Below are 121,896 nucleotides of genomic sequence, written 5' to 3'. Positions count from 1 at the left end.
ATCTACTTCCTGTTCACGCCAAATATATCACACCCAACATCCCTTTCCTGTATTAACCGGACAATGCTTCACCTGGATTTGAGTAAACCAGGTTACGCTTGGAAATCAAATGCTGTAGCAAGGCGACCCTTGAACTAAAAGAGAAGCAGGGAATCAACATCAGCTCCATATTCCCATAGAGAGACAGTGATAGGTGTGTGACGTACATAACAACATGGCTCACAAGCTGGTGCGGACACATCTGTCAGGTGTTGGTGCCAGTGAGGTAGTTGGCAGCACACACACACAAACACACATTTTTGTATGTGTATTTGAATTAGATGTAGTATTTATGTATGTAAATGTACTGTATGTAAGCCAGATAGAACAACACCCCCACTACCTTGTCACACACAAAAGACACACTTGCATTTAGGAAGTAATCTCTCAAACAAAACCCCCAAAATACATGAAAGGAGAATAAGAGTTTGTGATACAACTGTTCATGGTATGTGTTGGGCTTCTGTTAGTGTTGAATGGGACAATCTGTTCCCAATCAATGTGCCGACCTAGGGCTTTTCTCTGTACTTCCAAACAGCATATCAGCATGTACGGCTCGCTAATCCACAGGATAAACAGAGTCAGGATGGTGTATTATATTCCTGATGCTGTCCTTGCACAGGGAGGAAGTCCTACAGATAAGATGATATCTATCTGTTGAATGACAGACTGCATTGTATTTCCTGTGGCAGAGTCCCTGAGGCACAGTAAAAATGATTGTGTGTGTGTGTTTGTGCACAGTGTTTTTTTTTAAACAAATTTTCAGAACAGATAAAACCCTGATGCACCAATTTATCTCTCTGATTTTGACATGATAGCAGACTGAAAAAAACATCTTCATCAGTCTCAACAGTCTGTATGGAGTCAGGTGGCTGAGCGGTTAGGGAATCGGGCTAGTAATCTGAAGGTTGCCAGTTCGTGCCAAATGACGGTGTCCTTGGGCAAGGCACTTCACCCTACTTGCTTCGGGGGAATGTCTCTGTACTTACTGTAAGTCGCTCTGGATAAGAGTGTCTGCTAAATGACTAAATGTAACAGGTGAATGAACATGTAAAGTGGCAAATTCCAAATAAACTTGAAACTTTTGGCATTTTCAGGATGGAAATCAATGTTGAGAGAATATATTCTCCTACAACTAACCATCCACAATCATAACTTGAGTTCATCTATACTGTGATAAACATATTGTTAAATAGTTAAGCGGTCAAGAGATAAGTGAAACTTAGCTAAAGATTGGAATTCCACTCCATGAATTTGCGATAAGGCTTCCAGGAGTTATCCAGTGCCCTAGACCAGTGTTTCCCAACCGGGGTGCCGCGGCACCCAGGGGTGCAGTCTGATGAGAGCAAGGGTGCCGTGTAAAAGTCCTTCAACCAGTAGCGGACTGGCCATCGGGAGCACACGTCTGGACCGGAGGGCCGCTTTCCTTATAATTTTTTAGACTATACTAATAAAATGTCGGCAGAAGATTGAGCGACACAGTTGGCCGTCCCCCATTTCCCAAAGGCCGGTTGGTCTATTCCAAATGAACGTCTGAACAGCCATTACCCCGCCCCCTTTGTCTCGCTTACACTCGACAGCACTGAGATCGAAAGCTAGCTAGTAGAGATATAACGATCGAAAACCAGGATAATAAACGTAAGGGGCTGAAAAATAAGAGACAAGAAGACATCATCTTCACGAGACAACGTTTTACCAATTGAAAAACGGCTATGTTTATTTTACATAAAGCTCAAAAACTATTTTGCGCTGAAATAAAGGCCAAACATTTTCGCTCGCGTGCTGTGCGCACTTGCATGAACTGTGAATCTCCCTAACTTGCATTACATCAAGTGGGCTGGTTCTGGTGGGCCAGTCTGGATAATAGTCCAGGGACTTTTAACCCTTTACCCCCAGTCCGTCCCTGCCTTCAACGAATTTTCCTTGAAGCTGGATGAGTCGACTGACATTAGTGGGCACGCACGCTCAGCTCCTTGCAAATGTTCGATTCGTAGATGGCGACAGCATTCGAGAAACCTTTTTATTTTGTAAATCAATGCCTGACAAAACAACGGGAGAAGAAATATATTGTCTGTCACATGTACTGATGGGGCCGCTGCCATGACGGGGAGTTCGAAAGGCTTCATTAGCAGAGTCAGAGCGCAAAACCCACATGTGAAAGCCACTCACTGCTTTTTACATAGGGAGGCACTGGTAGCAAAGACGCTCCCGAAGGAACTCTGATGTACTGGACAGAGCAGTAGATATAGGCCTAATTAATTTAATCAAGGCACGCCCACTGAAGAGCCGTCTATTTTCGATTTTATATGAGGAAATGGGAGCGGAACATCAGAGCTTTTTATTACATACGGCCGTTCGATGGCTATCACGCAGCAAGGTTTTGGCACGACTACTAACTGAGGGAAGACTTAAAAACGTCCCTCAATCAGGAGAATTCGGATATGTAGAGTGAAGTCCTTTTCATGTTTTTTTCAAAATTTTGAAACTTTTCTAAGGGTGCCATGACTGAAAAAAGGTTGGGAAACACTGCCCTAGACCATGACTTGACTGACATGAAGTATCCAATCAGTGAGGCAGCGAAGTGGTTTCCAGGGAGAGCAACTCCTCAACCGCTCCGACCCCAAAGCTGTGTTGCCTTTCTATCGCTCAGGCTTTCTTTAAGAAAAGGAACCTCCATTTTCCAGTTGTGCCTAGGGCATGGTGAGTTGGTTTTTATGTCCAACCATGACGTATGCTCATTAGATGTATCTGTGTGGTTTGGTATAGCGGCATGGTGATTAGGTTGTTAATTAGTCTGGGACTGAGAGAGCAGTGTGAAAGCAAGATGAAGGATGGAGGGAGGGAGGGAGGGAGAGGGAGAGAGAGAGAGAGAGAGAGAGAGAGAGAGAGAGAGAGAGGAAGAGACGGAGACAGACACAGATGGAAGAAGAATGCAATGAGTATGCAAAGAGCAGAAATGCATCATAGGAAAGAGACCATTTAAAAATAGAGAGCAATACAGGCAGAGAGATAGACGCAGGTGCAGTCCTTAGGAGTAGGCCAAGATATCCCTGATCAAATGGTGACAGTTCACATATGCTGCTCTGTACCTCGACACTAAATGAGATCAATGGGAAAGCCTTTTATTTAGGGCAGAAGGACCATGTGATTTGGGTTATTGGTCCCAAGGTGGACTGAAGGCCCAGATAGCAAGCTATACCCTGCTGTTCTCAGAACCAGGACACAGATTGCCAACCTCTCCACAAACAGCTTTTAAATGAGATGTTTTGAGAGACTGGCCTACTCCTGTCCATGGTGGCTAAGGAGGAAGGTCAAACTATTAAAGGCACGTACAGTTGTAGGGAATAACAGTGCCTCCACTCAGACAAACTGGGAACTGCCTGTTCCTAGTTTTGTTTTTTAAAGCGGTCTGCCTCACACACTTCGTTAGGCAGACCCACTGTAATGAGGGGGCTAAAACAAAGCGGCCAATATGAGTTGGTGTCCCCCCCTCCCCTGAGATTTGAGATAATAATGCTAGCTTTGTTTGCTGTTTGGTGTCATGCTGAATCATCATTATTCTGCCTCAGGGACCCTGGGGACTCTTTTTCTCCTCTCAGTCAACAAAACATGTATTGGAGACAGGCAGAACACCATGAAACTCTTTGGCCTAATTTGCCTTGACTGAATAAAAAATATGTCTGGACGAGTTTTACAGACTATACTCTCCATTGATGAGCTCATTCTCATGATAGTGTATGACTACGTGCTTTTTCTGAAAAGGGGTAGTAGCCTTTAGGGATTCATTTGAACAGCCTGTGTCTTGGTAACAATGGTGATGTTAAGATTATATTGCATGTCCTCTTTGTCTGTTTTTGTTTGTTTCAATATATGAGATTTGTTCTTGTTTTGGTTTGTTCAAGGCCAGTTTAGTCTAGGTGCAAAATAATCAAAGGTGTGAAAAGTGCTATCCAATTTATGAAAACAAAACACTACAATACTGCATGCAATACTGTGCATAACCGATTAAATTACATTGTCATTTAGCAGACGCTCTTATCCAGAGCGACTTACAGTAAGTACAGGGACATTCTCCCCGAGGCAAGTAGGGTGAAGTGCCTTGCCCAAGGACACAACGTCATTTTGCACAGCCGGGAATCGAACCAGCAACCTTCGGATTACTAGCCCAATTCCCTAACCGCTCAGCCACCTGACTCCCACGTGATTGACCAGTATGGCACGAATGAGGTTCTAATTTTCACTGAAGAGTACACAACTAGTATACATTTTGACAGTGAGGTTTTAATTCATATCCATGCTGCAAGTCTCAACCCTCTTGACATATCCATGAGGGGTAAGTTGGGTCAAAACTCCTTGATTCAGCCGTCTTTTGCTGGTAGTACTGTAAATCGGCTGCAAAAAAGCTGGTTATAGAGCATAGGTCTAGCCTAGAACTCTTTCTGCCGATGCAATCTGTCCGTGCACTAGAAGTCACCTGTCTTACAGGCATGTCTTATGTTGATCTCAGGGGGGTATGGGGCTACAATCCTGAAACTGCGACGAGACCCTTTGAGCCTGGTGCAACAAGGCAGCTCTGAGTTTCCAATTGTACTGGGTCGTGACCTATCTGGTGTGGTGGTGGACTGTGGGTCTGGGGTGACACACTTTAAACCAGGAGATGAGGTACTGGAAAACATCACTCATATTGTCTGTTCGTTGAATACTCAAAGTCATTTATACATAAACCTTAAAAAAGAATGGACCGGCTTAAATGTGCGCATGGAATGTGAAAATCCAATTCTAATGTCTGTCTAATATTTTTTCATTCTTTCAATAGGTGTGGGCAGCAATTCCACCATGGAAACAAGGTAGCCTTGCAGAGTTTGTGACTCTAACAGAACATGAGGTACTCCAACCATTTTAAGTAGGCCACCTTGTACAGCCTACCTTAATATTGCACCATAAAGTATGCCTAAAGTTCATTGCATGATATGCAAACAATGTGATAAGGTGCATGTTTCAGATGAACACGTTCTGTTTTGTGTTTGATTAATTCATTTGGGTTTAATTTATTTATTTAAAAAAAGACACCACCACCAACACCACCAGGACAGGGTCCATAGTTCTCTGTGAACCTTTTCACTGAAAGATCCTGTAAAGTAAATTCCATGTTTTGCTTATAAGTACAATATATACGTGTGAAATGAGTTCCTGAAAGCATGTGCAAAGCACAAAAACTTTGTCGCACTGAAATGTGGAGTTACAGTGCGTGTCCACTGCAGCGACGCGAATCGCTTGCCATCGCTCGCCTTCCCACAGTTCACCACGCTCGGGGGCGTTTCAAACAGATTAATGTAAAATGTAGTTCTCTAAAGTCACTGTTGTAGTTGTCATGGCCAAGTGTGCAGACTTGGGTTTACATACTCGCAACATCGATCAAAATACAACTTGTATACAAAATACAAAACTGTTTAATAGACATAAACGTTGACATGTGTAAAAAACGTTTTATTATATTACTCAAAGTCTGCTAATCTGTCGATACGATAGGGAGTTCCAGCCGGGCTAGCTAGCTACTGTAGTTACCACAGAACGAAGTTACGTAATGTGACTAGACTGAATTTGAAAGTACAAGCACCAACAACTTCGGCAACCTTGCGCCATGCATCGTTTTTTATTAACATCTCTGTACGAATACAGAGATGTGTCGTACAACACCGGGTAAGCAGCTATACAAGCAATTATTTTCTCCTCCATTCTGAAACTGAGAGCTAGAAATGTTTACCATGGTTGCTACGTTACGAGAAACAGGAAAACAATCCGATTGGCAATCGCTAGCGAAAATCGCTCCTCATTTGCATCAAGTTGAGAAAATCTCAACTCGAATCGCTTGAATCGCGTCGCTACCCACAATGCACCACGCAAGCGATTCGCCTGGCTCCATTGAAAATGAATGGAAAACATCGCGTCGCTCGCATCGCGTCGCTGCAGTGGACAAGCACCGTTAGACCGAAGAAAAGTTTCTCCTCCGTTTTCAGATCAGGTTTTAATGGGCGGAGCCAAAAAATGCCCTATCTACGTCATTTCGCCCTATCTACGTCAGATCACTGAATGGCTCCTCCTGCTGTACTGTTATTGTAGCCTACATCAGCTAGCTAGCTAGCTTCAGGATGTCTCCCACCAACCGCAACTGCATCTTCCCTGGATGCAAGAACTCCAGCTGCGCTGCAACGCCATTTAAGTTCCCTATTGATAATGAAAGGAAAAATAGGTGGATAGATTTTGTGAAGAGCCACGCTGATGGAAAGCTTCAGATAAACTCCAACAGCCGCCTCTGCAGTGGATAAGAGAGTCTGCTAAATGACTAAATGCAGTGACCATTTCACAGCGGATAGTTTTAACATGGACCAGAGACAGACGGGGTTCGCAGAGACACGGCTTCGCTTGCAGCGCGGAGCCGTACCGAGCATCGCCCTCCCGGCCGTTCCTCCTCCCGGTCGCACCTGGACAATCCACAGCTGCCAGCAGTTTATCACTCTGTTCTGTGTGGTTGTTATAATTATACTAGATAACTTTTCCAGAGGTATCTCTGCTATGAGTTTGTGCAAACCGCTAAATTGATATTAGGCTACTCGGTGTAGAATGATGGTATTTTGGTGAAATGGTAGCTAATGTGTTAGAAGTAGCCTAGTTGGAGAGCTCAATGTCTGCTGTCTCTGGTGTCCATTTTTACTGTTACAGCTCAGGGGAACATTTCATTTATATGCATCTGTATGTTTCACTCATTGAACAAATAAATTCAAATTCTATATGGTTTTGTTCGGCTTGACATAGAGTCTATTATCTGGGTCGGATGTAGGCACTAGGCAGCGAGGGGCGGAGCTTCAGCTCCTTCAGGCAACACGCCCCCTCAGTCTCAAGCAGAGAAGACGGCTGATTTTTTCACGATTTCAAAGCCTAATTTAACATACTTGTCGGTGTTATTTTTTCATTCGAATTTGGATGGGTAGTTAATAACACATTATTCTGTGGTGTGGCGAACTTAAAACTCGTTTTCAGGTCCACTTTACAGGATCTTGAACATAACTAGTAGAATCTCGACAATTTGGATTCGATTCAAAGCCGTTATGTAATACCACAGTAGAGCGTGTATAATTAATCAGGGTTCAGTTCCACTGCTTTGCATGAGCCAGAGAAATATCATTTAGTCGGACAGTGGAACTGCCTTGTCTGCTTGAGTAGTAGTAGGGTGTATTGTTAGCTTGCTATCCCCCCCTGCCCTCACCACAACTCCCAGGATGAACTTTCCGTTTTTACACAAAGAAAAGTTTTCTTTGTTAGTCCAGGAAAATGCAGTGTTAATGAATGTCAGGTGCGTGTTTTATTAAGTGTTTTTGTTCTTGTGTGTTCACGGCCCCCCCCAGGTCTCACACAAACCAAGATCACTGAGTCACACAGAGGCAGCATCCATCCCCTATGTGGCTGCGACGGCCTTGTCTGCCCTTGTCAATGCCGCTAGCCTCTGCAGAGACAACTGCAACTAGAGAGGGTACAATTTCTGGGGAAATTGTAGGGTGTGCTTGCTTGCGTCGGTTGTACAGGGATTTTAATGCCATTTTTACAACTGATATTCCTGTATATTTTATATAAAAATGCATAGGGCCTACTTATTATGTATAAATATTACATAGATTTAAAAGCATCTTTTTTTTGCTGCTCATTTACAACTCAAAATACGAGTGAAGTGTAGAATGAAATATGATGTCTTCTCATTTCCCCTGCAAGAGGCAGCCTCATAGCCGAATCAAAACGAATACATTTGGCAGACCGGTGTAAAAATGGACCTAATCTCTGTGACTTAAACGTCCTTTTAAGTTTTCCCTTCTCGTGATATTTTCAGGCATTTAGCCTACTCATATTGCATTCATTCATTAATAAAGAACCCCCTTTGAAGATTATTCTACGACGTTACCGGCAGAAGATAGAATCGCGATTCAAACAGTACCATCTGCTAACTGAAAATATGCCCCCAAAAACGTAAATAAGCTTGACATTTATTTAGTGGAAAATCGCTCATTCATAAAAAGCTCACTGGTAGCGATCATTGTCAGTAACAACGCAAAATGCGATATAGCCCTGTGTGGAGAAGCTGTCCCGGTAAATTGTACTAGTACAGTACAGTACTAGACTACAGCTGTGTTCGTCTTGGTAGCGATTGTGTTGGTTGAATTCGATTAAACGTTCCGTTGTACGGTTTAGGCTGAAATTAATTATTTTCATGAACAGATTGACAAAGTTTAGGCTGTGGCAATGAAGTTCAGGTTAGTAGTCAGATAGTTTCACCTATTGAAAGACTTTTGATTTAAGTAAGGGGAGTGCCGAACATGTTCTGTCGCCGTTTGACTTCCGAAACAGCTGTGTAAGTTAGATGTTTTTGTCGTGTGTCTCGCGTAGGCTACAGCGTTGCAATGAGCAACACTGGTTTGAAACCACAGGTAATGATAATTTCACCAACAAATCGTTTACTTGTAATGTAATGTCATAGTAAATCCTACAAAGAAAATGTATTTGTGAGGAATATTTATTTTAACGATTGAAAACAGATGCATCATAGACCACTGTGGTATGTGTTGCCCGGGCAACAGAGGCTAATGTCATGCTAATGCTTCAGTGAAATAGCAGACTACCGTTTCCGAAAGTATATGTGGGCCTACTTCCTTAATAATATCAGCTAATATTGTACATTACATTTCATAATTGTGTTTCACATCACAAAGTAAAATGAGTAAATAGTTATCACCCTGGCCTCTTTGCTTGTGGCGTTTCTGCAGCTGCCTTGCAGTAAAGCTATAGTTAGCCTAGCTATCCCCCAAGTTAACAGATGCGAAACGAATGTTCTGCTACAGGTAGTCACGCGTGTTTTCGTGACGTAGTGACGTTAGTAACGTCAGTGACTGTGGCTAGCAAATTAGCCAACTAACTTTTCACCACAAAAACGCAATTTCTACTTAAACCATGCAACGGAACGTAAATAAAAATACAACCAACGCAATCGCTAACAAGACGAACCTTTTGACACCGCCGTTGTGTATGTAGTCCAAATATTGACTGATCCTTAGGGGGGCGAAAATAAATAATAATAATAAATATATATGTGAGAGAACAAAGGTTGTGCCCTTTGCCGAAGGCAAAGCACACCCAATAACAAACGGCAAGTATTCCACTACTAGCGCACATACACACAACCGTACATGCGTGCACTCCCACACAAAGATATCTGTGACTTCATACAGTGATTGTATTGTAGACTTAATTTAAAATGGATTATATTGCCTATTTTTTTTTACATTAATCTACACTCAAATACCCATTTTGACAACATTTTTTTAAAAAGTTAAGCAAATTCATAAAGAAGTATATACCCTTTGCTGTGGCAATCCGAATTGTGGTAAGGTGCTTCCTGGTTGCTATGACAATGACCCGAAGCAAACAGGCTTCAGGACATGTCTCTGAATGTCCTTGAGTGGTTTAGTCAGACTTAACTGAACTGAACAGACTTAACTTTAACTGTTACACTGAATTGTTTCCACTATGCTGCTAATTTCTCAGGTTCTTTTAGTATGTATCCATGTGTGTGTATGATTGGTTGTCTGTATTTATTGTATTTATTTAAGATGAGTAGTTTTAGTTATTTATTTGTGAGTGGTTTTAACCAGAACCTCAGTACCAAATTTCGTTCCGGCTCATGCAAATGTTTTTGGAATGACAAAGTTATCCTTATCCTCAAACCCCATAGAACATCTGTGGAGAGACCTTGAGATGGCAGTTCACCTATGCTTTCCATCTGGCTCTGTCATTATGGTTAATTGAGTACAGATTAATGGAGGAAATGTATGCATTTCCAATGTAATCTAATTAAACAAGAAAATGTACTAAAAGTAATGGGTCAGAAAGCTTTCTGAAGCCACTGTATGTACGGTTTCCCTAATTCACCCTGATTTGACGCTTCTGTAAGTCTTCAATCATTCTCAAAGTTTAGAAACAGCACTGGAACTCAGCAGGGTAGATGCAAAGTGTTTTATTGGTTCTCGAGTAACAAAGATTCCCAATAGAACGTGAGTTTGATCCCAGGATCAGACTGAAGTTTTTCTCCGGAAATTTCACTTTTATAGTCTTCTCCCCATTGTATTGTAATATGGTACGATATGTGTTGGTTACATATACATTAGGCATTCTTACCCAGTGGGTCCCTTGTCTTAGGGCATTCAAATTACAGGTACTTTCCTAAATAGACAAATCTCCCAATTTAGGCCCTTTCTGACCTTGAACACCCAGCTGCACTAGGCTCCTGGGCGTAAGGCCACAAATATGTCTCATAAGTTATAGCTGGGCTTCCTGGTTCTTTATGGAAGCACACACATATTCTTCTCCCCCACTCAGCCCCTAATTATCCAGATCTTCATATTGTGGGCTTTATTTCTTCTACCATTGTCTAGGGAAAACAATAATCAGTCAACAGCTTTGCATCTGGTTTCCAATAATATAGCATGTACTAAAAGTGATTACAAGTTTCATTAAATCCATTATCATTACCCATCTTCATAATTACAACAGTGTGATGTTTTTTCTACAACATTCCCCCCTGTGGGACTTACAAAGTCCCATCACAACGCCTACTGGAAACACTGCTGTACTTATTCAACAGAAACAATACTGGAAGAACATAAGTTCTGATAGACTACAAAAACTTTCAAAACCACCTTAGGCAACAAAATCATACACTTCCCATGCATTGTGACAGTAGAACCATCAAAAATACAGAACAGGGTATTATTAATTTCAATCTTATACATAAACGTCATCATGTGCGAAGCCAAACCGTGGTGGCCTGGTGGACTTTCCTACTTTCCAAAACTCGATTAAGCTATCAACTTATTGCAACGCATAGCGGGGTGTTAAGTAAAAGGGTTTGGGGTAACTAACAACTCCTTGTAGCCCCAGTGACACACGCAGCGCGAGTCATCAGGGTTAACTATGCTCATAATGCGAGATGAACACCTGTTCCTATCACTACTTAAGTATATAAGACAAACCGAGTCATCGCTAGCTGTCATACTGTACATTCCTGCTCCTCCACCATCCACACTGAGAAGCTTAGCACTGAGGTCCTAATACTCATATCAAAATTGGTCCGTTTCATTAGCATAAGTGTTTGTAACGTTCCATTATGACTGCAAATATGTCTCACACAAGGACTGTTGGTCATATGATGAGCTAGTAAGCAACAGGGTCATGCATCATTGCTACACCCTGCAGAAGTAAGTTGCAGTTAACAATGACACCTCTACCCATCCCACATAACCCTGCATCCCTGTGCTGAGGGCCTAAACTGTAAAGATCCTGTAAAGTGGAATTAAAAACGAGTTTCAAGTTCACCACACCACAGAATAATGTGTTATTAACTACCCATCGACATTTGAATGAAAAAAAACCACTGACAAGTATGTTAAATTAGGCTTTGAAATTGTAAGAAAATCAGCAGTCTTCTCTGTTCGAGACTGGGGGGGGGGTGTCGCCTGAAGAAGCTGAAGCTCGGCCCCCTCGCTAGAAGGCCCCACCTCTCTCACGTAAGCTACCTACGACCCAGATAATGGACGCTACGTCAAGCCGAACAAAACAGTATAGAATTAGAATGTATTTGTTCAATGAGTGAAACATACAGATGCATATAAATGCAATGTTCCCCTGAGCTGTAACACAGGAGTAAAAATTTACGCCAGAGACAGCAGACAGTGAGCTCTCCAACTACTTCTAGCACATTAGCTACCATTTCACCAAAATACCATCATTCTACACTGAGTAGCCTAATATCAAGTTAGCGGTTTGCACTAACTCATAGCAGAGATACCTCTGGAAAAGTTATCTAGTATAATTATAACAAGCACACAGAACTGAGTGATGAACTGCTGGCGGCGGTGTATGGTCCAGGTGCGACCGGAGGATGAACGGCCGGGTGGGGCGATGCTCTGTACGGCTCCGCGCTGCAAGCGAAGCCGTGTGTTGGTGAACCCCGTCTGTCTCTGGTCCATTTTAAAACTGTCCGCCATTAAATGGTCAGTGCAGAGGCGGCTGTTGGAGTTTATCTGAAGCTTTCCATGAGCATGGCTCTTCACAAAATCTATCCACCTATTTTTCCTTTCATTATCAATAGGGAACTTAAATGGCGTTGCAGCGCAGCTGGAGTTCGTGCATCCAGGGAAGATGCAGTTGCGGGTGGTGGGAGACATCCTGAAGCTAGCTAGCTAGCTGATGTAAGCTACAATAACAGTACAGCAGGAGGAGCCATTCAGTGATCTGACGTAGATGGGGCGAAATGACGTAGATAGGGCTTTTTTTTGGCTCCGCCCATTAAAACCTGATCTGAAAACGGAGGAGAAACTGTTCTTCGGTGTAACTCCACATTTCAGTGCGACAAAGTTTTAGGGCTTTGCACATGCTTTCAGGAACTCATTTCACACGTATATAATGTACTTAGGAGCAAAACATGGAATTTACTTTACAGGATCTTTAAAAGACGAAGAGCACTATAATTTCAGCTACTAAAACGAATATTCGACTACTTCTACAGTTTAACAGTTCAGCTTTCAGCTTCTCCCGCTTTCAAAGCTCTTAGCATTGTTAGATGATGAAGTTCAGCTTCCACACTGCCTCTTTTGTGTGAGTCACACATTTTTTTAATTCATTTCAGCTTGCGGGTATTTTCTCATTTCTGTATTTTTAGCAATAAAAAAAAATAATAATTCAGCTATCAGCATTCCAACACATTTTCTGCAGGAAATGCACTTTCTAGTTCAACTTCTTCATAATATTCTTCTTCTATTTCTTCCTTGACACCTTTCAGCATCTTCAAATCTTCAGCTATTAAAACCGTTCAGCTATCAAAAAATTCAGCAGTTTCAGGCTACGACTGCTATGACTTTTCAGCTTTCTACTCATTATGTTAGAATTAATATAAATTAGTGCTGTCAGTTTAACGCGTTATTAACGGCGTTAACGCAGACCCATTTTAACGGCGTAATTTGTTTTATCGCGTGATTAATATTCTTTTTGGCCTAGCAAACGTCGTAGTTTTTTTCACATGCTGTTGCAACAACTACTGACGTTAGACAAACTACAACACCACACCAGATCTAGCTAGACCGGAAACAAAACAACAGGCACGCCGCACCCACTTGTTTGGGCTTGCGAGCCGGCTAAAGAGTAGTAGGCTAACGTTACGTTTTGAGTGGATGGCGAGCGCGAGACGCCGAAATGGATGCCAATAAGATTCTGAATGTAAAGTTTACTTTTAAAAAGTTGCCAAATGGTTCCATTGACAAGACTAAAGTGATCTGTGTGTTTTGCCGTTGTGAACTGAGCTATCATCGCAGCACGTCAAGTCTGAAATACCACTTGATGGCCAAGCACACAGCTGATGCAAATTCTCAGCCCCCTTGTCAAAGCCAGGCGATTGATGTTGTTTTCAATTAAAAAAAAACATTTGCACCAAGCAATCCGATCCACTTTTCCATGTTGATAAGAGCATTAAAATGAGAAAAAATTATTGGACAAAAAGAAATCAAGGGACATTTAAAATAGATAAAAATGTGCGATTAATCGCGAGTTAACTATGCCATTAATGCGATTAATCGCGATTAAATACTTTAATCGTTCGACTGCACTAATATAAATCAATATTCATACTGTTTTTAACATGGTTTTCCAATGGAGTTTTTTTTTCAAATCCTCTCAAACTTCTTAAAACTTCTTCAACTTCCAAATCTTTCTTCTTCCTCAATCTTTTAGCTAGAGCCACCATTTAAACTTTTAAATGTTGACAAAACCCTAAACTATAAAAAAAATCAGCTTTTTGATATCTATTCAACTTTTTTCAATATCAATGATTATGTTTCATGACTTTTTCAAACCGTTTCTGAGATTTACATGGGTGTGTACGTGAAAGCCTAGAGTGCAGACTGAAACGCTTACGCCGTGGCTACACCAAGCACGGAAATGTTGCCTTGCGGACGCGGTGTGGACTCAGCAGAGTTCTAATCTGTTTTAAGCAATGAGAGTGGCTACACCAGACGCGGAAACTGAATTTCCGCGCTAACAATTTCCGCGCGGAAAATTGAGAAATAGACTGGCTTCTATTTTTATTATTTTCCGCGAGGTTTGCGTGGCCCTTTTTACATAGTCTGGTAATAAATCTATTAAAATTATTATGTATTTTGCTGTAAATAATGAAGGTAGCAATAAATCCGATTATTTCCCAAACCCCGAGAGCTGTTTCCATGGAGATTTAACGTTTCTAACGATTTTAACGTTGCTTTTCTATTTGAAGATACGTCAGTGATAGTAATTACATCGATTCAAGTGTCAAATAGGAAGTAAGATAGTTGACAGTGTTTGTAAAATAAATAAACAAAGACAGCAAAACTGATTCATCTTCAACGCGTCCAGTGTAGCCGGCTAAATAAAAGATCCGCTCCGTGAACGTTCTATTTCCGCACAGAAAAATTTCCGCGCTGGGTGTAGCCGTAGCGTAGAGAGTGGAGCTTCGTATTAGAGTCGTATTTCTGACCGCACAGAAATCTAAAGGACATCTCTGGTTTACGCAGTCTTGGGTCTCGGAAAGTATCCTTATTTTTTGGTTTGGACCTATAGTTTTGCGTCTAGGTTAACCCTTGTGCTGCCTTCGGGTCACATGACCCAAAGGTTCATAACGAACCATCGTTGCGTTTACCCAATTTTACCCAATACAAAATCAAATAAAAATAATTTTATTTTAACCTTCACAATGTGGGGGGTCTGAAACAGCCCAACAGTTAAAAGAAAATGCTTCACTTTGTTTTTGAATGCGGTAAAGTTGTCGCAATACGACGGTGGGTCACAATGATTGATGGGTCACAATGACCCAAAAATAACACAATGGTTAACTTGTTTGAGGTGTGGATTCTAGCTACATTTCTTTTATTCTCTGCCCTCAGCGCGTTAGCAATCATAGCTGCACCATCCCCGTGGCAACGACAGACACGCACCACTCAGTCTCTCATGCAGGTGATTGGTATTAGCTGATTAGTGGAGTGACAAGACAGAGTTTGATAGTATTTCAACCTAATACAATTTACAAGAGGTGACTCAACACTGTGGAGTCCTTCCGCTTCCTGGGCACTATCCTCTCCCAGGACCTCAAGTGGGAACTGAACATCAGCTCCCTCATCAAGAAAGCACAACAGAGGATGTACTTCCTTCGGCAGCTGAAGAAGTTCAACCTGCCAAAGACAATGATGGTGCACTTCTACTCAGCCATCATTGAGTCCATCCTCACCTCCTCCATCACCGTCTGGTACGCTGCTGCCACTGCCAAGGACAAGAGCAGGCTGCAGCGTATCATCCGCACTGCTGAGAAGGTGATTGGCTGCAATCTGCCTACCCTCGAGGACCTGCACACCTCGAGGACCCTGAGGCGAGTGAGGAAGATTGTGGCCGACTCCTCCCACCCTGGACACTCCCTGTTTCAGTCACTCCCCTCCGGCAGAAGGCTGCCTTGTCTGTGCAAACTTTCATGGCGAATAAATCCCATTCTGATTCTGATTTTATTAATCGTTGTATGCTCCACGGACCAAACTTGCACCATCATCCTTCTGCAACAAAGTGTCGCCGTGTCTTCCTGTATCGGCCCTACTGATCCTTTGTTTCATTCAATCAACACATTGAATCCTACTAAGAAAGCCGAGTAAACGCACTCAGTGATAGGCTACATCTGCTACTGCTATTACTATCCTAACTATAATTTCAGCTGTTAAAACTATAATATTCTTGTTATGACTAGCTAACCTACTTCTTCTGTTTAACAGTTCAGCTTTCAGGCCGCATTGTGGGCTATTTAAGCTCTTAGCTTTGTTAGATGATGCAGTTCAGCTTCCACACTGCCTCTTGAAATTCAACTATTTCTTCAATTGCTTCACAACGTTCAAACTTATTCTCCCCCATTGTATTTAAGCACTTATAAGTGCTTAAGGGTGGGAAAATAATAATAACTAGAGAGGGTACAATTTCTGGGGAAATTGTAGGGTGTGCTTGCTTGCGTCGGTTGCACAGGGGTCCGTTTTTTAATTACATTTTTACAGCTGATATTTCTGTATATTTTATATAAAAATGCATACTTGTTATTTATAAAGATTACATAGATTTAAAAGCATCTTTTTTTTGCTGCTCATTTACAACTCAAAATACGAGTGACGTGTAGAATGAAATAGATGTCTTCTCATTTCCCCTGCAAGAGGCAGCCTAGGCTACTATGCACGTATTTGGGGTTGTTTTCGAGGCAATAGCCTTATTTTCCAAGACATCACAGCTCCTTCTGACACCACATATAAAAAATTCATACTAAGAACGTCGCTGCTAACCCAGACAATACGATCAAAATACGTGTAACACAACATGGAAACATTCAATTACTATGCCATTTCGTGTAGCCTATGGCTGACTGTTTCTTCGCTATATCTTTTGAAATAAATTCATTTCATAATTGTATATTCTGAACAAATGTAGTGAGCACTACATTACAGCCATTCACGACATAATAAATGGAAGCTAAGAAAATTAAAGATTCAAGTGGGATTCAATCCCACGAGCAAAAACACATGCATTGTTATAATCCGTTGCATTACACCGCGAGCTACTGAAGCACATGAATGTTTCAGGAATTCAGTCACAAATTTGTTAACTACGTTGGCCTTCAGGCAACATGTTGTTTTGGTTCTTCTGAATCAACTAGTTACCGTGTGGAGAAGCTGCCCCGGTAAATTGTACTACTACAGTACAGTACTAGACTACTGCTGTGTTCGTCTTGGTAGCGATTGCGTTGGTTGAATTCGATTTAACGTTCCGTTGTACGGTTTAGTCTGAAATTAATTATTTTCATGACAGATTGGCAAAGTTTAGGCTGTGGCAATGAAGTTCAGGTTAGTCGTCAGCAGTGTTGGGAACGTGACCGAAAAAGTGTAATTAGTTACAGTTACTAGTTACTTATTTCAGAAGTAACTGCATTACTTTACTAGTTACTGCATAGAAAAGTAATTAGTTACAAGGGATCGTTTGCGTTACTTTTAATTCCTGCTTCTATTATCAAATTAACGCACACAGATAATTATAATATTTTAGTGTTGCAGTGGGACAAGACAACTGTAAAACGTTATATCATTTTATGTTGCTAATTACTTGCCTGAAGGCAACGGACTCAAATGTTGACATAGGTCGCATGTCTTGACAACATATCTGGCAATCAGTCTGTTTAGTTCTGCCTGGCTTAGAGACTGGAAATACTTCTGTTTAAAATCAAGCCTCGGCTGTTTTGATGAAGTGGCTCCGACTGCTTGATCAGCGGGTTCTTTTACGATTAGCTTTGTAGAAGCGTGTTGTTTTACTAGGTGCTTGTGAAGATTATAATTACTATTCTTCGCAGTGGATAAAGTTCTCGCACCTAAACACAAACTACAACTAACCAGTATATTTTCCTTGATCTGGACAAGGGAAAAATAATGTTGATATTTCCATGACAAAAAGCTTGCATGGTCCGAACTGTCGGCCATTGTGTGAGCTAGTCTAAAATGCGGATTGATTCATTCATACACTGCGTCGCCGTAAACTTGTAAATTAGATTAAAAACAGGAAATTGGGGAATTAATGCAAGAAAAAATGTAACGACTAACGAGCCCATTTAAATTTCAGTAATGTAGCTGCGTTATTTAATTGAAAAGAGTAATTACTAGTTACCGCCAAAAGTAGTGGAGTTACAGTAACGCGTTATTCCCAACACTGGAGAGGCAGTTAGAACCGAAACTGTACTGTACTGTAGCTAGTGGTACGTGACAGTGGCTAGTGGTACATGCCAGTGGAGCGAGTGGTACGTGACAGTGGCTAGTGGTACGTGCCAGTGCCTCTACTGGCACCTAGTGGTACGTGCCAGTGGAGCTAGTGGTACGTGACAGTAACTAGTGGTACATGCCAGTGCCTTTGCTGGTACATGACAGTAGCTAGTGGTACGTGACAGCGCCTCCACTGGTACATGACAGTTACTGTTCTGTTGATAGTGTTATGCAAGTGTCTCGTGGCAGTTGCATTGGGTGTCTTGCAGCTTTTGTTTACTGTCGTGTAACTGCCCCGCGGCCATTTTAGAATATGAGAACAGGCTATAAACTTTTATTTAAAAAAATAAGTTAAACTGTTCGTGCTAATAGACTCCAAACCATACTTTTGATGTCTCACTACAAGCTCACCATACAAAATAGTCGATTTAGACATTATATTGCATATAGTGTAATGGTGTGACTGTAATGTAAAGCAGACTTGTACACACGTAATGAATTAGTAACAAATTATTTTACTCAAAGTAACTGAATTTAAGCGTGCACATGAGCCACCGTTGTAGACTCTCCTACGTCTCTAATGCACATCGTTGTGTTGTTATCAGCGCCTCCTAGTGGCGTATATCATTAATTGTAATAACTGAAGTCAATATAGGTAGCCTACATTTGCATTTCGATACTTTGAGTAAATATAGTTGTTAATACTAGTTCATTATTTTCATATGAAGAACCATGTCAATAAATGACACCCTATGATTGCAAATGTACTTTCTGGGTATTATACATATTGGAAACTACAAACTCTCCTGGATACAAATCTGTTTAAATCACTCAGATATCTTTATCACAACTGAAGTTACATCATTTTAAAGTCGACCTGTGTCAAAAAGTGATGTGGGAGAAAATCATTTTGTTCGTAATGACGTTGTGAATGTAAATGTCAGTTTAGGCTATATGAATAACTTCTCAGCAAGTTATTTCATTGATCAGTTGTTATGGGCTGCTGCAGCACTCAAAAGAGCAGGCAAACTAAGCATTTTATTTGACATGGCTTGAAAATCTTGCTAGCTGACAGGTCCAAAAACCGTTGAAATTAACAGTTTTTCATCAGTCATCATTACTTTTTGTACATTACAATGAAGTTTAGGGTGTTAACTATACAAAACATCAAAAATCTCAATTTTGACAGAAAACGATTTTCGATCTTTTATGGCCAACAATGAGCGGCCGCGACATCCACGGGTTTCCGCAGGCCGCCACAATAAAAAATAAAAGTTTATAGCCTGTTCTCCTATTCTAAAATGGCCGCGGGGCAGTTAGGCTACATGACAGTAAACAAAAGCTGCAAGACACCCAATGCAACTGCCACGAGACACTTGCGCCAGTGGAGGCGCTGTCACGTACCACTAGCTACTGTCATGTACCAGTGGAGGCACTGGCATGTACCACTAGCTACTGTCACGTACCACTAGCTCCACTGGCACTTACCACTAGGTGCCAGTAGAGGCACTGGCATGTACCACTAGCCACTGTCACGTGCCAGTGGAGGCACTGGCATGTACCACTCGCTCCACTGTCACGTACCACTCGCTACAGTACAGTATCGGTTCTAACCGCTACTGCAACACTGGTCGTCAGATAGTTTCACCGATTGAAAGACTTTTGATTTAAGTAAGGGGAGTGCCGAACATGTTCTGTCGCCGTTTGACTTCCTAAACAGCTGTGGAGATGTTTTTGATAGCTAGCTAGTACTAGTGTCTTGCATAGGCTACAGCGTTGCAGTGAGCTACACTGGTTGGAAACCACAGGTAATGATAATTTCACCAACACATCGTTTACTTGTAATCTAATGTCATAATAAATCTTACAACGAAAATGTATTTGTGATTAATGTTTATTTTAACGATTGAAAACAGATGAATCATAGACCGTTGTTGTATGTGTTGCCCGGGCAACAGAAGCTAATGTCATGATGCTAATGCTTCAGTGAAATAGTAGACTACCGTTTCCGAAAGTAGATTACTACAATTGTGTTTCATATCACAAAGTAAAATGAGTAAATATTTATCACCCTGGCCTCTTTCCTTGTGGCGTTTCTGCAGCTGCCTTGCAGTAAAGATATAGTTAGCCTAGCTATCTCCCAGAAGTTAACTTACAACGCAAAATACTAAGAGTCAAGTGTAGAATTAAATAGTTATCTTCTCATTTCCCCTGCAAGAGGGAATGGTGATCGGCTTCATCAGCCTCATACTTGAATCAAAACTAATACATTTGGCAGACCGGTGTAAAAATGGTCCTAATCTCTATGACTTAAACGTCCTTTTAAGTTTTTTCTTCAGTTATTTAGCCTACTCATAATGCATTCATTCATAAATAAATAACCCCCTTTGAAACTTATTCTAACAACAACGTTGTGACCCCGGCAGTAGCTATCTCAGATGGAATCGCGATTCAAACAGTACCATCTGCTAACTGAAAATATGCCCCCAAAAACGTAAATAAGCTTGACATTTATTTAAGGGAAAAAGTTTAGGCTGTGGCAATGAAGTTCAGGTTGGTAGTTAGTCAGTTAGTTAAATCAAGTTTTTCATTAGTGGAAACTAAGGGGAGTTCCGAACATGTTCTGTCACCGTTTGGCTTCCGAGATGTTTTTTTTACTTGACTGTCTGGCATACAGCGTTGCAGTGAGCTACATTGGTTTGAAACCACAGGTAATAATAATTTCACCAAAAAATCGTTTACTTGTAATCTAATGTCATAATAATTCCTACAACGAAAATGTATTTGTGAGAAATGTTTATTTTAACAATTGAAAACGGATGCATCACAGATCGCTCTCGTTTGTGTCGCCTGGGCAACAGAGGCTAAAGGCCGATTTATACTACTCCGTTTTCACGGACACGGACACAGGGAACGCCCTCCGACATGGAACGCTCTCTCCTACGTGCACCTCCTGATTTTCCTGACTATCCGTCTGTCCGTCTGTCACAAGCCCTCGCCCCTCGGCTTGAAGCAAAGGCCCCGGTGGATGTAGGTGGTATTGCATTTCGTGTTTGACTTCCGACTCTTCCGGTCGTTTTTATTCTATTAACTCCAGTCAACATTTACACAACTATCTCCCCCAATAATTTTTGTTCGATTCTCGAACCTGGCTCATACTACTAGCTTTTTCATAGAAGAATTTTTCCTGATTTTTGCTAAGTTTGAAACCAATCCGAAATGGGTAAACTAGCACCACATTTATTTGCTTACGTCAATAAAAGTTGCCTGCAAATGTGCTCGCGGATACTAACAGGGCACGAGCACAAAAGTTCACATTGGCCGATAGCCGATTTACCTGGAGCTGAAAGAAATGGCTTGAGTTGCCTGCCCTGTTGTAGCAAGTTTAGCAAATGGTTGTCACACATACATGAAATGTTGTTAATATAGTTTATTCCCGTTATTTTAAAATAGATTTGAATTTTTTGGCAGATATTATATTATGTTAAGCGTGAGCATAGATTGTTGACATGTCTATCTGGAGCAAGGACGAAGATTAATAGTACTTTAACTGATAACCACAATAGGAAATGATATATATATATATATTTAAATAATATTAGTCTTGCCTTCAGAAGCTTTTGTTAAACAAACTCATTATTCTTTTTTTGATCGTGTCAAAGCCAGACTGCTTTTGTGGGACAATGAAGGTCCTCAGTGACTCTGTTTCACCCCCACTTAATATCTGATGGAAACGTCTTGTATATAGTTCTGTTAATATGCCCCTTTCAAAACCACGTTCAATAAAGTAGATTATATTTTAGACACACTTCTCAATTTATTACATTATTACCAAGTCTTGTTAGATCACGTTATATCCATTTATAGGCGTTTGGGTTAGGGTTATTGGTTTTGTAGGTTGAACATATAAAACACAAGCCACATTTCTACACTGATGTTAAATTGAAGGCAGTGTGATTTTCGTGGCATTTCGTTTGAATATAAAGTTGACAGTAAGCTATGGTAAATCTGCATTATGGAAGATTTCTGCTACAAAAATAACTATTAAGCTTTCTTTGCCTGGCGAGAACAATGACGGAGCTAAGTGTTCATGTTAACAGTTTATTTAATCCAACACAATGCGTTGGAAATCATACTCAAATCACGAAGAAAAAAAACAACATATGTGATGAGTTCCATCTAGAATAGCCCTATATTTAGCCCTATAGCCTATTTCTAAAAAACAAGTGAAAGGAATACTATACAGTGACAGCATACATTTCCGTAAAGTTTGCATCATGTCTCTGATTCTTATCGGACTTGTACCCCATTCTGCCACTGCAATGCCTTAGCTCACACGCTCGCAACCATATAAATCTATGCTCGCGACTGGTTGTCGCAAAGTATGACGTGTACAGCTAGTTGCAAGCGTGCACAAGGTCTCGGAGCTAGGGAAAAAAAGAGCCACTGTTTAAAGCTAGACCGGAAGAGTCGGAAGTGTTTTAAATTTTTGTTCTCGCTGTGATATATTGTTTTATTACTGTTGCTTGCTTTTTTCCACAGGTACACTATATACACTATACACTATATTATAGCGGTTCAGGTTGTTTATTTGTAACTTGTTTAACTACATGCTCTTATGGTTCTTCCCGTTGGCACTTACTTTGGTTGTTCACAATGTGTGCTTCATGTTTTGGCTACTCGCGATGTTTTTTGGCTATCTTGTTGTTATGATCAGTGACCAATGCACTTTGTAAAGCTCTCTCTTGGAAGTCGCTTTGGATACATGGACATTTACATTATAAATGTAAATGTAAGTGGAAAGATGGCGCGGTCCAGTTTCGTACTCGGTTGCCTCACTGTGCCACTGAGCACTTTTCATAGAAATGAATGGGGACGCCATCTTGGAAAACAAAAGTTGCTTCCTCTAGTTATATTAACTCTATGATCTGTCATTTTACGGATACCCCTTGGCTGTGATTGTTCCGTATTAAGAACCGCTTGCGTCAGGGGCGGGGTTGCCGTGACCAACAAGACGAACCGAATCCTTTGACCGCCATTGCTGTAAGTTTTCACAATTCATATTTCAGCTAAACAGTACATGTAAATCAGCATCTGAATTAAAATGGGACGAGAAATGGGCAGTGTAGTTGCTGAAAATGTGCTTATTTTATTGATGAAACGGCTAATTTGTAAATTTGCTCCGACTTCTCGATAACCTAGGTAAATAAACACTCGACGACGACTTACAAAAAACCGTTGTGCCACCTATTCTGGCGGTGAATTGTTTTCAGCACCCACAGCCACACCCACAACGCATCAGTAAAATAGTAAAAAAAACTGTTTCCGAAAGTAGATGTACTTCTTAATTATATCAGCTCATATTGTACATTACATTTCACATCACAAATTAAAATAGTAAATAGTTATCAGCCTAGCTTTTTTGCTTGTGGTGTTTCTGCAGCTGTCTGCTGTCTAAGGTAAATATATAGTAGTATATCTCCCAGAAGTTAACCAGCTGCTAAACTAATGTTCCGCTACAGGTAGTCACGGGTGTTTTCGTGACTTTAGTGACTGTGGCTAGCAAGTTAGCCACCGTTAGCTTCACTTTTGCCACAAAAACTTAACCCAAACCTAAACCGTGCAAATCCCAAAAGAAGCAAAGCAATCATGACCAAGACGAATATTTTGACACCGCCGTTTTCTATGTAGTCCAAATATTGACTGATCCTTAGGGGTGGGAAAATAATAATAATAACTATAGAGGGTACACTTTCTGGGGAAATTGTAGGGTGTGCTTGCTTGCGTCGGTTGCAGGTGGGTCCATCCCCTTAAGTTTTTCTCTTCTAGTGTCATTTTTCAAGCATTTAGCCTACTCATATTGCATAATTCATCAAGAACCCCCTTTGAAACAAACTACTGTATCAACGTTGTCACCGGCAGTATTTCAGATGGAATCGCGATTCAAACAGTACCATCTGCTAACTGAAAATATGCCCCCAAAAACGTTAATAAGCTTGACATCTATTTATGGAGAATTTGCTAATTCAAAAGAGGTTTGCTCCGAGCAAGCTAGTTGCGGTGGCTAGCCAAACTTCTCTGAGTGAGGGGATTTTTTGAAAGCACCGGAAATGAGAACGTTTCTTTTGACATAAAGTTTAGGCTGTGCCACTGAAGCCAGCGAAGCACCACACAAACTTGAGTTTAAATACATTATTTAATGTTACATTACTTACTGTACATGCAAGTCTTGATTTGCTTAAATGTACATGTATGATGCTGCTAGTACACCACGGCACGATACTCACTGTGCAACAGCACATCTATGCACGTTGTATCCATGCGTCTTTGCTAACGTGTGCTGACGTTGTGACGTAGGCTAGCACTGATACCCTTTGTTGACACAAGGCACTTTTTGCCACAAAAACTTAAGTTCAGCCTAAATCGTGCAACGGAACGTAAATACCAATAGAAGCAACGCAATCTTGACCAAGACGAACATTTTGACACCGACGTTGTCTATGTAAGGTTGTGCCCTTGCCGAAGGTTGTGCCCTTGCCGAAGGCAAAGCACACCCAATAAGATATATGTGAGAGAACAAAGGTTGTGCCCTTGCCGAAGGCAAAGCACACCCTATAAGATATATGTGAGAGGACAAAGGTTGATCCCTTGCCGAAGGCAAACCACACCCAATAATGCACAATCTATGTTAGAACAGACTTTTCTTGTTTCTTTGGCTGCAGTTTATAAATCAAAATCATGTAAGCGACTGACTGTGGCTCTGATTGTTCTCTCCCCCCCCCAGAGTCCTGATCATTGGAGGGTCAGGAGGTGTTGGGACATTTTCTATCCAGGTAGAGACACTGCAGATCAGTAACCCACAAACTGGTGCCGAACTACACTTTAATGGTAGACAGACCTGAGCCAATATCATACAATACAGTAACTATTTGAAAGGATTATGGAGAAACGGAGGCCTGTGTAATCTGCCACACATTTATAATCAACTTGTGTGGTTGATTCGTTTAGTTTCGTTGCACTAGCAACAGTGGCCCAAGTGAAACCAAGTGCACCCCATGTATTTGACCATGATATTTATCACTAGCTCAGGTCTGGTGGTTAACCTTTTACTCTGTCAGAGGAAGTGTGGATGTACCAGTCAGTTGTTCTCTTTCCGTTTCCCTTAGTTATTGAAAGCCTGGGGTGCCCATGTGACCGTTACCTGTTCCCACAATGCTGAGGGGCTGGTGCGAGGTCTGGGCGCGGACGAGGTGGTGGACTACACAGCCGGAGATGTAGAAGGACGGCTGAATCAGATGAAAAAGTAGGTGTCATAAGGTTTCAAGGAGAAAAGTTAGTATGTTTTTTTTGTATCTTTTTAAAACTAGGGTTAGCGTACTGTACATTTATCACAAAAAAGCTGGTTATAGTCGAGCCTCCAGTCTTTTCCATGTGATTTGACAGGATGAATGGTAAAAATGCCAGTGCCAGTACATTCTGTTCAACTGCTTTCAACTTTTCAGGGTCTGGTACTGTATCTGAACCCGGCTTAAGGCACAGTAGATCAGCTAATACTGACACAAAATAAGTTTTCCTGACTTACGCTGCAAGTCAGGATGATTTGGTTTAAAAGGAGCACAATGGCCCTGGCCTGAAATAAGCCTGTGTGTTGATCCAATGAGTCACTTTTTGATTTAATTGTCGGTTTTGTGAGACATCTCAGATCACACGCACCTCCTTCTGCCCAGCAAGCTGCAGGGCCTTGGCACACCTGCCCACTGATTTTTACGTCTTGGTTTCCATGGAGATGAGGGCTCAAGGACTGAGTGGGTGCTGGTGCCCGCCTTTGGTTGGGATACTAATAATCAAAGCTGTAAGCCATGCCCTGACAAGAGCACTGTTGGAAAGAACCGAGGAGAAAATAGTGAGAGAAAGATACACACACAAGCTTTAACAAACATGGAAGGAGTTAAAAACTTTGGTAGACTAGATTGATGAAGGTTGGTTTTCCGATTCCTTTAGCTTCATTGCATCAAAGCACTATTTCCCTGCTATAAACTGTGTGCAGAGAACAGGACCGTGTTGAACTCTGACACGATAACAGACAGTCTCTGAAACGAGTTAACTATCAGCGTTTCCCACGTTTGTGAATTTAAGCGCGACCATCTCTCCTACTTCCACCCCCTAGGTTCGACGTGGTCCTGGACAATGTGGGAGGAGACACGGAGCAGTGGGCCATGGGTCTGCTCAAGACTCCATGGGCTTACTGGACGGAGCCATGCGCTCAGGGCTCACCTTGCAAGACAAGGCCACACAGGTCAGTCAGCAGTAACACAAAACCAATTCAATAATTGTGATGTCTGCACCTGATGTATACTTACCTGGTACAAGGAACCAAGGGATAAGTTCCACGAGGGCCTAAATTGAATCACTCTGAGAGAGGCGAGCAAATGAATATGAGATATTTCACAGTAGAAATACCAGCTGAAGATGAAATTGTGCACTCGGCGAAACTATTTGTTTTCAGTACACAGATGTTTAGCCTGAACATGCGATGAAAGTAAGGGTGTGAAGTAGTGAAGTGCCCTGTATTGTCTGTAGGGTGTTGTGAGTTTCATCGTGTTTTCTGCTTCGGTAGTCAACAACAACAAAAATCAGCAAGATGCAGAGTATAGTACCAACAATGAGTTACGAATATCACCTGTGTACCATTACCAATGTGCATTGTTAGTGGAGTTTGTGCTGTTTAAAGGCATGTTTTGTGGTTACTATATTCGTACTGTCCAGCCATATATAAGGGACGTATGTAAGACTGTTTTTTCACTCATGCTAACCACTCTGTCGTGGACTGTCACGTGATCCGAGCAGCTCGTCTAATAAACAAAGTTTATTAGACTTTTCCATTGTTGAGCATCCTTGGCCTACCTTGTCAGAAATTTTTATCTATCAAGCTTTGCACAGTCAGTCGGTGAACAAGTTTAAGAAAGCTTTATTGCTTGCGGCCGGCCCACAAGGAGACAAAAACTTCACACGCCATTGTGCTACAAATGTTTTGTCTGGTTCACAAGTCTTCAGGTAAGACCATTTATTGGTGAGATTTCTCCTCCCCTGCATATCAGCTTTCAATATGATCGATCCCAGAAACAAAGTGCGAGTGCACGTGGAAACTTAGAGTTCTCCAACCCTAGGCTTGACCATATGATTCACTCAACACAGATAAGGTTCAGGCAGGAGGACTCAGTATAGTATTTACTTGATACTTTATTTCACACGGTACAACACATGATTGTAACACTGATTTGGCATTATGGTACTGCTTGCATTGGCTCCCTGCCGCACCCAACGGAGACACTGTCTCAACCTCCGAGCAGAGAGCAGCGACGCATTCCCCAACACAAAACCACATGCCAGACGAGACAAATGTATGAGTATGTGGTGCCCCTGTTGTGCTAGATTCGACTGAGATGAGCGTCATGTTAGCCATACTTACATACCCTCAGCATCGTATCTCAGAGCAGACGGTGCCCCTAGCTGCATCTATAGTGAATGAATTTTAATTGAATGAACATGATTACTTACACAGCCTCGACATCCCAACTTTCAATGGTGTCTGTCACCTGTTGCTGCTGTAGCCTATACCCGCGCCCGACCAGCCACCAGACAAAATATTTCTTATTAAGCATTGAACACCTATACATGGAGTGAGTGACTACATAAGCCTGCAATACAAGAACGAGAAGAGTGAACATTATTCAGAGGTAGGAGAGTGAAAGCCATCCTCCTCTGGCCGTCCAGAACATCACTGCATTCAGTCTGACGTAACGATGAACCATTGCAGATGACCAACGACCCATCACTTCAGCGTCGATGCCGAGACCACTTGAGACGCCGACGTAGCCGCTCCGATTCCAAACGAATGCGCCGTGTAGCTACAGTTTAGGATCCAGACCACAGCGGCAGCACAGGATTCCAAGCCAGCCGGTGACCAGTAACCCGTCATGGCTTCCCAGCATCGGTGACGAACAGGGGCTCGCTCATTACCGTTGATGAACGCCAACGGAGGTATTTCACCATGGAAGAGAGGGGGCAGAAAGAGTAATTAATCTGTGATATCACGACTGGAGTAAGCTACACACACTTTCCCTGTTTAAGAACCACCGTGGACATGCGCGAGTCCTAACGGAGGCGCTGCCTCGACATACCAACGGAGGCGCTGCCTCGACATACCAACGGAGGCGCTTCCTCGACATACCAACGGAGGCGCTGCCTCGACATGCCAACTAAGGCGCTGCCTAGACATGCCAACTGAGGCGCTGCCTCGACATACCAACTGAGGCACTGCCTCGACGTACCAACTGACGCGTTGTCTCGACATACCAACTGAGGCGTTGCCTCAAACCAACAGAGGCACTGCTTTGGCGTCCCAACGTTGACTGCGTCACCTGACGCTCCACACGCTGCCGCGCCTGGCCAGACACCTTACAAAACATTATTTGTAAATATTAAGCATGAAATGCATGACATGATGAGTGAACGTTAGGTAGTTAGGAGGTAGGAAGGGTAGATGCCATCCTCCTCTGCCTTCCAGAACATCACTGCATTCAGTCTAATGTAACATTGAACTGTTGCAGACCAACGACCCAACGCTTGAGCGTGTGAGTCGAAACCACTTGAGACGCCAACGTTGTTTAGGGTCCGGACCGCAGCGCCGGTACATGATTCCGAGCCCCCCGGTGACCGTTATGTAGTCATGCTTCCCCAGCATCGGTGACGAACAGGGGCTCGCTCATTGCGGTCGATGAATGCATTCAGCGAAGATATTGCACCATGTAAGAGGGGACAGGAAGCAGAGTTAATATGCCATGTAACAAGAGTACCCGCAACAGCTTCCACACTAGTACTATGTTAAGTATGCGTGTGTGTCTATGGTTAAGTAGCCAGGGTGAGATTGTGCAAAGGTCAAAGGTTGTAATGTGACGTCACTTATGTTGTTAACCAACCCGGGAATAAATGCAGCCCACAAACATTTGCCCGTGATGCACAACCAGGTCAGTCGTCTCACTACTGTTAATCAAATGCCACAGAGGATCAACCCTTGATGATTATTGTCACTGTGTCCTCATTATCACAAGACACAACGATCCTCTTCCTGCACCATATTTAGCTTACCCCACGTCAGACAGCTACAGGGATAGGATACAAGTTCACATTCAAGTCTTTATCGTCAGATGCACAAAACACCAGGTCAGACTGGGCCCTGAAATTCGTAGGACAAGACAACGCAAAGCAACCTGGCATACATAACATGAGTACACAGAACATAGGTTACGTCTATGTTAAGCTAAATAGTTAAACCTCCTAAATACAGATAATATTCAATACAATATACTGAACCTCTAATACACCAGCAACCTATACCAACCTTATAAACCTAAGAATAATATAATACACATACTACCCCTACTACCCTAAGTCAAATGGGGTACAATTAGTGGGATACAGTTCGAACAGTGCTGCAACTTGCAATCGCCCACCGAACTCCATCCAAAGAGCCACGACCCCTTCATTTTCGTCGAACCCCCAACACAACGTACAAGCCAGGGAGCTGAAGTTGCACCCTGTCCGTACAGAACGACAACCCTTCCGATGCCTGCAGAGCACGGCCCAGAACGCGATAAGATTACAACCCTCATCCACGAACGAGATGTGCAGCGCCGGAACCGATTAGCCACGGCCACAGACGGGACGACGACCGACCGTGAGAACGATGCGCATGCGAATTTAAGACGCCCGAGCAACGACAAATTAAACGCACTGAGCCGGTGCAAGGACGAAAATTCGAACACAAAATCGCCCGGCAGGTGCAGCACGAATGCACCCTGCACCTGTCCCACACAAGGACTCGGATGGAATGTCAAAATGCGCGCCCGCTACGACGCTGAAGCCAGAAGAGCATAGAAGACATCCGCGATCGCCATTTAATCCTGACAGGTGCCACTGCGACTGTCGAAGGGCATTACCTGACGCGTCGGCGAGACAGCCTACCCGAGCCTGCCCGGTGATTGACTGACATCGAGCGATATTGCCGAACAGAGACAGGTCCAGGCGATCAGGCTAAATGCCAGGACCATGTACGGGCTAACAGGTCCACTATCAATCATCTCCCAAATATTACTGGTAACCATGCCACCGAGACTACAGGGAACTCCGACTGATCACGGCCCACATATAGGCTGACCCCTGCCGGATTCCTTGCTAGACCTAGCAACACGTCGGGCTCCTGAGAGCACTTTGCAGTTAGCACACACTATAAGTGACACTGAGCAGACATTTTACCCAGCCATAAATCCCTCACATACATTCATTCGTTCATGGAGCAAACGCTTTTATCCAAAGCGACTTCCAAGAGAGCTTTTAGTGCTAGGTCAATAACCAGAACAACGAGACAGCCCCAAAACAAACGAAGCACATTGTAGTGAGGTCAGCAAGACCACACGGAGCCAACATCTTGCCACACCTGAAAAGTGATTCAATCACATCAGACAAACCTAATCAGCCCTCGTGACACCCTCAGTATGCTGATTACCCACCAAACGCCAATGCAAAGGAACCATAGAATTGGGGGAGGACCTCCCCAATCTACCTAATCAGCCCTCCTGCTAGCTTGCAAGCTTCAAAGGGCCTGCTTGAGACAACATGTCTCCAGCAACCATTTGCTATCCGTTTCGGAGGCGATTTGAACAAAGAACATACCTTGATCAAAACTTTTGAGGAAAGTTCTTGAGACTTCACCTTTACCACAAGAGTACAAGGTGGAGAATTATGAGAGGGATATTTGTGTCATGTTTGTTACTTTGTTTTAATGTTGTGTTCACTGAAATCTTGATTCTAGTAACAACTCCTTCTTCCTGAAAGATAACCACGTCATTCTTGGTATCTACACAAAGCTATCATAATAAAACAAGCATTCAACTATATTTTGTAACTGTACCAAGATGTCCAGAACAACATTTGAACAATCTTATGAACCAGCCAGAGATCAGAACACACCTTTGGTAGGTGTGAAGAAAGGAGGGGGGAGTTGAGAACCCAGCTCCCCCGAATCAACATCTGACCCCAGACAGTTCCTCCCTCGAACTCTGAACTGTATAAAGCCCTAAGATGACCATCAATCTCTGACTCCAGCGAAAACCAACCATGGCATGAATGCCATCAGAATTGGCGTTCCAAAGGACGTCGCCAAGCTTCTCCTGAGATTCAACTTCATAGTGAACGCGTCACTATCTGGACGTTTCAACAGAAGAACCAAAAACGCAATTCTAATTGCGACTTCACTGAGATCCCGCAGACTCAGTCACATGACCCAGAGCAGCCGCGCTTCGACTTCAGATTTTTCAAATGGACCTTTGGCGCAAACCGCCCTCAACCTCATTGATCAACCACTGATCAAACGTAACTATGGCTAACGCTCTTTCCTCTTCGACATGGCATTGGCGTGAGCTCTGTTTATGATTTGTAAGGATGTAATCATTGACTGTACAATTTCTGTTGTAGGGGGTTAAATATTGGCCAAACAACCAAAACGAATTCCCCTATGGTTTAAAGGAAGATGGGAAACTGAATAGTGTATTAGCATGAACCAAATAATGCCAATACAAATAGAATTAAGCTTATTTGACTATGGGTTAAACCAGAGCAAGAATGGTCAATGTATGGTTAAATGAAATACGCATTTAATAACATTGCAAATGAATGAAGACAATTACAAGGCAAACATGTTACAAAATGAAAGCTTTAAATCTTACTTACTCTACCGTGATCATTGTAAATCAGAGAGAAAGCAAGGGGTGAGCAAGGAGTAGGACAAGGGAGAACTGAGGTAGAAGGTCTCAGGAGATGAAGAAGCCACAGAACAATGCATTACAATTCCCTTTATACACAAGACCAACCAATCAGACCAAATCTTGAATGGGGTGTGAGGGCCATCAAGTTGAGACCGTCCAGAAACTCCAGACTTTAGCATATGAGAGGTGGGGGCAGGTTTGACACCCAGCCTTACAATGTCTTTCTTTAAGTTAGACCATTTCATTCTGTTCATTGAAACCAATCTCTCATATCAAACCCATAATCTAACTTGTTCATAAAATCTGTTTACCTTACTTGAATAAATTCATTGTAAAGATATTTTGACGTGCGTGTTCACTAATGTTACGATTTGCTCTACACTTAGAACAAATTCATTCCTAAAGATGAGACTGAATTCATTCCTAAAGATGAGACTGATTATTACATATTAACAGTGATGGGCAAGCTACTTGATATGTGTAGTGAGCTAAGCTACTAGAATCAGAATCAGAATGGGATTAATTTCGCCATGAAAGTTTGCACAGACAAGGAATTTGCTTTGGCAGGAAGGTGCATACAATAAACATATACCTAAAATTTAAATATGTGGACTATCTATACTAAGGGTACATAAACTAGCAGTACTAAGTGGGATTAGAATATAATTAAATATACAATAAAATAAAATATAAGTTGCCGTAAATTACAATATAAAAATACAAATATTACAAAAAATACAAATGTACAAGATACCATTATTGTAATGCAGTGCAAAAAGCAGTGTGTTTTAAGCAAGAAGTCATTAGAGTCAGTGTGGTCCCTTGGCCTTGTTGAAGAGGCCAACAGCGGAAGGGAAGAAACTGTTTTTGTGGCGTGAGGTATTGGTCCTGATAGACCGCAGCCTTCTGCCGGAGGGGAGTGACTGAAACAGGGAGTGTCCAGGGTGGGAGGAGTCGGCCACAATCTTCCTCGCTCGCCTCAGGGTCCTCGAGGTGTGCAGGTCCTCGAGGGTAGACAGTTGCAGCCAATCACCTTCTCAGCAGTGCGGATGATACGCTGCAGTCTGCTCTTGTCCTTGGCAGTGGCAGCAGCGTACCAGACGGTGATGGAGGAGGTGAGGATGGACTCAATGATGGCTGAGTAGAAGTGCACCATCATTGTCTTTGGCAGGTTGAACTTCTTCAGCTGCTGTTGTGCTTTCTTGATGAGGGAGCTGATGTTCAGTTCCCACTTGAGGTCCTGGGAGAGGATAGTGCCCAGGAAGCGGAAGGACTGCACAGTGTTGACTGGGGAGTCGCACAGGGTGATGGGGGTGAGTGGGGCTGTTTTCTTCCTGAAGTCCACAACCATCTCCCCTGTCTTAAGAGCATTGAGCTCTATGTTGTTTTGGCTGCACCAGGTCACCAGGTTGGCCACTTCCCACCTATAATCAGACTCGTCTCCACCAGAGATGAGCCCAATAAGGGTGGTGTCGTCCGCAAACTTCAGGAGTTTGACGGACGGATGACTGGAGGTGCAACTGTTGGTGTACAGGGAGAAGAGCAGAGGAGAAAGGACGCAGCCCCGAGGTGATCCGGTGCTGATGGACCGGGAGTCAGAGACTTGTGTTCCCAGCTTAACGCACTGCTTCCTGTCAGACAGGAAGTCTGTGATCCACCTGCAGGTGGAATCAGGCACGTTCAGCTGGGAGAGCTTGTCCTCAGAATCAGAATCAGAATGGGTTTTTATTCGCCATGAAAGTTTGCACAGACAAGGAATTTACTTCGGTAGGAGCTAGCCTACCTAGGCAGCCAATTTCGGCGCCAACTAAAGTTACAGCATAACATGAGGAGAGAGGAGGAGAGAGAAAGGCAACACCCAGACAATGCTCCTAGAGGAGTACAGTGTGGGAACAGACAAAAACCTCAGCACATAAGCACAACAACATTTACAAAAACACGATACTTGCAACGGGGGGTGGGGGGGGGGGGGGTAGACAAGCAGCATCTGGACCTGCAGCCATGGTAGGCGCTGGACACAGATCCGCCAGCCACCCTGGGGAAACAAGCAGGCGAAGGCGTTGGATGGGGGTGGGGGGGTGGTGATATCTGTAGTAGGTGAAAGTTAATGTGTGAGTAAGTCTGGGTTGGCGCCCTCGACCTAGGCCACAATCAGTCCGATTCTCCATATGTGTTGGCCAGGAGACATCCTTGGTCATGACCCGGGAAGAGACCAAACCACAGATGTCGGTGGGGAGGGGGGAAGGGAGGAGCAAGATAGTCTCGCTTCAGCGCTCTCCAGGGGAGTTGTTTTCCAGCGACGACCTTGGCCAGGGCTTGTGCTGGTTACGGGGCCGAAAGAGGATAAGATTGGGGTAGTTGTTTTGACGAGTAGCCGCAACTCAATTTTCGCGTCCACCCTTCAGAACAGCAGAAAGCCTGTAATCATGGTTCCGAATATGAAGATGTCTTCAACGTCCTCCACGGAAAGCGCCGCTAGACACACGACACGCCAATTCTCCCACGCGTCCATCGTGTAGCCAGCTGCGAACATCGGGGATGATGGTATTGAAGGCAGAGCTAAAGTCCACAAACAGGATCCTGGCATAGGATGCTGGGGAGTCCAGGTGCTGTAGGGTGAAGTGGAGGGCCATGTTAACTGCATCGTCCACAGACCTGTAGGCAAACTGCAGGGGGTCCAGTAGAGGGTCAGTGATGGATTTAAGGTGTGCCAGCACCAGGCGCTCGAAAGACTTCATTACCACAGAGGTCAGGGCGACGGGTCTGTAGTCATTATGTCCTGTTGGCCTTGGCTTTTTGGGCACAGGGATGATGGTGGAGGACTTGAGACAGGGAGTCAGATGGCTGAGCGGTGAGGGAATCGGGCTAGTAATCCAAAGGTTGCCAGTTCGATTCCCGGTCATGCCAACTGACGTTGTGTCCTTGGGCAAGGCACTTCACCCTACTTGCCTCGGGGGAATGTCCCTGTACATACTGTAAGTCGCTCTGGATAAGAGCGTCTGCTAAGTGACTAAAATGTAAAATGAAAATGAGACAGGCTGGCACATGGCATGTCTCAAAGGAGGTGTTAAAGATGTAGGTAAACACCGGAGACAGCTGGTCAGTGCAGTGCTTGAGGGAGCTGCTACTCTACAATAAATTCAGCTTCACTACACAGAAGCTACCACTCAAAAAGATTTAGCAAGCTAAGTTACAAAATCTGTCAAAAGTAGCTTGATACATTAGTAGCTACGTTCAGTAAAAAAAAACTGCATACATAGTCAATGCAATTTTAATGAGTCAGGGAGTCAGGTGGCTGAGCGGTGAGGGAGTCGGGCTAGTAATCCAAAGGTTGCCAGTTCGATTCCCGGTCATGCCAACTGACGTTGTGTCCTTGGGCAAGGCACTTCACCCTACTTGCCTCGGGGGAATGTCCCTGTACTTACTGTAAGTCGCTCTGGATAAATGCTAAATGACTAAATGTAAATGTAGTGATCAACACAATTGTCAGTCAGATAAAGGCTAAAATATGTTTAGATGTATTTATTGAACAATAGCCTAACCCACAATGCTAATACACAATTGCTGTTATCTAGTCAGACTGGCCGCGCAGGCGCTGTGTGAGTGGAGATGAGACGATGACTATGAGGGGCCGTGAGGGACATTATTCAGAATATCCTCTCACACACACAACTGAAAAGCTATACACTCACACACACTACTGAAAAGCTCTCATACACACTACTGAAATGCTCTCACACACACTACTGAAAAGCTCTCACACACACTACTGAAAAGCTCTCATACACACTACTGAAATGCTCTCACACACACTACTGAAAAGCTATACGCTCACACACACTACTGAAAAGCTCTCATACACACTACTGAAAAGCTCTCACACACACTACTGAAAAGCTCTCACACACACTACTGAAAAGCTATACGCTCACACACACACTACTGAAAAGCTCTCACAAACACTACTGAAATGCTCTCTCACACACTACTGAAAAGCTCTCACACACACATATGAAAAGCTCTCATACACACATATGAAAAGCTCTCATACACACATGAAAATTTCAGTTAAAACGGAAGGTGACACCCATGTTATCTCGTGTTTGTTGAGTTAAAACCGAAATATTGTTGTTGCATAGCAAGCATCATAGCAAAAAGGTTAACAAACGTAAGAGTTAGCCTATACCCATTTTTTTCAATTCGCCATTTCACACAATTAAAAAAAACTAAAATGTGCAGGAACTTTAGGCCTATATTTATAATATTATGAATTGTCCGTCCCATTTGGGAGACCCAGTCAGATGAACTGTCTGTCCCTCTCCCCTTTTTTCACACAGCTTCTGTGCACGGCACCTTCTCAGCAAGCATGGGTGCCTGCAGCTGCCTGAAGGGGGCGCCAATTTGCCAATTCCCCACACAGTGAAATGATAGAAAAGAGAAAACCGCTTCGCGGCGCAGAGATTTTTTTTAATTTATTTTATGCTCGTGCGCCCCCCACGTGACATGAAAAAATGCCGCCCTGTGAAGGATTCTAAATCTATGTGTCTATTCCAATAAGTAATGATGGTATTCTATGACACAAATCTGTGTTCTAGAAAGAGTGGTCTGGAGTCGCAGAGGTCCGATAATATCAGCTTTAATGCAGCAGTTGGAAATCAACAAGTACAGAGCTCTGGGGCTGTCTACGTTTCCCTACCCGCAACAGAGTTTGGGCTGGTTCACGAAGTCCAACTGGCTATCTTTCCCTGCCCCAGCATATAATATACAGTGCAATTAAAATAAAAGATGAAAAGAGGGTTGAGCTTGTTCTCTCGTGCATCAGGGAGTTGTTCTTGCCTCCGCGTCCCACCTGCTCGGGTGCCATCTCCACCCAGATCCAAGGTTGTTTCTGAAACTGAAAAGATAGAGACACAAAGAACAGCCTGCTTCCCACACTCAGTGTGAGACCCAATGTTTAAGCCTGGGCACACTTCTAAGTTCATAACTTTAATAAGCACAATGCATAACTTTAATAAGCACAATATATTCTTTAAGACATGCCTCCTTCATAAATCCTGTTGTTATATTCACTCGTGCACAGTGCCCGTGATGCATTCAGTGATTAAAATGCCACACATATTAATAACTGGGATCATAGTTAGTGTCGTGCCTGATATGCAGCTGGTGATTACAGTTCTAAAATATGTGTTGTAATGTATTATACATTCTTTAATCCCTCTTTTGATCTCTGAAAACACCAGAGATCAATCAACATAGCCCGGACCAACCACCGCCTCCTCGTCCTGGTCAGCCAGCCCCAGCAACGGCATTTGGAACCCCTTCGTCGGGTTATCCTCAGCCGAGACAATGATCCTGTTACACAGGGACCTGATACATGGGATACAGCAACAGTCATGTTGATATTGATATAGCACACTCTTAAGTAAAATAGCGGAAACCTTCTTAGTCCAGTACAATTCTAGTGTGGTCAAGCAGTATCACTCTTGGCCTAGTCGTAACCCTCTTTTCCGGACTCTCACATTCGTAGCAATAGCAAAAGGTTCACTGGCCCTTCTCCACCAACTCCTGCAACGTACAACTGGATTCTGGAGCAGCACAACACATGCTCCAGTGGTACCACGTACTTCCTTTCCCCAGCACCCTTAGGGCGTGCGAGGTTCTCTCGATGACCTTGAATGGTCCTGTCCATAAATGTACAACAGGCTTTCCCGAACATCTGATGATGTATTGGGGCAGGTGGGACAGGGTCTTCAAGGGTAAGGGGTAGATCATCCAGTGAGAAAGGGGGGGGGACAGGGTCTCCAGGGGAATGGGGCCTTAGAACAGGGGTTAGGTAGTCAGACCCGCCGGTCTGACTCATCCTGAAGCAGAAAAGAGTTACAGTCCCAGCATCACCTTATCTCCCATGATCAAGCAGTAACTGAGTCAAATGAGATGCGAACAGTCGAACACCAATGATTAAACACAGATATTGAAATCAAGAACCCATTTAAGGATTTAAAGTGGATATTTTTAAAGTTCAAATAAATCCCTCCTTTCACACCCTTTTAGGGTGTGACAACAAACACAAATTTAAAAATATCCCATTACTGATTACACAATGTTGGCATACAAATCAACAATAATGATGAGACTATGCAGCGTTATGGCCAAGTGGTGAGGACACACTGGACACAGTGGGAAAACCCTAATGATGTTATAGGGGAAAACCCACCGTCACTCCACAGAGTGGACATTCGACATCCATGTATCCACGGCAGACCTGGACATGCTCACAGGCCCCCTTCACCACATACATACAACTTCAGCCAAGCTTTTAGAATTGTAATAAAATAAAATAAATTCGAAACAAATAGAAAAACCAGAAATTAGACAGGATATTTTAAAGATTTCATAAGATCCCTCCTTTCATTGATAACTTTAATCAATACCCAATCTCCTCGTTTGACTCCTCCACTCTTTGGTTTACTGCTTCACCTGGAACAGAATTTAGCAGAAGACATCTCTTTTCTAGTTAGCATTTTTTATAAAATTGGTTAACCATTTGATTCGCCTCTTCATCATGCTATGTGAAAGGTTTAAGTTGTGGTATTACATATGATCTCCAATAAATCAATTCAAAATGGTGTTATGCATCTGGTATAGGACTGGGAAAGACTTCAATTCACATAGTAAACATACTGTATCTATAATTACCAGGCAGTATTGACCCTTCAGTTTTCTTATTGTTGAGCAAACACATGTAACAGCATCTAATAAGACCATACATCATCATTTGATATTCAACTCCTATTAGTCATGCCTAGAAATGACAATCTGTTTCTTTGTTCCCTTCTTTAGAAAATCAACTGTTAGTCTAATTTCTTTCACTCCAAAAAACCTTTTCTGTCTTTTAAAACAGTTAAGTTTAAGACCAATATTGTTTTAGATTCTCTATTTTACCAAATCACAGCTCTTTTTATCAAAGATATGATCAAAGCAATTTTCATTATGCCAAACCAGAATCCGTATGCTTCTTAAATGAAATATAAACCAAATCATGTTCTTAATGTAGCTATTAACCAAACATTTTTCCCAACTATATTTTCTATAAAGGTCAGATAGGTAGAACTTCATAACTCGTTTTGCTGCAGTTCAAAACGAGCCAATTAGCTCAAACCATCATAACCACAATTTATCAGACTTGATGAGTCTTCCCAAATTATTTCAGAACTTAATGTTATAATAACCCTCTTCATAATACAACATTATCACAGCCTAACTGTTTATCCCAAACAGTATGCCAGGCTCTGATAAAACTCTCAAATAAAACTTAAAACCAAATTATAATTAAACTCCAAATAAAAGTACATTTATTTATTTTCTCTTTCTCATTTTTAACCAAATTACATCTAATACCTTTATCAAAACTCTTAAAAACCCTAGATTTTACTATTTTGACTTAAAATGTTATCCCATATACCTTCAAAGTATATTCATAGTTTCCTCTTCAAAACATCAGTGTTTAAACCAATCATCTCTTCACATCCACAAAACGTTCTTGTTTTATTTCATAACCTTCCATGATCCTCTCTAAACCAATCCTTTATGTAACTTTCCAATTGCTTCCTCATAATTTTTCACATACATTTCCTCAAACCATTCTTTGACCAACACAGCTGTTTAGCGTTTACCGTCTATTCACTTAATTTTGCTCTAGTATAACTCTTCCAATTGTATTAGAACCTATTTATAAACCAGGGGTATACCCTCTGGGATAACCTTTGTAAGATCTCGACGTAACTGACTCTTTTAGCCCCCACCTTTCTCCAACTCTCCTTGGGATTTCTTTAACTTCTTGGTCAAAGGAAAAAACACACCACACTCCTCTCTATTTTTATTAAACTCAATCTGACTCCACACAAATAGACAATGTTCAGGGATTCTAACCCTTGGAGAGGACTATAACCTCCCTCTGGACAAAGACAACAAGTTTAGGGACTCTAACCCCTGGAGAGGACTCTAACCTCCCCTTGGACAAGGACAACGAATTTAGGGACTCTAACCCCTGGAGAGGACTCTAACCTCCCCTTGGACAAGACAACGAGTTTAGGGACTCTAACCCCTGGAGAGGACTCTAACCTCCCCTTGGACAAGGACAACGAGTTTAGGGACTCTAACCCCTGGAGAGGACTCTAACCTCCCCTTGGACAAGACAACGAATTTAGGGACTCTAACCCCTGGAGAGGACTCTAACCTCCCCTTGGACAAGACAACGAGTTTAGGGACTCTAACCCCTGGAGAGGACTCTAACCTCCCCTTGGACAAGGACAACGAGTTTAGGGACTCTAACCCCTGTGAGGACTCTAACCTCCCCTTGGACAAGGACAACGAGTTTAGGGACTCTAACCCCTGGAGAGGACTCTAACCTCCCCTTGGACAAGGACAACGAGTTTAGGGACTCTAACCCCTGGAGAGGACTCTAACCTCCCCTTGGACAAGGACAACGAATTTAGGGACTCTAACCCCTGGAGAGGACTCTAACCTCCCCTTGGACAAGACAACGAATTTAGGGACTCTAACCCCTGGAGAGGACTCTAACCTCCCCTTGGACAAGACAACGAGTTTAGGGACTCTAACCCCTGGAGAGGACTCTAACCTCCCCTTGGACAAGACAACGAGTTTAGGGACTCTAACCCCTGGAGAGGACTCTAACCTCCCCTTGGACAAGGACAACGAATTTAGGGACTCTAACCCCTGGAGAGGACTCTAACCTCCCCTTGGACAAGACAACGAATTTAGGGACTCTAACCCCTGGAGAGGACTCTAACCTCCCCTTGGACAAGACAACGAGTTTAGGGACTCTAACCCCTGGAGAGGACTCTAACCTCCCCTTGGACAAGACAACGAGTTTAGGGACTCTAACCCCTGGAGAGGACTCTAACCTCCCCTTGGACAAGGACAACGAATTTAGGGACTCTAACCCCTGGAGAGGACTCTAACCTCCCCTTGGACAAGACAACGAATTTAGGGACTCTAACCCCTGGAGAGGACTCTAACCTCCCCTTGGACAAGACAACGAATTTAGGGACTCTAACCCCTGGAGAGGACTCTAACCTCCCCTTGGACAAGGACAACGAGTTTAGGGACTCTAACCCCTGGAGAGGACTCTAACCCCCCCTTGGACAAGGACAAAACACAAAAACGGTTGATTTCCCACCACTGTTGGTTTGACTAGGTACGATGAAACATAGTAATCGTCTAAATTTGGTTCTCAGTTCCGAATAGCAGTACTTTGAATTAACAGGTGTCTGCTTACCTTTTTTTATGTTGAGGCCTCTGACGATTACGTCTGTCTCCTCGCACCGGTGTATGGGTCTCTCCCCCGATCCGTCGGTCGGGCCGGAACCCTCTGGACTCCCTCTTTTCAGCGTCGGGGTCACCAGTTGAAGGATTCTAAATCTATGTGTCTATTCCAATAAGTAATGATGGTATTCTATGACACAAATCTGTGTTCTAGAAAGAGTGGTCTGGAGTCGCAGAGGTCCGATAATATCAGCTTTAATGCAGCAGTTGGAAATCAACAAGTACAGAGCTCTGGGGCTGTCTACGTTTCCCTACCCGCAACAGAGTTTGGGCTGGTTCACGAAGTCCAACTGGCTATCTTTCCCTGCCCCAGCATATAATATACAGTGCAATTAAAATAAAAGATGAAAAGAGGGTTGAGCTTGTTCTCTCGTGCATCAGGGAGTTGTTCTTGCCTCCGCGTCCCACCTGCTCGGGTGCCATCTCCACCCAGATCCAAGGTTGTTTCTGAAACTGAAAAGATAGAGACACAAAGAACAGCCTGCTTCCCACACTCAGTGTGAGACCCAATGTTTAAGCCTGGGCACACTTCTAAGTTCATAACTTTAATAAGCACAATGCATAACTTTAATAAGCACAATATATTCTTTAAGACATGCCTCCTTCATAAATCCTGTTGTTATATTCACTCGTGCACAGTGCCCGTGATGCATTCAGTGATTAAAATGCCACACATATTAATAACTGGGATCATAGTTAGTGTCGTGCCTGATATGCAGCTGGTGATTACAGTTCTAAAATATGTGTTGTAATGTATTATACATTCTTTACCTGGGCGGCTGCCCGGTCCGCCCGTGCCTAAAACCGCCCCTGGGTAACGCAATGTTTACATTAGCCTACAACTAGCTAACGCTTGCTAGTTAACCGTGACGATACAAAAATACAAGAATGACAGACTCACCTTCGTATTCATGAATGTAGGAGGAGGCGTACATTTTAAACCCCTTCTCCAGTTTGCTACTGGGTGCCTTTGATGATGATTTAGTCAGGCGATGGACGTCATTAATTGTCAGTTTTGGCAGCTCCGTCAGACATCTGGTATAAAACCGCGCCATTGTTTCAAAGTAGTTGGAGCGCCGGAAGTAAGTGAACCGTATTATTTGGTATTGTCGTGAACGTTCTACTTACGTGCATAGAGCCCATAGCAGCGTTGCTGATCAAGGTTTCTACTATCGATACATACCCCCTTTTAGACCAACGCGTAACTCAATCCAGCTATACTAATTATAAACAACATGGGTGTTCGAAGAACCGAATTAGCCAGATCATGATTAGCAAGATGTGTCATTTGATCTCGGATGTAATAAGCGATGTACGGAGAACGGGCCCCTGGACTTCATCTCAGATCTCCTTAACCACACAAAATCAAATAGAAACAAAGATTGCAACAAGGAAATCAATACAGAAATTATCAGGATATGAACATGCCTCTTCATGATAAAACACATCATTCCTTACATGTTCTCAATTTCTGTTTCTTTTCAAATGAATATCAACTTTCTGTAGTACAAACTGGTTTCTCAAAAACAAAACATTAAGCTTTAATGCAACTCCCAAATAACACTTCATCAATTCACATAAATGAAACAGTATCGTTATCACCTCTTCCGACAGTCTATAACTGTTCACAAAACATTCAAACTTCTGCCCTGGAACATAACAAATCAACTGGAACATCTTCACGTAACTGGTAGAACGTATCATGATAGGAGTGTTTGGACCTAAATGTTATTCCACAGAAACGTTTCTAACTTATATCAAGATTAAAACTTAACTTCTGAATCTATTTACCATTTGCTTTGTTACCAATGAAACAGTTAAATCATTACATCCATAGTCATAGCACCATTTAGTTCACACGTTTTTCAACATACAAAACGGAACATCATTCCCAAGACAATTCCCATTATTTTCACAAAGTACAATTTGCTGAAACGGATGCCATGATTGTGTTAAAACGGCAACCTCAACGCACTGTACTATAGGCACAGCGCAGTTTTCCTTGATTTGAAGCAGAACGTGTTTCCTTTGTTTGACGCTATCAAACAAAGTTCACGCTTGCAAGGACTCACGTTTACCATGTTATCTCCTCGATTATCACCTCTGAAACTAGCTGGGAATGACCCCATCACCTGGGTCATTTCCAGGACTTTACGTTTCAATTCAGTCACCACAATCCAGTCTCCTTTAGGTCAGCGGACCTCTCACTGGATGAGACAGCATCTCCCGCCTATCTGTGAATTTCAGAACGAAGTAGACTACACAGTAATTAAAATTACATTCTCACAGAGGTCAGTTGAAAACAACTGACTTGTCATTGGCCCATTCCTGAATCTTTAAATTTCTTCAGCTCAATAAAGATCATGCATATTATGTTTTCTCTCAAATAGGGTATGCTAAAAAAGTGTTTTCTTAAAGTTTTTCTTGAATAGTTTGCAAATCCATATGCTATAAACACTCTTTCGTTATCTCCATCCCTCCTGTTTGAGACATGAACCATCCCATGGCTCAAATAAGCAGAATTTACATAAGCTATAATTTTGATGACACTTCTTGCATATCTCTCAAGACAGTCTCATCCACATTTCCTAATATTAACACATCTCGTATGGCTGCCTCTTTTTCCGCCACATCTGCTGTAGCATTCCCAGAAAAATAAAATCAATGTTATCAGTATGAACTTCTAGAGCAAACAAATTCTTTATAATCAATATCTTCCCTTGTAGATCATTCCCTTATTCATCATGCAGGAGCAATTCCCTTTTCAAACCATAGTATAGGGAAGACTAGTATGAATATTAGCAACAGTAAGCTACATATGGTACCACGGATGTCACAATACTACGGACGAGGAAATAGGTCATCCATCTTTTCTACCTTTCCCTGCTCACTGTCTCCTGTCTTTTTAGCCTATTTTAGTTCACACCCTAAGTCTCTGTTGGCCGATGGTTACTGTCAGGAATATTAATCTATCAAGCATTGCACAGTCAGTCAGTGAACAAGTTTAAGAAAGCTTTATTGCTTGCGGCCGGCCCACAAGGAGACAAAAACATCACACGCCATTGTGCTACAAAGTTTGTCTGTTAGCATGTTGTGCTAGCTAGCTATTTAAACAGAACCGCTCTTGACAGTCATTGGTTAAAACAAAGGCATGCAAATGTCCCATGGCTCTTCTTCATTGGCTCCCTTGCATAGACCTGGCACACGTGTGTGCGTGCGTGTTTACGTCTGTACATTGTAGTCAGACTTGTGCCTCAAGAGACGGTGGTGAGTAATTAATCTGACCCTATATCAATGTCCCTTACTTTCTTACAGTGTGACAAGCGTCTCCAAAATGTTCTCTCTGCTATTTTGACTACAGAGGGTGTGGTGATTAGTACCTGATATGGTCCTTCCCACCTTGGGCTGGACCAGTTCTTTCTTTTGATAACTTTAATCAATACCCAATCTCCTGGTTTGACTCATCCACTCTTTGGTTTACTGCTTCACCTGGAACAGAATTTAGCAGAAGATATCTCTTTTCTAGTTAGCATTTTTTATCAAATCGGTTAACGTTTTATCCGCCTCTTCAGGAATTTTGACTACTTCTAGTAGAGCCAACACAAGTTCTTCAGAATTGTTATCTTTCCAGGTGATCATTGCCCTATTTATCCATTGTTGAGCAAACATATATAACAAGACAATACCTCATCATTTGATATTCAACTCCTATTACTTATGTCTAGAAATCTGTTTCTTTGTTCCCTTTTAAACAAAATCAACTGTTAGTCTCATTTCTTTCACTCAAAAAATAACTTTTCTTTCTTTTAAAACAGTTAAGTTTAAGACCTATATTGGTTCTGATTCTCTATTTTACCAAATCACACCTCTTTTTATCAAATATATGATAAAACCCATTGTCATTATCCCAAACCAGAATTTAATCTGTATGCTTCTTAAATGAAATATAGACCAAATAATGTTCTTAATGTAGCTATTTACCAAACATTTTTCCCCCAACTATATTTTCTATAAAGGTCAGATAGGTAGAACTTCATAACTCGTTTTGCTGCAGTTCAAAACGAGCGAATTAGCTGAAACCATCATAACCACAATTTATCAGACTTGATGAGTCTTCCCAAATTATTTCAGAACTGAATGTTATAATAACCCTTTTTAGGCACTAATACCATTTATTAATACAACATTATCACAGCCTAACTGTTTATCCCAAACATTGTGTCAGGCTCTGATAAAACTCTCAAACAAAACTTAAAATGACAATCAAACTCTGAATAAAAGTCTATTTTAAGAACCCTAGATTTTACTTTAATCATCTCTTCACATCCACAAAACGTTCTCTTGTTTCATTTCATAGCCTTCCATGATCTTCTCTAAACCAATCTTTTATGTAACTTTCTAATCGCTTCGTCATAATATTTAACATTTCCTTAAACCAATATAAAACATTTGTGAAAAACACAGCTTCAAAATAACCCAACTGGAAAAGTGCCATCAATTCCATGTCAATGGATATTTGATGTGCACATGGTTATTAAAATCAGATGTAGATAGTAATAAAGTTACAATTTCAAATGAAACCAAACAAAATACATTCCCTTTCTGTTGTGAACACAAAAACTTCCCAGAAGTTCCCAAGGTTGCAATTATCGGATGAATCTTGCCGTTTGATTTCAAAATTAGCCTCTTACTAATGATCTGACCCATATTTGAATTTGATTCAAACTATCGTTATCATAATTGTGTTTCATCAAATCCACGTAAATCAAACAATGCCCTTAAGACAAAATATTCCCTTTTTCTTTCTAAACCTTTAAATTCACTATTTAACAAGTGTATCATAAGCCCGTAAAACAAAAAAACCTTATTCTTTAACTTCTCAAAAGTCTTATTAAAGATCCTGTAAAGTCAATTCCATGATTTGCTTCTCAGTACATTATATACGTGTGAAATGAGTTCCTGAAAGCATGTGCAAAGCACTAAACTTTGTCGCACCAAAATGTGTAGTTAGACCGTAGAACAGTTTCTCTTCTATTTTCAGATCAGGTTTTAATGGGCGGGGCCAAAAAGTTACCCATCAATGTGTTTCGACCCATCTACGTCAAATCACTGACTGCTGTACTGTTATTGTAGCCTACATCAGCTAGCTAGCTAGCTTCAGGATGTCTCCCTCCACCTGCAACTGCATCTTCCCTGGATGCAAAAACTTCAGCTGCGCTGCAACACTATTTAATTTCCCTATTGATGAGGAACGGAAAAATAGGTGGATTGATTTTGTGAAGAGCCACACTGATGGAAAGCTTCGGATAAACTCCAACAGCCGCCTCTACAGTGGATAAGAGTAAGTAAGTAAGTAAGTAAGACTTTATTTATATAGCACATTTCTCTGTTCAAGAGAGAAAACAACTTTAAAGGTAGGAAAACCCTTTTGAGATAAAAATTACTTAAATGCTTCAGTAAAAAGGTAGGTTTTAAGCTGTCTTTTAAAAATGTCTGGAGTGTTTGCTTCCCTAATATTTATGGGTAATTTGTTCCATAGTTTTGGGGCGTAATTGACAAAGGCCGAATCACCAATCTTCGTATGACTGCTTCTGGTGACCTCTAATAGGCCTGCATTTGATGATCGCAGTGTTCTAGCTGGTGTGTAGTTTATAAAGGAGTTAGCAATGTAGCTAGGTCCTTGTCCGTGTAGAGCTTTGTATGTGAGGAAAAGGACCTTAAAGTCAATTCTGAAGGTAACAGGGAGCCAGTGTAAAGTAGCTAGGACAGGACTAATGTGTTCTCTCCTTTTAGTTTTGGTTAATAATCTAGCTGCAGAATTTTGAATGAGCTGTAGTCTTTCAGTGGTTTTCTTGGGAAGACCAGTGAAAAGTGCGTTACAGTAGTCCAGCCGGCTGGATATAAAAGCATGAATTAACTTCTCTGCATCATTTTGGTTTATGAATGGTCGTACCTTTGCTATATTCCTCAGGTGAAAGAAAGCTGTTTTGGTCACTTTATTAATGTGAGAGTTGAAATTCAAATCTGAGTCCAGGATTACACCGAGACTCGTCACCTCTGGTTTAAGACAGGGGGTTAAGCCTCCAAGATTCTTAATAAGCATCTCTCTTTTGGATTTGGGGCCACATAGTAGGACTTCGGTTTTGTCTTCATTTAATTTAAGAAAGTTATCATTCATCCATTTGTTTATTGCCAACAGGCAGTTGGTAATGGAATTGATGGCCGTTGCATCGTTGGGTTCAGTGGATATATATAGTTGTGTGTCATCCGCACAGCTATGGAAATCTATGTTATGTTCTCTGATTATGTCGCCGAGTGGTAACATATAAAGAGATTTTTGCATCAGAGTTTAGTCTGAGGTCGCTAATTATTTTGGTGAGAGCAGTTTCAGTACTGTGATATTTCCTGAAACCTGACTGCGAGACTTCCAGGATGTTATTTTCTTCAAGAAAATAATTTAATTGGACTAAAACTATCTTTTCCAGTACTTTACTAATAAATGGAAGGTTTGATATTGGTCTGTAATTTGCAAGTAGACTGTTATCCAATTTGGGTTTCTTTAATAGGGGCTTTACAACAGCTGTTTTGAAGGCATCTGGGAAGACGCTAGTTCTAAGGGATGTGTTTATAATCTCTAGCACCGGACCTGAGACACTATCAAACACTCGCTTAAAGAATGTTGTGGGTATAGGATCAATATCTGAGGTTGTGGAGTTAGATTCGCTGACAATTTTGGAAAGTTCACTAAGTGTGATACAGGTAAATGTGCTCATGGTTATGTTGCAGAATCTACTGATGTGATCAGTAGATTCTGATCAGAGTTATTTTGTTCTTGAAGAACAAAGCAAGCTCTTCACATTTAACTGCTGAGGATGGAGGTGGGGCAGGGACAGTGTTTAGCAGCTGGTCAATGGTGGAGAAAAGAACTCTGGAATTTCTGGCATTTTCTGTAATGTTGGAGAAATATTCTCTCCTTGCTAGACGGATGGTTTTGTTATAGGTGGTTAGTGTATCTTTGTAGATATTGTAGTGGATATTGATCTTTGTTTTCCTCCATTTTCTCTCTGCTGCACGTCATTTTCTTTTCGTTTCACTAACATTTTTATTTCTCAGCCATGGGGAGGTTCTGCTTGTGCACTTCTTTTTGGTTTTCAGTGGTGCAACAGAGTCTAACACAGATAATAGTGCATCATTGAGAGTCTGCTAAATGACTAAATGCAGTGACCATTTCACGGCGGACAGTTTTAACATGGACCAGAGACAGACGGGGTTTGCTGACACACGGCTTCTCTTGCAGCGCGGAGCCATTTTGGTGAAATGGTAGCTAATGTGTTAGAAGTAGCCTAGTTGGAGAGCTCCCTGTCTGCTGTCTCTGGTGTCCATTTTTACTGTTACAGCTCAGGGGAACATTTCATTTATATACATCTGTATGTTTCACTCATTGAACAAATAAAATCTAATTCTATAGACCAATTATTTGTTTGTAAACATTCTGGATGCGCAATGTGGTTGCAGAAAACCGGGAAAGGATAGCCTTTATAATGGCTAGAGAAGTAAACGGATTATACAAATAGTTCGATTTAAAACGACCAAAAAGGTCGAGGAGGACAGCCTTTAAGAGAAAAAGCGATTCCCCTTTGATTTGGGTTACGAAAGTCTTGAAATTTGAGTGAGAATGTTATGGGGCGCCGTTTGTAAAAGGTTGCACGTCCGTTATTCCTGCTCAGTTTTCGCACATTTAGCACAAATAAATGCATCAGAATTTTCAACTGTCACTTTTTTAAACATTTAGGGAGAAATTCATCTAAATACATGTCATAACTTATTTAGAGCAATGTTCTGCAGTATGCAAAATAATAAAATACAATTTTATAGAACTGTTAAATTTAATGTAAATGTTTAATGTAAATGTTTAATGTAAATGTTAAATGTAAATGTTTAATGTAAATGTAAGTTAATACAGAGTTGTAGTTCTCTAAGGTCACTGTTGTAGTCATGGCCAAGCGTGCAGATTCGGGTTCATGTACTCACAATATCGATCAAAATACCACTTTTACACAACATTTATGTAAGTGCAAGATTTTACTAGTGCAAGATTACAGTAGAATGTTACGCCACGGTCACTCAACCAGTCGTTTGTAGGCTGGGCTAGCGAGCTAGCAGTGGCACAGAACAGTCACGTAATGTGACGAGACTGAATTTAAAAGTAGGCTATAAAGACACTAGGAACAATGACGACATCGGCAACCATGCACCATGCATTATTAGTTTAATGTAATCTTTAAATTCAGGCTTGTCACATAAGTAACTTTGTTCTGAACAGAACTGGGTGTGCAGACACATACTAAAAGTTTCTCCTCCATCTTGAAATTGTGAAACCTAGATATGTTTATCATGACGTTACAAGAAACAAGAAACCAATCCGATTGGCCAACGCTAGCGTTTTCACTCTCCTCATTTACATAACGTTGAGAAAATCCAACTTGCAACGCTCCGCTCCGCTCCGTTCGCCTTCCCACAATGCCCTACGCGAGCGTCAACGCCTGGTTTCATTGAAAATGAATTGGAAGCCGACGCCGCGCGCCGCCCGCTCCGCTGCAGTGTGAACGCACTGTTAGAGCTAACCTAGCTATCGTAGCTAGCATCACGTCACCTGTTAACTAGCCTACCATTTGCTAGCTAACGCGTAACACATTTAGCACTTCGTTTAGTTTGGAAAGGGTGGGGGTCTTGATCATAATGCGAGTCAAACGTAAAATTCTCTTAGGGGAGTGTCTTAGGGGAGTGTACTGTATAGTTATTGGGTGTGCTTTGCCTTCGGCAAGGGCACAACCTTTGTTCTCTCACATATATATTATTATTTTTTTAATTTCTTTTTGCCCCCCTAAAACTCAGTCAATATTTGGCCTACATAGACAACGTAGGTGTCAAAAGTTTTGTCTTGGTAGCGATTGAGTTGCTTCTATTGGAATTTACGTTCCGTTGCATGGTTTAGGCTTACGTTAAGTTTTTGTGGCGAAAAGTGAAGCTAACGGTGGCTAATTTGCTAGCCACAGTCACTGACGTTACTAACGTCACTGCGTCACTAACGTCACGAAAACACGCGTGACTACCTTTGGCAGAACATTCGTTTCGCATCTGTTAACTTGGGGGATAGCTAGGCTAACTATAGCTTTACTCCAAGGCAGCTGCAGAAACGCCACAAGAAAAGAGGCCAGGGTGATAACTATTTACTCATTTTACTTTGTGATATGACACACAATTGTGATGTGTAATGTACAATATAAGCTGATATTATTAAGGAAGTACATCTACTTTCGGAAACAGTAGTCTACTATTTCACTGAAGTATTAGCATCATGACATTAGCCTGTGTTGCCCGGGCAACACATACTACAGTGGTCTATGATGTAGCGTTATCTGTTTTCAATCGTTAAAATAAACATTCCTCACATATACATTTTCGTTGTAGGATTTATTCTGACATTAGAAAACGATTTGTTGGTGAAATTACCATTACCTGTGGTTTCAAACCAGTGTAGCTCACTGCAACGCTGTAGCTTACGCGAGACACACTACAAAAACATCTACACTACACAGCTGTTTAGGAAGTCAAACGGCGACAGAATATGTTCGGCACTCCCCTTACTTAAATCAAAAGTCTATCTAACCTGAACTTCATTGCCACAGCCTAAACGTTGTCAATCTGTTCATGAAAATAATTAATTTCAGCTTAAACCGTACAACGGAACGTTAAATCCAATTCAACCAACGCAATCGCTACCAAGACGAACACAGCAGTAGTCTAGTACTGTACCGTAGTAGTACAATTTACCGGGGCAGCTTCTCCACACAGGGCTATATCGCATTTTGTGTTGTTACTTACAATGATCGCTACCAGTGAGCTTTTTATGAATGAGCGATTTTCCACTAAATAAATGTCAAGCTTATTTACGTTTTGGGGGGCATATTTTCAGTTAGCAGATGGTACTGTTTGAATCGCGATTCCATCTTCTACTACCGGGTAACGTCGTAGAATAATCTTCAAAGGGGGTTCTTTATTAATGAATGAATGCAATGAGTAGGCTAAATGCCTGAAAATATAATGAGAAGGGAAAAACTTAAAATGACGTTTAAGTCATAGAGATTAGGTCAATTTTTACACCGGTCTGCCAAATGTATTCGTTTTGATTCGGCTATGAGGCTGCCTCTTGCAGGGGAAATGAGAAGACATCATATTTCATTCTACACTTCACTCGTATTTTCAGTTGTAAATGAGCAGCAAAAAAAAAATGCTTTAAAATCTATGTAATCTTTATAAATAATAAGTGTGCATTTTTATATAAAATATACAGAAATATCAGTTGTAAAAATGTCATTCAAAAACGGACCCCTGTGCAACCGACGCAAGCTAGCACACCCTACAATTTCCCCAGAAATTGTACCCTCTGTAGTTTAATATTGCACTCTATTTAGCTACCGGCTGCACGGACTTCATGTTCATCGACATCGTCATCAACAAGTTCATCGAGTTCAGCGACCACATCATCCGTAAGTTCTTAAATAATTGGCAAGTAAGTGACGTTTACCCAGTGCTCAGTATTTGAACGCACAATCACCTGTAGTTGCAATTAAAATATTTTTACATTTGGTTCTCCTTCTAGGATGGTGATGGATACCAGAACGATGTGTCTAAAGAAGACATTGAAAGTTTGCTGTCATTGAAGACCACATTGACAGAAGTTGCTTCCATCCTCTGCATTTCTAGACCAACACTGTACAAACTCATGAGGGAGTACAATATATCAACAGGAAAGTTTACACAATGGAGCAATTGGATTCTGCAATAGCCGATATCAAAGCAGAGCATCCTCATGTGGGAGAGGTGATGCTTAATGGACATTTGCGTTCCAGGGGCATGGTGGTGCAGAGAAAACGGTTAAGGGAGTCAATCAGAAGGGTTGATTCTGCTGGTGTTGAATTTAGGAGGAGAACAACAATAACTCGACGCGTTTATTCTGTGCCGTGTCCAAATTTCATCTGGCATGTAGATGGTAATCATAAATTGATAAGATGGAAATTAGTGGTACATGGTGCTATGGATGGATACAGTAGGATGCTCATGTTTCTCCAGTGCTCTAACAACAATCGTGCTCTAACTGTGATGCAGCTTTTCAGTACAGCAATAACACAGTTTGGCAGACCTCTGCATATTAGAACTGACCATGGGGGAGAGAATGTTCTGATTTGGGAGGATATGCGGGAAAGCAGAGGTGAAGACTCAGTCTTAACAGGAAGCTCTGTACATAACCAACGCATTGAACGTTTTAACCAGGACTTAAATACTAATTGCAGTCATGTTTATGCACCCATTTTTTATGAACTGAAAAATGTAATGAACTGGAGTCAATGAATGTGCTGAATTTGGACAATGAGACAGACATATTTTGTCTTCATTATGTTTATATCCCCAGAATTAATCGCACACTAGCTGAATTCAAAGATGCATTTAACAGTCATTCAATGTTCTCAGAGGGAAACCGAATTCCTCTGCAGCTTTATACATTGGACAGCCATCTCCTGTACCTTCACAACCCACACAGTGTATCAGAAGAGATCACAGCCCCTTCAGCACCAGCTCTTGTGCTTGGAGGTGATTCTTTTTGCCCATTAAACAGAAGGGATTTACAGGAGCTTTCCCTTACAATAAATCCTCTTGAACAGGACCATAATAAGGGGAAAACATTATTTCAAAGAGTGCAGCAATTAGTTTTCAACAAAATTGTAAACCTGTAATTTTGTTGTTTGGTACAGCTTTTGAAATCGAGCTAAACGGCTCACTAAGACCTGAGTGTAAATATATTTTTTTTACAGTTAAAGCATAGCCACTGGTAGATAATCAAAAGATACAAGTGCAAGCAATGGAGCTTCATTTAAAGAAACCAAATAGATTTCAGTTTATATTCGGAATGTTCTCTTTTTGATTCACAGCTGTGCCACATGCTGTCCTTATGCAAAGCACTTTGCTGTAAGTTGCTGTTGGGGGATTATCCCTGTACTTTACCAAAGTTGCTCTGTGTAAAATTTGTAAAATTAAAGCATTTTTAAAGCTGGGTTTGATAAGATGTTGGCAAAACAACTGCTGGAAATGAGGCCTGTCTAGAATTGATAAAACAATTTGTATTTTCAAATAGTACTATTAAAAACATCAGCATCATTGAATACTTAAAATCAGTTGAATGGCCCTTGTGATTAAAATTACAATAACAATGTGCACTTTTGAAATGATTAAATGAAATTTTCATGAATTATTTTCCTTCACTATCCAGCCAATTTTATTGTGGTGTACTAAGGATAGACAAGGATATCTAACTATGTTTTGAGGTCTGTTTCATGCAAATGTGTGAGTACAATGGAAACACTTCCATTCTCTTTGTCTCGCCGCACAGGTTACATGATTAGGCAGAATTGGCACACTGGAATGCATATGTAACATTTTCGGTTTTATTTTTTGTCTTATACAAACAAACACGCAAAGACAAGGGTTATAAAAAAAAAACATCTTATTCACAAATTGTACATAAAATGAATGCATCAACATTAGTTTTACATATTGTTAATCTGGAAAGAAGTTAATTTAAATGATGTTCTTGCTGTGGATTTACAAGTTTTGTTAAAATACACCAGCAGGATCTATTGAAAAGTAATCTTGAGCCGTTGGGCAGCATTACACTAACACTATATGAGAACATGAATTGGATCACTGTCAGGAGTTATGCCATAAGGATATGAATTTGCACTGGCAACATTTGAAAAATTATTTGTTCAGAGTAATACATACAATAAGGTAATAGATATTGATCACACCTAGCATGAACTCAAAGAATGGGATTGGTCCTTGGTGATTATGTCCCCCGATTGATAAAAAAAATAAAAATAAAATAAAAGGGGGCCAGTTGTATGAGTTGAGTAAGAGTTGTTACAGAAACAAAATAGTTCAAAAGCAAACCTGTTCATAAATGGTAGAGAGAAAGTTTGTGTGCCGTTTGATTATATGATGCTGAACACAGCTCCATTCATGAGAGCCACCACAAAGCAGTAATCAAACTCATCATCATCAGCCATGTTTTTTGCATTGACAAAGATCTGAAGTTCATTCGAACAGGTGCAAGCAATAGGATAGTTCTTGGTTTCATCACGCACAAAGGATATTTAGGATTTGGCTGAAATCCAACTGCTGGAACTTTACTGCTCCCTGTTGCAAATGTCAGTATGTGACTACAGTCCAAATTCTGCACGAATACCCTCTCTTCCTCTGTCAGTGTCCTAGCCTCAAGTCTTTCATGAAGCTCTTTATCTTAAAAAAAGGATTTGAGAATTGGATTACTACAACTATAAATATCTTCAAATGTATTCATACATGCTCTCTGCAAAAATAAATTTACAGTATAATCATTTAGCAGCCACTCTTATCCAGAGTGACCTACATTAAGTATAGACTAACATCAAGTATATTATGTACGAGGACAATCCCCCTGGGGAAACTTAGGTTAAAGTGCCTTGCCTGAGAATACAATGACATTTTGCCAGCCAGAATCAAACCAGGAACTAACCACTGAGCTATTTGGCGCCCTGAAATATACATTACACAAATGCTTGTGCCTACTTACTCTGCACACACTGGAGAAATTCTCTGAATTTCACCACCATCAACTCCTCTTGGCCTTCTGTTACTACCTAAAACAGAGTAGCTTGGTTTTAAAAGGCTAGCTACAACTTCTGCAGTGACATCGTTTTTTCCTGCAGGCATGTCAAGAATAATCTGCATGCTAGGATTTTCCCTCAAAAGTCGCAGTACCATTAGGAGAAAAAAACATAGTATTAGTATCACTTTGGCAAGCATCCAGAAGTGGCTCTAATGGCATAAACATCAAACTTGCAGTATACCAGTTGTAAAATACTGTAACTTTGTTAACTTACTTCGTAGTAGGACAGGCCATCAATGAGTTGATTATGGCAGCTTTGTCTTTGCAAGAGGACATGGTACAATGTTGTATTGTTAACAAAGGCATGTTTTGTGTCCATGTTGACTGGATTTGGAAGACCCTCAACATCAAACCTCCATGAGTCTCAGCCGTTCACAGCTTCCTCCAATTTATCGTTTGTGCTAGCTTGATTGACCTGAAGATTAAACCAATGTAACTTTTTCATGTGACAACAAACCCAGGACATCAAACAGAAATGACTGAAATCTGTATACCATCTAAATCGCACTATAAAGCATGGTTAGTCTCATACTACTAATACCTTTTTCAGAGAATCCCTTAATTCAGTGTTAGCTATGTCATCAGGTGTGACATGTACTTGAAGGATATCTCCAGTCACAATATAGTCCACGACATGGGGTGCAAGGAAAGCCGGTGGTTCACCACCTTGGACTATTAGAGTAGATGTCATCTTTCCAATGGTTCTGTACACTCCTTCTGCCAACTAGATACTGAGTGATATTTTTATTCATGAGTTGCTACATTGCATGAAAGTTGTGGAATGATTTGTGGTGGAATACCAATTTAATGCAGCTAATGATAGAATATGTATCAAGACAAAATTTCATACTGATGCATTGACATTTTACCTTCAAATGCTCCACTATCTTGGAAGATGGCCTTCACAAGAAGGCGAAATAATTCTCGCCGTGGCCCCCCTAGGTCAGCAGCATCTTCCTCTGCATCAGTTTCATCACTGGCAAAAGTGACATAGAGCGTACCAGAGCTCTCGGAAAAACTCTTTCTGTTAAACTGCCGAAAAGCAGTCGTCCAAACATTAGCCCGGCTAATGTGGATAGGTCTTGATAATGGGCTGACCACCGTTTCGGCATGTGCTTTTAGAGTTCCATTTATTTCTTCTATGGTCAAGACTTCAGCAGACCTTGTAACCCTAACAAATGTTGAGATAAGGGAAATTTGTTAAGACCATCCCAAAACTGCAGTTTTGGAATCCCAAAAAGCTGTAGGTAGTGAGGCTGCAATAGCAGTTTTACAAACTTCAAACAAATTAGGTTAGAAAGAAACAAGCCAATTCCAGAGCAAACTAATGACCACCTGTAGACCTCACAGCACTGATTTGTCACAGGTTTGCATAGCCTACCTATACAGGCATATTAAAATCCAGAACTGGAACCTATTAATGAGGTAAAACAGAAACCCAGCATGCTCCAAACCTCGTAGGGTAAGATTTAAATACCCCAGGGCTAATGTACTTATCAACTTTTGAAAATGTGTGTCACATAAGATAACTAGAGAGGGTACAATTTCTGGGGAAATTGTAGGGTGTGCTTGCTTGCGTCGGTTGCACAGGGGTCCGTTTTTGAATGACATTTTTACAACTGATATTTCTGTATATTTTATATAAAAATGAATACTTATTATTTATAAAGATTACATAGATTTAAAAGCATTTGTTTTTGCTGCTCATTTACAACTGAAAATACGAGTGAAGTGTAGAATGAAATAGATGTCTTCTCATTTCCCCTGCAAGAGGCAGCCTCAACGTTGAATCAAAACGAATAAATTTGGCAGACCGGTGTAAAGATTGACCTAATCTCTATGACTTAAACGTCATTTTAAGTTTTTCCCTTCTCATGATATTTTCAGGCATTTAGCCTACTCATTGCATTCATTCATTAATAAAGAACCCCCTTTGGAGATTATTCTACGACGTTACCCGGCAGTAGAAGATGGAATCGCGATTCAAACAGTACCATCTGCTAACTGAAAATATGCCCCCCAAAACGTAAATAAGCTTGACATTTATTTAGTGGAAAATCGCTCATTCATAAAAAGCTCACTGGTAGCGATCATTGTCAGTAACAACGCAAAATGCTATATAGCCCTGTATGGAGAAGCTGCCCCGGTAAATTGTACTACTACGGTACAGTACTAGACTACTGCTGTGTTCGTCTTGGTAGCGATTGCGTTGGTTGAATTGGATTTAACGTTCCGTTGTACGGTTTAAGCTGAAATTAATTATTTTCATGAACAGATTGACAACGTTTAGGCTGTGGCAATGAAGTTCAGGTTAGTAGTTAGACTTTTGATTTAAGTAAGGGGAGTGCCGAACATGTTCTGTCGCCGTTTGACTTCCTAAACAGCTGTGTAGTGTAGATGTTTTTGTAGTGTGTCTCACGTAAGCTACAGTGTTGCAGTGAGCTACACTGGTTTGAAACCACAGGTAATGGTAATTTCACCAACAAATCGTTTACTAATGTCAGAATAAACCCTACAACAAAAATGTATATGTGAGGAATGTTTATTTTAACGATTGAAAACAGATAACGCTACATCATAGACCACTGTAGTATGTGTTGCCCGGGCAACACAGGCTAATGTCATGATGCTAATACTTCAGTGAAATAGTAGACTACTGTTTCCGAAAGTAGATGTACTTCCTTAATAATATCTATACTGTACATTACACATGACAATTGTGTGTCATATCACAAAGTAAAATGAGTAAATAGTTATCACCCTGGCCTCTTTGCTTGTGGCGTTCCTGCAGCTGCCTTGCAGTAAAGCTATAGTTAGCCTAGCTATCCCCCAAGTTAACAGATGCAAAACGAATGTTCTGCTACAGGTAGTCACGCGTGTTTTCGTGACGTTAGTGACGTAGTGACGTTAGTAACGTCAGTGACTGTGGCTAGCAAATTAGCCACCGTTAGCTTCACTTTTCACCACAAAAACGCAATTTCTACTTAAACCATGCAACGGAACGTAAATAAAAATACAACCAACGCAATCGCTACCAAGACGAACCTTTTGACACCGCCGTTGTGTATGTAGTCCAAATATTGACTGATCCTTAGGGGGTCGAAAATAAATAATAATAATAAATAAATAAATATATATGTGAGAGAACAAAGGTTGTGCTCTCGCCGAAGGCTTGAGCACACCCAACTAAACCATGATACTTTGTATAGATATATTGCTACTAAAAAGTTACATTCACCTTCGATGTGGTATCTAAATAAATGCATACCAATAACTAACAGTGCAAGTACTGCATATAAAATCCTTAATGCTAATTAGATATACCTTAAATCTGAATCCTCTAAAAGACTGCGTCTTATGGCCTCGTCAACAGCCTCATCTTCCTCAAAATCCACGGGACTAAAAAAAAAGTATTGTAAAACAGTGGGAATATTGACATTATTATTAAAACAAACTACTGAAACAAAACAACTGTGTAGTGTAATTTTATAAAAATAAAGTCAATCAAAATAAAGTATACAAAAAAAAACTGTTCTACATAAGACCATTTCTACATTGTTAATGATGATCTACATCAGGGATACTCAACTCTCAAAAATCTGAAGTGTTCCTGCTTACCAGGACCGAAATTTAGTAGCCCTCATCTACATCGCTACACCGATCAGCCATAACATTATGACCACCTGCCTAAGATTGCATAGGTCTTTTGCCGACAAAACAGCCCCATACGCAACAAACTGCAATACACCGTTTTTCCTACCTTTGCCCACTTTTTAAATAGGTACTGACCACTGCAAAGTGGGAACACCCAAAAAGAGATGCAGTTTTAAAGATGCTCTGACACAATAGTCTAGCCATCACAATTTGGCCCATGTCAAATTATCTCAAATCCTTACGCTCTAAGCCCATTTTTCCTGCATCTAACACATTTACATGTTGTCATTTAGCAGACGCTCTTATCCAGAGCGACTTACAGTAAGTAACACATCAACTTTGAGGACACTTGCTACCCAATATATCCCACCCACTGACAGGTTCCATGATAAATGAATGATTGTGTTATTCTCTTCACCTGTTGGTGGTCATAATGTTATGGCTGATCGGTATATACCGATCAGCCATATCACTCGACTTGTATCTTACAAAAATTCTGCCAAGTCAATAGGGACCCCAAGTGCTTCCAGTCTTCCTGTCTGCCCTTCACTTCCACACTCTGGCTGAGCTGTGGACTGTGCCTGCCGGACTGTGCCTGCTCATGTCTTTCCTGGGTTTCCCTCAAGAATGTAGACAATGCCTCTCCCTCACTCACTGTGTAAAAAAACACATGTTTTTTTCTATACTGTCAAAAAATTGCTGAACTCACCAAGTGGCACAGAACTCTGTATATATACACTGTTTCACAGGGGGCTATATGCATATGAATCCATATAGCCACCTGTGAAACAGTGAGTTAAAAGCATTTACCAACCTCTCCTTCTCTGTGGTGCTGGGTATTCAAAGTCACTGTCATCAGAAAAATCTATACATTCAACCTGTGCAGAAAAGAGGGTAGTTTATCATTAACAAAAACAAAGTGCTACATCAGATAAGGGCAAATATGCAATTTAGATAACGTAATATTGCAAATATTTTAATGTTTATAATAAGAGGGTCAGAAGCTTTGTTATATTTTCTGAAATTTTACATGGGAAGTTAAGCGCAGATTTTTTAGGAATTCTGCTTCATTAAAAAGTTATCTTACAATATTGAACCGTTGTGTGATGCACAATGCAATTCTAGGACTTGTCGCATGTAAAATACTAAATGTAAAACTTCCAAGACACAAACATAACGCCTACCTCAGCAGACTTGTGCATTCCTGCTAAAATATACAAACATGTGTTTGAACATATAGATGCAACTTCTGTTCCTCCCCATTGGAAACTGTTTGTGACCCTTGGTTTCATTAGTTTCTTACATCCCTTGATGGTGCTAAGGTATTGAAATGGAAAAGATTGGTTTTCCAACAATCCAAATGTTTCTCTGAAGATGGCTGTCACTTCTCCTCTCAATTGTATTTCAGACCAATCTGATGTAAAGGATATTTTCCCAATATAGCCAGCTTCAACTAATTTGGTTCTGGTGTCTCCTCTGGGTATGGAGAATGTTGACTCTGATGAAATTGGCAAACATAAAACGTCCTTTGTGTATGTTCTATAAGGTCCTCGTTTCACATTGCGTGATCGTGAGCCAAATCGATGTGAAAAAGATGGAAGCGGTACCTGTATTGGAGTTAAAGATGAGCTCTGTCATTTAAATTAACAAATATTTGTTCATATAATCTTAGCATCATGACTAAGACTGCTAATGGGCACAGTAAAATTAGTCATTACAACTAAGACAGTTTGGAGTGTGGTTGGCCACACAGGTGAATAAATAACATTACTTCAAATACCATTATGCCACATGTGTTGTGTGTGATACACTGGCAACTGAGTCATTATGGACAGAAAATTCTCTATCTAACATCTTTTGGTGCCTGAGTGCCGAAGGACAATAAAAAAAACTTTAGTTGGGCGATAACACCAGTAGCTAAATTTAGGGAAATTAAATGCATATAATTGAAAAAATGTTGCAGATACACATAATTCTGCTGATAAGACAACCAATTTAATAAAAACTCTTGACCGACTCTTTTGTAACTCATGGTTAACGTTTAACATTGTCCTAACTAAAATTACTCACGATAGCATTTTTAATTGTTTGTGAATAATTACATTTACACACTGTGCAGCTTCATTCTGAATCCTCTGGAGAGGGCGGGTTGCGCATGCTGGGAGACCGGCGAGCAGCGAGTTGCAGTAGTCCAACTTTGAGAGGACAAGTGCTTGGACTAGCAGCTGGGTGGAATGCTCAGATAGTTATCTCCTGATCTTCCGGATGTTGTAGAGGGTGAATCTACACGACCGGGAGACCGCAGCAATGTGGGCTGTGAGGGAGAGCTCGTCATCCATGAGGTTCCTGGCAGAAGATGAAGGGGTCACCGTCGCCGATCCCAGGGTGATTGAGAGAGCGTGGGAGATGGAGGGTTTGGCCGGGATGATGAGGAGTTCTGTTTTGGTGAGGTTCAGCTGGAGATGGTGCTCGGTCATCCAGGCGGAGATGTCTGTGAGGCAGGCCTCAATCCTAGCTGAGATCCCCGGATCCGTCGAGGGGAACGACAGGTACAGCTGCGTGTCGTCAGCATAGCAGTGGTAGGAGAAGCCATGGGAGGTGATGATTGGTCCAAGTGAGGCGGTGTAGAGGGAGAAGAGGAGGGGTCCAAGGACGGATCCCTGTGGGACACCAGTGGAGAGCTGGCGGGGGCCTGACACTTTGCCTCCCCAGGAGACCTGTAGGCTGTAAGGTGAACCCCGTTATCGTTTCAACCCGCTCCACAGTCTGGCATCTACACAATCTTTAGCTCATAAAAAAGAACAAGCCCTGCTAAGCTACCAAAATAAAGTTTGTCGCTGAAATTCCAGTCGATTGTCGATGCGTCTATGTTTTATGCAGAACTAGTTTCTTCAGAGCGTAATAGGATTTTGGTGGCACGGTTCGACACGTGATCCTTCTACACCAATAAGGTAGCTGCTTTTTGTCAACACGGATGGATATGGTTGTCAAATAGAGGATGGGACCTTGCACGTTTGTTTCCTCTATGTTTATTTTGCCATGGCGGCCCACCACGACTACATTTCTGCCGCCATGGTATCAGAAATAGGGCTGTACAAAATTTTAGGACGTCTATGTGATTGTTAGAGTGCATGTCGGAGAATAGCATGTCGCGCTTCACACCGCAGTTGAGATTGTGCGTCTTTGAGAAGTTGTATAGCTAACTTGTCAGTTATTTTAAGCCTGTTATTGTATTAGTCTATATTCTTGTTAATTTAAATTAAGTTAACTGGTGATCTTCGTTGTTTGTATTATTCCCCTACTAGCTAAATTGTACGTCTGTTGATTCGATAGCGGTTGCTGCCTTTGCTTACGTTTGTATTTTCGGTGCAACTATGCAGAAGTAGTTTTAATTAATAAATAGTGGGTTTATTGTTATTATTTGCTACAGAATGCTTAGCCTATCAAGCTCAAATGAAGCAGACAGTGTACATGCTTTCGAGTACCTTAATCGATAGGCTAGGCTACTGACCAACGTCAATTATTAATACGTCAATTAATAATTGGCAGCATTTATGCCATTTAGAACACGTTATGAGTGGAAGGTCTCTAAGTAGCCTAACCTTATTGCTTTAGGGGAAATAGTACGAAAATATGTGCAATATTACATTAGGCAGCCGGCTGCCTTGAATCTGAGAATGTCATTGGCTGCTTCAAGTCAGCCGGGCTGCAGGCGGCTGCAGACGACGCAGGCGCTGCATGAAGTTGAACGCACCTGGGCCCCGTTCGTCGTAAGGGTTGAAGCTAAGTTAATCAATTGTCCCTTTAGCCCGTTAACATTAGCGAGATGAGTGAGAATAGCAAATATCGGTTCGTCAACGGCTGATCCGCATCCAAATCATGTGGTTAATTTCAATCAGGCTAAACTTATCAGGGAAATTGCACGTGCACGTCCTACTTCAAAAGGCAGGAAAGGTCGATCACCAAAACCGTGATTTTCTAACGGTATGATGGCGGAAAATACGAAAGAGAGAGCGGTGATAGGCTATTCTCGCCATCCGAGCAAACTATTATAATGAGTCTATAAGACAATAAGCATATATTATCATGGCTAAGTCAAACACCGCCACCGCTGCCAGAGCAAGACAAGCAGCTTGGGAAAAAATTGCCAATAAGCTAAATGCGAAAGTTTGGGGAAATGTATAGGCTCATTTTAAGTGCCTCATTACCCCCAATCAATCAGATCACATTTCTTTAAATGTGCCTGCTGGTATAGGCTTAATGGAAATTAATAATCGAATGAGATCTTGCTAGCGAAAATAATGAACTCAACTCTTCTCAGAATAAGTAGGCTAGATAAAAACAAGGCCAAAGAGTATCTAATTGATACGAATTCATAGACAATTATGAGGATATACTGCGCTTATATCATGTAGGCCTATGTGTAAATCCCTCTTTGATTTAATTGACTGGGACATGGCCAGGGAATATGATGAATTGATTCATCAGCTGGTTAAGCGCCAAGTACACTTTTCTTACAGCAACGCATGCTGCGGCTTTGCCAATGTTTTCTGCATCGCCTATACTGTATAAAAATGTAGCCTATAGCCTACCTGACGCAAAAAACCTCAAGGCTATGCAGTCTGAAGAACAGTTAAAGTTTCAAGTAGCTTTATTGTCAATTTCTTCACATGTCAAGACATAAAAAGGAATCGATATGACGTTTCCCACTCTCCCACAGTTAAACATATAAAAAGCACAGGCACAACAGATAAGACAAGACATTTCGTAAAACATAGCGTTACATATTCACATACAGCAGCATAACCTCATAATAAAGCATAAAGCTTGCTGCGGCGTGTGATATTTGCAATGTACGGCCCGAGAAGGTCTTGCAAATAAATGAGTCCTTGTCGGCTGAATCGATATCGCTCAAACAAGAACTCATCCGTGTGAAATAAAGGATCTTGGCAATCGCGAAGAACTCTATTGGTATGGAAAGCTAATCGAACTAAAATATAGCTCCTTGGTCAACTGGGTCTCTCAAAAAGGGAGCTGCCATGTTATTTTCCGGGGGTGTGGCAAGCTTATCCAGCTACACTTACGTTAGCCTGCTCTGGAGCAGGTTAGTGCTAATTGATATGTTACTATGGTGATTTATCGAAAGTTGCTTCCACGAACCAAAAAGAGGGGCGTTTTTTATCTTAGCCTGAAAATTAGCTCGCTAAACTGCTTAGCGAGCTACGACGAATACCCCCCTGTTGACTTGTGGAAAATAGTGCGGTTACAACAGCCGTGCGAGGGATTTCAGTTGTTGTGTTTGTTCAGTTAGTTGTTTGTAATGTTATTGTTTATCAGTTAATATAATCTTGTTGGTCACCCTGATTGTGCATGTTGTGTATTTTAATGGGACCAGAGAGTCCGCTGCTGTACTGCCTAGCCCAGTTGCCCACATGACTATTGTTGATTGTGCATTGACTGAAAGAGATTAACTCAAGAAGAGTTACAATATCTGTGGTTATTCAGCCAAATTGGGAAGTTTGAAAAGTACTGTGGTTAAAATGTGTCAATTGTGGGAGGCATATTTTTGGACTACCTCTAAACCTCATGCGGCCGCCGCAGAATTTCTGCCTTGGCATGACCAGTGCTGGGGGAGGGAAAAGGCATGGACGGAAGTTGTGCGTGGGCAGATGTCTTTATATAGGGTGAAATGGAATAAGAAATGCAATACAAAATGGCTGAAAGGGGTGTATTTATGTAAATGTCCACATTGCCTCAATATCTTTGTGTCAACAAATCAAATATAATTTTGACTGATGGTTTTTCAAACCTTATTGGCTTCAAGGTGACATCATTCTGATGTACCATGGGCAATTTTAGGCAATTCTACCTTGAAATGTCAACCGTTTCTTAACTTTTGTCCCAAAGCTGACCAAAGCTAATACTCTGCCCTGTCTACTCATACAATAACAGCATTTGGTGTGTAGCAGAGAGGATAGAGAGACTGACTTGTAACCTTATGCTCATGAGTTCAAATCCCCATTCAGCCTATTGTTGTTGGCCAAACATGAAGTAGTTTTGCTCTCTTGTTGTCCAACTCTCCATCTTCAACAGTGTACATGTTTATAATATTTTGCCATTTTGCGGAGGAACCCGCTTCGCTGCTTGCAGCTATATTTTGTTATATCATTTGTTACACTGTTCCACCAACAAAACATGTCCTGTTTTGAAGACATTGTGTTTATTAATTTATTCAGATTGTACTGTCAGTTTAAATAAACCCTTGTGTTGTACGAAAACTTGTTGTTTTGATTTTCTATTAATCTATTTTGATGTGTTTTCCCATCACTTTTGTGTTTTGATATTTGTTTAAGAATATAGAGATTAATATCGATATTGCAATATTCATGCTCAATATTGCAATATCACATTTTGTCAATATCGTGCAACCCTACTGTAATTGTGTACCCACCTATAACTGGTGTTCCACCAAATCAATTTAAAAATCAGCCTTCCTAATCTTCTGCCCTAAGTACACCATCTCTTGGTCAGTTTTTTTGCACTTGCTTCATGAGATGCAGTTTGTACAACTCCTTTATTGGGAAATGGGAACACATTAGATGATTTAATTCCATATTACATTGAATTCCACAGTTCTACATGCAGAATTAACCTGCCACTAACAGGCTGATGGACCCCCCTCCTGGTAATGCCCACCCATGCTCTGTTCAACAGGATCAGAATGTGCAATTAGGTTTTCCATTCAGTGTACATTTAAGACAATTCCACACAAGACTGTAAATGAAAGTACATGGGGAGAGAACAACCATACATGTAGGCCATGCTCTGCATCCGTCTCTGCGGCAGCAGTCAATGTCTCTTCGTCATCATAATCATCATCATCTTGTGATGAAAAGCATTCTGTTGGGGGCTAGTGCTACTACAAGTTGAAATTTGCACTAACTGATATTTAGTTTTCATCATGTCAAATAAAGTTGAAACCAAGTGACGTAGGCTACAATCACACGCTTATAGGCCTAAGCTAGATATGCCTTACCTGTTCGTAGTATATTTCATTTTATACCATGGTCTGGGCGAATACTCGATTCTGATTGGCTGGAGGGGTGTCCATTATCAGGTGATACATGGACACCTACTAAGTAGTTCCAGCAAAACAGTTTGTTCTAAATTATTGCGCTAGCTACATAGTATCAAAGAGTATAGAAGAACTATTTAAGTTCTTTGATAGTATGAGCCTATTAAAGTGTCTGAAATAAGTAACCATAACAACAGGGACGCAGTCAAAGCCTCCATTTACAATTTTGAAAGACTTTAACAAGCTAACTTGTAATTACAATGTCTTCAATATTTCTTTTAAGCTATTTGAAATGTTTTACTTTTCTTAATGTACTCAGTGTCAGTGTCATGTAACCGCTCATCTCACATCGGGAATTTTCGGGAATATGTGCTCAGATTCACCATAACCACGTATTAACACTTCTAACTGAAGTGGGGTGAAGTGTTTTTTGTTGCCGGGTGCCATGGTGGATCCTAGTATCGGAGTTCCATTGATGTTGGCTTTTAATAGACCTCATTCACGCGCTTAATTCAGAGTGGACATACTCCAAGTTGATTGAATTGATTCAAATCAGCTGTTCTGGAACCTAAAAGTCAGAGTTTCCCATTTAGGGCAAATCAATTCAGAGTTCAGGGTTAAGATCACAGTTTGTCAAACCTGCTTTCTATACCCCCCAGAAGTGTAAAAAGAGATGCTTGTGTGCTTCCTTATGTTAGCGTATGTTTCCCCAAACACATAGCTTCCCAGTTTGTGAATTGCATGTGTGATGGGTGTGGTGGGTTTGCGCTGAAATGGTAGGATTACTGGTTTAGAGCAGGGTAGGGCTGTTTCGAGGACTGTATGCATGTGTCAGTTGCTGAAACGGCAGAACTTTGGCAGGTGGGTGTGTGTATGGGTAGTGGGGTTGTCAGTAAATGCCCGTTAATTAGTTTCCTGCCAAACCCCCCCCCCCCCCCCCCCCCTACACTCTTTGTCCCTGAAAATGTCTGTCTGACCAGTGTGTCTGATTGGACGTCACACCCCAAGATCTGACCACTAGACAGGACTCTACGGCACAGACAACAGGGTCCCCTAGTGGCATGGAACAGCCTTGCAGGAATAAGCAATATTCTGCAGTTACTTTGCAGTACAGTCTCTCTTTCCCTCCTGCCTAGAACATCTTGTGTAACGGGGTATTCTACCGCTGGGCTTTCTATGCTCCTGATGGTCCTGCTCTCGACCAAGTCACTGAGCTGGTGGACGCCGGAAAGGTACGTAAAAAATGCTGCATGTACCGTTACTGTACCCTTTCAAACTCACCGGAGACGGGTTCGGTCAGACCACTCTTAAAATTGATTTCATCACAGTCCATTGAATCAAATCCCATTTCTGAAACAAATTAGATCCCATAATGAGTTTGAATAATTTTGACTAACTTAGACTAAATGACCGTCCCAATTTATTAGATGTAGAGCCCCTCCCCCCTTCCTCCCCTGCCCCAGCCGGCAATATGCGTCGATCCAGTCTGGTTCCCATAACCGTACCCCTTTGTCCCAGGGCTGCTGGTTGTGGGAAACCGCCCTGTTGACACAAACAAACCCTGACACAAACACACACACCCATTCCCAGACAAGTGGCCGGTCTTTACTGTGACAAGTGTTCCCCCACACCTGCCCCTATTCTTTGTTATTGACGAGACGCTGACCAAAATACAGAATAACATTAGAATACCAGGGGAGGGTGGAAGGCGAGGCTGCAATTGTCCTACCTCATCACATTCTACCCCCAATCCCTCCCCTTCTCCCCTTCCAATGATTTTTGTTGACAAAGGTGGATTCAATTGGAGATTATCTGGCATTGGGAGCTCTCCTATAAACATAACCAGCACTCTGGTTTCAGCCAGCACATCTGTACGGAACAATGGTATTGCCAAACCTCAAAAGTCTGTTGACTATTTGTTGGATTGCATACTGGAAACAGAACTGCAAGTGATACGGCAGCTCTGTATGCAGCCTGTAGATCATGTACCACATTATTATGTGTAAATTTAAAAACATGCTCTGGAGTAGATTGTTCTAAATTAGCCTCTTAGCCCAGTCAGAATTTTCTAGCAACAAAACTTTCCTTGAAAGGGATTGAATCAGCTGTTTAGGTCATGTTTCATGTCACGATAGGTGTAGAGAACATAAAAGGGAACATGTTTATTTATATTTTTACAAGAACTCAAACCTGATGCCCCTCTCTAGATCTTGCCGATGGTGGAGGCTCGCTTCTCATTCTCCCACGTGCCCCAGGCCTTCTTGAAGGTGGAGCAAGGTCACGCCAGGGGCAAGACGGTGGTGATGCTGGTGGAGGAGGATGTGGAGCACGCCCATGGCGACACCCCAGAAACGCCAAAGGAAGTCAGGCAGCACAGAAAAGTCAAGTCATTGTGATGTCATCACAAAGCGCCAGTATATCACAAATGGAATGTCTTCCCTAGTTGCCCGAATGGAACTCGTCCATGAATTTTACAGAAAGACAAGGATTTTAAATGCATGTGGGAAAAGAGAAATATTTGTGATAAAGACACTCAATTGCTATGGGGTATTAATTTTTTTTATTGAAATTAAAAGGCACCTACATACGGGAACTTTGATGAACCTCTATACAATTATATCATGTATTTACTGTACACGTAGCTATTTAAGTTATTTTTAGCAATTGAGAACAAGTTTTTATCTGTGGTTGAGTGATTAATGTTGTATAAGTCAACCTGATGTTTCCATGGTAGGTTTTGATATTTGTCACAACAAATTATACAAACACTCGATGCATGACATGAATTAATTGGTAGCCTGGTATGAAATATGGAAACATTTATTTATTAATCAAAAATAATACAGTCGTTTATTGCATAGTGTGTCAAGAGTCTAATTTCTCTCAAATGAGTAAACATACCACTATATGGTCCTTTTTTTTCTTTTTTTTTACCAAGCCATGGGCAGGTAATTTAATCCTTTAGATTTTTCCAGAAAGCTTTGTTGTCGACAACCTTAATGGAAAGGTCATACTACTTCCTGCAGCCAATGTCCAGCATCCCACCGTGCAGCTGCACAACAGAGCACTGAGGCTCCTTGTTGAGACTAGGTCCGGTTCCATGTTCTCATAAACCCTCAGAGTATCTCAATAGTCCATCTTTGAGTCAGTTTGCTGGGAACAAACGTATTGAGAATTACATGGTTCTTGTCATAGTTCTGACCACCTGCACAGAGGGAGCGAGAAAAACACAAATTACAAAAAAATACTGCTCCAAGTTGCCATTACACGGGTAGTCCACCAAGTGTCATTCCTTCACAAGGATTATACAACAAGCCTCCCTGTAAACCTAAACAACCATGGACTGAGAAACTGCGGTCGACCGTGGGTAATACAACACAACACTGCAGCACCACGTCTCAATCACGCTGGCGTCTAACCTTTGACCTCCAGCAGCAGGTCGGGGGTGGGAGCATGGAGAATGAGGCCGTCTGCCGTGATGCTCCACAGGGCGGGCGGTTTCTCGGGATTGGGGGGGGAGAGACCAAGACGACTGCCTGCCATCGCCATACTACTGGTGGGACTCAGACAACAGTCCTCCAGTAGCTAGCAGACATGCAAAGATGGAGAGAGAGAAGGAGACAGGGAGATAAGTATAGGGATACAAAAATGGGGAGGGTGGGAGGTAGAGAAGAAAATATAGAAACATGGACAGGGAAGAAGGGGAAAAAGCTTCTAACTACTGAGAGGATAGACATGATGCACTGACCAGTGGATTTGGAGTTACAAATTTACATTTCAAGTGTAATCAGCACTGGCAAGAGTTGTTTTGTAATTATTATTAATAAACTTTGTTGACATCGGGTCATGTGGAAAAAACTAATAGCAGGTGAAGCATCATCACCAATATCGGGGGGTCACGTTCTACCTAGAACTAAAGCTGCACTGAGAAGCAAAGACAGAATTATAGTCACATGGTCACAACAAGCCACAAACGATGCGTCAAAAACTTCCTTATTTATTTACACATTCCCCGATGGTCACCTGGCAACCGCATGTGTCATGTTAAAGACTCCCAAGTTGAAGATATTTCAGGGCCGCATTTACACCACATTCCAGTTATGTTAGTGGGTGTACATAGCGGGGACAGTGTTGCCATGGTGACGGTACCTTGGAGCGAAGCTGGCCGTCCTGATAGAGCCAGATCTCTTCCACTGCACCCGTCTCCTCCATGGTCTGGATCCGCATCAGCTTCAAGTCGTCCAGCTCTCCTGTGGCGGCGATCACCATCCCTGTCTGTTTGTTCCTCAGGCGAAAGTACACCTGTTTCTGTTCAGGGGACACACACACAGTTATAGCCTTCCTTTACTGCCAAAAAAGTTAATCAATTAAAGGAAATCTATTTGGATTACCTGGATGAGTGGTCGCAAGGATCCGATTCGCTGCCAGCTGCTGAATTTGTGGTAGTCAGCGACCTCGCCAGGCTTAAGCAGAATCTGCGCACCTCTGTAATTGATGCTTTCATAGATGACCCACCTGTCATTTGGGAAAGATGACAACATTCGAGAAAAAAAAAATCTTCAATATGTGAAAATACCCGAGCCATACATAAACTGAAGAAAACATTCTCTCATAGATCACGGGTTTTATTGAACCGATAGTATGCTTTTCAGCTTGTGTACACACTATGACTAGGAAATTCAATAAGACAATAAGACAAAGAGAGATTATGCTATTTCCTCCCTCTATAAACTATAGATAAACAAGCATGAACCGATTGCTCTGCCCATTGGTGTGTTTTATGGACTTCTGTGGATCTCATCATAAAAATTCTGGGCTCAATAATCCCATTCATTGTCTTATATCCCTCCCTTCTCTGACAGTAGGAATGTCCCACTACACAGACAGACTTGATGCTGCCCTGCTCTCTCCCCCATTCCTCAGTCAGAGTTAGCACCCTTCGACCGAATCTCACACACCCATTTCAGCTTTCCACAGTGTCTGTTTCATCCATCAAACCACCATCGAAGTGTCTCTCGTCACTCAATATTAGATTCCTGCTGGCCTTGCAACCTGAATACTCTATAAAATGGTTTACTTGCCCATGGCCAAAAGACAAATAGATAAAAAGTTGTACAAGAACAGCATGTAGCACAGACAAAAACTTAATGGCCAAGTGTATTGTTCCAATTCTGATTTGTTTTCTGTTTCTAAGTACAATGATTGTGACAATGAAGTAGCCTGCATGAGTCACCAGCAGATACTCGAGATAGCTCTTTATCGATTTGTTATGTTGCAATGTGCTCCTAACGCTAACACACACAACTCTCAAGCAGGTCTCTATTGCGAGCTAATGACTCTAAAGGTCACATTGGATTGGGGCTGGAAGACGCCTCTTCAGTTGTTTCACACCTTGCTGTTGTTTTTAACAGTTTGTCTTCTCTGCATCGCTGAAAATTTGTTCTAACAGTGTGGTGGACTGTTCGTCCCTCTGTGGCAAATTGGCTAATGAGTTGTTTAAAAAGTAAATAATGGATGTCGTATCCTAGGGAACTCTTGGATTATACATAAATACACACACACAGAAACGTGTACTCACATTCCCCCATCTACCATGATAGATTGGACCCTACTGCAGTCTCCAGCCAATTGAAGGTTGACACAGCCAGACGCCATAACCACCCTCCTGCCCCGTAGGCCCAACCTCTCAAATAGAGTGATGGAGGGTACAGAGAACTCCTGGAGAGCAAAAGGGGGAGAGAGATTTTTTTTGTTGTATTTTGGGATTATTACTACCAGCATTCCCTCACAAGTAAATACATTTACTCTCTTGGCATCTGTTTGTTTAGCTGAACTCTTTTCTTATCAACTCTTCTATAAATATACTTCCTGACACACAATTCCTAACCAGAAGTTTCTGTTACCCACCCAATAGATTAGTGTGTGTCTCAGTCATTTATTTTTATTGCACCAAGTCATCTTAGAAGGGAAACAAATGTGTTTACTTAAAATAATTGTTCTAGAATCGACCCAGACTCAACCTTGACTTGTGGTGCACAGCACAGCGCAGATGGAAAGACACACATATGACATTTCAGGCTACTCACAAAGCCAGTAATTTGCAGAGACAGGATTGAGGCATTGGCTCGCGAACACCCCATGGATCTCAGATCCGGGTAGTCCCCCTCCTCTAAAACGTACATTCTTTCAGTGAAGCCCTCACCCTCGAATGCCAGCCAGCTACACATGAACACAGGACACATGAAGACACAGGACAGTGACAATTATGTGTGGTTATGTTTAGGAATCAGGATTTTCGTTTGCCAGTATTTTGACTTTGCGGGATATTTGAATAGGACATTAAATAATTACATTTACATAATTTAACTTGTTTTAGATTTTCCTACAAATGTATATTAGGAATGAAAGCACAGGCTCCCAACTGCATCAAAGTCATTAGTACAGCTACAGCCACAAAATAGGACACAATGTCAGGTGTTATTTTTTCCCCACCATCATTTTGCCTCCTGGAAGAAAATATTCTCAATGTACGTAGGTGTCAATCCACATGAGACTATATTAAAGGCAGGGTCGGCAATGTTGTTGAGAAACACTTTTTGTCATATTTGCCAAAAGTAACTTGATAGCAACCAATATATCTCAAGGTTTGACGGTAATATTAAATCATTCCGACATCATCATTAACCCTTAGATGCGTGAGTTCTAAATATTTCCGACGCTCCCACCAGAGTGAGTTATTTTTCCGAAACGGAAGTTAGCCTGCTTTAGTTAGCTTCCGTTACCTAGCAACCTAGCATATTACTCGTAGCAATACTACTACCTGCTAGGGTTACTTGTTAGCTTCCTCATTGTACATTTTGAAGCCATACTATAGCGTTTGTCATATAGTTTTTGTCTATCGGAAAATAGTCAAATAGTTCGAAATCACATGTGCGATGCTACGCTGTGGGGTCTGCTTTCGAACGATCACATATGTGCGACGCTACTCCTTAACGGGTTAAGGGGTACCCTGACTATTGATTGGATGGGATACCCGTCTGTCTACCTACCTACATGCGTGCACTCTGCCCCTCCACTCAATGCTCGTTACTATAGTTTTGTGGGAGTGGCTTTGAAGAGAGGAGGTGGGATATCTTGGTTTGAATTGTGTCAAAAAGAAGCTAAAATAGCTAGCTTCGCACAACTTGCCTATCCTGCCTTTAAGGCTATTATACTAAACACCATAATTTCTGAGTGGCTGACAACTTTCCAAGAATGCTCCTTATTCTTACCTGCCAGCCAGAACCCTGCAGGAACCCAGAGAGAAACCCTGGGGAAAAGACTGAACACTATCCTCTAGAACGTGGATGGAACCCTGGAAGCCAGGCTCTGAAAACAACTGCACCTAAAACAACACGGATGATACTTATATCTTATATATGTAATATACTGTATATAGAAACAGAAGTAGTGTATATGGAACACAATTATTATGACTGTGCTACAGTATGTCATTTACCGTAACTTGTGACATATTTTACAAAAACTGAAATAATGTAATTTATACTTACTTTGAACTTGACCAACTTCCCAAAATTATCCTGAAAGACACCCAAGATGAGAACAGACATGAGCAATTTTGAAAGATAATTAGTCGGTTCAAATAGAATTTATTTAACTGGCAGAATTGATATTCCAGGATTTACCAGCATGACAGGCATCACTGAGGAGATTTTTGGGTGTATTTCCGCCCAGTCTTCTGGGCTTCCATAGAGCCCTTTCTCCAACACGTACTGCTCCCCAGAGAAACCAGGATCCTCAAATGCCACCCACCTGGTGAGGGACAAATATAAACTTAAATATAGCTGCAAGCAGCAATGAAGGGGCCAAGCAGCATTCGATATGGAAATTCAGTAGCTAAAGAAGCACAGAAAAACCTTTAATAAAAATTATTCACTTTTTTTAAATTGCAATTTACTTTTCGGCAACGCGGTGGCGCTATCCTGAAACGTTTGATTACCTTCACAGCGTTGCGAAAAAGATGTATACCGAGTTTTGTAACGATAAGCCGATGCGTTTGGTAAATGTCATTTTGAGACCAAATGCGCTGGCTAGATGTAGCAGCGTTATATCTACAAAGCACAATAAATCCGCCTCTTCTTGACTATAAATCCCCTGACAATGAAACTTTATCGTTACCATTATGATTATACTGCCAGACAGCTACTGTGGCGTACCTGGCTTCGCTAAACAGATAATCCTGTAGCACGTCTTATCCCAGTGAGCTATTCTTGCTGCTGGGAAAAGCTGTGTTAGGTTACTTTATAAAAAGAATGAAGCCGTTTCTCCCGTGGCGAGCTTTGTCAGATTTGTATATAAGTATATATAAGTATAATATATATATTTTATATAAGTATAAACAGCTGTAATTCAGTCATATTTTGACATATCAAGGTGATTGTGGTAGGAAGATGATTAGATGACATGCTCGCGATGACAAGTTTCGTCTCCATACGGTAAACCGTCGCAGAGACAAGGCCTCACGTCCGCTATGGCGTGCTCTTTGTCAAAATCGTTTGCGCGTAACTCGTGAACGGTTTGACTTATCGATGCCATTTTGATAACTTTTTGTCTGCATGGTCTGAAGATGATCTCTTACAATTTTCATGAAAATCGCAGCAACGGCCTAGGAGGAGTTTGAAAAAGTTGTCATTTCTTAAAATGCAAATCACAGAAAAACCTTCGGGACGACAATGGGCATAGGGTTCAGTCGAATCGTCTGCGTCTAAGGAATCCGATGAAACCTCACTTAAGAAAAACGGTCTCATAGTTCAAAAGTTATGGGCGTAAGCGCACCTCCAACTTTGACACCTTGGTGGCGCTATAGTGCTTCATGGATCGACATGAAACTTGGTGATAAATAGTCAGGAGACCGTTCCAAATTAGTGTGCCAAATTTCAAAACTTCGCACCAATCGCTATGCATAATAATAATAATAAAACTAACAAAAACAATAGGCGCCACAGCAGCTTCGCTACTGCCCCACACAAGTCATCATGGAGTATGCAGGGCTGAGTCAACAAACTTAACCACACAGATTAGTCAGCTACCGATAAACAAGACAAGGGAGGAGGCCATCTGATTTAATAACAGGGTGGTACAATAGGAGTAGGATCAATTAGCCAGCACGGTGTTTCCAAAGACAGGATAAATAATCTAATATCCACCATTTTGTGAGTCACATCTTACAGGGTAACAGGCCTTTTGTCTTTGGAGACAGTACACTCCAGCTGCATTTCAAACAGGTTTGTGCATTAGTGCTGTTTCACCTTCTAGCACACATAGCTTGTTGTGTAAGTAAATCCCAATAATGCAATTATACAACTAAAAGATTGAGTGCTCTGTAAACACAACTTGGAGATTGCTCATTTCAAATAGAATGGATTCAAGTGGGTGATACTTTGATATATCTCAATTTACATAAACTAGAATTTCCTTCACCAAGGAGAGAGGGAATGCCGTGACAGAAAGGCGTGGCGAGTTCAGCGTCTGGGAGATGGGTGTACTGTCTCAACTTGCCACCAGGGGAGTGGCCAGTTCCTGTGGGAGCTAGCTTTTCTCTTGAACTACACGCCTGAAGAAGACCCTATCAAAACACACAGGAATTCAAATGATGGTTTATGTGTACTATACTGATGCAAAAAGAAAACATTTTACAAGAGGTTGAAGAGTTTTGCAAGAATTGACTGTTTAGACTAGAGAAAGGAATGTTCTTTCTGTTTGAGAGAGACATATTTTCCAGTTAAGTCAGTTAGCCTAGCCAAATTAGTGATGACAGGTACTGCTAAAGCACTGTACATTAAGCATGTCAATAGCACACCCTCAAACCCTCAGGTAGGTAAAGATTTCCAGGACATGTCTCTGCAGCAGGTGAGCAGTTGAATGTGAACTTGTCTACTTTACTCAGCCTGAAATGACATGATAATGGATTGAGCAGAGGTCTGATTGTTTTCCTGTCAAAATACCTGCACCCTTCCTTCTCATTTTGCGCGAACCCAACCAGTTATTAAGATTGCTGACTTACACTCCGCTAAAAACGTGAACCGACTGTGTCTTGAGCCCGTAACCAGTCTCTTCTAGATTGGTGATGGGGCCTAGCAGATCGATGTTGGCGCCCAACTCATCAAAGTCTCTCTCGCTGAACATCTCTAGGTGTGGAGACATGAAATCCTATTGTTTGGAATTAAAGAAAGACAACAACTTTCACTGCGCACTCTTCCAAAAGTAATAAACCAAGTAATGTACAAGCCTGGAAACTGTTCATTACTATTTGTATCTGTTGCAAAGCAAACCTGCACCTAATTGAGAACGCTGACTAGACCAATTAATCATCATTTCAATCATCCATTGTACTAGGAGGTCCCAAAGTGTAGTATAATAATAATAATAATATTTTAGTTGTAATGTGCCTTTCTTGCACTCAAAGCTCTAAGGTACAGTAAACATTACAATCATAAAACATAACAATACAATAACAATAAGAACAGACACAATGAAATTAACAATAAAAAAAATGATTTAAACCAAAATATTTTTTATCGAAAATCCTAAACTCCTAAACTGTGAGTTCCACAGTTTAGGAGCAAGATACTTACAGCCAGTATTGGTCGTATAGACAGCAGATGCTGTGAGGCCCCTCCCCAGTCCCTCCAGTCCAGGTACTCTCCCTCCTCCAGGACATGCTGGTGACCTTCAAACCCAGGCTGCTCATAACCAACCCACCTGGGCCAGGAAGAGGGATTATGATTATGTTCAGGCACAGAGAGATTCTTGAAGTTGAAGTTATATATTTTGTTATATAACAAAATAAAGAATAGATTTAAATATTATATAATAGAATGAATAGCTAAATTGCTGTTTTGAAGAGAGTAGATACACCTACAGTCCTCCAAGGATCTTTAAAGAGCCCACAGACTTGAGTTTCAGATTTGGCAAGTCGGTGGCGTCCTCAAAACTAAAGACATCCCTCTCGATCTCCACACAGGCTCCTTGAAAGCCAGACTGCTCATACACCAAAGCCTGGACACACAAAGGTCATAGGTCAGAAAAAAGACAGACTGGAGTCACAAGTGTCAATGTGTTGCCTGTCAGTGGTGCTACTCATCTTACTTTCTCACTTATCTTTTTCACTGGTGTGTTGGTTTAATGCAATGCATGTGAAAAATAAGAACTCTCTGGAGAGGATGGTAAATCAGGGAAGTAAAATAACTGGGAAGAAGCAGAGGAGCATGGCCCAGATATATCAAATGCAGGTGTTGGAAAAAGGCCAGAGTATATTGATAGATGATTCCCACCCCATGCACACATGAGCTTTACCTTCTCTCTTCTGCTATTCATTTTAGAACTCCTATTAGTAAAACAAATCGGTTTAGATATTAATGTATCCCCTCAGATATAAAGCTTTTACATATAAGGTCATGTTTAGTAGGTAGACATTTAATTAATTTACTTTAAATTTGTTTTATGTGTTTGTTTTAGTTGTATGGTGTGGATTGTTGAAGTTGTTATTTGTTTGTACGCTGCAACCAAATTGCCCTTGGGAAATTAATAAATATGAACTGAACTTTTATCTCAGGTCCTCTTACAAAACATTTACATTTTACATTTAGACATTTAGCAGACGCTCTTATCCAGAGCGACTTACAGTGAATACAGGGACATTCCCCCGAGGCAAGTAGGGTGAAGTGCCTTGCCCAAGGACACAACGTCAGTTGGCATGACCGGGAATCGAACTGGCAACCTTCGGATTACTAGCCCGACTCCCTCACCACTCAGCCACCTGCCTCCAAAAACCTCCAAAACCTGCATGAACACCTTCCGAAACTGAAACTAAGCTGCAATACTGTAGGTTTGTAACCTAATGGAACAGGTGGTAGGTATTTCAATGGAATGAGGGCAACCAATGTCTTGAGATAACAATGACATAATAGCTTTTGAGTATTTCTCTGCAGTCAGTGCAACTAAGATGACAGGGACATCTTGTGACTGGTCCAAGAATGCACATCTTGGGACTGGTCCAAGAATGTAGACCAGAATGCAGAGAGAATGAGAGAGCGAGAGAGAAAACAAAAGAAACAAAGAAAGAAGACAAAAAGTGTGTGAAGACTAAAGAGAGAGAGATGAGAGAAAAAAGGAGGGAAGAGCAGCTGGAGTAAAACAAACCTTTTGTTCATTGGGATTCTCCACTTTAAATCCACCCTGGAGAATGGAGAGAAATAAATCATTAGCATCCAGCAAGAACCCCTCTGATTAAACACCGTGCCCAAAGGGGGCAAGTCAGCTATTATGTAAATACTGACATTTTACAAATTGCATAATTAACTGCAGTGTTGTTTCAAAGTGATCGCGAGGTGAAAGGGGGTTGGTGATGGTTGATCACTTAGGAATATTTTAATTTTGAGAATGAGCTGACATTCTAGTGATCCTAATAGCCCTCATGTAAAGTGGCAGAGAATATTAAAACCTGTCAAGGATATAAAAACACACTGGGGAAATGAAATGTTCATCTTATTTGCGCATCACACCATGCCAGGTATTCAAGCATTTAGCGATGAGCAATATATTCCATCATTGAACACAATCACATATACCAGAATAAAGGACATAGGAGGATACATTGGGAAACATTGTATTAAGTACATGGACAACTGTAAATACTGTGAGATTAGATAGTTCTAAGACTAACTAGAATTATTCCTCAGGAAATTTGGATATCCAACAAGCCCCCAACAAATCTTTTGATGATTTGACGGCTCATATTATAAGGTCAAGAAGAAACTCTGGTCCACCCACCATTTTGAGTGGTCTAAGGGATCCAACGAAGGCAGATGGAAACCCCCAGTACTCTGGGCAGGGATATTCCCCCTGCTCCAACACTGCAAGCATGCCTTGGTACTCCGGATCACTGAACACCAGCCACCTATTTTAGGTAAGGGGCAGAGAAAACTCAACACCTAAAAAATAGTCCATTACTCTCACCAACCAAGACTGGGCTTGGTTCAACTGATCTATTGATTGTTTACGAGTCGAATAAACGTAGGAATAAAAAGACTCCTGACCCCAACCTTGGTTTCGTAAGGAAACACCTATATTGACTTTGGTTTCATTGAATGAAATGCATGCTACTGTACACCACTATGTTAGATACAGAATGTCTGAACATAGCCGGGAAAATAAATGTGCTAACCAGACATTCCATTTGACTCACATTACAAGTGCAGGAAGAGTTGCTGTGAAAAAAGCAGCAGTTAATCAAAGACTGACATTTTTGTTTTGTTTTGATGGACACTGATTCTCCATGAAAAAAATTGAGAGATGTGACAAACCCTGTGATCATTCCTAAAACAGAAAATGTCGGTCACATTGATTACTACTGACCACCATGTAGGTTTTCTGACAATGAGTCGGGCACACAATGTCCTATAAACCTTCACACAGAAAAACAGATTTCTCCTTGCCAGACTTTTCTTCTTTTCTTTCTCTCTAACTATTCCTCTTTGCATTGCTCTCTCCCTCACGCTCACTTCCTCTCTTTACTGTGGAACACTCCTTTCAGCTCCACCTCTCTACTAGTGCCAGAGCCTTACGGTAATACTCACTCCGTCCTACTCTAAATATCCTTCTATCCCCACCCATGTCTCTCCTCACCTTTAACCATCTCTCACAACATTTCCCTCTTTCCTTTTTCCCCTCAAGTGTGCAGTGGCAGGTGGAACATTCTAAAGGTTAGAGCAAGGCCGTAGCCATGGAGTCAACATTGGGGGGGGATGAAATCTGCTGGGGAGATTTCCTTTCCTTCTTTTTTTACGTTTAGTTATGAATATGATTTCGGACAGCGTGCGTGGTTGCCTGTCGAAGCGTAGCACATTTATATTTTATTTATATTTTAATATCAATGTACTGGGGGGGACATTTTGACCTGATTTGAATATGGGTGAGGATGTGTGTCCCCCAATATATATTATGATTACGGCCCTGGGTTAGAGTGAAGAAAGCAAAATCATGATGCAAAACCATACAGGGGATGAACACTGTTTAAGTCCAAATATTAGTTCATGGTCCCTTTTCCTCTTCTGTTGTCCTCCAGCCACTATAACAATTATACCTGTCAAGGGTCGACTATACTGAGGGGCTCAAATGCTCTTCATGAACAAGAATTGAATAATAATTAATGACTTATTGTTTACAGTTCAGACACTGTATTAGCGTGCACTTTTAAACAAACTGGGCTTCTGGAAAGACTGTGGATGCCGGCCATTTCAATTAAAAATGAATGTTTCTAGCTTCCCATATAGTTGTCTCATTCAGCAAAACTAATAACTGTGCTTGTGGTTTTAATTTTTCAACTGAAATTCTAGATTTGAGATAAGTTTGACACATTATGATCCCAAACAGATATACATACACAGACACTTACACTCCAGAGTGGACTTTGATTGATGCCGTGTTCTGAAGAATACCAAAAGTGCAAATCTCCAGTGCATCATCATGGTACGTGACCACTCTGCCATGCCCCTCCGGTTCAGTGAATAAGTCAATGTGAGGAATGCTGTAGTCCTACAAAAGTCAAGAGAGAGAGAGAGAATCAATAAAAACATGGATGGAAGAAAAAAGAAATATGTAATATGTGCCCCAGTTTAGATATACATGGAAATCTTGCAACTTTTACATTCCTTAGAGCAAATTAACATTCCCTTCATATCATTATCATAATGTTATTGAGGTCAATGGCACAGCCAGGAAATAATTGTATTTTACATCAGTTAAATATGTATTTATTAATGAGGCAATTGGAGAGAGTACACTTACACACACGGCCAGCCGAATGGAGCCAATGACCATTGGGGGTTCAACTGGTGGGTGTAGCTCTGGAGGTCCTGGTTCTGCCCACACATTGGTCAGGTCCATAGGCCCCTCCTCCAGGGCAATGCAACGGCCAGTGAAGTCAGGCTTCTCATAAAGCACCCAGCTGCAGGTTCAAGGTGTGGTCATGTAAAGTTGGGGACACTTGGTCACATGATACATTTGCAATACAAAATGATTGAAACACCTACATATCTTCCTTACTTTGCTGTATCAAAGAATGGATTCTGAACCTCATTATCACTGCAGCTTTTCACGCAGTAAATCACAATCTTAATTTCATGTTTCAATGAGTCTGTAGTATCTCGAGTGGGGACTATTTGATATGACAGATAAGACGACCGATTAAATTCCCTGATGAATATTAAAGGTGGTAAGGCAAGCCTCGCTGGTAGCTCCTGGTTGCTAAAATGGGAGCATTTTTTCATCTCTCCTCAGAGCCAGTTGGTCTTTGAGAAATACCCTCTGTGACAGAATAAACTCTACGTAGTGTTTCTAATTTTGCAGACTCACCATCCTCTCACAACTTTGACTGAAATCAGTGGGGATAGTTTCAGTGAGGTGGCATTCGGCACATTCCTGAAGACTTCATAGGCCCGACCTTCAAACTGAGCATACTCATATAACACCATCTACAATAGGATAAAGAGAGAAGAGGCCAAATTGTCAGTCACAAACTGAAGGACATTAACTATTAACCTTGCTTTTAACTGCATAGCATACTAATGTAAAAAAAAAAAAAGTGAGTCACTCATTGTTGGTGGAATTAGAACAGGTGGTGTGGTCATTGTTATTCATCTACAGCCTCTTCCCTAGAAATCTAGGTTTCTAGTTGCTTAGTAATTCCCAGTACCTAGATAGTACACACAAAAGTCTCTAAGATATTTCCCACAATGCATTACATCACCACAATCGTTGACAGTCCTTGGCAACGCTACCTCTCATTCTTAATTATACCCATCTGAGAATTTCTACTGCTTTGTCTCACTCAAAGCAGTAGAATAACACTCAGATAAAATACGTTTTAAATAGCAGATGTTTTGAACTGAAAAAAGTATTTCTCAGTTTCCTCTTTAATTCTTTCAATTCCCCTTTGCTGCATATCTAGGTTGATCTGAGCCTACCTTTCCAGGGCGTCTATGTAATGCCTGTATAGCCACCGTCTGCAAAACAAACCACATTATCAAAGCAGTTGATATAATTACATTGAACATTGAAGAGTAAAACACTACAGACCCAGAGTTTCTTCTCTATTTGACGGCAAGACCTATTGCCTGATAACATGTATTTAATCATCTCATGAAACACTTGAATCACTCATAAACAACATATCACTTGTTTACAATTAAACAAGCTGACGTATTACATTTGTTCATGTTCACACTCACTCAAGCCACACACACAGTTATTTTTGTACAGGCAAAATACACTATAGAGTCTCCTTATGTCAGTGGCACAAACCGCTAGTGGGGAAGCCAAGGGGTGGAGGACCTGAGGTAGTGTTGGTAGAGGAACAATAGGGGCGGGTAGAGATCCCCCAGTACTCTTCAGGACCTCAGATTTAGTACTGGGCTCTGCTCTATCTCCAACAAGCAACCCTGTCGCTCCAGCCATCTTCTGCAGTGACAGGAACCCAATGAGATAAAGATCAATAAAATGGCCAAATGATAAGCTTCTTAAAGAAAACAAAGTACTTGTAACACAGATAGAACAGTTGGTGATGGGAAACATATCAAACCATAGAGAACATCGCTATGTTCTATGAGAATGCTCCTCGATTCATTTTTATAATAGAAGTAGTGGCAAGCAGATGAAAGTCAACTGTCCAAGGCAAAGCTATTTTAGTATGTAAAATATGACACTATGGCTAATTGCCAACAAAATAAAACAGAAGGGCAACATACTGCGATTAAGCAGTTGCTTACATTTACATTTAGTCATTTAGCAGACGCTCTTATCCAGAGCGACTTACAGTAAGTACAGGGTCATCCCCCCGAGGCAAGTACGGTGAAGTCCCTTGCCCAAGGACACAACATCATTTTGCACTGCCGGGGAATCGAACCAGTAACCTTCTGATTACTAGCCCGATTCCCTAACCGCTCAGCCACCTGACTCCTGCTTAATGGATAATGTATTGCAATGTATTTTCAGGTAATGATCATTGCTGGAGAACAAACTATACCATTCAACATGTGTTGGCTAATCAAAGTGTATTGACAAGTTTTACCTTTGCTTCTAGCAACTAACCAACACATAGGTACAAGGTTGTGTTTGGAAGCATCATAAAGTGAATCATATATATAATCTGGGCTAGCAAGCCAAACCGACTACTAGATGTCTAACTAGCCAAAAACACCATGGGTCATTCTTCACTTCCATGTCAGTCATGTCAGTTTAATTGGCAGTTAAACTGGCAGTTTAATTACTATTTAAGCTACTCATATTAATTGATAGAGATGCTACAATACTTAGCAGCTAATCAGATTTAAATAATTTAACCAAGCCATTTAACGTACTTCATTAATTCTTCATATCACTTGCAAGATAAACTCATACAGAATGACAATCTAATCTCACAAAGGAGATCACCAAGGTCCTTAGCCCCAGGTTTAAAAGATTCAAACAAAAAAGGGGATAAACAGAAAAGCTAAAACTGACCTCAGAGTTAAACTGTTGTTTCTCTTTTCCCAGCACTGGCCTTGAAGGCTTCTTAGGGAGGTACTTCTCTAAATATTCTGGCAGCTTGTCGTTAAAGGAAACAAGCGGAGAACCTGAGTCACTGACCACAGCCTGTGACGGAAAGCTGTTTTCATGTGGAGGAATCTGGTCGGCAAACACCACATGGTCCGCAATGGGGGAAGTGGGGAAGGGCTGGGCTGGCTGTGTTATTGGGGAGACTGGGGAGAGGTTGCTAGGTGACACATCCCCACCTCTCTTAGTCCTGGAACTTTTCAAGCTGTTAAAGATACAGCTTCCTTCCAAACGGGAGGGGCGGGGTTTCACCTTCACCTCTTTCTCTTTTGTCTCCTCCCCCTGTTCCTTGTCTTTTCCCTCTGTGGTAATTTCCCTGTCTTGGAGGTGTTTGGAGCGGGTGTCCATGCTCCTGCAAAGCATGCTCCTATCGGCAATACTAGTTCTTGCAGGCTTCTGTTCTCCATCCGTTTCTACACTTTGGATCTTGGTTAAGAGGCTTATAGGGGACTCTAAACTGAACTCCCTCTTCTTCCTTAAGCCAAACGTGAAGTTCTCAGGGTCAAAAGACTTCTCGAAACGATCCTCCCGGATGGCGGGCATGGCAAAGGGTGGCTGAGGGGGTCGGAGGTGGCTGTGTTTGCGCGGGGGCAGGGAAAAAGGTACTCCAAACTTCTTAATATTCTGGATAAAGTCATCCTCCAGCTCCCCCAAAGTGAGGTTGCTTTCGCTGACTGAGCAGCTGAGTTTTGGCTTAAACTCAGGGCTGCGGAGCTTCTGTGCAGGGAACCGCTGGTCAATATCCAACCAGCTTGACGGGGTGTCCCTCTGTTGGGAGGACCCATCCCCAAAGGATCCACGGGGCAAGAGTAGCTCGTTCAGGGATGGACGCTGGTCTTGAGCTGGTCTTTGTTTGGCGGGCTCTGTTAGCGGAGGTGGCTTTGTAGCTTTATTTGGGCTTTTCTTTGTGGCTCCCCTATGGCTTGGGGGTGGGGGCATTTTACCATTACCAATTGGTGCAGGGTCTTTTACCCCTGGATTGTTTCCTTCTGGCCTTTCTGCCCCTGTAGTAGTACTGGTAGTGGTATTGGTAGAGATAGATGAACTGATTTGTACCATATCCCTTCCCCCATCTGCTTTCTTGTCATTTAGCAACATGTTGTTCTTGTCTACCATCTCAGTTGGTAATTGACCACTTGCATGTGTCACTTTAATGTTCTCAGAGTTTTTGTCATTTGGGTCCACAGTTTTTACAAGGATGTTCTTCGTCCTATTAACCATATCTAATTCTTCACTGGGTCTTGGTCCAAGCCCAACAAAAGGCTCCTTGGCTGGGGCCACTGGGTTCTGTCTCTCCTGTTGATTATTGGTATTTGCTGGAGCTTTGTTCACAGGGGAGCTTTTATTAGAATCTAAAGCTGGAGGTGTGGGAGACTTGTTCACTTTTACATAAGACTCTCCCTCCACTGATATCGAGGTGGTTTGTTCTGCTGCAGTACTCTGTCCTTGCTTTAGTGTGTCATCACTGGATTTCCCTGTTTTCAGCACAGATAAATCCACATGTGTCACTTTCTCCCCTTGAATATTAGTCTTTACTAGTCCTTTGGTCACTGAGGAGCTATTTTTAGAATCTACAGATGGTTCAGGAGACGTTACTGCTTTTACTGTAGACTCTCCCCCATTTTTGTTAGTTCTGGTTTGTTCTGCTGCAGGATCCCCTCCCTGCTTTATTGTGTCATTCTCCCTGTTTTTTTCTGTTTTCAACACTGATAAAGTCTCGTTCTGAGACTCTTTTGGAGACTTTGCAGAGCATTCCTCAGGTGGCTTTTTGATGTGTTTATCACTGTCGGTTGTCCTAGCTGTCTTATTACTCCCAGTCACAAGAAATTCAGTGGTTCTATTTTTCTGCTGAGTGGGTGTTGGGTGGACAGGTTCTGTGTGAAGTGGCAAGGATGGAACAGTGGTTACAGGGACTTGTACAGCTGACTTTGGGGAAGTGGCCTCGGATTTTGACGCCTCTGCAATGGCCTCAGGCTCCATTTTGCCCTGGTCATTAACAGGGCCTAAGCTGTTGCCTGAGGGTTTGTCTTTTACCTCGCTCTCTGCATTTTTATCCAAACTTTCAACCAATCTGTCCTTTGGCTGATTTTCAACAGTTGTGGATACAGATGCGGATGTACCCCCATGAAGACTCGTATTTGTCTGTGGTACAGATGCGGAAGAAAAGTCTAAGCTTTTGTCTTTAGAAACACTTTGTCCTTCATGAGCTACTGAAGAGCTTTGAGCCTTCTCTTTGTGACCTACTGTCTTTGTGGGTGGAATATCAATAGTCTTATCAGTCAGCTTGCCTGTTACACTGTTGGAATTGGGTTTGTTGTCTCTACTGATGATGGATGACATGGCCGATTCCCTATTTTCCTCAACCAGTTTTCTGGTGTCATCTTTTTTAATTAGTAAATCAGTATGTTTGTCTGAGAGATCTGATGATTTACTGATTGCTTCCTTGCTAAGTGGCAGTTTTTTTGTTTCTGATTCATCATCTTTTGATTGTTTTGGTTGTGATGAGGACACTGTCTTCACTTCTTTCTCAGTTGCACAACTAATGTCCTTAATTACACCTGTCTTTTCCCGCCTGCTCACAAGTCCTTGTTCTGTGTTTGGGAGCTCTGGTTTGATAATACTATTACTCACAAGGCTCGTTGGATCTTTGTTTTTCCTCCTCTTTGGCCTTGATCCTGACCTACCAGAGGTTTTGGTGTGTGGGCCTACCTCCGGAGTTGGTTGAACCAAGTCACCTCGCACCATTTTGGGGGCTACTTGGGAAGGTCTATCAGCTACATTCTCAGTTTTAGACAACTTTTTTGCCTTTGTTTTGGAGTCTGTCTGAAGTTGAGAAACAGGTGTGTCCACAACAGAGATAGTTTCTCGCCCTGCAGGTTCAGATGTTATCTCTGTGATTTGAGAGGTTGCTGTTTTGCATATAAAGGCCTGAATGTCCTGTTTCAATGACTGTGACGCAGATGTGGGTGAGGGGGTTGATCTTTGGGACATTCCAGTCATAGCAGAATTTTGAGGCAACACGATTTTGTCCTCCATTTTGCATGCCTCTGCAAAGTTCATCACTCGCTCCCTGACTGTCTGGCCTTTCCCCTTGATGGGGGGAGCGGAGCTGGACCTGGTATTTCCACGTTCCACTGACCTCACCCTCACATGTGGCCCCCCTTGCTCATGTTTGATGTTTGCTTTGAACTTTTCAGTGTCTTTCCTGATTGGAGAGACATCGGCACTCCTGGGGTAGGTCTTACTAACATCTCCGTGCATCTTCCCTTCAAACAGGTAGATTCTGTCAGCAATCAGACGACTGGCAGCTGAGCTGGCTTTGGGGTCCTCATCCATTTTACTCATGTCTTGTGGCCTGAGGGTAATTGGAGGCAGAAAAATATTTAATCCCACACACATGCTTCCGTACTGAGAAACATTGTTTTTTTCTTCAATAACTGATGTAATATCCCCAAAATACTGTTTTGACAATACTGCTTTCTTGTACATCAACATAGTATTAAAAGGTTAAAATGTCAGTCAGCGTGGGAGAGACAGTAAGGCACAATATCGTAGACTGGCCTTAAAATATATGTAACAGCTACAATATTTTAATTACGGTAACTTGTCAATCAAACAGTGCTATTATTAGTATTGTTCATTAAGAACATTAATGAGCATTGTTCATTAAGAAACATTACACGAAACAGGTACAATAACACAATATCTACATAACAATACAATAATGTTGTAAAACTTCACCTTTCGTTTATTTCTGGTTTCCTTTTGCCTTTAGTTGTGTCTTCAATAATCCCTCTTGTAAAATCCTGTTCCACATGGTTATTTACTTCTGTGCTCAACTCCGAATTGACAAGAACTTTCTTAGCAAAAAACTTTTCACTGTGAGACACTTTCATACTCCTACGTTTGGACTCTGGGGTCTCTGTCAGTCTCTCCACCCTATAGAGGCTATCACCCACCTCATCTATGTCTTCCATGGTGTCTGTTATGGACTCCAGTGTGGCCAGAACAGGGGAGTCAGTGTCCTGCAGGTTGTTTTCCACATCCACTGTGCTGAAGGTCGACCTGTTGCTAGCTCCCTCAGGTGAGGTCACAGAAGCTTTGTTTTTGGTGGGGGAGGAGTCTGCCTCCTGCTCTCCCAGGTGTGTTTCTGCCTCCACTGGGCAGGAACTGGTTCCTGAGTTTCTATCTGATGAGGATGAGCCTGTATTGGTTGGCTGGGTTTTGCTGGGCAGGTTTTCCTGGGACCGTCCATCTCCCTGTGAGGTCTTCCTTGACCTCCTCCTTCCTGAATTTTTTCGCCCCATGGTGTCTTTGTTGGCCTCTCTTCCGGAGAGCTCAGGTGAAGACTGTGTTTCTATGGAAGACTTTAGTGACACTCCCACCAAGGCAGGGTTCAGATGTGTTCTTTTGCGCTCTGATGCCTCAGTATCAGTGTTCTCACAGGAATCGATTCTATTTGCCCTGGAGAACACCTGGATGCTTTTCTTGACTGTGTGTACAACTTCCTGTCCAGAATCTTCACTGCTCTGGCTTACACTGGTTTCTTCCAGGTACACATGCAGCTTCCTGCTTGTCTGAGCCTGAGTCTGGGTGTGGGCCTGGGTTTGTTCCTGGTCAGAGTCCCCCACCACTCCCTCTTCTGCTGAAGATGAAAAATGTGTCAACTGACTAGCATTCCTGTCCAAGGCAGGATTCCAGTTTTCTGAAGCCTGTTTTTTTCCCTCCTCCTTCTTCTGTGGCTGCTCAGCATGTCCCTCCTCCACGGGCCCGCCCCCTGGCTCACTGCCTATGCCCCAGACTGACAGAGGTCTGGCTCTGTGGGCAGATGGCCTGGCGTCCTCCTCACATGAGAAAAAATCCTTGGATAGGCAAGGCTTGTTAGCTTGGGAGTCTTGGCCCTCCTCTTCTTCCTCCTCCTCCTGCTGCTTCCTTTCTCGGGACCCCCTCAGAGCCCCCTCTTCTCTTACTGGCCTGGGGGCTTGTTCACTGGTTGGGGATGCATCTCCTGTGGGGCTCCAGGGGCTTCTTCCTCTCCAGGGAGAAAACCAGCTCCCTATACGGCCCAGGACCCCAGTATTCTGCTGTTCTGGGGACTGGGACTGGAGACAGGGAGAGAGAAAACTATTAGACATGTAGAGACACATGCCCATAAACTGACAAGTAGGAAGAAAGCGCTGAAAAACTGCTGGTAAACTTGAGAACATTTTTCATGGAATGCTTAGTTTGTGAATTGTGGGAATGGCGCACAATAAACAGTTTTATTTATTGGTAATTTGAAGTTAAAATATAGAAAAATTAATTTAAAGAAACAGAACCCTTTCTGGTAAAATACAAAAAGGCTACTGTTAATTAAACTATTTCGATTTTTGACATAATATTTTGGATGTTATTATAAAATGGGTTGCAGTTCAGTATAATATTTCAGAGAGAACAAAAACATATTTTTCCATAAACCCCTAATAATTTCCAGGAAAAATAATTCCACTTTATAAAGTCCCGGAATTGTACATGACTGGTTAAAACACATACAGTACAAGCATATAGGTTATTAAGTGCCCCGTAAATAGGAAATGGAAAGGGAAGAGGGGTCGTAGTTGGTTCTTAGTCCAAGGGTTATTTGGTGTGTTTTTCCATCACGCTCTTGCTGTATTGCCATGCAACTCTCAACATAGCAAAAACATGCAAGAATGCTGTTGAAATTCAAGCTTACCGTAGGAAAAACCATATCATTCAGACTCTTTACGTAGTTTGTGAACATGTTTTGAACATTAAAACCTATAGACCACAGAATAGAAACATCATCATTTCTAAGTTAATTAAAAGTATAAGAAATAAGATGGCCTATTGTCAAATATAGTCTATTTTTAGGAAAAACTTACCTTCAAAGTTATGCTTGAGTATAAGTGTTCTACTCCAAATTGGAAGTCAACAGTTGGTATGTAGTAAATACTGTAATTACAACTTATCGCAACGCACAAGTATGTAGGCTACATTTTGCAGTCGCTGTGTGCTGTTCTCAAAATCTGACAGCAGGCAAGGAATGCAGTTTAAGCTAATAAATATAGTAGTCGGAGGTATGTGCGCGGGGCAGAGTTGAAGTTGATTTCTTACAGAGAAGCGTGAACACGCTGCCTACTGGTACAAACGGTGAAAGTTTTCCTTCCCTGGGATATGACGCACTGTTGAGTTGGCTGTGTTTGAACAGTCCAGTTTCAAACTGTGCCCCTATTGTAAATTGGCGGCCCAGACCACAGTCTTTCCATGCCTCGTCGAGGAAAAACTTAACTCTTAACCTACCAGTTAACTTATTTAATTTATTTTTTTACTTTAGGATCTTTAATTGCATTTTCTAAATGCTAAAAGTACCACACATGTAAGGTATAAAAAATTCAATTTTATGACGTAGGTATATCACGGCCATAGACAAATGACAATGATTCTTACGGATTTTAATTCATCAAAGTAAGTCAGTTTAAATAGACAAATAACGCGTTATCGGACGTGTTGGGGTCATCTTAAAAGTCTGAAGCAGCGTTAATCAGTCTCTAAAATAATTACATCCACAACTCAAAATGTCAGACATTCTTCTGATCGTCTCGCTCTCCACGCCCTTTTGCTTTATGTTTCAAATTCAAGTTCAGACGTGATTCTATGATTACATTGTTTGACATTCAAAGTTCTTACCATGATAACAACCGTAATTATCCTGTTAGATGTCCCACGAATCGGTTTATTTGAACCTGCACAATCGACATCAATGGAAATGCGCAAGAAATTCGGGAACCCCGTCACCCGCCTCAGTGAAGTAACCTGTTCCTTCTCAGAGCGCGACCTAATGGAATATTCATTTGTCCAAAATTCCAATCGGTTTGAAACTGTTACATTAAATATAATTCATGGTATTGCTATGAACAGTGTGTCTCCTCCAATGTGGGTTGAGGTAGGGCTCAGGTGGAATCTGCCAAGCCCAGGTAACACACCCCAGGGCAAAAGCCTGATGACACAGAAGGTATGGCGGCTGTTGTGAAATACTTTTGTGTCAAACCCTTGCAAACATGAGCTTAGAAATGGACCTTACTGACACAAAAACACACTTCGGTGAACACACATTATACAAACTTACTATCTGACAAATATGCACATACCCAGAGGCGTACACACTTACACAAGCTTTCTGTCTTTCTGTCTGACACACACACACACACACATACAGTTGTCCTCAGCCTCACAGACATATACATTATTAATCCTTTGACGGATTTGAAACCTGCCTTGCTCCTCCCCATGAAAAATGTATGAACTGGTTTATTTATACCACTTGTGGGTACCAAACTTAAAAAAAAGTACAGTACCAGCACCTGTTAGACACTTCTTGTAAGGCTCACTGTTTATAATATAAACCGACAAATTTCACACTGTGCAAATCACCCTTCCCAGTGCGTTTAAGACGACTGGCTAAGTTGTATCTGCATATTCCAAATAATCTATTTACCTACTTTTACAATAAAATGGCAAGTCTATTATGATTATACAAATATTTATAAAACATTTTCTTGACTAATCTGTTCCTTGTGGCCTTTACACAGTTTTTCAAGAATAGCAACATCCTTGTGCCATGATGTTTGGGATGACTGCTTAATTACCTGCCTTTTAGGCTTCCAAGTTGATGAACCTGCTACACCTATCACTAGGGTTAGTAGCTTACTAGCAGAAAGGTTTGCTGACAAGTGATGTCTTTTGAGTTAAATGGAGTTAGATTCATTAACTTAAAGCATGGAGGAATGCGACCGAACCAAACTCCCCGTTTTCAATTACAAACCAAGACTCCAATTAACTAATACGCATCAGCCCAGTTAAAGCACGGAGGAATGCGACCGAACTCCCCGTTTCAATTACGAGTTCAGTATAAAGTCTCTTCCGTTCGTTTGGTCCTTGTGCTAGCATGTTATTGTCACCCTCCCACCCTTCCCCTTCTTCTCTGCTTATCCCTGTCATCTATCCAGGCTTCCCGGGGAATCTGCTTGAGCTGCTGCTCTTCCGTGATCCACTAGGACTCTCTGCCGAGTTCAATGCCTGGTAACTATGTATGCACCCTTCACATCATCATCATTCATTCTGTGCATCCCAGTAATCACACTCTTCCTCTCAGGACCCCAGGCCTGGCTCTGCTACCAGCCTCCACAAACCGCATCAGGCTTGGCTCTGCTACCAGCCTCTACCAAACTGCATTTGGCTTGGCTCTGCTACCAGCCTCCTCCACCAATCGGGCTTGGCTCTGCTACTAGACCTGCTTCAATAAAAGCATATCTTAAAATCCTGGTTATTTGATTCACTGAATGTTGACCATCCCACTGTTTCAGTATATTGATTGGGATCTCATCCCCCTACATCTGGCTGTCTCACTTTCTTTCGCTCACTCACCACGCATGCACATAATGTAATCTACCTACACACACAAACAGTTCTCCTTTGCATTTACATTAAGTTATTTAGCAGACACTTTCATCCAAAGCGACCTACAAGAAAGAGCTTTACAAAAGGTGCATAGGTCAATAATCATAAACAACGAGAGAACATCCATCCATCATCTTCCGCTTGTCCGGAGGTCGGGTCGCGGGGGCAGCAACCTAAGCAGGGAGGCCCAGACTTTCCTCTCCCCGGCCACTTCCACCAGCTCTTCCTGGGGGACTCCGAGGCGTTCCCAGGCCAGCCGGGAGACATAGTCCCTCCAGCGTGTCCTGGGTCTTCCCCGGGGCCTCTTCCCAGTGGGACGTGCCCAGAACACCTCACCAGGGAGGCGTCCAGGAGGCATCCTTATCAGATGCCCGAGCCACCTCTACTGGCCCCTCTCGACGCGGAGGAGCAGCGGTTCTACTCTGAGCCCCTCCCGGATGACCGAGCTTCTCACCCTATCTCTAAGGGAGAGCCCGGACACCCTGCGGAGAAAACTCATTTCGGCCGCTTGTATTCGCGATCTCGTTCTTTCGGTCACTACCCACAGTTCGTGACCATAGGTGAGGGTAGGAACGTAGATCGACTGGTAAATAGAGAGCTTCGCCTTTCGACTCAGCTCCTTCTTCACCACGACGGACCGATGCAGAGCCTGCATCACTGCGGACGCCGCACCGATCCGCCTGTCGATCTCGCGCTCCATCTTTCCCTCACTCGTGAACAAGACCCCGAGATACTTGAACTCCTCCGCTTGGGACAAGATCTCCTCCCAGACCCGGAGATTGCACTCCACCTTTTTCCGGTCGATAACCATGGCCTCAGATTTGGAGGTGCTGATTCCCATCCCAGCCGCTTCGCATTCGGTTGCGAACCGCTCCAGCGAGAGAACAACTAGAGAACAACGCCCCAAAAACTGTGGGTAGCCAAAACATGAAGCTACATTGTGAAAAGCAAATAAGAGCCGATGGGTAGAACCAGAAGAGCATATAGTTAAACAAATTACAATTAAACGACATGATCCTCGAAAGTGCTAGAGTGTACCTGGAGGAAAGCAAGCAACAATAATATAAGCAAGTTAAATCAGTAAGTAGTTAAATCAGTTACAACTAACCAACAAGTGCAACAAGTCCCGCAATAAGTGTCATTGTATTCCTGGAGAAAATAAACTAACATCATGTAATGCTGTGCTGTAATGCCACTGATCTGTAAACTCAACCAATAGACTATCAGGACAATTGTATGCAGGCCTGGTGCATTTGTGTCCCCTCGCAATTTCCCCATAAATAATGGTGCTACCACCCCGTGTTAACCACACAGACCTTTCAGACCAACATGCACAGTGTGCACATTATGCACATTAATAGTGTGTGTTAATAAGTTGTAGCTTGCGTCGGGATCACTGCCAGCCGGATGAGCAATTGTTCGTTTTGGGGAAACCTCCAAGTGACCAGTGGTTTGGAGTTGGAGTATGTTGATCATGTCTAGCTTCATTGTGGAAGACTAAGGAGGGAAAGAGAAAGCTTGAGGGACAGCCTGAGGGGACAGGGTATAACAGGTATATCTGTGGTAGTCTTGTTGCTCACACCCATATACATTTTTACTAATAATGATAAAGATTGTTAATAGCGTCAATTATGCTGTATAGTCATGTGTGATGACAGCGATGGGATGGAATTGATAGTTTTCTCAAATTATTCGAAACATGATATTTTCTCACCTGCTGGTCACACACACTCATTACAGTCATGTGCACCTAATTGGCCCCTGGAAACATCGATTCAAAAAGGGAACATGGATAGACGGTATGTTTGTGGGGACCAGGAGTCTCATTTATAAAGCTTGCGTACGCACAAAACGGGGCTGAAAATGTGCGTACGCCACTTTCCACGCAAAGGTTGTGATTTATAAAAAACAAACTTGACGGGAGAATGTGCGGTCCTCCACGCAAACTCTGACCCTCCCGTAGGCCTACGCACATTTTGGAAGCAGTTGGAATTGGCGACGCAGATGACCGTACTGTAGTCAGACTGCAGAAAGTGAATGTGGGAAGAACATTACTCGTAATATTTATATATTTTGTTTTCCTTACACACGTTTTTTTCACTCGATTTCATAATTATCATGAAGTTAAATCCAGCAGTGTTATTTGCGCTTGTACTGACTGATAATTGTTCCATGAACACCTTGTACAATCCAACTCAAATTTTAAATCAAATTCAGCGCTGTATGTCTCACCATCAGATTGTCCACTACGGGATGTAGGAGGGGGAGATGCCCGAGTCCGACTGCATGGAATACAGGATAACATCACATATCCTACCTTTAGATAACTGCCGAACACATTGTATAACTAAATATATTTCTTTAATACTGTGCATATATCATCATATGTCAAAAACTGGAAATACAGCCGTTAAGATACCGCGCAATCTCTACACTCTACGTCCTTGTTATTAGTCCAGACTTCAATAGACTACTTCATAACAAAACACTTTTGTTTTCAAATTGTATCTCGATTTGCGGTATCACTGGCACAGTTGACGCCTCTCGCACAGTTTTTTTTTATTGGTGATCCAACGGCCACCAAATAATGTGGTTTTTGGGCCTCCACCAATAGGTTAACAGTGTCTGAGAAGTTGTCATGCGCCATGATTCACCGTGAAGAACAATCGCATGCCAGGGTCATTTATATACTGGATTAGCATTCATGAGGTGCTTTGCATTGACCATTTATGGTTATAAATGGGCGTGTTCAGGGTGGGGTGAAATGCAGATTCACGTGCGCACACTTGTGGGTAGCCTGTGATTTATAAAGGGAACATTGCTTACAGGTGTGCGTACGCACGGTTTTATAAATCAGATTTTTTTTTGGCGTACGCCATTTTAGGCTTTTGGGCGTACGTACACTTTTAGTAAGAATCCTACGCACAGTTTTATAAATGAGACCCCCAGGAGCGTAGACAGTAAAGTAGCCAAAATACAATTTCTGCCTACGCCACTGGTGGGGACCAGATCTGCAATTTTAGCAGGCTGACTGTTGTATTGTACAGTCTGTACACTCAAGCCCATATTCAGTAACCAGAGCATTTCGAAGGATAGTTTTATAAAAGCATGTGACTGTGTGTATACAGTGAGTCAGTGGATTGAAACCTCAACTTCCTCCCCTTTCTTCCTACCTTCTCTCCACACTCCCTTCTCCTTCATACTATCCAGCCTCCTTCCCAGCCATCTCATATCTTCATTCTTTTTCTTCCCCTTCCCCAATTCTATAAACTGGATTACTCTTCCTCCTTCCATAAGAATATTTTAGGGAAGAGGGTGGGTGTAAAGCGGAAGGCTTACCAAAGATGGAGGACTGCTTCCATTTGAGAAGAACCAAGGCCAAGAAAGTGACTAAGTTTATCTACCACTCACTTTCCAGTCACCATAGAAACATTAATCCTACATTTGTAAACTGGCGTTCTTTTTTCTTGTTCTATATACAGGGCCGCGAACTTTTCAAAAAACCTTGGAGTGAGATTTGGTGGGGCCAACCAAAATGTTGCTGCGTACAAAGGAACCCCTGTTCATCATATTAAACACATACAAAAAACAGCAACAATTGTACACATACCCACATCTGAAAAAATAAGCTACCATAGTCTGGTGGAATGACCTCCCCGTTCAGTTACCTACCTCTCAGTCCTGCCGTGGAAGTTTTTGTGAGAATCAATCGTAAAGCTGAAGTTGGGTGAAGTACAAAGTTAATGTTTATTTGACGTATGACGTAAACATAATAACGTTACCAACATAACATCATTGACACACAAACTTAAGACAATAACACAAAGACAATTCCATACAGCTCCATCTAGCATTCTAGAATGGAACCGGAGAATCCAGCCCACCAGCACTACCCAGCTGATGGCCCTGAACCTCCAAGAACATTCTTCAACAAACCATTTTATAGATTATGACAGTTCTCAAAAGTCATTGGTTCATCCTACAGACATGCAACCATACCAAATATCTTCTGTTATTGGTTAACTCTTTATTAAAACAATACAGTTGAATCCACAATAGTCGTCAGACCAAATGCCTCTGCCTCCCTAGGTGACAAGAACTCTTCCAGGTCACCCAGACTTCCCGTCTCTAGACTTCCCGTCTCCTAGTTAGGAGTCATAAAACTACAGGTGGCTACTCTGCCAAATGGAGTTGAATCAACATTCACTGTATCATGTTTGACCCAAATCCTTTCTACCAACTGTAAACTACTTTTAAACAACTATTAAAATACATTCATTGTACATAAGCGCAACATTTCTTTCACAGACCCTAATGTCCTTCCATCTTGGTCTCAAGACGCTCCTCTTCGAGCTTCAACTCGATAAACTTCTAATTTCTTGAACCCAAGGGCACTGAAGCAGCTGTTAGCAGCTCATTACTTCTTGTGATACCTGATAATTAGTCCCTTCTCTGTTGTATTCAAGATACTGTCACTACACTGTCTGGCAAGACCCTTCACCCATGGGTGTTTAATGTTACACTCGCTTTTGCTGCACTGCTCTAAGCAACTGTTGATGTTATTTTATGACTTAATTAGGATTCCTCCACCAAGAGGAAACCTATTGGAATTGTTGGTATTATTAGGGTTCCTCCGGTAGGAGTGAACCTATTGTTTTTGTCAGTATTCCTATTATTATTACGGTTCCTCCGGTAGGAGGAAACCTATTGTTTTTGTTAGTATTCCTATTATTAAGGTTCCTCCGGTAGGAGGAAACCTATTGTTTTTGTTATTATTATTATTATTATTATTAGGGTTCCTCCGGTAGGAGGAATCCTATTGTTTTTGTTAGTATTCTTATTATTCTTATTATTATTTTTCTTCTTCTCCGCTAAATGGCTCAATAGCTCAAAAAGTCCTTGACCCGATTTTTTTCAATTTGGCCCAATGATACAATCTACTCATACAATCTCAACAGTTGGTGTGTAGCAGAGAGGATAGAGAGACAGACATGTTACCTTATGCTCATGAGTTCAAATCCCCATTCAGCCTATTGTTGTTGGCCAAACATGAAGTAGTTTTGCTCTCTTGTTGTCCAACTCTCCATCTTCAACAGTGTACATGTTTATAATGTTTTGCCATTTTGCGGAGGAACCCGCATCGCTGCTTGCAGCTATATTTTTTGTTAGTATTCTTATTATTATATTTCTCCGCTAAATGGCCCAATAGCTCAAAAAGTCCTTGACCCTATTTTTTCAAATTTGGCCCATTGATACACCAGGTCACTCACTACTCCCAGACAGCTAATGGCCCATGTACGCCCATAGGTGGCACTATAAGCCACGCCCAAAGTCTACGTGATTTCCCCAGCGCCCCATTATTCCAAAATGCCTGAAAATTGGTACACATGCCTTATTTCTCATGGGGAACAAAAAAGCCTCAAGAACCCATAAGGTCCGCCATGATAGATTTTGCTGTACTGTCCAAATTTGGTACAACCTTCAAAACCCTTCTCCTCATGAACCATAGATCCAATCGACTTGAAAGTTGTTACACATTTGTAGAATACATGTCTTTCTATAAGGTGAAATTGAATAAGTAATGCAATATAAAATGGCTGAAAGAAGTGTATTTATGTAAATGTCCACATTGCACATTACATTGTGTTAATAAATCAAATATAATTTTGACTGATGGTTTTTCAAACGTTAGTGCCTTCAAGTTGACATCATTTTGAAGTACCATACGCTATATGATTGAATTCAATTGAATGGCTCCACAGCGCACACTCATCCTGCCCCTTGACACGAGCGAGCTTGGTGAGACACACACACATGCTTTCTTGAAATTGTGTGCTGACCAAGCCCCCACCCTCGGTTTATAACTCCTGTTTCATTTTGCTTCCAATCGCAGCTCGCGTTATGAATATAAATTATTTTTCGGCGGCCATTGTTGTTTTCAACTGAAATCGCCTGATAGTGTTGGAGGCAGCCACGTTCGGTAAGTCCTATTTTTACACATTTTAAGCTAGAATCAATGATTGGTTTCGTGAAAGTACACTACTCTTGAATTATGGTGAAGGTTTTAGCACTTTTAGACCTTTAGATCGTGAGTCTGAAGTGACGGAAAACCGAACTCGAAAAGTAGCTACTGTAGCTTTAGCTTTTTTCCTCTGTGTTTTTAATTAGTGAGTCATTTTGCATCTCGGCGAATTGTTCATCAAAAAGGTCGAGGAGGGCAGCGTGAAAGTCTTTGTAATAAGCCTATGCGCCAGGGAGACCGCATAGGCTTGCGCCTGGGACACACTGGCTGCGAAGCGCCTGGACGCGCCGCGCAGTGCCACGATCGGCTACGATCTGCTACGACTGAGCAAAAGCTGTTCACACCAGACGCGCATTTCTCCGCGCCGGTCACCAAGCCTTTCAGCTACTTTGAGCTTTCCTTTACGCTTCCTTTCCTTTACGCTGAAATGGTACATAAACATGGCATTGGCTATATCCCAGCATTGATCCTTATCTACGTTGTCCTTGTAAAATTGTTGCTGACATACAACAACTCCCTGTGCTTTTCAACTTCGAGAATTCATTTGATGCTGATTTTAGAAATCGACTTGGGGGTTCTCTATCGGCTATGTCTGCGTGTGTGTTGTGTGCAACGCGTGACAACTCGTTTCTCTCAAACAAACAAAACAACTACGGGCATGCTAGCTCAACGGATCTATCCGTTTATTTTCATTCGTTTTCATCAGGGTAACCACGTGTAAAGGACGTTCGTTACCAACATTGTGTAATTAAAAGTCTACAACTTTACAAATGTTCACCGTAGTCTACAATCAATGGAGTAAAATCTTAATAACATGTTTTTTTATTCAAATATGTCAACTAATATGGTGTATTTCATCATCCTGCAGCTGATTTCGCAAACGTCTTGCGAAAAAATTCGACCAGCTGCCGAAACGATCGCTGCCGATCGGCAGCGCTTCGCAGCCAGTGTGGTCGGCCCCATTTGATAACATGGGCGCCGAAAGAAAAAAGGAGGCGCTTCCAGGCGCGTCGCAGCAGATCGCAGCCGATCGGCCGACCACATATCTATTTTTCAAGGCGAGCCTGTTTCATTCGTCATATGCCCTGAGAAAGCGACCTACGTTAGCCAGGCTAGTTTTTCCAATTTCAATAAGTCAGGCTATTTAAAGTCTCTGACAGTCAGAATCACTGTTTACAGGCAAAGGTCGAGCTGGTCTTTTGTCAGATGTATGTATTGACCAGTTTAGAGCTAAATACTCTTGCCAGAGCCTGGAATCGAACCCGTGTTTTGAGTGACTTTGCATGGGTCTCCATCAGGTCAACACATTTGGATTCAAGTAATGCCACTGCATTTCACAGTAAAACTGTAGTTTATGTCAAGTGTAGATGGAAAAAGCTTTGTTGTTCACAACTGAACTGACATGGATCCTTTCTTCGCTTTTACAGGTCTGGAGACGTGATTCAGAGGCCTGCTCAACAGAGTTCAATAAAGGATGCTGAGAGCAACAACAGAGAATGCTGAGCGCATCACAGACCCCTTGCTGGACTATCCCTCTCTAGCTGGACAGCTTCATTCAGCTGGCCTGCCGTGCCTGCCTGCCTGCAGGTCCTGTTTTCCCCTGCCTGCCAGCCCTCCAGAGACAGACAGTCACCCCACAGACACAGTAGCTGTGCAGCCTGCTTTCTTGAGGACATTGATGAAAAAGGACAAACCAGCATTTTTTACTTTGATGAAAGTCTAAATGTTTCATCCTTTCCATGTCCCAGTATGCCAAGCTGCTGACTTTGAGTGTCTTAAAGTGATGAAACCAGTTCAAGTGATAGACATTTGACCTAAATCCAATGATTATTCATCTGAATAAAAACCACTCAAGAGAAGTACTGCTTCTTTATTAATAGTATTTATGTGTATATATAATTGCGCAGCTCCCCCTGTCAATGATCTAGCACCTCCTCAGCACCTGTATTAAAAATTCTCTGGCGCCGTCCCTGCCCAGAGTTGATTGTAACTGGTGTTGGAAAACACATGTAGTAGGGCAGAATAGAGGGACTGGGCAAAGGGTGCTGGTGTGGAAAGTCCCTAAAAACTGTGCAGAATGGGAAGAAAATATTAGATGACATTGTATCGAGGCCCAATTGGAGAAGAAGCCATAGGATATTTACAATTGTAGTAGGCCATTAGATCTGTTTTAAAAGTTCAGGGGTGTAATTTGTTGGATATGAAGCCCCCACCCTCCACTCCAGAGACAGTTGGTGCCAGAGAGCTGCCGACATTAAGTTAAACATAGTCATGCTTTAAGAGTAGAGTAAAAAATACAGATCCCCCCCTTTCTGAATAAAGTTCGACTGATCTGATTTGTTGATTTCTGTTGCTATGAAAACCAGTTTAGCCAAGCTAACTAACATTGTTTTTAGCTAGCTTGCATTACCATTCAGTAGCTAACAAAACATTTGTAAAAATAGCTTGCTAATCGAGCAGAACTTGTTAATGCAGGAGACTCAGAGACCTTAGCACGTCACTAGCATCTGAAGGACTGAAATATTGTGTCTATTCCAATATGTAATGATAGTATCAATGACACAAATCTGTGTTCTAGAAAGAGTGGTCTGGAGTCGCAGAGGTCCGATAATATCAGCTTTAATGCAGCAGTTGGAAATCAACAAGTACAGAGCTCTGGGGTTGTCTACGTTTCCCTACCCGCAACAGAGTTTGGGCTGGTTCACAAAGTCCAACTGGCTATCTTTCCCTGCCCCAGCATATTATATACAATGCAATTGAAACACAAGTATCAAAAAGGGTTCAGCTTGTTCTCTCGTGCGTCAGGGAGTTGTTCTTGCCTACGCGTCCCACCTGCTCGGGTGCCATCTCCACCCAGTTTCAAGGTTGTTTCTGAAAATGAAGAGATAGAGACACAAAGAACAGCCTGCTTCCCACACTCAGTGTGAGACCCAATGTTTAAGCCTGAGCACACTTCTAAGTTCATAAGACATAACTTTAATAAGCACAATACATAACTTTACTAAGCACAATATATTCTTTACATCTCGTCATATCATGCAGTCGGCGCACAGCTAGATAATCAGCTGTCAGCACTCTTGAGTACCCAGCATGCAGTGCGGCATGTCAAAAAACGCAAAGACTTGTGGAAAATAGTTCGGTTACAACGGCCATGCGAGGGATTTCTGTTGTTGTCTTCGTTCAGTTAGATGTTTGTAATGTTATTGTTTGTTAGTTAATATAATCTTGTTGGTCACCCTGAGTGTACATGTCATGTAGTTTAATCGGAAGAGAGAGTCGGCTGTCTTACTAACAGAGGCTACACTCGCAAGGAGCTGGACGAGGTCTGTACCAGGGCTGGACCCTAGACAGTTGCTAATGAGCCTATTCTTGAGATCTACTCAAAAACAAAGTGAATATCTGTGATTTTCAAGCTATCTTTGAGAAAGTTTAAAACAATGTTGCGGTTGAAATGTATTGATTTTGGGAGGTAATTTTTGGACTACATCTAAACCCTCAGGCAGCTGCTGCAGCATTTTTGCTTTGGCATGACCTGCGCTGGGAGAGAGGGAAACAGCATGGACAGGGATAGTGTGCGTGTCTTTATATAGGGTGAAATGGAATGAGAAATGCAATACAAAATGTCTGAAAGGGGTGTATTTATGTAAGTGTCCACATTGCCTCAATATCTTTGTGTCAATAAATCAAATATAATTTTGACTGATGGTTTTTCAAACCTTATCGGCTTCAAGGTGACATCATTTTGATGTACCATGCGCAATTTTATGCAATTTTACCTTGAAATGTCAACCGTTTCTTAACCTTTGTCCCAAAGCTGACCAAAGCTCATACTCTGCCCTTTCTACTCATACAATCTCAACAGTTGGTGTGTAGCAGAGAGGATAGAGAGACAGACATGTTACCTTATGCTCATGAGTTCAAATCCCCATTCAGCCTATTGTTGTTGGCCAAACATGAAGTAGTTTTGCTCTCTTGTTGTCCAACTCTCCATCTTCAACAGTGTACATGTTTATAATGTTTTGCCATTTTGCGGAGGAACCCGCATCGCTGCTTGCAGCTATATTTTTTGTTAGTATTCTTATTATTATATTTCTCCGCTAAATGGCCCAATAGCTCAAAAAGTCCTTGAACCTATTTTTTCAAATTTGGCCCATTGATACACCAGGTCACTCACTACTCCCAGACCGCTAATGGCCCATGTACGCCCATAGGTGGCGCTATAAGCCACGCCCAAAGTCTACGTGATTTCCCCAGCGCCCCATTATTCCCAAATGCCTGAAAATTGGTATACATGCCTTATTTTCATGGGGAACTAAAAAGCCTCAAGAACCCATAAGGTCCGCCATGATAGATTTTGCTGTACTGTCCAAATTTGGTACAACCTTCAAAACCCTTCTCCTCATGAACCATAGATCCAATCGACTTGAAAATTGTTACAGATTTGTAGAATACATGTCTTTCTATAGGGTGAAATTGAATAAGGAATAAGTTCGACTTACTATCGGCAATGCGGACCAAACTCTGGCACCGGTCATACAGGGACCGAACAGCCCCGATCAGGGAGTCCGGTACCCCGTACTCCTGGAGCACCCCCCACATGAGCCCCCGAGGGACACGGTCGAACACCTTTTCCAAATCCACAAAACATGTGTAGACTGGTTGGGCGAACTCCCATGCACTCTCCAGAACCCCTGAATAGACTTTCCCAGGGAGGCTGAGGAGCGTGATCCCCCTAAAGTTGGAGCACACCCTCCGGTCCCCCTTTTTAAAGATGGGAACCACCACCCCGGTCAGTCCAGAGGCACTGTCCCCGATGTCCACGCGATGTTGCAGAGTCGTGTCAACCAAGACAGCCCTACAACATCCAGAGCCTTAAGGAACTCCGGGCGGACCTCATCCACCCCAGGGGCCCTGCCACCGCGGAGCTTTTCAACCACCTCGGCGACCTCAGCCCCAGAGATAGAAGGGCCCCCCCCAATGTCCCCAGACTCTGCCTCCACGTCGGAATTAAATGACCATTTAATGACCTTTTTAAATGAGCATAACTTGCTAAATTCTCAACAGATTTTAACAACGGTTTGGTTTGTTATCAACGTCAGAGATGTCGTAATGCCACTGCATACTTCTATTCTATAAAAAAAAAAAAAACATAATTAGAAAAATCGGTTGAAAATTTAGCAAGTTATGGTCATTTAAAAAGTACATGTAGCATCAACCTAATGTTATGGGTGAGCGAGTTGACTGTAGCAAGATGCCGCCATGTACGGACGTTCTAGACTCCGCCGTAAGACATCTAGTCTTTATATATATATATATATCTATGAGGGTGACCACCTGTCCCGCTTTGCGTTGTGTCGCACAGCATTTTTTCACCCCTTGTCCCTTGTTTAACTACATGCTCTTGTGGTTCTTCCCTTTGGCACTTATTTTGGTTGTTCACAATATGTGCTTCATGTTTTGGCTACCCGCAATGTTTTTTGGGGCTATCTTGTTGTTATCAGTGACCTATGCACTTTGTAAAGCTCTCTCTTGGAAGTCGCTTTGGATAAAAGCGTCTGCTAAATGAATAAATGTAAATGCAAGGTCACCTACATGAATGACTATCGCCCGATAGCACTTACCTCTGTCATCATGATGGTGTTGTCAGGTGGCTGAGCAGTTAGAGAATCGGGCTAGTAATCAGATGGTCGCTGGTTCGATTCCCGGCCGTGTCACAGGACGTTGTGTCCCTGGGCAAGGCACTTCACTCTACTTGCCTCGGGGGGGAATGTCCCTGTACTTACTGTAAGTCGCTCTGGATAAGAGCGTCTGCTAAATGACTAAATGTAATGTAAATGTAATGTAAATCATGAAGTGCTTCGAGCGGCTAGTCAAATCATTCATTTGCTCCTTACTGCCTCCCACCCTGGACCCTATGCAGTTTGCATACCGGTCCAATAGGTCTACAGACGATGCCATCGCCCTGACTATGCACATTAGGCGACCTTATAGTGGGCCTAGCCTATTCAGAACCAACTCAACTAACCAGCAAACCAGATTCCACATCAACATCCCATACTAGGCAGTGATGTTCCCTATCAAAATCACACTTCTAATGTCTAAATTGAATTAGTCCCTCATCATTCATCATTATTGTATATCACAGCAGCTTTGTGCTGTTAAGCAATTAACTAAGAGTTCTGAAAAAGTTTATTCGGTATGGAGAAAAAGACGATTGAAGCCTAATATTTTGCAACAGCCTACATAGAGTTAAACAAATGCGTTCTGTTACAGTACAGGGGAGCATGTTGTTGGTTATCATGATTACAAAACCTTGTCACCATGCATGTGTGTGTAATGTGCACAAAAATGGCATTTAAAAGATTTCACCAATCCATCTTCTAATAGGCTAAAGGATATAAATATGATATCATAGTGTTATAGTTGTTTAGTCTATATACATGTAGCCCAGGGTCGGACTGGTCATCGGGAGAGTCGGGAGATTTCCTGAACGGCTGGTCAAACGGCCGCGGCATAATGCAAAAAATATATCATAATAATAAGTCCCGGGACGTTTTTCAGTCCCAGTCCACCCCTGTAAGCTTATGTATTTTTGTAAAAATATTTTTCGTTGATTTTAATACAACTGTCAGATGAGTATTTGGTCAACATTTGGCCATAAATAGGCCTGCTATGTTGTGCGTTGCTCTGATAACTTAAAAGCGATAGCCTATATATTTTTTAACGATCTGGTAACTGAAAATTAAAAAATATATCTGACACCTAGGCTACAGCTCTTACTTTGAAATATGTTTAATGGTGGCCACTCCTTTCACCCCCCCTCACGTATCATCTGTCTCCCCTTCCCCAATTTTGTGATGGGAATTGGGGAACGAAAACTCTTGTAGGTGTGTCTCGCGAATTGCCAAGCGTCCATTGGTAGCGCAGGGCTCTGCCGATTGCAAAATGTGATGGAAAAACGATTGGCTACAATATACCCTGACCGTTTTAGCACTTTTAGACCTTAAGATCTTGAGTCTGAAGTGACGGAAAACCGAACTCGAAAAGTAGCTAGCTCTAGCTTTTTTCCTGTTTTTAATTAGTGAATCATTTTGCATCTCGGCGAATTGTTCATAAAAAAGGTAGAGGAGGGCAGCCTTTAGGAGAAAAAGCAATTCCCCACAGACCTGTCGGCTCAGAATTTTGATTTGGGGCGTGAACGTCTTTGTAATAAGCCTTTACGCCAAGGAGACCGCATAGGCTTAGGCGGCAGCCATGTTTTGGTCGCGTCATGTTCATAAGTTCACCATTTTACAGTTAAGTCTACACGAAAAAGGTCGAGGAGGGCAGCCTTTAGGAGATGTGGGCATTGTGCTTTTAGCCAGATGCTCCGATTATTTTTGCTCTGGACTTGCAATTGGAGTGATACTGCGTCCCGGGGGTACATTGTTTTGACGTTAGCCTCACAGTCAGACTCGGCTCGCCCACTTGCAGTGTGTAAACAATTTTGTATTTCACTCAATTTTCAATTTGTTTTTTTTGCTTTTTGTAGACAAGGGCCTGCTAAAGATAGCCAGTATATCGGATGTTTCAAGGCGAGCCTGTTTCATTCGTCATATGCCCTGAGAAAGCGACCTACGTTAGCCAGGCTAGTTTAGCCAATTTCAGTAAGTCAGGCTATTTAAAGGTCTCTGACTGTCAGAATCACTGTTTACAGACAAAGGTCGAGCTGGGGGGTATTCGTCGTAGCTCGCTAAGCGGTTTAGCGAGCTAATTTTCAGGCTAAGATAAAAAACGCCCCTCTTTTTGGTTCGTGGAAGCAACTTTGGATAAATCACCATGGTAACATATCAATTAGCACTAACCTGCTCCAGAGCAGGCTAACATAAGTGTAACTGGATAAGCTTGCCACACCCCCGAAAGAAAACATGGCAGCTCCCTTTTTGAGAGACCCAGTTGACGAAGGAGCTATTCTAGTTCGATTAGCTTTCCATACCGATAGAGTTATTCGCGATCGCCAAGATCCTTTGTGTCACACGGATGAGTTTCTGTTTGAGCGATATCGATTCAGCCGACAAGGACTCATTTATTTGCAAGACCTTTTCGGGCCGTACATTGCAAATCTCACACGCCGCAGTAGAGCTTTAACTGTGCTTCAGACTCTCTGCATAGCCTTGAGGTTTTTTGCGTCAGGTATATTTTTATACAGTGTAGGCGATGCAGAAAACATTGGCAAAGCCGCAGCATGCGTTGCTGTAAGAAAAGTGTACTTGGCGCTCAACCAGCTGATGAATAAATTCATCATATTCCCAGGCCATGTCCCAGTCAAAGACATCAAAGAGGGATTTTATGCAATTGCAGGTAATTGAGTAAATAAATATTTGACCATTTCATGAAAATGCATTCTTATCACTATTCATTACGGAGATTATCATTATGCAGAGTTTCCTAATGTCATTGGCGCAGTGGACTGCACCCATATCCGCCTGAAAAAGCCCTCTGGGCCAAACGAGGCCGATTTTGTGAATAGGAAGGGCTTTCACAGCCTTAATGTGCAGGTACTTATTACATAATTTTCCTCAAATTACATTGCTGTAAAAACAATCATTTGTCTTTGACAATAGACATGGACCTTGCAATTGCCTGCTGTAGGCTACCCATGTACTGTACAATACCCATGACTTGACTGCAATTCATCTTAGATGATCTGTGACTCCACTTGCCTGATCACAAATGTTGAGGTCAAGTGGCCGGGGTCTGTCCACGACTCCCGGATATTCCGAGACTCCACACTATGCCACAGCTTTGAGCAAGGTATAGCAAATCTCATGTCATTCAGAAATTGATTATTTGCTGTTCTCACTCATCTCGCTAATGTTAACGGGCTAAAGGGACAATTGATTAACTTAGCTTCAACCCTTACGACGAACGGGACCCTGGTCTTTTGTCAGATGTGTATATATTGACCAGTTTAGAGCTAAATACTCTCGCCAGAGCCTGGAATCGAACCTGTGTTTTGAGTGACTTTGCATGGGTCTCCATCAGGTCAACACATTTGGATTCAAGTCATGCCACTGCATTTCACAGTCAAAACTGTACCTAGTTTATGTCAAGTGTAGACGGAAAAAGCTTTGTTTTTCACAACCCGCCCGCCTGCCCGCCCCTGCTTGCCAGCCCTCCAGAGACAGACAGTCACCCCACAGAAGGACAAACCAGCATTTTTTACTTTGATGAAAGTCTAAATGTTTAATCCTTTCCATGTCCCAGTATGCCAAGCTGCTGACTTTGAGTGTCTTAAGTGATGAAACCAGTTCACGTGATAGACTTTTGACCTAAATCCAATGATTATTCATCTGAATAAAAACCACTCAAGAGAAGTACTGCTTCTTTATTAATAGTATTTATGTATATATAATTGCGCAGCTCCCCCTGACAATGATCTAGCACCTCCTCAGCACCTGTATTAAAAATTCTCTGGCGCCGTCTCTGCCCAGGGTTCATTGTAACTGGTGTTGGAAAACACATGTAGTAGGGCAGAATAGAGGGACTGGGCAAAGGGTGCTGGTGTGGAAAGTCCCCAAAAACTGCAGAATGGGCAGACAATATTAGGTGACATTGTATCGAGGCCCAATTGGAGAATAAGCCATAGGATATTTACAATTGTCGTAGGCCATTAGATCTGTTTTAAAAGTTCAGGGGTGTAAACTAGTTATTCATGGAGAAATGCTCTGAAAGTTTCAATCATTTGGATAGTTTTTGAAGATATTACTCAAAATCAAATACTTCGGACAGGGGCAAAGTGGATCGACTACAACCACAAAAAGGAACAACCTGAGAGGACTGAAGCCCAAGGAGAACAGAAGTATTTTGGGCTGCTCTCCCAGACTGACCACAGGCAAGCAAGCTAAAGCTTGTTCCCTGTAGAACTATGGCTTGTAATGACTGCAAACAACTTACTCAGAGGATAGTCGAACTGGAGCTAAGAGTCAGAACCCTCTTAGATATCAGAGAGACCGAAGACTTTATAGATTCCATGCTACCTAGCCCGGAGGCTAAGCTACCTGCCAATGAGCTACCCTTGGAACCAGCTTTCTCTCCACCGGCCATTGGACCGGATGAGTCATGGCCTGCTCTCGGCGCTAAACCAAAGAGGCCTAGCGCCGCTTCTACCTTCATTGGAGATGGGACTGTTACCAAGGATAAACAGCAAAAAAAGCGAGGCAGAAACTCTTCCCGCATCACCTCTCCTCCTGTCACACTCAGAAACAGTTTCGAACCACTGGGAACTCTCTCTCCCTTGTGTGTGTAATCCAAGGCGAAGAGGCACAGGAGTGCTAGCCACGCAGCTAACAAACATGAAGGGCCCAGGTCGCCGACACACCATGATGGTAGCTACTACACACATGCAAATCCAACACATCATCGTCTGCTGCGACCGAGAGTCATCCATTTCACTCCAAGCCCCTCTCGGACCACTCGGGGCGCTGTCAAGCCTAATCAGACAACAATATCACAAGATTATCAAGATCCAAGGTATGCTAAGACTACCCACAGCCCATCAACACTTAGAGGAGCTAACACTGCTAGCACTATAGAATCTACTGCTAGCACTGACGCAGTGGCTAACCTTGGTCTAGCACAAGGTCCTATCATTGCTAACCCAAATAAGATGAGAACTGGCCCCGCAGCTACTGATAACGCAAACGTTAGAAATGCAAACACAACACCACATATGGCCACTATCTTGATTGGAGATGCCATGACAGCACATGTTAAACTGGCAAAGACAGAAAATATTTGTTATCTGATATCCTACACAAGAAAACTGGCACTGAAATACTTAAAAAACATTTCACCCAGCTACTGAACACTCTCAACAGATATCAAGATGTATTCATCAGTGGACCGATTGCATCCTTTCGCAGAGGAAAAGAAGCCTTCAGTCGACTACTGTCTTTCAACACATGGTTGGCATCTGTCTGTCTGACACACAAACTGAGATTTATCGATAATTTCAATGTGTTCTGGAACTGTGCAGACCGTTTTCAAGCTGACGGACTTCACCCAAACTGTAGAGGATCTCGACTACTAACAGCAAACATCAGTCACGTGCTCCTGACCAGAAATCAAGCTTCTCTCCCTATCCCTGTTGTGTCTAAGCTGACTGACGCATCCCAAACAACCTCCCATGGAACAGAACAGAACATTCAAACAGCCTCCTGCAAGGACATGGGCCCTGCACAGATCTGCACCCCCCGGATGAATTCCCTTGTGATGGAACAGCTCAGTGACATAGACTTTCCCAAAGAAAAGCTACGCTAGGACAACCACCATGCTATTTCATTAGACATACCGGTCATCATCACAAACAGAAAATGGCATGGTAAAATGCATGGTTACAAACCTGAAACTAGTGTTAGAAGTCACAGAACTATCCATATTCTTCCAACAGATTTATCTACCCCTGTTTTATCTGTTAATACCCCACAGATGAAACTGGCCCTTCTAAATGTTAGATCACTAAATAACAAAACATTTCTAGTTAATAATCTGGTCAAAGAAAACAACTTCGACTGCATCTGTCTAACAGAAACCTGGCTAAACAATGACACGGAAACAGCAACTTTGATAGAAGCGTGTCCGCCCGATTACAGCTTTCACCAAGTTTCTAGGAAATCAAAAAAATGTGGAAGAGTCGCAGCTATTTTCTCCCTCTGCAGAGTGACGGTGGGTTTTCCCCTATAACATCATTAGGGTTTTCCCACTGTGTCCAGTGTGTCCTCACCACTTGGCCATAACGCTGCATAGTCTCGTCATTATTGTTGAATTGTATGTCAACATTGTGTACTCAGTAATGAGATATTTTTTAAATTTGTGTTTGTTGTCACACTCTAAAATGGTGTGAAAGGAGGGATTTATTTGAACTTAAAAAATATCCACTTTAAATCCTCAAATGGGTTCTTGATTTCAATATCTGTGTTTAATCATTGGTGTTCGACTGTTCACATCTCATTTGACTCAGTTACTGCTTGATCATGGGAGATAAGGTGATGCTGGGACTGTAACTCTTTTCTGCTTCAGGACCTTTGGATATACAACCCCTGTTCTAAGGCCCCATTCCCCTTGGAGAACCTGTCCCACCTGCCCCAATACATCATCAGATGTTCGGGGAAGACTGTTGTACATTTATGGGCAGGACCATTCAAGGTCATCGAGAGAACCTTGCACGCCCTAAGGGTGCTGGGGAAAGAAGTACGTGGTACCACTGGAGCATGTGTTGTGCTGCTCCAGAATCCAGTCGTACGTTGCAGGAGTTCGTGGAGAAGGGCCAGGAGGGCCAGTGAACCATTTGCTATTGCTACGAATGTGAGAGTCCGGAAAAGAGGGTTACAACTAGGTCAAGAGTGATACTGCTTGACCACACTAGAATTGTACTGGACTAAGAAGGTTTCCGCTATTTTACTTAAGAGTGTGCTATATCAATATCAACATGATTGTTGCTGTATCCCGTGTATCAGGTCCCTGTGCAACCAGATCATTGTTTTGGCTGTGGAGAACCCAAAGACTGGGTTCCAAATGCCGTTGCTGGGGCTGGCTGACCAGGACGAGGAGGCGGTGGTTGGTCCGGGCTATGTTGATTGATCTCTGGTGTTTTCAGAGATCAAAAGAGGGATTAAAGAATATATTGTGCTTAGTAAAGTTATGCATTGTGCTTATTAAAGTTCTGTCTTATGAACTGAGAAGTGTGCTCAGGCTTAACCCTTGTGTTATCTTCGGGTCATTCTGACCCATCAGTCATTGTGACCCACCGTCGTAGTGCGACAAATTTACCTCAAAGTGAAGCATTTTCTTTTAACTGTCGGGCTGTCTCAGACCCCCCACATTGGAATGGTTAAAAGAAAATTATTTTTGTTTTTGTATTGGGTAAAATTGGGTAAACACAACGATGGTTCGTTATGAACCTTTGGGTCATGTGACCCGAAGGCAGCACGAGGGTTAAACATTGAGTTTCAACCACAGAGTGTGGGTAAAAGGCAGTATTTTGTGTCTATCTCTTCATTTTCAGAAACAACCTTGAAACCGTGTGGAGACGGCACCCTAGCAGGTGGGACGCGTAGACTAGAAAAACTCCCTGATGCACGAGAGAACAAGCTCAACCCTCTTCTCATCTTTGTGTTTTAATTTCACTGTATAATATATGCTGGGGAGGGAAAGATAGCCAGTTGGACTTTGTGAACCAGCCCAAACTCTGTTGCGGGTAGGGAAACGTAGACAACCCCAGAGCTCTTTACTTGTTGATTTCCAACTGCTGCATTAAAGCTGATATTATCGGACCTCTGCGACTCCAGACCACTCTTTCTAGAACACAGATTTGTGTCATTGAATACTATCATTAGATATTGGAATAGACACAAAGAAATTAAATCCTTGAAAATCAAAAATAATTGTGATAGTTTGTGTGAGGATTGCCATGACTATATACAGCTAGTCTACAGGTAGTGTAGCAACACAGGGGACTTGAGGGCCCGATACACAATAAAATAGGACTCCGACACTTGGGGTTAACATAAATTGGTCTTTACTAAAGGGTTTCAGGGAAACGGTAATGGGACAAACTTTAAATCAGGGATCTTCCCGTCCGGGGTCTGTTGTCCTTCAAGTAGTGTGGTTCTGGGGGGGGGGGGGGGGGGGGGGGGTAAGGTTAGTGGTTTGGGCAACGCTACTCCAGCGTTGTCTCTCTGGTTCTCTCCCTTCTCTGCGGCCTTGGGCTGGCTCCCTTTAAGCCCTCGCCTGATTGTCTGATGGGCTCCAGGTGTGACCAGTGCCATGTGCCCAGTGGCTGCAGCCCTCGACAGACCTCCCTCTATCACCTCCCCCAATTGAAGTCAATGGACCCGCCTTCGGGGCCGGATTGGCTGGTCTGACTCCCCTGGTTTGCTACACACCCCCTCCACCAGCTCCAGGCAGGGGCTGAGAGCGTTCACCAACCAGCATTCATCCCTCCTTGAGAGGGCATCTGCATTCCAGTTGGCTCTCCCCGACCTGTGCACAACAGTAAAATGAAAGTTTTGCAATTCCAAGAACCACCGTGTGACTCGTGCATTGGTGTCCTTGGCAGTGGCCATCCATTTGAGCGGTGCATGGTCCATCACCAGTGTACAATTTCTGCCAATGAGATAGTACCGCAGCTTGGTCAGGGCCCATTTAATAGCCAGGCATTCTTTTTCCACCGTAGAATAGTTCCTTTCATGTTTTTGTAACTTACGGCTAATATATGTCACGGGGTGTTCCTCCCCCCCCCCCCCTTGCCTGGGATAGCACAGCTCCCAGCCCTGTCCCCGAGGCGTCGGCATGAACAACGAACGTGTCCCCAAAGTCCGGAGTATTCAGGACTGGCTCGGTGCACAAGGCCTTCTGAAGGGCGGTGAACGCTTCCTCCGCCTCGACACTCCAGAGGACCTGGTGTGGGTGTTTCTTTTTCGTCATCTCGTGTAGAGGAGCTGCAATGGTAGCAAAGTGAGGGATAAAACACTGATAATAGCCCACAAGGCCCAGGAAGGTCTTTACTTGCCGCTTAGTTGCTGGCTTAGGCCAGGTGGTTATGGCCTCCACCTTCCGGAGTTGGGGCTTCACACAGCCCCTCCCGAGGTAGCCGAGGTATTCCGCCTCCTCAAGGCCCAGCTTACACTTCTGGGGATTGGCTGTCAGGCCAGCATGTCGTAGAGCTCCCAGGACCGTTCCCAGATGGCCAAGGTGGGAGGTCCAGTCAGGGCTATGGATTATGACATTGTCCAGGTAGGCGGCGGCATACTCCCGATGAGGGCGGAGTATCTGGTCCATCATACGTTGGAACGTAGCTGGGGCTCCATGGACTCCAAAGGGCAGCACTTTGTAGTGGTACAACCCGTCTGGAGTAGTAAAAGCCGTCTTTTCCTTGGCTTCCTCTGTGAGGGGAACCTGCCAGTATCCTTTGGTAAGATCAAGCGTAGACACCAAGCGGGCAGGGCCTAATCGCTCGATCAGCTCATCCACTCTAGGCATGGGGTAGGGATCAAACTTAGAGACTTCGTTCATCTTTCTAAAGTCATTGCAGATTCTAGCAGAGCCGTCCGTTTTGGGAATCAGAACGATTGAGCTGGACCAGGCACTACGTGACTCCTCAATAACACCCATTTCCAACATCTTTATCACCTCTTCCTTAATGGTTGCCCTCTTGGCCTCTGGGATACGGTAGGGCCGGAGCCTCACCGTCTTTCCTGGTTCGGTAATTATGTTGTGATGGATTACATCAGTTCGTCCAGGTAGGTTGGAGAAGACATCTTTAAACTGACTGGTCAGCTCTACCAGGTCTTGGCGGTGGACAGTGGTCAGCTGAAAGCCTAGAGGTACCTGTGATGAGTCAGAACCTAGGACTTCAGCTGTTAATGATGTAATTGGCACACAATCAGAGGCATGCCATTTCTTGAAAAGGTTTATGTGGTAAATCTGGCAGGATTTTCTTTGACCCGGTTGTCTCACCTTGTAGTTGACCCCACTTACTCTCTCCACTACCTCATAGGGCCCCTGCCATTTTGCTATGAACTTGCACTCTGCCGTAGGTATGAGGACAAGGACATACTCACCAGGCCGGAACTCCTGCACTTTAGCTTTCCGATTGTAGACCCGGGCCTGGGCTTGTTGTGCTTGCTGCATATGTTCTCGTACAAGTGGCCATATTTTAGCCATCCTCTCTTGCATCTGATCCACGTACTCTATGACGGAGCGGTGGGAAGAAGGTTGTTGCTCCCAAGCCTCTTTAGCCAGATCCAGCAGGCCTCTGGGTCTCCGTCCATACAGCAACTCAAACGGCAAAAATCCTGTGGAAGCTTGGGGTACTTCTCGTATGGAAAACAAGACAAAAGGAAGTAGTTGGTCCCAATTTTTCCCGTCCACATTAATAACTCTCCTCAGCATTTGTTTGAGGGTCTTGTTAAACCGCTCCACGAGGCCATTGATCTGTGGGTGGTACACGGAAGTTCTAATTTGACTTACTTTCAACAATCTGCACATCTCCTTCATTACCCGAGACATGAAGCAGCTTCCCTGGTCCGTCAAGACCTCCTTTGCAATGCCTACTCGTCTGAAGAGGAGGAATAATTCTCAGGCAATAGCTTTAGCATTAGCAGCACGTAATGGTCTCGGGGTAACGAGTGGCATAATCCATGATGACTAAGATATACCGATGCCCCCTACTGGACTTTGGCAGGGGTCCTGCTACATCCATGGCCACTCTCTGGAAGGGGGTGTCAAGTATAGGTAAAGGGATCAAAGGGTTCCGATAGGGTACCTTCAGGGCAGTCTTCTGGCACTCCCTACAGCTTTTGCAATAATCCTGGACCGCCCTTTTCACCCCAGGCCAGTAGAATCGACCCTGGATTGTGTCGTAGGTCTTCTCCTACCCTAAATGAGCTCATAAAAGATGTGAGTGGGCAAGGTACAGAATTTTGGGAACATAGCATCTTGGGACTACCAGCTGATCAACAACGAGTTCGCCCCGCTTAACCACCCTACACAAGAGGCCCTTTTTCACAGAGAAATGGGGAAAACTAATTTGACTCACCCCTTCCACACGTTTCCCCTCAACGACCACTAGGTTTTGTCTGACATGTTCCAAGTTGGCGTCCTCCAGTTGGGCGGTCCCAAACTGCCCTTTGCCAGCCCCCTTTACCTCTTCAGCAAGGGTAAACTCAGAAAAAACCAACCCAAAACGTTGTCGGATGAGGTTTCGTCCGGCCCCCGGTCCTCTTCTCCCAGGGCCTCTCTAGGGATCCGCGCTTCTTCATCTGTTTCGTCTTCAGATGAAAGGGAGAGCCCCGAGGATGCTGCACAGGCATGCACCACCTTCACTTTTTCAGAGGTTTCTTCCCCGTGCTACTTCTCCTGGGGACCCCAGTCTTGTGGGCCCACAAACGCCAAAATATAGGGCAGTCCCGCCCTATCAACACTGGTACTGGCAACTTTTCTACCAAGCCAGCCTCGACCTCAAAGGTACCCCTCGTGGTCTGCACCTTGATGCGGGTCGTGGGATAGTCCCGTGAGTCTCCATGGATGCATGACACGGGGATGAGGGACCAGTGGTCAGCTGTGGCCGTGTTAGGGTCACAGAACTTCCCGAGTCCAGCAGGGCCTCCGCGTCCTGGATCCCGATCCTAACGGGCAGTTTAGGGGCCTTTAGGATGAAGCCTAAAGGCCCAGCAGGTGATGAGGTACCTGCCAGTCTTTCGTGGGGAGTCCACTGACCCCACTGTGGGCATTGGTTCATCAAGGACGGGACAACTCCAAGATAAATGGCCCGTTGTCCACAGGTAAAACATCTCCGGCGGTCGGGATTCACCAGAGGTAGGCGCCGTGGGGGTGACCTAGGTTGCCCACCGTGGGTCGTGTGGTGTTGATTCGGGGCTTCCACATCCCCCTTTTTTGGCCTCGTCTTGTCTCCCCTGGGGTCAGAACGGCTTGGTCGTGGGTTCTCCATCCGGCTGCTTTGCAGAAGCTCCACTGTGACCTGGTGGTTTTCCAACAGCGCTACCAGTTCATCCACTGTCTTAGGGCTGCTTTGAGAGGCATGTTGTTTAGCGTCTGTGGGGAGAGCTCTCATGCACCTGTCCATCACAATCCGGTCAATGGCGGAGGGTCCATCCCCGGTTGTTAGCCAGCCGTGGGTCAGGCGCACCAGCTTAGCAACCTGGAGTCGTACTGGGGCAGCACCATCATAAATCCAGGAATGGAATCGTTGTGCCCTTGTCTGGAGATTTTGGCCATAATGAGCTAAGATGGCTGCCTTCAATGCATCGTAATTATTTGCATTTGGTAGCGAAAGGTCCCAACAGGCTTTTTGAACTTCACCTGTTAAGAAAGGGGTTAGGATTCCTGCCCACTCTGATTTAGGCCAACGCTCTCTCTCCGCTGTTCTCTCAAACACCTCGAGATAAGCCTCAATGTCATCTTCACTACTTTGTTTGGTCAGCACTTTAGTGGGCTCTGTAGGCTTCTCTGGCTTCATCAAATGTTGGCCCAGAACCGTCATAGCATCTTGCAAGGCCACCAGGCTTTGGGCCTGCTGGGTTTGGGTTTGGACCAGCTGTGCTACTGCACTCTCCATAGCACCGCAGGTGACCCACTTCTCTACCTATTTTATTGTGTATCGGCAGCGACGGAACAGAAATGCCTGCATTCTCCACCAAAATGTAGCAACCCAGGGGACTTGAAGTCCCGATACACAATAAAATAGGACTCTGACACTTGGGGTTAACATAAAATGGTCTTTACTAAAGGGTTTCAGGGAAAGGGTAATGGGACAAACTTTAAATCAGGGGTCTTCCCGTCCGGGGTCTGTTGTCCTTCAAGGAGTGTGGTTCTCGGGGGGGGGGGGGGGGGGGGGGGGGGGGGTAGGTTAGTGGTTTGGGCAACGCTCCTCCAGCGTTGTCTCTCTGGTTCTCTCCCTTCTCTGTGGCCTTGGTCTGGCTCCCTTTAAGCCCTCGCCTGATTGTCTGATGGGCTCCAGGCGTGACCAGTGCCATGTGCCCAGTGGCTGCAGCACCTCGACAGGCAGATAGACTCCCTCTATCACCTTCCCCAATTGAAGTCGATGGACCCGCCTTCGGGGCCGGATTGGCTGGTCTGACTCCCCTGGTTTGCTACAGTGGCTAGCGACTGTGTTGTACCTAGGGATGAGTATTGATAAGATTTTAACAATTCTGATTCCTTATCAATTCCTGCTTATCGATTTGATTCCTTATCGTTTCTCTTATCGATTCTTATAGGGCAAGGGGGGGGGGGGGAAAGAGCACAAACAGGTTTATTTACATTAACTTTCTTTTATATAATTTATATTTTTACATTTTTTAGTCATTTAGCAGACACTCTTATCCAGAGCGACTTACAGTAAGTACAGGGACATTCCCCCCGAGGCAAGTAGGGTGAAGTGTCTTGCCCAAGGACACAACGTCATTTGGCACGGCCAGGGAATCGAACTGGCAACCTTCAGATTACTAGCCCGACTCCCTCACCGCTCAGCCACCTGACTCCCTAATTTATATAATGCTATACACCATATACAGTATGTATACATACAAATTTACATTTTGTCGTTGCTCTTCTTCTACCCTTCTATTTGACCTTGGCTGAAAATGGAAGATTCTATAACTAAGCTATGTCAGTTATAGCTACGCTAGCTTAGCTATAGAATCTTCCATTTTCAGCCAAGGTCAAATCATATAATGACAGTGTCGCTCAGTTTAATATTGGGTTAACACGATAACGCGAACGTTTGCTGATAACACACGCCCTCCGATAATTAACGTGAAGTGATCAATAATGGGAGACGAATGTTGGAGCAAAAATGTATGCTTCAAACGACGGGACAGAAGATAACTTGATCGACTACACACAATAAAGGCAAATTGCTTCACACAGTGACAAGTGGTTGTGATCACTTTTGAGGAGTTTAGCTCTACCTTGGATAGTTACAGATGAAACGTTAGCTGCGCTGCTGCATGCATCGAACACATGACATTCCAGTAACTTCATTCCATGCTGTGTGTTCAAATGCTTCTTCATATTTGTGGCATTTCCTCCCTTCGACAAAATAGACTTTTTACACGCGTTACAAGTGGCGTTGTTGTCATTTTGTTGTGTGAAATACAACCAAACTTTAGAACGCTTCTGCCTAGTTGCCATGTTTTCTGCAGTCTGAATAAACTATAAAAGTTTGCGCATGCGCAACGGCACAGAGAACCGTTAGCAGAATCGTTATTTGGACGATGATTCCAAGGAATCGGTTCTCGATATCCATCCCTAGTTGTACCTGGCTTCCTTTGCAGTGGCTTACAGTCTCGCTAAACAGAAAACCAGTGACATGGCAGGCTCATTGGCTTTGGCTGGATTACGTTGCCCTTGCCAGGACACCAATTTATCCTAGTGAGCTATTCTCAGTGCTAGAAATTACTGTGTTCAGTTACTGTGTAAAAATATAAACAGTTTTTCAACTGGCAAGCGGTTGTTAGATTTGGCCCAAGTTTAAACAGCTGTAATTCAGTCCTATTTTGACATGTCAATGTGATTGTGGTCTGAAGATAATTTGTGCCAAATTTGGTGAATATTGGAACATTTTATTGGAGGAATAGGGAAAAGACTTTTTATGAAACGTAAAATGGCGGCCGCATCAATTCATCTGGTATCACAAGTTAACATGTGTCAGACATGGGATCGGCCCTTAGCGGTTAGATGACAACCTTTTGTGGTCCTCTTTGGAACAGGGTCCCGAGCACCTGTACCAAGTTTGATGTCGATTCAGCAAATATTTCCTGAGATATGATCTCACTTCCTGTTTTGGCAGCTTCAACGCCGACTTTGATCAGCTTTACCGGAAAAACTGTTTTGAAAATCAAAAACCATGTGAAAACGTTTGTGAGGCTTGATCTGAAGATAATTGGTGCCAAATTTTTGCTTATTGCAGCGTCACCTAGAGGTGAAATGGCATGACCTATTGGACCTCTTTCGAACAGGGTCCCTAGTCCTTATACCAAATTTGGTGTCAATGCAGTAAAAGAGGTGCTGAGATATGACCTCAATTCTTTTATGGTGGCTTGGTTGACGACTTTGATTGGCTGTTCCAGTCAAAAGGTTTAGAAAATCAAAAAAACATGTGATGTCTTTTGTGAGGCTTGGTATGAAGAGGATCTGTGCCAAATTTGGTGAAGATTGGACAACTTCATAGGAGGGGTAGCGAAAAGACGTTATATACATTTTACATTTAGTCATTTAGCAGACGCTCTTATCCAGAGCGACTTACAGTAAGTACATTCTCTCCGAGGCAAGTAGGGTGAAGTGCCTTGCCCAAGGACACAACGTCATTTGCACAGCCAGGGAATCGAACCAGCAACCTTCGGATTACTAGCCCAATTCCCTAACCGCTCAGCCAGCCAGCTCCCTATATTCAATCGAAATGGCGTCCACATCAATTTGGCTGGTATATAACTGGTAATTAACGTGTCAGACACGGGATCTACTAAGATATCACGAGACAAAGGAATCACTTAAATAAGACAAACAAATCAACAGTTATTGGTCAACACACAATCCTGTCTATTGTAGTGCCCCCTAGAGGTCAAATGTCACTACCTGTCTCAGACCTTTTAACCCTTGTGCTGCCTTCGAGTCACATGACCCAAAGGTTCATAACGAACCATCGTTGTGTTTACCCAATTTTACCCAATACAAAAACAAATAATAATTATTAAAAATATATATTTAACCTTTGCAATGTGGGGGGTCTGAGACAGCCCAACGGTTAAAAGAAAATGCTTCACTTTGTTTTTGTATGTGGTAAATTCGTCGCAATACGACGGTGGGTCACAATGACTGATGGGTCAGAATGACCCGAAGATAACACAAGGGTTAATAAGAGGGTCATGAGTCCATACACCAAGTTTGGAGTCAATGCATCAAATATTGATTAAGATATGACCTCACTTCCCTTTTTCCGGATCAGTTGCTCAATTTGATTGGCTTTTTTTCGATAACTTTTGTGGGGCTTGGTCTGAAAATGATCTGTGCCAAATTTGGTGAAGATTGGACAAACTTTTTAGGAGAGTTAGCGAAAAAAAAAAATCCTTAACATTCAAAATGGCGGAGAATCAATATAACTGGGTATGATGTCATTGGACTCGTCTTGATCCAGGGTATACAATGATACCTCATTCTGCTGGTGAACCAGCTGTTTGATGAAGAGGGGCACTTGTTCTCTTATGGAAAGTTTTTATCAACATACAATATTCCAGTTACGCCAAGAGAATTTGCTATAGTATTTGATGCCATTCCATCAGACGTAATAATGCTTTTTAGAAATGCAGTCAGACCTCTACATACTTTTGCCTCCCTTCCCGATCCAGCCGATTCGCCAGTTGGAAAAGTGTGTTTCTCTCAACATCCTCACAGTAGTAAGGACATACGTGCATTGTTTTAGAAAGACATTGTGTTTGTTCCGCATGTCATCTCATATTGGAACCAATTGGTTGAAAATGTTGATTGGAGGAAAGTCTGGATGGTTCCTCACAAGTACCTTATTCTGAACAAGGTGAAGGAGGTTTCATTTAGAATTTTACACAGATACTACCCTACTAATCATTATATGGTTAAGTATAAAAGAGACATAAATGTGAAATGTTGATTCTGCGAAGATCACTCTGAGACTGTCCTGCACCTCTTCTGGCACTGCTTACACACCCAAGCATTCTGGCAAAACTTTTTTATTTATAGTTGATCTTATCTTTAATGATTTTGTTTTAATGTGGGAAAATTTGATATTTTGTTTCTACAAAAATCAGAGAGAAGAAAATGAATACTTTATAATAAATGTATTGATATTAATGGCAAAATTTCACATTCACAAATGTAAATTCAACAATAAGAAACCGTATTTTATACTTTTCCTTTGTGAGTTTGCAAATTACATGTCCTTACTTTCTAAATCCCACAACTAAAAGGCCTTAAGGTTTAATATATGGACCTAATTAAATATTCTTTTGTAATACCCCTGGCAATATATTTTGTATTTTTCTTATTTCAGTTGTTTATACACTTGTATACTGACCTGTGTACCATTATCTGTATACTTTGTACTTTTCGAGCAATAATAAAACATTAAAAAAACAACAACAAAAAACAACGATACCTCATTTTCGAAAATGAGGCATGTGTTTCAAAAGTAACGTGTGTAAACACACCTTCAAATTTGACCCATTGGTGGCGCTAGAGGGTTTGAAATGGAGACATGATACTTTGTGAAATTGATGAGGGGACTGGCCCCAAAGAGTGTGCCAAATTTCACAACTTCTGACAATACGGTTCTAGGGGCTGCAATAGACTCCCATGGCAGAAGAAGATGTATAATAATAATAACTAGAGAGGGTACAATTTCTGGGGAAATTGTAGGGTGTGCTTGCTTGCGTCGGTTGCACAAGGGCCCGTTTCTGAATGACATTTTTACAACTGATATATCTGTATATTTTATATTAAAATGCATACTTATTATTTATAAAGATTACATAGATTTAAAAGCATTTTTTTTGTGCTGCTCATTTACAACTAAAAATACGAGTGAAGTGTAGAATTAAATATGATGTCTTCTCATTTCCCCTGCAAGAGGCAGCCTCATAGCTGAATCAAAACGAATACATTTGGCAGACCGGTGTAAAAATGGACCTAATCTCTATGACTTAAACGTCCTTTTAAGTTTTCCCTTCTCGTGATATTTTCAGGCATTTAGCCTACTCATATTGCATTCATTCATTAATAAAGAACCCCCTTTGAAGATTATTCTACGACGTTACCGGCAGTAGAAGATGGAATCGCGATTCAAACAGTACCATCTGCTAACTGAAAATATGCCCCCAAAAACGTAAATAAGCTTGACATTTATTTAGTGGAAAATCGCTCATTCATAAAAAGCTCACTTGTAGCGATCATTGTCAGTAACAACGCAAAATGCGATATAGCCCTGTGTGGAGAAGCTGCCCCCGTAAATTCTACTACTACAGTACAGTACTAGACTACTGCTGTGTTCGTCTTGGTAGCGATTGCGTTGGTTAAATTCGATTTAACGTTCCGTTGTACGGTTTAGGCTGAAATTAATTATTTTCATGAACAGATTGACAAAGTTTAGGCTGTGGCAATGAAGTTCGGGTTAGTAGTCAGATAGTTTCACCTATTGAAAGACTTTTGATTTAAGTAAGGGGAGTGCCGAACATGTTCTGTCGCGTTTGACTTCCTAAACAGCTGTGTAGATGTTTTTGTAGTGTGTCTCGCGTAGGCTACAGACTACAGCGTTGCAGTGAGCAACACTGGTTTGAAACCACAGGTAATGATAATTTCACCAACAAATCGTTTACTTGTAATGTAATGTCATAGTAAATCCTACAAAGAAAACAAATGTATTTGTGAGGAATGTTTATTTTAAAGATTGAAAACAGATGCATCATAGACCACTGTGGTATGTGTTGCCCGGGCAACAGAGGCTAATGTCATGCTAATGCTTCAGTGAAATAGTAGACTACCGTTTCCGAAAGTAGATGTGGGCCTACTTCCTTAATAATATCAGCTAATATTGTACATTACATTTCATAATTGTGTTTCACATCACAAAGTAAAATGAGTAA

General features: G+C 42.3%; 1 protein-coding gene and 1 pseudogene across 3 annotated transcripts; one reads left to right on the top strand and one right to left on the bottom strand.

Annotated features, from left to right (window-relative positions):
* The first annotated feature begins 214 nt into the window (after positions 1–214).
* LOC136947494 (reticulon-4-interacting protein 1 homolog, mitochondrial-like) lies at positions 215–68,206 on the top strand (annotated as a pseudogene).
* A 190-nt stretch (positions 68,207–68,396) lies between these two features.
* On the bottom strand, positions 68,397–90,049 carry LOC136947715 (beta/gamma crystallin domain-containing protein 1-like). Of its 3 annotated transcripts, none has more exons than XM_067241864.1 (22): positions 89,932–90,049; positions 86,986–88,346; positions 83,152–86,599; positions 81,955–82,110; positions 81,618–81,656; positions 81,007–81,125; positions 80,440–80,599; positions 80,048–80,187; positions 78,424–78,550; positions 77,794–77,829; positions 76,514–76,650; positions 76,227–76,353; positions 75,656–75,801; positions 73,278–73,404; positions 73,143–73,172; positions 72,864–72,976; positions 71,679–71,811; positions 71,171–71,310; positions 69,984–70,107; positions 69,742–69,900; positions 69,012–69,177; positions 68,397–68,797 (listed from the first exon to the last, which is right to left on the bottom strand). In XM_067241864.1, the coding sequence occupies exons 1-22, from the start codon at positions 89,932–89,934 to the stop codon at positions 68,709–68,711; spliced, it is 7,080 nt and encodes a 2,359-aa protein (XP_067097965.1). In that variant the 5' UTR covers positions 89,935–90,049; the 3' UTR covers positions 68,397–68,708. The 3 variants fall into 3 exon arrangements, with proteins under 3 accessions (XP_067097965.1, XP_067097966.1, XP_067097967.1); XM_067241865.1 differs by having other exon boundaries at positions 81,985–82,110; XM_067241866.1 differs by lacking the exons at positions 68,397–68,797; positions 69,012–69,177; positions 69,742–69,900; ... (4 more) ...; positions 73,143–73,172; positions 73,278–73,404 and adding an exon at positions 74,699–75,217.
* Between the last annotated feature and the right edge of the window lie 31,847 nt (positions 90,050–121,896).

The sequence above is a fragment of the Osmerus mordax genome, chromosome 8 (assembly GCF_038355195.1).
Source record: "Osmerus mordax isolate fOsmMor3 chromosome 8, fOsmMor3.pri, whole genome shotgun sequence".
Taxonomy (NCBI): domain Eukaryota; kingdom Metazoa; phylum Chordata; class Actinopteri; order Osmeriformes; family Osmeridae; genus Osmerus; species Osmerus mordax.
This window is presented reverse-complemented; position numbering and strand designations above follow the sequence as displayed.

Excerpts from the sequence above, each read along its gene's own strand:
- LOC136947715 (XM_067241864.1), bottom strand. Across the intron at positions 76,354-76,513 it reads TTAAAGATCCTTGGAGGACT|GTGGGTTGGTTATGAGCAGC; the intron begins GTAGGTGTATCT and ends TTCCTGGCCCAG. Across the intron at positions 72,977-73,142 it reads GGAAGTTGGTCAAGTTCAAA|GTGCAGTTGTTTTCAGAGCC; the intron begins GTAAGTATAAAT and ends GTGTTGTTTTAG.